General features: G+C 44.4%; 10 protein-coding genes across 15 annotated transcripts in view; 6 read left to right on the top strand and 4 right to left on the bottom strand.

Moving 5' to 3' along the window:
- Positions 1–777: 777 nt before the first annotated feature.
- Positions 778–30,916, top strand: LOC308310364 (chondroitin sulfate proteoglycan 4-like). 3 transcript variants are annotated; one of them, XM_080756698.1, is made up of 26 exons: positions 1,222–1,280; positions 5,888–6,078; positions 7,731–8,885; positions 9,801–10,259; positions 10,540–10,661; positions 10,880–10,988; positions 11,574–12,902; positions 13,925–14,017; positions 14,791–15,167; positions 16,282–16,432; positions 17,330–17,431; positions 17,915–18,088; positions 18,399–18,581; positions 19,466–19,642; positions 20,019–20,244; positions 20,684–20,815; positions 21,374–21,549; positions 22,196–22,403; positions 23,075–23,246; positions 23,416–23,767; positions 26,947–27,099; positions 27,384–27,791; positions 28,127–28,303; positions 28,921–29,314; positions 29,760–30,082; positions 30,444–30,916. In XM_080756698.1, the coding sequence occupies exons 2-26, from the start codon at positions 5,971–5,973 to the stop codon at positions 30,549–30,551; spliced, it is 7,368 nt and encodes a 2,455-aa protein (XP_080612824.1). In that variant the 5' UTR covers positions 1,222–1,280; positions 5,888–5,970; the 3' UTR covers positions 30,552–30,916. The 3 variants fall into 3 exon arrangements, with proteins under 3 accessions (XP_080612823.1, XP_080612824.1, XP_080612822.1); XM_080756697.1 differs by lacking the exon at positions 1,222–1,280 and adding an exon at positions 778–847 and having other exon boundaries at positions 29,760–30,916; XM_080756696.1 differs by having other exon boundaries at positions 29,760–30,916.
- Positions 24,704–25,660, bottom strand: LOC308310417 (inosine-uridine preferring nucleoside hydrolase-like; the record flags this gene model as incomplete). The annotated part of the gene is made up of 1 exon (XM_080756760.1): positions 24,704–25,660. The coding sequence occupies one exon, from the start codon at positions 25,658–25,660 to the stop codon at positions 24,704–24,706; it is 957 nt and encodes a 318-aa protein (XP_080612886.1).
- A 1,376-nt stretch (positions 30,917–32,292) lies between the features above and the next one.
- LOC308309741 (tau-tubulin kinase 2-like) lies at positions 32,293–35,301 on the top strand (the record flags this gene model as incomplete). The annotated part of the gene is made up of 2 exons (XM_080755658.1): positions 32,293–33,255; positions 33,994–35,301. 2 exons carry the CDS (start codon positions 32,293–32,295, stop codon positions 35,299–35,301), a joined length of 2,271 nt encoding a protein of 756 aa, XP_080611784.1.
- A 2,110-nt stretch (positions 35,302–37,411) lies between these two features.
- On the top strand, positions 37,412–40,441 carry LOC308309740 (5'-3' exoribonuclease 2-like; the record flags this gene model as incomplete). Its single annotated transcript, XM_080755657.1, has 1 exon — positions 37,412–40,441. The coding sequence occupies one exon, from the start codon at positions 37,412–37,414 to the stop codon at positions 40,439–40,441; it is 3,030 nt and encodes a 1,009-aa protein (XP_080611783.1).
- A 5,871-nt stretch (positions 40,442–46,312) lies between these two features.
- On the bottom strand, positions 46,313–58,747 carry LOC308310375 (sorting nexin-18-like). The gene is made up of 8 exons (XM_080756717.1): positions 57,816–58,747; positions 57,053–57,150; positions 56,107–56,192; positions 55,348–55,593; positions 54,004–54,297; positions 52,582–52,718; positions 51,652–51,897; positions 46,313–47,903 (listed from the first exon to the last, which is right to left on the bottom strand). The coding sequence occupies exons 1-8, from the start codon at positions 58,219–58,221 to the stop codon at positions 47,677–47,679; spliced, it is 1,740 nt and encodes a 579-aa protein (XP_080612843.1). The 5' UTR covers positions 58,222–58,747; the 3' UTR covers positions 46,313–47,676.
- A 553-nt stretch (positions 58,748–59,300) lies between these two features.
- Positions 59,301–67,167, top strand: kiaa1958 (KIAA1958 ortholog). Its single transcript, XM_080755382.1, has 6 exons — positions 59,301–59,447; positions 61,591–61,899; positions 62,022–62,541; positions 62,763–62,942; positions 63,749–63,940; positions 64,505–67,167. Exons 2-6 carry the CDS (start codon positions 61,612–61,614, stop codon positions 64,825–64,827), a joined length of 1,503 nt encoding a protein of 500 aa, XP_080611508.1. The 5' UTR covers positions 59,301–59,447; positions 61,591–61,611; the 3' UTR covers positions 64,828–67,167.
- Positions 67,168–67,653: 486 nt separating this feature from the next.
- On the bottom strand, positions 67,654–71,230 carry inip (ints3 and nabp interacting protein). Of its 3 annotated transcripts, none has more exons than XM_080755481.1 (4): positions 70,995–71,230; positions 70,209–70,308; positions 68,991–69,078; positions 67,654–68,319 (listed from the first exon to the last, which is right to left on the bottom strand). In XM_080755481.1, the coding sequence occupies exons 1-4, from the start codon at positions 71,017–71,019 to the stop codon at positions 68,212–68,214; spliced, it is 321 nt and encodes a 106-aa protein (XP_080611607.1). In that variant the 5' UTR covers positions 71,020–71,230; the 3' UTR covers positions 67,654–68,211. The 3 variants fall into 3 exon arrangements, with proteins under 3 accessions (XP_080611607.1, XP_080611609.1, XP_080611608.1); XM_080755483.1 differs by having other exon boundaries at positions 67,654–68,297; XM_080755482.1 differs by having other exon boundaries at positions 71,001–71,230.
- A 423-nt stretch (positions 71,231–71,653) lies between these two features.
- On the top strand, positions 71,654–92,575 carry snx30 (sorting nexin family member 30). 2 transcript variants are annotated; one of them, XR_013963450.1, is made up of 10 exons: positions 71,654–72,043; positions 77,484–77,789; positions 81,053–81,163; positions 81,332–81,490; positions 82,579–82,768; positions 83,262–83,461; positions 85,401–85,490; positions 86,335–86,487; positions 86,600–87,240; positions 90,165–92,575. XR_013963450.1 is itself a non-coding variant. In XM_080756107.1 (9 exons), exons 1-9 carry the CDS (start codon positions 71,861–71,863, stop codon positions 86,675–86,677), a joined length of 1,470 nt encoding a protein of 489 aa, XP_080612233.1. In that variant the 5' UTR covers positions 71,654–71,860; the 3' UTR covers positions 86,678–92,575. The 2 variants fall into 2 exon arrangements, 1 of the variants encoding a protein (XP_080612233.1); XM_080756107.1 differs by having other exon boundaries at positions 86,600–92,575.
- Positions 92,576–99,339: 6,764 nt separating this feature from the next.
- Positions 99,340–100,092, bottom strand: LOC308309739 (Golgi SNAP receptor complex member 1-like; the record flags this gene model as incomplete). Its single annotated transcript, XM_080755656.1, has 1 exon — positions 99,340–100,092. The coding sequence occupies one exon, from the start codon at positions 100,090–100,092 to the stop codon at positions 99,340–99,342; it is 753 nt and encodes a 250-aa protein (XP_080611782.1).
- Positions 100,093–102,977: 2,885 nt separating this feature from the next.
- palm2akap2 (PALM2 and AKAP2 fusion) overlaps positions 102,978–122,221 on the top strand; it is a 117,368-nt gene continuing 98,124 nt past the window's right edge. Inside the window, exons 1-2 of the mRNA XM_080756404.1 lie at positions 102,978–103,036; positions 115,930–115,981. Of these exons, the coding sequence (XP_080612530.1) occupies positions 102,999–103,036; positions 115,930–115,981 (90 nt within the window). The 5' untranslated portion in view covers positions 102,978–102,998. The remainder of the gene's footprint in view (positions 103,037–115,929; positions 115,982–122,221) is intronic.

The raw sequence follows: 122,221 nt of genomic DNA, 5'->3' as shown, positions 1-122,221 counted from the left end.
CTGCGACACTTTTATTTTTTTTTATCTGCTGTCTTGGGGTACAATGAGGGTTTGTTGTGCGATAACAGATGGAATTACATGTTTGTGCATTATGCTGCTGGGGTTGTGCAATAACAAGAAGTCATGTGTGTTTTGTTTTAGCTTGTATAGGTTGTTTGTGATATAATGCACTGATTGGTTGGCACTTTTAATTTCGTTGTACACGTTGCAATGACAAATAAAGATCTATCTATCTATCTACACACACACACACACACACACACACACACACACACACACACACACACACACACACACACACACACACACACACACACACACACACACAATTTATGTACGCCTATTCTAGCAATTTGTTTAAATATCACCTCTGCGATTCTATATTTCTCATGTACACATTTTACATTTTAACATTATTCCTGGGATAGAACCAGTTGAAATGGCCTATATGTAGGCCTAAGTCAATTTGGGGGTCTCTCGCTCTCTCTGGGTCTGCAGACGAGCCCTCCATCGATTCCAGTCATCATACATCTGGCCAGAAGTTCCAGAACGTGACATTAAAAACAAAAAGCTTGAAAATGCCATTGTTAGCCTGGCTCCAGCCCTGAATCGCTAGCCACGCCCATTAAAAAACATCAAGCTGAGTCTATGTCAGGCTAGTAGCCTGAATTTTTCATTTCTGTAGCCTGAGGATACAGATTTGTAGGCTATTTGTACTTCTTGCAGTCGTCCAGCAGATGGGGCAGTTTGTCTGATTAGGATGTCCAGGCCCGTCTACACCTGACCCCGCCCCATTCCCCGTGCTGCAGCCAAGGGGTGGAGCCTCTTGTCGCACGCACGCTCGCACGTACCCACGCACGCACACACACACACACACACACACACACACACACACACACACACACACTCTCACACACACACACACACACACACACACAGGTAAATTGTAGGCTGGCTGTAGTCAGGAGTAGAACTAGAATGCCACGTGTGTGTCTGTCTGTGTGTGTGTGTGTGTGTGTGTGTGTGTGTGTGTGTGTGTGTGTGTGTGTGTGTGTGTGTGTGTGAGAGCGGTGAAATGATTATTAGAACGAGTGCTGCACAGTGAGTGAAGACAACAAGAATGGAGCGTTCAGAAACATTCACATGTCGCTCTGCAGTGTAATGAATTGGACACCATTAGCTCTTACAGATGGGGAGTTCTCTGCTTGTTCACAGAAAAACACATTTTGTGACCAAATTGCTGTTGGTCTGTCTACTCTGCACAGGACAAGTATATGCAGGTAAGATACTCCTTCACTCCTGTCAGGACTGCAGGCCACACACACTTATAGGCCTATATATAATGTGCATGGTTCTCAATTAAACATTTTCATGCCATGATGGAAAGTAGCCTATTTGACAAGGTTTGTGTTGTTAAAAAAAGTATTTTAGAGTGGTTATGACTCTTATATATTGACTACTTGGGAACACCCTGACCCCTATTGGTCCAAAATTGGTCCCACTTTGAAAACAACGGGTACTGTAAGTACTACAAAGTACAAAGTACATGCATAGCTACTCTATAGTATCTATCAAATATAGTGTACATGCAATCTATGACATATTGCATACACTATTTTCATTATATTCTACTGTATGCTGCAGTTGAAAAGCATGTGTCTCTCTACTCTCTTTTGTCTTTTCACCACTATGGCCATGTTTGCATCAGTCAATCTCATGGTGATATAATGTTACAGAAAGTAAATGAAAAGGTCTAGCCTTTTTTTAATAGTAATTTTGCCACAGACAGTGGTGGAAAAAGTAATAGTACCAAATGCCAATACTGCAATGTACTGTACTGTACTTGAAATATATCAAAATTGACTTGAAGTACCAAAAGTATTTTCTTTAAAGGACATTATGCAGAATGTCCCATGCATTTCAAGTTCAAAATGTATTTTTTGAAAAAAGCTGATCTACAAGCTCACAATGCTTCGTGATGTGACACATTGTGAGCTTGCAGATCAGCTATCTTTGAATGGCAAAATATACAGTATATAGACCCAGGCCTGAAGTGGTTATGTATGTTTTGTAATAATAATCAAAATCTACAAAGTAACTGGAAACTAAAGCTTTCAAATAATTGTAGCGGAGTACAATATCTGCCTGGTTGGAGTAGAAGTAAAAGTACTGAAAACTGGAAATACTCCAGTAAAATAAAAATGAATAAAAAAGGATATACTTTACATTTTTAATTAAGTATAGCACTCGAGTAAATGTACTTAGTTACTTTGCACCACTGGTGGTCAATGTGGTCAGTGATCGCTGGCAGCTTAATAATATGTAATCCAGTCTAATGTTGTGTGCAGAGTGCAGACATATGGAGATACAGTTTATTGTTCTGGATTATACTTTGGTTGGTCAGTCATGAAGAAGATGCATGAACACTCCCAGTCTCTCACACCTAGCGCTTTGAATGGCAGTGAATTATGTTTAACATTTACAGACAGTAAACAGTAAAAGACAAAGGAGAATTGTGTATTTATTTATTTAAAAGGCAGATGAACATTGGGGAAAAGAAATACCCCCCCCCCCCCTCCCCCACCCCTCCATGTTGGTCTTACTTTGTCACAATGCAATTTCAGTAGGCTACAGCTGTGGCAACATTGCAGGCAGTGAAATTATTGTACTTAAAAGTCTTACAGCCACCTGAACAATGTGGACAAAAACCAACAATAAATAATAATAACTGGCAAAAAAAATTGCAATGCACTTTCTTTTCAAGAAAGTCAGGATATCAAATCGCCCGGCCCTGGTCATGTGATGTGACCGAGTATGTCAGTAGAGTAGTAGAGGCGTATCTGTGACAGTAGGCAGATTACCAATAATGTGATAGAGACAGATTAGAGATTAGACGAGATGCAGAGAGACAGACATCAGTGGGGCAGTTATAATGAAACAGTGACAACATGCAGCTTAATGACAAGGACTTGTTAGCGTTGCGTCGAGAGCCCTATGGCATGTCAGCTGCACTGTTGTGCCGACTGTCAAGTAATGTCTAATGACACTACATGGATGAATGCATACTTACATTTCTGTGTCTAGCTGCCTCAACACAGCCCGTCCCCTTACGGGACACATTTTAAAGAACACAGTATTTCCAGTGACAACATGCTGACACCGAAATAATAGAGAAATAAATTCCAGAGAGAGAGAGAGAGAGAGAGAGAGAGAGAGAGAGAGCCTTTCCATTTATGTGTCATTACGTTGATGCTCAAATCTGAATGCAACTCATAACTCTCATCCCAAAGCAACACGTCATGCAAAATCATGATGGACATGTAAAAAATAAAATTAAAATTGAACACTCTCTCTCTCTCTCTCTCTGCTGCTCTCCACGCCTCTGTGGTGCTGAATCGTATACAGCAATACTGTAGGTACTGAATGATGTAGAAGACAGCAAAACATAACGGATTTATGCGTGCGTGCGTGTGAGAGAGAGAGAAAATAGTTTATACACACATCCTGGACAATATTTGAAAGCATACTGTAGGAACCTTGCAGACAGCACCTTCAACTTAAGCACTTCTAAGTGTGCTAATGTACTTACTTGCTTACTTCTATTTACTATTGCTGCTATTCTTAAAGGGACACTTCACCCTTTTTGCAAAAAAATATGTTAATGACATTTAGAAGATTTAGAACACTTTCCTGCATGGGGTCTTTATGTGTGTAATAAATATGTGGTTTTAGATATTACAATTTTATGTCATGGACACTGGGCTCACTTCCTTCCTGGACTACAATTCCCATAATGCTCCTCCTTGTGGATGGAGACACACAGGGACTACAAATTTCACGCCCCTCAAATGAGACAGCGGCCCCAATTCAGGTCTGTTAGAACGGTGTACTGCAGCTGTCAATGCAATCCCTATGAGAGGCATCATAAAATACCCTAATTTCACTGGTCCATTACTGAGGATGTGTTCTAATAATGTGTCCCATATGTTTGATTTGTCCTTTTCAATGTCACATACTGTACCTGCCATCTCAATATACAACACACAATGTACTATAATATACTCCATCAGAGATGAAAAAGTGCTTGAGGTTTCCAATACCCAGTTATATTTGTTGTGTTTCGTTTTATAGGCTTTGTATTTGTGGAAAATTATCTAAACAGAATCTTGCAAGACTAATTATTAATACTCATTTATGTCAGGATATGCCACTCCTCCACTTTTGCTCGGTTATCTTCGCAACTATTCAGCCAAGTTAAATACAACAAGTTGACAACGGTAAAACACACTGTCGGAGCTCCGAGGTAGGTAGAACATATTAGTAAGCCCGTGACATGTTCAAAATATAGACATGAATGAACAAAGTCAGTCGGGATCGGGATGTATGAGAATTCCACTCTTCAAAGTCGGCGCTCGTAGCCTCGTAAAGGCAGTGACGTCCCTTAAAAGCGACAGGTTCTCTGTCTGCCGTCTCCGCTCTGCTCTGTTAACATTATGGGTAACTCATTCAAGTTGACAAAGACACTTCATACATTTTTATTCAAATCAATATAGTCTTAATTCAGTTAATTTCGTTACATTTTAAAAGTAGGCTAACTACAGTTGAATTTCAATGGACCGTTGTAACGGTGGAAGTGGGGCCGCTGTCTCATTTGGGTGCGTGAAATTTGTAGTGTCTCTATCTATAGGGAGAGGGCTGTCTTACTGAGACATCACATTCACATCCCTACTATTCTGGGCATGTAGGCAAACAGTCGGTGAAAAGAGGTGCACATTCGCCAAAAATAGCAGATCTACAAGCTCACAGCACGCCGCAGGATTGGCTATTTTCGGTGACGTGATTTGGTGAAGGAAAAAAGGAGGGGGTCAAGGATATAACGCTGGTGGACCCCAGGCAACGGAGTTTATTCTTTTAAGTGGTTAATTCAATGTCACGTTGTTTCCTGTTGGCTTAATGACCCACTGCTCCAGATAACCAAACCGAAGCCATTGAAATGTGGGGCAACAGCGTTGTCAGATTGGCACCAACGTGGTGCAGTTGCTAGACACGAATCACGATGCTGGCCTAAAGTGCATTAGCTTCCATTGATTGACTTCAGAGACATGGTGTAAAAAGTACTAGAACTATTGGCAAGCACTTAAAACACCCAGACAATCAATATAGTTGAACGGAATGGGTCCAAAGTGCTGGCTGAAGCCTTGAATTAGCCAAGTTCGTACTTTACTTAGTTACTTTTGTTGTATGCTTAAAAGTTTTATGGGATTCAACCGAAGAGAATAATGTTATCAAATGCATAGATCTGACCTGACTGGTTGTCATGTTTCTTCCAATTTAAGCTCAATATACTTACATGCCATCACACAATGGTGTCTCTTCCCAAAAAGGTCCACAAGGTCCACTGATTTATTTACTGTATGTACTGTATATACCATAGTTTGAGGATCCAATGGAGTTACTTAGTCAAAAACCTATTTTCTTTAATCATGTTGATATATCGTTGTTGTCTGGGTGGAAACCTTGTATGTCAAAAACCGATCCCTTTTTTAATATTATTTTAATAATGATTTAAAGTAGTGACAATTGCCGATGTAAAGTGCACAATGCCTCGCAATAGATTTGTTATTTTCACTACTTTTGTGTGACACTCTTGTATGATGAAGTATAGGGCTTTAATTGACAAAACTAAAACTAAAACAAAAACCATACAAATTTGAAACGTTTCTGTGCGACAGAGATGATAATATAGTAACGACACAGATGTGTTCCCGGATTGAAAGGTATAACAACGTATAGGGTAGGCTTTCCAGGTCTAAACGGGTTCACATTGTTAGCAGTCTGTGGAGCATGCACAGTAACACCAACCTCTTTGAATCTCTTGCTTCTCCAGCCTCGTTCTACGGCGATAGTTTCCTCCATCTGCGGAGGGCGGATACTTTCGTCCATCTGCGGAGGGCGGAGGCGTCCAGTCAGATGTCTCTCCACGTACGCTTTCGAACCTCCAGGCCGGCAGGGCTGCTGTTCTTGGCCGCAGGAGAGACGGACTTCTTGCTGCTTGAGTTGTCTTCTGGACGCCTGCAGGTGACTCTGAACCCATGCAAGAGCATCACTTAGATCAGGGGTAACCAACCCGGGGTTCGCGATCTACCAGTCGATCGCGGGAACGTTTCCAGTCGATCGCGAAGTGTTAGACCCATTGGAATAATGTCTATCTAAGTCTTAGATAGATACATATAACACAGGGACTATTGAGTGAGTCAATAGTCTATTGACAACATGACACTATACCACAATACCTCCAATATTACGTCACATACGGAACGTCGCGGTTGCTCAGTCGGTACGGTAGAGCACTCGCCTTTGGCCCAGAAGGTTCTGGGTTAGATCCCGGGCATTAGCAACTCTGTGTATGGGTAGTATGGCTCTGGTTGCGGCAAGACGTGTGTACTGGGAGCTGTTGGGAGGTATTGCGCTCCACCTCAGAAATCCATTTAATTACAGTGTGACCATCTTCTAATTGTGGTCTGTAATAAATGGGCCACCCTGGCACCAGGAACGGTCCCATACTGCAAAATATATATTATAGTTTATTATATGTGTTTTGAAATATAACAATAATGCTGAAAACAAACGTTTCCAAGTACATTATGCTGGACTCTTTTTGCCTGTCTTGACAGTGCGGTTGTAGCTCCTATAGGAATTTACTATCCTGTCTAGAGCCAGAGGCAAGATCAAACTCACATGGCTGGGTGTCAGATTGCTCACAGACACACAAAAAAACCATACACCATGAGCCCTGTGGCAATGACTTCATTACAGAACAAGTTCTTTCATGACCAAAGAAACAGAGAAGACCACAATAGTTTAATGTTAGCTTCAACTACTACTACTAAGGCGTTGTGTTTCTTATATGAGATGGTTTATAAGGAGTTGTGTTTGTGTTGTGTGGAATGATACTTTAATTTAGATCTGACAGCCCCTGACAGTCTAATTTTAGTGCTGAGATGTGCATTCTACAGATGTCATTCCTGTGCAATGCTACATAATAATACCAGCATATACTGCATGTGGTTGTTTTCTTTTGAATACGTGAAGGCTGGGCATTTTGTCAGCCAATATCAGAGGTGTCATAGAGGTGCAACACTGCTCAGATGCAGCAAACATCTGATAACTAAAACACTAGTTCATTGTTATCTGTCTGTAATAAAGTTGAAGTTGTTTGTCTGTCTTTTAATCATGCCAATTACCCAGGGAATATTGGACTGAACCTGTCCACAGTGGTGTGTTATGATGAAGGCCATGGGCTTGTTTTTTTATGTTTTCACTAAAATCACTGGGTGCAAATCGGCATTAGGCAACATTTAGGGAGGGAGAGTGAGAGGGAGGGAAGCCTATTTCACCAGTAACCCAGGAAAGACTTTAGCGAAACCTGAACACACTGATCGACGTCTCGCTTTGTGTTGCGTTTTCTACAAGCTTTCTATGCGTTATGAGCTTGTAGATCGGCTACCTTCGGAGTATGATGTGTTACTGGATGTAGGATTACCTTGAACCTTGAAGAGAAAGGAAGGAGAATATTTTTATTGTGAAATGTTTAGTAAAATCTGTTTTAATTGCTGTTAATTGTTCTGTCTATAATTCTTTGTTAGATAAAATATAACGATAAAGGAAAAAGACGTATGCTTCAATCCCTTAATTTATCTTCCGATTCTATTCCACTTCTCCCTTCTTAGGTGCGTTTGGACTTGGGATCAGGTGAGCGCTTGCTGCACTCAGAGCCTGGCCTTCGTCACAGTGACATGGCCTGGCACACTGTTGAACTGACGCACGGCAACTATAAGATCTCCATGACTGTTGATCGCAGTTCCAGCACCGGCATCCATATGCCGGGGCCCGACCAGGAGCTCAGAATCCAGGATGGGCTCTTTGTCGGTGGGTCGGCCGGTCTGATTCGCCCTTACCTCCTCCACACCACAGGACACAACGCCACAGGGTTCAGAGGCTGCATAGATGAGGTTATCTTCAACGAGCTCGACCTGCTGTCGAGCCTGAAACCGTACTCTGGGACCAAAACCTTCCACGAGGTTTCTCCTGGCTGCAGCCCTCAGTTTTCAGCAACGGAAGAAGACGCCGTCAGTTTTGACAGCGCCAGAGCGTTCATGCGGCGCGCGCCCTGGGACGTGCCAGAGGAGGAAGGGCTCTTTGAATGCGAGCTGCGCCCCTCAGTCAAAGCAGACAATGGTATGGTTCTGTACAGCTCTGCCCTTCGCGGAGGGTTTGTTGCTGTAGAGATCAAGTATGGCCAGGTGGTGGCCACGGTGGGCAGTGAAAAGGGCAACAAGAAACAACTGCGCTCCCGCTCGCTCCCGCCTGGGATTCACACCTGGTACCCGATCCAACTGCGCCTCCTGCCCGACAGCGTCCAGCTCACGGTGGGACAGGAGGTGGCCAACGCCAGCCTAGGTCCACAGCTCCAGGGACTCCGGCTCAGAGGGCCTCTCTATCTGGGAGGCCTGGACGACCGAGCCCAGGGAGAGGCGAGGCAAGCCGGGCTGCTGCTGACGGGAACGAGAGCTTTGCTAGCGGGAGGCGGGGGATCCTTTAAAGGATGCCTGAGAGAGATCCGAGTGAACGGCCTGAGAACGGGCCTCCCTCACGCCGCCGCGACCAAGGACGTGTCTGTGGGTTGTAAGCCCGCCGACCTTCCAGAAGCATTGCCCTCCTCCAGCCCCACGGACCAGCCCCAGGCTGACGTCACGACTGAACAGCAAACGGTCAGCGACGGTCCAGACAGTGCCGACGGGAAGAAGAATTCCGACTTCCTCGTGTTAAAACCACTGGAGGTAACAGAAGGAGGCAGAGCACTACTTGAACCTAAGCACATTAAGGTACGTGTTTGTCAGACAACTCAACTGAATAAATATATTTATTAAGCATACATTTATAGAGCATAAATATTTAAAAATGGAGTGTCGTCACTGTCGTGATCCCCCCCCCCCAAAAAAAAACATACAAACAAACAAACATGATCATCAGGTACTATTATTATACTAGGAGGAAGATTTTTTTCTAAAGTGTAGAGAAAGTGTTAAAAGTATGTTTTTATGTGGCCACACACCATTTCATTAAGTTAATGTCCTGTTTGGGTCTCTGGACTATAGAGAGTCGCAGTCCCGCCCCCTTTCATGACGACGCCAGGCCCAGGAAATGATTCCCAATGCATTTTTCCCATAGACATTTCAAAAGGTTTTTTTTTAAAGATGGTTACGCCGCGGACAAAGCCAACTCGAGTTGTGGCAACTCATGACAACACAATATTTTGGACCAAACAAATAATTTCAAAGAAGAAAAACAACAAAAACAAGTGTTGTAACCTGCCGTTTTTTTCTTCTTTCCAATTATTTGTTCAAATAATTGTGTTTGTTGTCATGATTTGTCACGACAAGAGTTGGCTCTGTACGAGGCTTAAAAGGTCTTTAAATAAATACTTTTTGAAATGCCTATGAGGAAAATGAACGGGGAATCATTTCCTGGGCCCTGGTCTGTACGAGGCTTAAAAGGTCTTTAAATAAATACTTTTTGAAATGCCTATGAGGAAAATGAACGGGGAATCATTTCCTGGGCCCTGGTAGGGGGGGCGGGACTGCGACGCTCTATAGCAGGACAAATTCTGTCTGGGTAAAATGAATGATGGCTAAGGAACACAAGACGGACAGCAACTAAAAATAACAAAATCGTAGCAACAATTGAAGAGAAAGAAACACAATTGAAATGCCTTGGCTTACATGTCTATAATTATCTAGGTGAACGTGGACCTACGACAGCTGGGTCTTCACCCATCCCAGCTGCTGTTCATCATCGAGGAGCCGCCGCTCAGCGGCCGCCTGACACTCGCCCCGGCCTCGGGACGCAGCGGGCCGAGGGCCGGGGAGGAGGAGGAGGAGGGGGGCAGCGATGAAGAGGAGAAGAAGAAGAAGGACAACGTGGAGGGAAGGGGGAGCGTTGCCATAGAGGAGAGGGGTTCTTTCAGCATGCTGGACCTGTGGCAGGGCAGGGTCACGTACGCTCACGGAGGCTCGGAGGACACGCGGGACTCCTTCCTGTTCTCGGTGTCCTCCAGCGGTAAGGAGCTTCCTGACACCGCCAAGGACAAAAACTTTCCCGTCCGGTTTGACATCAGCATCAGTCCTGTGAACGACCCCCCCGAGCTCAGTCTGCCAGAGGGGAACCTCTTCATTCTGCTGAAGAACTCCAAACGCCAGGTACACTGCTCTCTGTTTGTGTGTGTGTGTGTGTGTGTGTGTGTGTGTGTGTGTGAGTGTGTGTGTTTGTGTGTTCACACATACAGGCATGGCACCTTTCATTATTTGTCACTTACTACCATGTCTAGCATCTAACGTGTGTGTGTGTGTGTGTGTGTGTGTGTGTGTGTGTGTGTGTGTGTGTGTGTGTGTGTGTGTGTGTGTGTGTGTGTGTGTGTGTGTGTGTGTGTACGTGCGTGCGTGCTTGCGTGCGTGCGTGCGTGTGCGTGCATTCAAACAGCTGACCACCAACACAGTGAGAGTGTCAGATCCAGACAGTAAGGCTGAAGACTTGATGCTCAGCTCTCTGGGAAACATCAGCACTGAGGCTGGATATCTGGAGCATGAGGACCGCCTGGGCAGGTTGGTATCCTGGTGCTGGGCAGGTTGTTTGCGGTTGGCACATAAATAGTGGCACAAGCGGCATTTGATATAGATAGCAGATATAGTTGAGGAGTGATTTGACCAATCTGCGTGTCCTGACGGGTTATTAACCTGGTAGGTTGTGTAATGTGTCGATGTTTGACAGATCAGTTAATAAGTGAAATGTTATGTAAAATAATCCCTCTTCTGTTTTCCAGACCCATCAATGTGTTCTCTTTGTCTGACCTGGAGGAGGGAAAGATCACTTTCATCCACACTGGAGTTCCTACATCCAGGCTGGCTCTCAGAGTCAGCGATGGACAAAACGTAAGTTCAACATCATGGTCAAAGTAAAGGTGGACTGTGGACAGAGCATGTTATGCAGGACAAAACCTGTTGCTTGCCAACAAGCTAGTTCATTTACTATCTTTTTTTGGCAATTATTACACAATGTACACATACTTATATTATACTCATAATATTATTATATATAATGTGACAGAAGCATCTAGTATCTTCGTGAGTAAGAAGGTATTGAAGTACTTTATTAAGGTACTTTCAGATGGCCATCGATTAACGCAGACAGGTCAGCTCCAGGTCTGCTCAAGAGGGGCGCGACAACGCAAGCGTAAAAAAACTGAATCCAGGTCTAGTCAGTCGCGGACGTGTGCACGAAACGAGCCGTTACGTGATCACTCACGTAAATACTCTTGCGTTGTCGCCCCTCGACTTCGCAGTCCAAAAACGCAGGTCTAATCAGGTTAATCGCTACCCGTTTGTAAAGACCTTTAGTACGTTTGTAATTTTTTAACAGCCTGATTTCCTTCTTCATTCATTAATTTAATGATTCATCTTGAGTGTTTTGATGATTATTTTAGAATAATGATAAATATCTGACTCTCCATTCCTCAGGTGAGCAACACTGTAGTTCTGAGGATAATGGCAGAGGAACTACAACACAAACTGGCCAATAACACTGGACTGGAGGTGGACCAGGGCGGGGCCTCACTCATCACAACCAATCACCTTGCAGTGCAGATCAACGTTGCTGATCAGTTAGTGGAAATACGCTATGATGTCACACAGGCACCTCAGTATGGCGAGCTCCAGAGGTTGCATTCAAGCGGAGAGTGGAAACCCACTGCCTCCTTTTCCCCGAAACTTCTAGAGAAAGAACGGATCAGATACCTCAGCACCTACTATGGCCTCCAAACGCAGAACGTCACTGATCAATTCAAATGCAAAATCCAAATGGGTTCCTCCTGGGCCTCGGAGGAAGTCGTTTTTCCCATCACGGTACGGTGGATCTCCTTCGAGGTCACGCGTAACAAAATGGATGTGAACGGCGTCCGAACGAAGGTTTTGACGTCGGAGGACCTCAATGCCGTCTCTAAGGGAGTGAACCTCCCGGAGAGCGACCTCTTCTTCAGGCTCCTCACGGTGCCAAAGAAAGGCCAGCTCATGTTCAACCAAAACGCTCTCAAAAGAAACATGACCTTTTGTCAGGAGGACGTCACTGACGGCCTGCTCAAATATGAACTGGAGGACAGGCCGCAGGAGGACGCGAGGGACTCGTTCGTCTTCAAGGTGTTCTCCAAACACGCCAGCTCGGCAAAATACGACTTCAGGATTGTCATCGTGGTGGAATCGTCCGGCGTCACCGTGGTGAACCGGGGGCTGTCGGTCGTGGAGGGAGAGAGCAAAGTCATCGCCAAGGATGTGCTCTTCGTCCACACGGCACAAAACAAGGCAGTCCACTACACCGTCACAGCAAGTCCTCGCTACGGGCAGCTTAAGAGGATAAACCTCTCCAACTCCACGTCTCTCAATGACAACCTGACGACATTCAGCAACCAGGACATCGCCGAGGAGAGGCTGATGTACGTGCACGACGACAGCGAGACCAAATACGACTCCTTCACCTTTCGCGCCACCGTCTACAGGCCACTCAAGCACGGCGGACGGAAGGAGGACAAGAACGCAGCGGAGTACACCTTCAATATCTCCGTCGAGCTCGTCAACGACCAGAGACCCGTCCGAGTGGTCGATAAGGTTTTCCAGGTGGCCCGCGAGGGTCAGCGGCTGCTGACGCTGGACGATCTTCGATACCACGACGACGACTCTGACTTTGAGGACGGGTGGCTGGTGTACACGCGGAGGGGCATTCCCCTGGGGGAGCTGGTGCTGGCCAGCGACACCACTCAGAAACTCTACGAGTTCACTCAGCACGACCTGGAGCAGGTTGGTTAACCCATTTAGACCTGAGACTAGATTCTACAAAATGTCGTCTAAATCAGTTTTCTGAAAAACCTACGTTTCTATGTCAGCGGTTCTCAAACGATTTCATGTCAATGACCCCAGAAATGATATGAAATTGGCTGCCGACCCCCCCCCCCCCTCTGAAAATATGTTTGCTCTGAAAGAATATATATTCAAAGAATTCGCCACATTTTCACGATTTTTCAAAAGTAGCAGATCTACAAGCTCGTACAGATCGTACAAGCTTGGTTGAAAAAACAAACAAAGTTGAACTGATTTTCATGGTATATTAACCGATTTAGCTGAGGACCCCCTGGATTCCCCAGCATACATTACTCTATTTGGTGGCAGGGGCACCATGCACACACACATCTTTGAGGGGGCACATGTTGACCACTTCATGGCCACGTCAATAGCCTATAGATCTGATCGCGAAAGGTCCTGTATGGTCCTGCCGTGTATTCTTTGTGTCAATTGGAAGATTAACAGCATAGGAACCCTTTGCAAGAGTTTAGAAAGTAAACCCAAGAAAGAAAATGCACGTGTTAATAGTTAAAGATGGGTGCTGCACCAAATACCATGGTATAATTAATAGATAACGATCCAGGAATTTATTACAGCACCAGCAGTGACGTTTTCAATCAAACTAAGCTCTGAGGAAAACCCTCTCTCTCTCTCCCTCTCTCTGTCTCTCTCTCTCTCTCTCTCTCTCTCTCTCTCTCTCTCTCTCTCTCTCTCTCTGTGTGTGTGTGTGTGTGTGTAAACTCAACTGCTTAATATCACTTCAGCAGATCTATCTGCTCTCTAATACCCCAAACGCAAACGCACACACACACACACACACACTCACACTCACACACACAGAGCCGGGTACCTAACAACAAAAACACACTCACTCCTGTTGTCTCTCCATCATGCTGTGTTGTAATGGAATACATTGTCTTTCCTTCCCTTCCTCACCTGTCATTTCCTTTACTTGCCTGCACCCTTTCCTCTGCTCTCAGAAAAAGGTCCTGTTCATCCACAGAGGAGTCAGTTTTGGTCGTTTCGTGCTGTTTGTGACCGATGGGAAACATTACGTTTCAACACTTCTGGAGGTGAGAACAACATTTTATGTATCTGTTCATATCTAAATTGCAAATTCCACCATAATGGTGATAAAAGGCTAAATAAATGGTAAGTGGTGTATTTATATAGCACCTATTTACCAAAGCGCTTTAAAAAGTGTCTTACATTCACCCATTCACAGGCACATTCACCTCTTGAGCCACTGCCGCCCGCATCACTAGAAAGCTCATATATTGCTATAGGTGTTACAGTATGGGCCACTTCTGGAAATCTTTAAATTTTCCATCCATCCATCCATCTTCAACCGCTTATCCATAGTCGGGTCGCAGGGGCAACAGCTCTACCAGAGAGCTCCAGACTTCCCTCTCCAGGGCAACATTAGTGACTTCCTCCTGGGGGATCCCGAGACGTTCCAAGGCCAGTGAGTCGATGTGTTTCCTCCAACTGCGCCTTGGTCTGCCCCGGGGTCTCCTCCCAGTGGGACGTGCCTCGAGGACCTCCCTAGGGAGACGCCTAAGAGGCTTCCTAACCAGATGCCCGAACCACCTAAGCTGGCTCTTTTCCAGGCGAAGAAGCACCCTATATCTCTAAGGGAGATGCCAGCCACTGGTCAATGAAAACTCATTTCGGCCGCTTGTATTCGCGACCATATTCTTTCGGTCATGACCCACACTTCATGACCATAGGTGAGAGTAGGAAGGAAGATTGCTCGGTAGACAGAAAGCTTTGCCTTCTGGCTCAACTCTCTGTATTTCAAATTAGTTTTTTATGTGTCAAACCACTGTTTTACTATGTATCCCAGGTGAAGGCTCAGGACCCGTACCTGCAGGTGACCAACAACACTGGCCTTCTGGTGCAGAGGGGCGGGGTCACGACCCTGCTGTCGGACAACCTCAGCGTCGCCACCAACCTCGACATCCGAGAACCGGGGGAAGTGACCTACGAGGTGTTCCTGCCGCCCAAATGCGGCGTCCTCTTCTTCCTGGGCGGCGACATCGGCGGGGACGGCGGCGGGGACGCGGCGAGCGACGCCACTCTGGTGTTCACCCAGCGAGACCTGCTGGCGGGTCGCGTGGCGTACCGCCATGACGATAGCGGCCGGCTGGCGGACGCGTTCAACGTGTCGGCTAGGGCCAAGGAAAGGGAGAGGATCGCCGACGTGCTGACAGAGATGGGGAGGTAGGTCTATCTGTGTGTAGTCATTGCATGTCATTGCTGTCGGGCAGAAAGGTATACGCAGAGTGTATACACATACAGTAGTTCTTAAGCTTACGTATGATTCATGATGTTTTTGATGTATAACCTGTGTTGTTCTTGCTTACTGTAAGTCTCTTACGCTAAATGCCTAAATTGTACATTTTAAATTGCAGAAACCGCTTTGCTCCAAGTTTCAAATTGTCACTTTTGTTTTTCATAAATTAAAGCCCTACTTCATGTCGCACAGAGTTAGTTAGTGAAAATAGCAGATCTACAAGCACACAACGCCACGGGCGTTGTGTGCTTGTAGGTTGGCTGTTTTCACTATTTTTAAATGTTTTAAAAATAGTAGGCTAATTAGAAAGAAACGGTTTGGGACATATGAGTTTTCCACATGACAGCGACGATATAATCGCCTGATTGGGATTATTTGTGTCTACAAGCAACGCAGTCATCATGTTATCAATCATATGCAATTTGTGTTTAAAAAGCCTAAAAGGCTTTCTTTTGCAGGGACCCTTTTTGTAAAAAAATATATGTTAGTGACGTTTAGAAGATTTAGAACGCTTTCCTGGGGGTCTTTATGTGTGTAATATGTGGTTTTAGATATATCTTTGATTTTAGCAGTGTCCATGATGTCATAGACACTGGGCTCACTTCCTTCCTGGACTACAATTCCCATCATGCTTTGGTGTGTCTTACTGAGACCACATGTAGTCCAGAAAGGAAGTGAAGCCAGTGTTTGTGACATCATGGACACTGCTAAAATCTAAATGATCTAAACCCACATACAGTATTACACAGACCCCAGACCCACATATATCTGTTTGCTAAAAGGTGTCCCTTTAACCATTTTGGGCGGGAACCCCTTTTGATATTAGCATTATGTTATGCTTTAGCTATTGAAAAATAGCAGATCTACAAGCTCATAGCGCGCCACCGAGTGGCACGCTACAATCTTGTAGGTCTGCTATTTTTGAAAAATCAAAGAACGACTGACATAGAAACATAGCTTTTTCAGAAAACTGTCAGGATGTAGAAGACATTTTTAGAATGGGTCAAAACAATGTTGTGATGTCACGATGGTGCCGTGCAGCCCCAGACGGAGCAGAGAGGTGCAGCTGGACATTGGAGTGACCGTGAAGATCTATCTGGAGAGCCACCAGAGACCTCCCACGGTGCTCCGCAACGCCGCCCTGGTGGTGGAGGGCCGCCAGTCTGTCACCGTCACCAGGCAACACTTGGAGGTACACTGACAAGCTACTGTGTTACGGTCACATTTACACTTAATTTGCACTCATGTATGCATTATTTGTGTTATGACACAAATAACTATGAGTCCATGCCCCCCCCCCCCCCCCCCCCCTGATGAATGTTGTATGAATGAGGCATTCCAAAGTTTGATGTGGAATAATCGGGACGCAAGTTTGTATTGTTTTTTTTAATAATGTCGCCCCTGGTGTGTAAGACCTCTACAGTTACATTTTAACGTTTTGATACCCCAGTTTGCTATGCATTATTAGACCCCATAACTCAGAGTGTATAGTTCCAGAGCTGTAATGGTCCTTACTCCTTACTATCAATAATTTAGCTGGGGACACACTTGAACAACCTGAATAACCCCCCTGGGTATCCCCGGATCCCATTTTGAGAACCATTAGCTGACAGGAGCAATGGGCGATCACGTTTTGGCAGGCGCTTGATACTGATTAGTCAAATTTGAGAGCAGACCAAACTTGAACTCATACGTATGCAGTGGTGTTGTTCTCAACAGCCCCGAAAAATTGATCTTTTCTGACATTCCATATGTTGATCTGACCACATCAAACCCAGTACACTCAAGACACGCTCCGTATATGGCCTGTACAGAATTCATTCCATGCCAAAGCGCCAGCGCTCGCACAGCAGTCTGCCGTCAAATGAATTCATTTAAAAAAGATATGGCAGGGATTCTCATCTTTTAATTTGAAGGATGCCCAGTTTGACATGCATATAGGATAATGATCCCCATTTGGGACCCTAAAATAAAATTTAATGTTTTTTCTTTCTTTTTTTATTCTTCCAGGGGAACCCTGCTCTATCATTATAATTTATTACTCAATTTTTTTTTTAATTCTTTGTATTAAATAATTATTTTCCTCCAGGTGGTTCACGAGGACAGCCAAGCCTCAGAGATAGTTTATTCTGTCCAAACCTCTCCTTCTCTGGGTTTCATCTTGAAGGCTTACCCTGGAGAGAACTATAAGGTAAGTCTTTTACACCTGTCTCGTAATTGGTGGATGGATGGATGGATGGTCAGATAGATACTGTAGATACATGTACATGGGTGGACAGGTGGGTGTGTTTGGGCCAACCCCATCCCTTAAAAAATGTGAATCACCTAAACCGGCCTGAAAATCCTTCCTTCAGGAAGCCAAAGGGGGAGGTAAATCTCACTTCTCCCATAAAAAGGTGATGGCATTGACTGCCTACTCCCCCAGTTCCATTTAGTGTTTGATATTTGTTGATGATATTGTATATTGGTGTTATGTTTTATGCAGTACATGAATTGAATACATACAGTAGGAACACGTGGAAACAGGTCCCTAAAACATCTTTGTGTTATCCTTTTAAGCCTCGCGCATGACCCGTTCTGTTTGCATTTCTTTCTATTAACATATTCAATGAATGAATGAATGAATGAATCAATGAATGAATCAATGAATGAATCAATGAATCAATCCCTCCAGGACAACATCACCTCGTTCACCCAGGAGGACGTGAACCTGGGCACGGTGCTCTACCAGAACCAGGACCCAGGCCGCACCAATGACTCTGTCCTATTGGACGCCAGCAACGGAGTCACACAGGTTGGGCCAATCAGGTTGGAGATTGATGTGATTCCTCTGCTCCTCCCCTTACAGGTACAGTATATGTTTCTTAAAACATTGTTAAAATCTAGCTACGTAAAAACACCTGAGCCTATAACTAGCTTTACAATTACATAATACTATTCATTATTATATTAATTATACACCAAACATCCATATTTGACCTTTCTGTAATTTTCTTGTGAACTGTAAACATCGTTAATTTCACAATTTAACAGTGCATCATATGTCTATGGAGAATTAGGAATTATGGAAGTCAAGACCTTGTTACTGTCCAGCACACACAGTCCGCCAATCATGTCCGCTTATCGGTTGATAATCCCTTATCGCCTTGTGTTGACAGGTGGCTCTCTTGACCGTGGACGAGGGGTCATCCCTGCCACTGACCTCTGACACGGTCAAGGTCACCAGTCGTCACTTCTCGGGGATGAACTTTGTGTACCAGGTGGTGATGGCGCCCAGACATGGACAGTTGGAACACAGCAGGATACCTGGCATGGCCATCACTGCCTTCACTCACGCAGAGGTCACACACACACGCACGCGCGCACGCACACACACACACACACACACACACACACACACACACACACACACACACACACACACACACACACACACACACACACACACACACATAAGCACATGCACAAACGTATACACTTATCATTTATCTGATACCGTGTGTAGTTTAAAATGTACATAATTGTTTACAAAGACGCTGTGTTGTTTACCTGGTATCCTAGTTTCTTTGAGGCAATAATACACTGTTGTCTCTGCTCTCTACTGTATTTATGTGAATAGAGTTCATGCTCATGCAGATTATTTTGATCTCTCATGTGTAAGTCGCTCTGGATAAGCGAGCGACTGCTAAATGCCTACAGTATTATGGTCAACATTATGCGTCGACACTTCTTTGACTACCAAAAAAAAGTCTCATTGCTGAAAATAGTTTTTCCTGAGGGGGCTTTCAAATAGCGGTGCTGGCGTTACAAACATAGAGGGGAGAAATTGTAATTGTTAATTTTCTGTATGTAACTTTGTAATGCTATTGACGTTTATGGGCTATAGAAGCTGTGAAGTGATGTCAATCACTCAAGTCACCTTAATTCATAAGTGGCAAATGTTTAAAAGAAAATGCTTTTTAGTATTTAATTTATTTATCTTTAGGGCCATAACCATGTGGTCTACCTGCACAGCCTTTGTGATCTACTGGCATATCGCGATATACCTTTTGGGCACCACTGCTGTACACATAGCATAAGACCAACAGATACCAGTATGTACATGAATCTACAGTACAAGCTCCCAATGCATTGCACTGTGAGCGCGCAGGTGGGCTATTTTCGAGATTTGGTAGACTCATGAGAAACACCTGTCTCTTCTGTTCTCCTCTGGTCCGCGTTGAAGGTGGAACGTGAGTACATCTCCTACGTCCATGACGGCAGTGACACGGTGCGCGACAACTTCACTATTGTGGCCAACCAGACAGAGATCATGAAGCACAGTGTCCCGGTCACGGCTCAGATCAACATCATACCTGTCAACGACGAGGCTCCTGTTGTCACAGCCAACGGGCCGCTGAAGGTCAACAACTTATTTGAATTTCATTAATTTTTTGAGTAATTGAGATTTTCTTTTTATGAATCCGTTAACCTAATATAATAGGTCCTCACTAATGCTCATTATGGTAACATGTTATCATGAGCATTAGTGAGGACCAATTATACGAAGATAGGTTGAAAAATCATGAAAACAGCCGATCTACAAGATCTCTCCTCTCCTCTCCTCTCCTCTCCTCTCCTCTCCTCTCCTCTCCTCTCCTCTCCTCTCCTCTCCTCTCCTCTCCTCTCCTCTCCTCTCCTCTCCTCTCCTCTCCTCTCCTCTCCTCTCCTCTCCTCTCCTCTCCTCTCCTCTCCTCTCCTCTCCTCTCCTCTCCTCTCCTCTCCTCTCCTCTCCTCAGGTATGGGTTGGCTCAGTGACAGAGATAACTGTGGATGACCTGAGTGCGGAGGACCTGGACACCGGGCCAGAGGATTTGGAGTTCATCGTCACCCCACCCAGCAACGGTAACCTGGCCCTGAAGAGCGCCCCCTCCAGGCACATCCTCAACTTCACCCAGATACACATCCTGAATAACTTCACCCAGATACACATCCTGAATAGACAACTGGTGTTCAAGCACAGTGGTGAGAAAACTACACACACTGTGGGTGTTCTGGCTGCCGGGCTAAAAAGGCAGAGGTCACATATAGTCACATATAGTAAAAAGAATATTGTCAACTTTGTGCTAATAAATAAGTAGTTTTACTTATTGTCTTTGGTGTGTGGGAAAAATCTACAAGTAACATACAGTACAGTACAGTACAGTACAGTACAGTACAGTACAGTACAGTACAGTACAGTACAGTACAGTACAGTACAGTACAGTAGAATATGAGTACTACAGTGTCCTAAACACTTGCACGCATGTACAGGCCTACAATTTACAGAGTCAATGATTTAACATTCCATTTCACACAAACCATGCAGCAACAGCTGTTAGCTGTTAATAGAAAGTACAATATAATTAGAAGCTCTTATGTGACGTTGTCTGGTCGATGTGTTGACATTAACATTTGCATACAGGTGCTCTGTCCGGTGGATTTCACTTCCAGGTCAATGACGGGGTGAACTTTGCACCTCGTCAGATCTTCAGCACAGTGGCTCGCTCTCTGCTCCTCACCCTGCAGAGAAACAGGCCATTAGGAGTCTACCCTGGTACAGTACCGCACGCACGCAGAAATACTCTGTTACAAAGCACCAAACGTAGAAAGTACTCGTTATGCAGAATGTCCCATTTCACAAGTTTTTAAAATGTATAAAAATCTTTTGAAGATAGCATTGCAACACATTGTGAGCTTGTACAGTAGATGTGATGTATGAAATGTATACGATGAAATGTATACGGTTGAAGTGGTTAAGTAGTACAGTACTTGCGTAAATGTACTTAGTTACATTACACCATCGCACGAACGCACGCACACACACACTCACGCACGCACGAATGCACGCACGTACGCACGCACTCACGCATGATGCACACCACACACAGCACACAAACACTGAATCAAACACTAGATGGCAACGTTGAGACCAGATGGACATCGGTTCAAATTCATGTGGCATGTTCAAGCCATACAATACAAAAATAAAACAAAGAACAGTCATTTCAATCCAAAACTGTTTTTATTTTATTTATTTAAAATACAGACATCTTTGGCCAGTTTTTAGAACTGTTGAAACATGCATATTTTTGTTGCATGCTTTCCCCAACAGGCTCTGTGACACCCATCACTCCCAGAGAACTTCAGGTGGCGATCAATGACAACACAGACTCCAAAGGAAACTATTCTGTGGTGTTTGTGGTGACTTCTCCCCCTAAACTGGGCCGTCTGATTACTAAACTACCAGACAACTCCACCCACTCTGTGTCCACGTTCACACAGAACATGGCAAGTCCCTGTGCAAATATGAGTTGTTCATATACCGATACCAGTATCAGAAAAGCTGCCGAGTATTGGCGAGTATGTCTATGGCATTCTGAATTCATCACATGAGATTTAGTTTACAGTTTGAATTGATTTTGCACTACTGTTTTGTATTCTTACTATTTATATTGTTATTTTACTAACTTGCAGCTGCACTTTAACTATTATTATTAATGGATTTTGTTATGGACCCGCATAACTCTGAAAGTGTACAAATGGAACCAAATGTACGCGTAAGGGTCCATTTGTACACTCTCAGAGATTTGGAACCCTGTTGTTGAACACAAGGTGAATAATAAATGAAGTGAGAACAGAAACGACCAAATCATTGAAAATAATATTGATGGCCCGGACGGTTAGCTCAACCGTCTGGGCCAAGCCAGCCGGACGGCGTGCCGCGGCCTCGACTCCCGAGCCTGACGGCCTTTGCCGCGTGTCTCTCCCCATCTCTCCCCCTTTCCTGTCTGTCTACTGTTCCTTATCAATAACAAAAACAATTGTTAGTATGCCTAACCAAGCAGCGCCCACCCACAGCTACACATAACGAAACACCATGCAACCATCACATTTCTCTCTCTTGGTCTTTGGATCCATCTGTCTCCTTCGTCAGGTAAATGACGGAGCGCTCTGGTACGACCAGAACCAGCTGGAGTCGGTCGCCTGGTCGGCGAAAGACTCTTTCTCCTTCACCGTGTCCTGTCCGCCTGCCACTCTTCCTCCCCAAGCCTTCACCATCCTCATCTCGTACCAGGCCGGTTCACACCCCCAAAACCAAGACCAGCAACAGAGACAGAGGACCAAGCTGCAGACCAATACCGGTGAGACCTGCTGCTTCCATGACAGCATAATCGTTGCTGTAGGGCAAAAACCTTGAGTCTCCATATTTCAAAATCGTATGTTGTTTTGTTTTTGTTTTGTAAATTAATGCCATGGGGAATATGACCAAAGACGAATTACTCCCACTTTTTGAGGGCCTCCTTAATCCCAGCTTTGAAGGATTGTGTGAACACAGTCCTTACTTCACACGATTTTTTACTTTACTACCATGATGTGAGAATAAAGTTGATTCTCATCGTACAAGAGTGTCACACAAAAGTAGTGGAAAATATCCGATCTACAAGCTGTCACGCTGGACAAGACCTACGCTGTGAGTGTTTTGGGGCGGAAGTTGTGGGATTTTGGCAGAAGTACCGTAAATAGTACCAAAAATATAGTATCCGGGTGAAATACATTTGATGGATGTTCCGGCTCAACACTTCTGGCGATACCGTCTCTGCCTTAGGTTGTGACCTGGCTTATTTTCTCTTCGCAGATGAGTAAGGCTGTGACCGAGGCTAACAAGCTGTGAGCTTGTAGATTGGCTACTTTCACGTTTAGGCTTAGGAATGTGACCAAAACAAAAACAAGAATTCAAGTCTCCATGGGGTAATAGGAAAAAAGGGCATTTTGGGGGTGAACTATCCCTTGAAGCTGTCAGTATCATGTCCAGGTGCCGTGGTGCCAGAGGGAGGCAAGGTTGTGATCGACAGCTCCAAGCTGGACGCCTCCAACCTCCTGGGAAGGATTCCGCTACCTCAGCGACAGAGGCACCAGCTCCTGTACTATGTGACGTCCCTGCCACGGCACGGGGTCCTGACGACAGGGGCGTACAACCTCACCAGGTAGCATACTGTACTTGGAGTGGTTCTCACAACTTTTCATTCCACGACCATTGACCACATTTTTGTTTGACACGAAGTAATTAAGACGAGTTTTGGGGACTATTTTTTATAAAAATGAGCAAGTCATTTTGCGACAGTGGTATAACAACACTCACTTTCTCCCACACAGGGAGCAGCTCCAGTTTTCACAGCACACCCTGGAAAAGTTTGGCATCGTATACACCCACGACGACTCGGAGACGAGGAACGACAGCTTCACATTCTGGGCATGGGTGGCTCCGTTGGACCCCTCCTCCTCCTCCTCCCCCTCCTCCTCCTCCTCCCCCTCCTCATTCCCTACGTATTCCATTTCAACTTCGTCTCCGGACGCGGGAGAGCTGGATGACCTCCTGGCGTTGACAGACACCTTCAACATAACGGTGACCCCCGTCAATGACCAGCCGCCACTCAGCAGGACCAAATCTCCCCCGATGAGGGTGTTAGTGGGGGAGACTGTCACACTGGGCCCGGAGAACCTTCAGGTACACCAGCATGACACCAAGCACACACACATACATACATACATTTAACAGGGGTTCACACATTGTTCAATGCCATGGACAACTCAACTCAACGCAGCGTGAGCTTGTACATAGGCTATTTTTTCTATTATTGTTTTATTTTATTTCTTTATTTTATGGGTGCTTTCCCCTCTAATGGCTTTTTGAAATTATGCCATAGGCCAGCCAAGCCTTTGTTTAATGAAAATGATGATGTAATTCGTGCCAGTTCACACGAGTGTGATTGTTTTACAGTATTTATTGTGGAACACTTTGTTAAAGATGTGTCAGAGTACCCCCTGTCCCTTTAGTTCCCCTATAAAGAGATCCATAGTCTTAGTGTCAGAGTACCCCCTGTCCCTTTAGTTCCCCTATAAAGAGATCCATAGTCTTAGTGTCAGAGTACCCCCTGTCCCTTTAGTTCCCCTATAAAGAGAACCATAGTCTTAGTGTCAGAGTACCCCCTGTCCCTTTAGTTCCCCTATAAAGAGAACCATGTATGTCATTCCTCGTCCCTTTTATGCCCATACTGTATACGGAGATCCCTGATGTTACCCCCATTGTCCCCATGTATGTGCATCGGTCGGCTTCTGAACAACCGCATATCAAACGAATCGGCGCACTCCCTCGAGTCCTTACCGATGCGCACGGCAAATTTGAAGTCGGACGGTAATAAGCCCAACTGGCGGCCATGGCCCGCATTTAGAAAAGCACTGGCCTAATAAGTTTAGCAGAGCGTGCTTGTGACGGGAAGTTGGATTGATCTTTCATAGCGTCAGGAAAACAATCTGGGTGGGGATAGTGAATGAGCAACACTGACCCAACTTAACCCCCAACAACACTGACCCAACTTAACCCCCAACAACTGAAAATGTCATTTCAGACAGGGCTCAAGTAGGAATGACTTTATTTTACATCCTACTGTAGTGCGCCCATCAGCATGGCTCTGAACTTGTCCAGATCCACCTTCTTCATGATGGAGACCTTGTGCTTCTTCTTAAGCATGTCCAGATAGTCCAGCACCATCATCCCTCGGGTGTTGGTACCGTCCAGTTCCACCGTTACCGCAACCTGTTCACTGTCCGTCACAAAGGTGTCGTCTATAGCCGCAGCTATGGCATAGCAGTCACAGGGGGTGAAGCCCACTCCTGCACACATTTCCTTCTGGAAGCGCTCCAACTCCAAACACACCTTCATGGTGTGTTTGAAGATCTTCTTCATGAACTGAGCCTTTTCGGTGTCTTGAGCCAACCAGGTGTCACAGAAGGACCATGATAGGTTGTTATGGCAGGCGAACTCCCAGCTGGCGATGTAGGTAGGACAGCAGAACTGGTTCAATACGATGTAAGCAGCCTCGGGGTCCGCCGCAAAGTTAAACTCCCCACACACTGTAGTGTTGCCCCTGGACTCGGTGTTGCCTCCCATTAAATAGAGTGCCTTAAGTTTCTCTGGGAAGGATGGGTCCAGCTTCACGGCCAGGGCCAGGTTAGTGAGCGGTCCTGTGGCCACCAGAGTCACCTCGCCAGGGTCGTCATTGACCATCCTGATCATGGCCGCCACGGCGCCCTCACTCTGCAGCAGCTCCAGGCCCGGCGCCTCCGGGTCGGGGGCGTCTCCCAGCCCGTCCTTCCCGTGGAAGTCGGCGGCGCGGCGGACGCGGCCCAGCAGGGGTTCTGAGCTTCCACGGTAAACCGGGACGTCCATCCTCTTGCAGACTTTGAGAACGCGCAGCGTGTTCCTGCAGACGTTCTCCAGGGCCGTGTTGCCGTGGGTACACGTGATCCCCAGGACCTGCACGTTGGGCGCGGCCATGGCTATCATAAGGGCCTGGGCGTCGTCCACGCCAGTGTCCACGTCAATCAGCAGCTTCTTCATTCCTTCTGGGCATCCAAACTCAACAGACATCAAATAGTCTTACTTGTTGTACCTCTGTTGACAGCGCTGGCCTACTGTACGTCAACTATATACTAGGAGGCCAGTCTATGAAATCCTATGGATGACATCGGGGATCTCCATATATGACTTATTGTTTTTGTGGGGCGCTAGCATAGACTGGGCGCTAGCCCCTCCAATGCATGGCTTTTGAAGATTACATCATATGGCAGCCAAGTGTATGGACTTTAATGTTTGTTTAGAGCACTTATGACGTGAATCGTTTGCCAGCCAAGTCTATGGACTTTAATGTTTGTTTAGGGAACTAAATGACAACGTAAGATGACGTGTTGCTGATATAAATACGTGTGATTTGTTGTTGGAGAGCCGCTGATCCGACTGACTTCACACTGGGCCTATAGTTATTACAATAGAACAGAACAGAATGGTGTCGGATCTGGTTGTACTAGTGGAACAGAGTCAAAACAAAACAGAACAATACAGAGTCTATAGCTGAGGTTCTCAAATCTCAACCTTTTGTAACTCAAGCCCAACTGGGAGGGCTCATGTACTAAAATAATTGTAATACTGAGAGTATATAAGTAATGTGAAATGCTTAATATAATATTCAACTAAACTAACTAAATCTTATTTTAAATGCATTGCAAAATGGTAGGTCAACGTCATTAGGCTTCCATAATGCACGGAAGCAAAATGAACTACTGGTCTTCACTCTTCAGCACATTCAAAATATGTGCAAATTGGTGTGACAGGCCTGCAAATCACTGTTAATTACTTAATTGGCACATATCTGTGCTAGTTAAAAGCATCCGTTTATTAAGATATGACATAAGTGGCTGCAAAATCGAAATGTGTAAAACAAAAAGTATGTCTCAGATTAAATTGTTACAACTTGGGCAGTCCCTCTGCGGCCCACTGGGGGGAGCTCTGAGGCCTGGTTGAGATGTTTGTGCAGTACAGTCTCACATTCTGCAGGATAGTGTTCATATTTGCAAGCTCATCTGTGTTACCTGCAACGTATAACAAACCTAGCGAACATTTGATCTACAAGCTCACACCGCGTTATTTCAAATAGATGGGTGAAAAGGAGGGCAAGAACAAACTCTTTTTGAGATTGTGGTCGGGGGCCAAATACAAAACTGATATCGCAACATTCGTTCTTCTGAGAACTGTTAGGATTTAGAGGACATTTGTGGAATTGGCCTCATGTCTTCTTGGGCTTTGGGTTTAATTGGTCAATGGCCAAGTAACTTCTCCTACAATTGCAGGTTGACGACCACGATACCCCTCCGGAGGAACTGCATTATAGCGTGATCAGTAAGCCCAACAATGGATACCTGACTCTGGGAGCGAGACCAGAGCCTGTCACCTCCTTCACCCAGTATGACGTCAACCACGGCAGGCTGCACTTCATACAAAAGGTGTTTCTCAACCTGTGGTCCGGGGACTACTGGTGGGCCCATGAGGATATTGAAAATGGGCCGTCAAATGTTTGGCAAAACACGAATAATCTTAGATCATTTCTGTCTGTGGTTAGAGAGTGTGTGGAGGTAATAACATAAATTCATTAACACATTTGGCACCGTTGCCATAGATCTACGGCAATTGGTCTTTTATAGTGTTTATGATAAATAATAATAATTTAAATAATAGCCATCCATATCATTATGTATTTTCTTTGTGCTTTCCCGCCTCCCACCACTAGGGGGAGCCCTCCACGGGAGTGTTCTACTTCAACGTGACCGACGGTCACCACGGCCCGCTCTATAAGCTCTTCACGCTCATGGTGACGCAGGCGGCCGTGTCCATGGCCAACAACAGCGGCCTGTCGTTGGTCCAGGGCAGGAGCGTGGCGGTGGTCCTGACTCCCGCTCACCTGGCCGCCCGCACCAACGGTCAGCAGCCCGCCGACGTCGTCTACGCCGTCACGGCGGCCCCGCGGCACGGACGCATCATCATCAACGACCGCAAGGTCGCCACCTTCCGGCACGAGGACGTGCAGTTTGGCCACGTCGTCTACCACATGACTGACCGCGGCGCGTCCGAGGACAGCTTCACGGTGTCGGTGTCCGCCACCTCCCCCGGCGTGGTGTATAACACGCTGGTGGACCAGGTACAGTACAGTGGAACAGTGGTTCCCACACTTTTTCATCTCAAGGACCCCCAAATTGACACTAATTAGGCCATTTTGAGCTTGTAGATCTGCTATTTTCACGATCTTTTATAGGGCTTAGTCAGCATCAGAGTCAACTCTAGTGTCACATTACAGGTTTGAAGGTGTAAAGTAGTGGGTGACTTGTGCATTTCCGTGCAAGCTCCATCGTTTTTTTAAGTGGTTAATAAAAAATGTCCGTCTGTCCGTCCGTCCGTCCGTCCCCCCCCCGTCCCCCCCCCTCCCCTCCACTATGGGTTTTTCCCCCCCAAATGGAACCACCGTGCATGGAGCAGGTGGTGAATGTGACGGTGCAGCCACTGGTCTACCTGGGCGGGTCGGTGCGTGTTCCCAGCGGTGTGGCTGTGAAGCTGAGCAAGGCTATGATAGATGCCTCAGAGCTGGCTAGAGTCAGCCACGCAGACCCCGTGTTTGAGGTCCTTTCTCCTCCCAAACATGGGAAACTGGTCAAGGTGAGACAAAATAATAAGGTTGGTGTTTGGTATGTTTTAACTGCTACGGTTGCACTGGGGTTATAGTCTTGTGGGTTAAAAGGCTAGGTGGGCACTATAGGGACATCTGAGCACCTTAAGGTAAAATTGGCTATTTTGAAAACATGGACAAAATAGGCAATTTTACATTGAGGTGCTCAGGTCCTCAGATGTTCCTATTCAATGTATGGGCGTTAACAAACCCATGGTAAGCTTTGTGCTTTGAAAATCATAATAGTATGAAGGAATATCCTAAAGTCTTTGCATTGGTTCTGCAGTACTGTTATTTCCACGAGTGTTACCCCATTCATTGAATTTAGATGTACAGTAATATCGGAAGGCAGAGGTCATCTGGCTAAGCTAGACTACTGTCGAGGGCAACCGCACATTAGAATTGTCTAGTAAATTGTATCTTTCATTCATCAAATGAAGCCTACCTCAAAGTGCTTTACGATCAGAATTCACCCATTCACACGGGAATACTATTGACAATTTTAATTTGTCACTGTGATTTTTGGTGTGTGTGTGTGTGTGTGTGTGTGTGTGTGCGTGCGTGGGGTGTATATGGTTTACTGCATATTATGGCTGAATGCTCACAGGTGACTGTTGACATCAAGCAGGCGTCGGAGGTCTTGAGGACGTTTACGTTCAGGGACGTGCTTCAAGGCCGGGTCGCCATCGAGGAGACCATCGGCGACGACACCGCCAGCAACATCGTGAACCTCACCGCGACGGCGCTAGGACACGCCCCCCTCGAGCCGCGCCACGATTCGTTCGTCTTCTTGGTGAAGGCGGGACACGTGCAGCCGGCGAAGGCAGAGCTTCATTTCACCATCCTGCCCCATCACCAGATGAAGAACAGGACCACGGCGGGGGGAGGACGAGGTCGAGGACGAGGCTCGTCCACGGCCATGGGCTCGCAGAAAGCATCAAACAACAGAACGCTGAGCAAGTTGAAGTCTAACAACCGTGGGGTGAACAGCAGTGGAGGAGGTAGGCCTGTCACAATTATCACACAATTGCGTGATCGCAATGCCAAAAGAAAAACATAACTATTGAATAATGACTGTAATATCTTGAATTCATCGAGATTGGTTTGTTTTTGTTGCATTCCTAAGCCAATAATCTGATGACCGGGTCATCGGTCAGTAGGAGACGGTAGGAGTCTAGGAATGTGATAAAAACAAATAAAACCTCACTAAATTCAAGGCTTCATGGGGTGTGTAAACCATTAAGACCTGAGACCGATTCTACAAATGCCTTCTAAATTAGTACCGTAGTTCAAACAAAATGTACTTTAAGCTTGCAGTGCTGTGAGCTTGTATGTCTGCTACTGTATTTTTAATATCCAATGCAAAATAAAACAACACACAAATTAAATCATTAATCACAATTATTTGTCTTATTCATCGTTCACTAAATGCCACGGTGGTGACAGCCCTAGGAGGAGGAAGAGCGAGGGGTGGAGGAGGTGCAAACAAAGCAGTACAGAAAATGGAGCCGCTTCCTCCCGTCCTAGTGGAGGACCCTCCAGACGACCCTCCAGACCTTCCATCGGAGCCGCCCGTTTACTTTGAGGTCCCTCGTCCTGCCTCGGACCCTCTCCTCATCATCCTGCCCCTCCTGGCCTGCCTGCTTCTCATTGTCATCCTCGTGGCCCTGATCCTGGTGTTGCGCCATCGCAGGGAGAAACGGGCCCGGTTACGCCTGATCCAGGAGCTCGCGGCGGTGCCTTTGCCCTTCGAGGGCAGCCCTTATCGGGTAAGGCCTGAGTGCAGCCCTTATCTGGGCAGGCCTGAGTGCAGCCCTTATCTGGGCAGGCCTGAGAGAAGCCCTTATCTGGGCAGGCCTGAGGGCAGCCCTTATCTGGGAAGGCCTGAGCGCAGCGTGGCCATGCCCTCCGTGGTGGTCACCCCTCTCGGCCCCGGCAGCTGCCCGAACTCCCCCATGGTTCCCCTAGGCTTAGAGCACAGGGTGAGTTTGTCTCCCGCCATGCCCGCCGTATGGAGACCTGTGGAGGCTGATGCCGTCGCCAGTATATTATGTGGTACTGTTGGAACCGGTTGCAACGATGATGATGATGATGATGATGATTATGATGATGATAATAGATCTGTTTCAGGTGATGGCAATGCTTGTACAACAGTTAGTCCAGGATCCAGAGGTTGTGAGCGGCCTGCTTCACCAACTCTTAGTGACAACCAGTACTGGGTTTGAAGAACTGCAATGAACCCGCCAGGTTGGTCTTGGTTGTGAAAAGGTATACGGCATAAAGGTGCTGTTGAATGTCTATAATGGTCATCTTAAGCCACACCTCACTGCATGTACTTTAAAACAAATTCTTCTTGTCTACCCTTTTCTCACAAATATGGTTCCAACATCTACCTTTTAGTCAAAAACACAACTCACTCAGACCCTAGTCATGAGCACAATGTTGCACCTTTTGATGGTGTATGTATATTGAATTATATTTGGTGTATATTGACATTTTATATTAGACACTGTGTTGTCTCATTATATGACTTATAGCCTTGCTTCTTTCTCTTTTCTATACCCTTTTGTGACTGCAAAACCTGTACAAACTACCTACTCTTTTACACCTGTAAACTTGTGATATGTGACAATAAAGTGAAAGTTGAGTTGAAGTTCAGTGTACGTAGCTATATACCATCTGCAACTTGAACAATACATGGAATTGTGTTTAGAGCATTAGCATACATGTTAAACTTATGATGTCACACACAGGCATTCACATTTGCTGTTGGAGTGCATACATATTCTTCTACTTTGATATTATTTGCACCCTACAGCAAGCAGGCTTTATGCTTACAGTATATCTGCTCCTAATGCCAGTGGTGCAAAGTAACTAGGTACATTTACTTAATTATTTTTGCGCCAGGTCCGTATATATACGGACCCCAATGTATACTCCGTCTAATGGTTGAGTCCCACGACATCTTTTAACATTGGTCCGATTGCTATGGCAACGCCCCACCGCTCCAGCTATGGGATTGAAAATATAATCAAAGAACATGAGCCCCTTCCCTGCTTCCTTCACAGGTGTTACCGATGATACTAAATGAAGGCTCTGTTCCATTCTCGTCAAACACAGTCGGGGTGCTGCTATTGTGCATGTTGGCTCACTGGAAAGGGAAACACTGCTGCACCAGTGGGTTTCAGAGTGTCCTTGACTGCGTTCCAAACGGCCCCGTAAGGTAAGGGTGTGTAAGTCTGGGAGTGTACACCGTAAGGGTGTGTATGTCTGGGAGTGTACAAATGGAACCAAACGGTTCCACTGCACAGTAAATGGAATAGAGCCTTGATTAGTATCGAAAAATGTATTGTTTGTAATTCATGACAAAATGTTTCATTTTTGAGGATTTTCTTTAATGTTTCGAAACCCACAAATGGATCCCGACCCACCGTTTGTGAAACAGTGATCTAGTGAGTAATACAAGCTAGAACCGGCCCAGGAGATATGCGTACTTTACATGCAAACAGACACTGTTCAAATGGCTGACCTCTTCGGTTCTGCACTGTAATAATCATGACAACATGACAATGTCAAATTAGCTAGCTAGCAATTGCATTGACCTATTGAGTAGGTTGGCTTAGCTATGATCACAACAATTGCCCCCTTGAGGGATTTGGCAGGAGCCGCCAATTGCTGCAAGGGTGCCTGCACAAATCGGCATTGTTAGGCATGCATGGCAAAAGTGTGTGTGTGTGTGTGTGTGTGTGTGAAATTATAAGGGTCATTCTCCAACATGCTGGCATTGATGAGGAACTCCTCTTTACTATATAAGGTGGTGAAGAAGCCTCATATGTTGACTTTGTCTCTGTAAGTTGTTCTTGGACAGAGATAGAAAAGACGAAGAACAGAGAGAAATAGAGAGATCACTAGTTAGCTAGCTTAAGGCTAGTCAGCTATGGACATCTGTCTCTTGTAAGCACTTAGGGCTGCACACGGGATGAGTGGAGCTGGAGAGCAGACCGACATCCTATACGTGGGAGATGTGGTGGAGGAGAGATGGGAAGTGGTGAAGAAGATAGGTGGGGGTGGGTTCGGAGAGATATACGAGGTTTTAGACAAGCTGAGCCAAGCCACTGTAGCCTTAAAGGTAGAGTCTGCCCAGCAACTCAAAACCAAACAAGTCCTGAAGACGGAGGTAGCTGTACTAAAGAAACTCCAGGGTAAAGACCATGTGTGCAGTTTCGTGGACGATGGACGAAATGAACGATATAACTTTGTACTCATGGAACTGCAGGGGAGTAATCTAGCAGATTTACGAAAAACCATGAGTCATGGCACCTTTTCCATCTCCACCACACTGAGGCTTGGTAGACAGATTCTAGAGGCCATTGAAATCATCCATTCTGTGGGCTTTCTGCATCGGGACATCAAACCCTCTAACTTTGCCATGGGGCGACTACCCAGCACATGCAGATGCTGCTATATGCTTGATTTTGGTTTGGCCCGTCAGTTCACTGACTCCCGCCAGGATGTCCGTCCACGTACCCAGACTGGATTCAGTGGCACCGTGAGATACGCTTCTGTCAACGCACATAAGAATAAAGAAATGGGTCGTCATGATGACCTTTGGTCTCTCTTCTACATGTTGGTTGAGTTCATGGTTGGACAGCTGCCCTGGACGCAAGTTAAAGACAAAGAACAGGTAGGAAATCTCAAGGAGACGTATGACAATCGACTTATGCTTAAACACCTTCCCTCCGAGTTCAGTGTCTTCTTGGAACACATCTTAACTTTGGACTACTTCACTAAACCTAACTATCAGCTCCTGATATCAGTGTTTGAGAACGCTATGAAGAGCCACAACGTGTTGGAGAATGACTCGTATGACTGGGAGAAATGTGGCACAGATATTCTTCTGACTACGACTACTGACATAGCGACCACTGCTCAGCCACTCACCCCAGCATACAAGCTACAACAGGAGAACACGGAGGACTTCCTGCAAGAAGAGTGTCTCAGTAGTGCAGACAACCATCCTCCCATCCCTTCACCTGTGTTACAGAAATGTAGCATGGAAGATCTGCAGACCAGATCTGCCATAGCGACCACTGCTCAGCAGCTCACCCACCTCATGCCAGCCTACACGGCCAATGCCTCTGTGCTGTCAGGTGAGCTACAGCAGGAAAGCACAGAGGTTTTCCTGCAAGGAGAACACCTCAGCGACACCAACGTGTCGGAGAATATATTGTACGTCAGAGAAAAATGTGGCACAGATCTGCCCACTATGACTGCTTCAGAGACCATTTCTCAGCAGCTCACCCGCCTCACGCCAGGTGACAGTGCCTTGACACTGGCAGATGAGCTAGAGCAGGGAAACACAGAGGTCATCTTGCAGGAAGACCGCCTCTGCAACCCCAAAGTGTTGGAGAATGACCCATGCGATTGGAAGAATTGTGGTCCAGAAGATCTGCTGACTATGACTGCTTCAGAAACAACTTCTCAGCATCTCCTACCAGCCGACATAGGCATGGCCAATGCCGCTGTACTGCCAGATGATCTACAGCAGGAAAACGCAGAGGTCTTCCTGCAAAAAGAGCACATCTGTGATGCCAACATGTTGGAGAATGACCCATATGACTGGGAGAAATGTGTGACAGAAGATCTGCCCACTATGAGTGCTTCAGAGACCATTTCTCAGCAGGTCACACCAGCCGACATAGGCATGGCCAATGGCATGGTGCTGCCAGACAAGCTACTGCAGAACACAGAGGACATCCTGCAAGAGCAAGAGCCCCTTAGCAACACTGACAACTGTCCTCTGATTCCCACACCCTCGACCCCAGTGGCTAATGTATGGGAGGAGATGGACTGCAACCACAGACAGAACTGTCAAGTCCTACAAGAGGAACAACTCCGGTTGTTCTTCACCTCCCTAATGATCCTCCTTAAGCCCAAGATATCGACTGAGGTAGGTCTCCCCTCTCAAAATCCGGCGGAACCTAAGCTAGCGTTTCAGCGTGTCCTGGAGGCCTACCTTAAGCAGTGCCCTGTACTCTCCCAGGTGGTGGAGAAAGCAGGAGGACAAAGTATTCATGGGGGCTCAGGTGGCACAGCGGTGAAGTACCTGCCCAGCCATGCAGAGTCTAGGTCTTCGAATCCTCCGTGGTGCATGTGGCTTGGCCAATCATCTATGTCTGTCGAGCAGCCCAAACAAGTCCTAAAGACAGAGGTAACTGTACTAAACAAACTACAGGGTAAAGACCATGAGTGCTGTTTCATGAGCTGTGGCCAAAATGAACACTTCAACCATTTACTCACAGACCTCCAGAGGAGTAATCTATTAGATCTAAGGAAAACCTTTTCCATCTCCACCACACTGAGGCTTGGTAGACAGATTCTAGAGGACATGAAGGCTATGAAGAGCCACAACGGGGACTGGGAGAAATGTGGGGCAGACAATCTGTTGACTGCCCTAGTGACCATTTCTCAGCGGCTTACCCACCTCGCGCCAGCCTACATTGGCGTGGCCAACACCCTGGCGCTGCCAGACAGGCTTCAGCAGGAGAACACAGAGGACATCTTGCAAGAAGACCCCCTTAGTGACGCTGACAACTGTCCTCACATCCCCACACCCATGACAATGGAGGCCAATGTGTGGGAGGTGATGGACTGCAACCACAAACCGTACAGTCCAGTCATCATGAAGGCCATGTTCTTGCACAATGATGCACCACTGCTGCGCAGGATGAGACACAGTCAGAGATTGGCATTTGAGAAGATACTGTTGCCGGAACCTAAGCCCACAATTGAACGCTTCCTGCAGGCCTACCTTAAGCAGCACCCCGTCTTCTCCCAGGTGGGGAAGAAATCAGGGGGAGAAAGTATTCAAGGGCACATGGGTGTTAGAGGGGTAAAGTACCTGCCCACCCCTGTAGAGTCTGGGAGTTCAAATCCATCACGGTTCATCCGGCTTGGCCAAGAGTCTGTAGAAACACAGTTGGGGTGAAAAGGCTGAAAAGGCTACAGAGTTTTTCAGCATGGAATAGTTAGTGGGCTCTTAAAGCCATCTAAATGGTACAGAATGCTGCCTGCATGAGTACAAAACACTGATGTTGGCCTACAAGGCAACCAACGTACCTTCAATGCCTGATCTAGATTTTTCAGTATTTCAAAGTGTCCATTGACTTAATGATCTCATGGGCTCACTTCCTTCCTGGACTAAAATTCCCATAATGCTTTGGTTCACGGCTCCTCCTTGTGGAGAGGGGGAGGGCTGTCTTACTGAGACAACATGAAGTCCAGGAAGTAAGTGAGCCCAGTCAGTGTCCATGACATCATGGAGTCCATCTAAAAACACATATTACCCACATAAAAACCCAGGAAAGTGTTTCTTGTCTCCCAAACATCATTAAAATAGCATCTGGTTGCAAAAGGGGTGAAGTGTCCCTTTAACCAAAACACTAACGCTGCACAAGCCTTCCCTAAAACACCGTGGACAATGCTCCACACGTCCTAAACTCTTCTCACTTCTGACTCCCAAACTGTAGAATCAACTCCCCATAATTGCAGTCAGAACTGGAGACTCACTCCAAACTTCAGACTCCACCTCACACCCTAGCACTTTACTCTCTCTGAACCTCTTGACACATTTTTCTTTTGATTGATGCTACTGGCCAGGATAATGGCTACTATGCAGAGCAGACATAATTGCTTCTTATATGACGACATGTGGTTTGGATGCTATAGGTTCATTAATTACCTGGATGACATCCACCTGTATATAATATGCTGTTTCACAGTCCAGCCCTTACACCATGAAGTAATCAATTTGCATGGCGTTCCGACATTACGTCATATGGCAGCCAAGTCTATGGACATTAATGTTAGTTTAGGGCAGTTATGATGTAATTAGTTTCCCAGCCAAGTCTATGGACTTTAATGTTTGTTACTTTAGGGCATTCAATTACAACGTAAGACGTCATCTGGCTGATATAACTGCATCTTGGTTACTGTAACCACTGTGGAAACAGCTTCACAATAAACGATACAGAAAGAACTACGGAAGAAGAAAATAAACAGTACGACTGAACATGACTGTAGAATTAAAAAATATATATTTATTTTGAAAGTAGGAGATCTACAAACTGTAGATCAGTTATGTTCAAATAGACAACGCTTAATAGGTTAATGTAAGTTTTGTAATAAGAATCTATATCTACTTTTTCAAATAATTGTTGATTACTAGAGGATTTGTCTCTGAGATGGTATATAAAGGTTGCGTTCGGATATAACGCACTGAGCACACTGCAATACAAACAATCTGAACGCACCCAGAGTATTGGTCTAAGGTTCTGATATTTAGTCGACTAAGACTAGAGTAAGACTAAACAATTTCAGATGACTAAAATAGGACTAAAACTAAATGGTGTATTATTCAAAAGACTACTAAATATTTTCTGTTGAAATTAACACTGCATTACGACTAAAACACTAAAAGACTAATATTTTGATATTTACCGGTAGTTGATTAAGACTTCACTAAGACTAAACAATTTGACTAAAATAGTACTAAGACTAAATCAGAATTGTCAAAGAACCTGAGGAGTGAGGGCTTCTGAAACCTTGCCCCGTGGAGCATAATGAGCCCACTGTTGTGACGTTTATGCTCATTTACATTTGTTTAATGTATGAAGTGTGTAGAAGTGTACCGACCATCAAGACTACATTATCTGAATTCCCATATATGGGCATATCAACACTGACATCATCACTTGGATCTTCAGATCCAAGATTACAACCCAGACCCCTTCGTACCGTATACGACTCCTACGCCCCGAGGTATCTGGCTTTACAACCCAGATACCTTGCATAGCTCCACCAAGACCACCATTCCAATTACACCTGTTAAACATCCCGGTTTAAATTCTAATCCACCACTGAGGCGGGCCCTAAACCTAACCTTTTAAGTGTTGCTTAGGAACAGTTTGAGTTGTGAGTGATGTCAGACCAGAGCTCTGGTCTGGCTATATAAGGTGTGAAGATGACTTAATTAAGCAATTTAAAACATTTTGCACAATTTTTGGTTTCTATAGTTTTTTGATGTTCATTTATTGAAGATGGGAGTTCCAGCATTTTTCCGTTGGCTGAGTAAAAAGCATGTATCCATTATTGATCACTGTGTTGAGGAGATGTCCAAGGAGTACAATGGAGTGCGTATTCCTGTCGACACTAGCAAGCCAAATCCCAACCAAGTGGAGTTTGACAACCTGTACTTGGATATGAATGGAATCATCCACCCATGCACACATCCTGAAGACCAACCTGCACCCAAAAATCAAGACGAGATGATGGTTGCCATCTTTGAGCACATTGATCGCCTGTTCAATATTGTCCGCCCCCGGCGGCTCCTCTACATGGCCATTGACGGAGTGGCTCCCCGTGCCAAGATGAACCAGCAACGCTCCAGAAGATTCCGTGCTTCTAAAGAAGGGGCAGAGCTAGTGGAGCAGAAGCGGAGAGTACGAGCGGAGATCATCCAAAGAGGAGGATACCTCCCACCAGAGGAGATAAAGGAGAGTTTTGACAGCAATTGTATCACTCCAGGAACACAATTTATGGATGAGCTTGCTCGTTGTCTTCGCTACTACATCGCAGACAGACTGAGCAATGACCCAGGCTGGAAGAACATCGCAGTGATCTTGTCTGATGCCAGTGTCCCTGGAGAGGGAGAACACAAGATTATGGACTACATCAGAAGACAGAGAGCTCAGCCCCACCACGACCCCAACACGCATCACTGCCTGTGTGGAGCTGATGCTGATTTGATCATGCTGGGCCTGGCTACTCATGAACCAAACTTCACCATAATCAGAGAGGAGTTTAAACCCAACAAACCTCATTGCTGTGCACTGTGTGGACAGACAGGACATGAGATCAAAGACTGCCAGGGAATGGCCATAGAGAACCAGGGATCACATGGCATGTTTTCAGACGCCATGGGAGCTGAACAGAGGTTTATCTTCATCAAACTCTGTGTTTTGCGTGAGTATCTGGAGAAGGAGCTGACCATGGACACTTTGCCATTCGCCTTTGACTTTGAGAGAGGTGTTGATGACTGGGTGTTCTTGTGCTTCTTCGTTGGAAATGACTTCCTGCCTCATTTGCCGTCCTTAGAGATCCGGGAGGGGGCAATAGACAGACTGGTGGGCATTTATAAAGAGGTCGTACACAGAACGGGAGGCTACCTAACGCACAATGGCTTTGTCAACTTGGAGAGTGTTGAACTCATCATGCAGACAGTCGGCGTGGCTGAAGACAACATCTTCAGGAAACGCAAAGAGGAGGATGAAGTCTCGAAGAGAAGGATGAAAGGAAAGAGGAGCTATAAGGCAGAGCAGGGGCTTGCTCCTGAGAGCCTCGGGGGAAGAGACAGACAGATCATGCAGAACGATGGACAACAGTCCTATAGCCTGAGCATGCAGGTAACCGAGCAGCACAACAGGGACACGGCCGAAGAGGGCAGAAGAGCCAAGAGGAAAGCAGAAGAAAGTGACAGTGATCCCGAAGACAGCGTCAGGTTATGGGAGGAGGGCTGGAAGCAGAGGTATTATAAGACCAAGTTTGACGTGGACGCGGCTGACACTGAGTTCAAGCGTAAGGTGGTGCAGTCGTATGTGGAAGGTCTCTGCTGGGTGCTACAGTACTACTACCAGGGCTGTGCTTCCTGGAAGTGGTACTTCCCGTTCCACTATGCTCCATTCGCCTCCGACTTCAAAGATATCAAAGGATTGTTCTCCAAGTTTGAGGAGGAAACCCAACCATTCAAACCCCTGGAGCAGTTGATGGGAGTGTTTCCCGCAGACAGTGGTAAATTTCTGCCGTCAACATGGAGGAATCTCATGACCAGCCCAGACTCCTCCATCATTGACTTCTACCCTGATGACTTTGCCATCGATTTGAATGGCAAGAAATACGCCTGGCAGGGTGTGGCGCTGTTGCCCTTTGTGGACGAATGCAGGCTGAGGGCAGCTTTGGCTGACGTTTACCCAGATCTCACACCTGAAGAGATAAGGAGGAACAGTCTTGGCAGTGATATGCTGTTTGTAGGGAAGTCCCACCCACTCTGTGACTTCACCCAGGAATTCTACCGCACAGAATCTCCTCAGGGAGTGGATATTTCTCCTGAGCTGTGCCATGGAATCCAACTGACATTACACCGTGATGAGGACCCCATCCTACCAGACACGACTGTAGAGTCTCATATTCCCATGCTGCCCGACGTCACCCAGAACAGTGCCATTGGAGTGAAGATCAGTAACCCCCAGTTTGTAGATGATTATGTGTTCAAGGCCGCCATTCTCCATGGAACCACAATGCCCGATAAGGTACTGAAACCAGGTGACTGGGAGAGAGGGAACCACGGCTACCGGAGGCCCCAGCTGGGCTTTAATCCCAACAGGAATCATGGCCACCTCGACCGATCCGGTTTCAGACCTCAGGGTCACAGCTATAACAACAGACCGCCGCAAAGGGGAGGGCAGTATGGCAATGCCCCACGCTACAGCAACTACCACCAAGGAAGCTACCGACATTCTCAAAGTGGCAGTCATCAAGGCCCACTAAGTGTCCCACATTGCAGGCAGCAGAGCTTGTTGGGAGTGGGACCGCATCCAGTCTTCCACCAATACCCAAGGCAGCATTATGGAGGTCACGGGGCCTGGGACCCCCGTGCTGTGCAGTCCCAGACGGGAGCCTACGGAGAGGGCAACTACTACCAGCGGTATGACCAGCACCAACGATACGACCACCACCAACAGCGCAGAGACTCCAGGCAACATCACAGCCCCCCCCATCACCACAGTCCCCTCGACCAATCTAGTGTCAGGCCTGTCGACCACGGCCTTCACATAGCGCCGCACGAAGGAGGGCACTACAGCAATGCCCCGCCCCCAAGTAACTATCGGCAAGAACCCCACCGGTCTCCGCGCGATGGTGGCCACCGCCAGCGCTACGAGCACCACCCGCGCAGAGACCATCATCCATACCCGCCCCGCAGGAGCCATCACCGCGGGAATGATCGCCGTCATGACAAAACCCCACAGCAACAGGATTATAGTAGTTCCAATTATACACCCTCCACCATATAGAGCAGTGGTTCAAGGACCCCCCAGTTTTGATATACATTAGGCCGCAGACCCCCATTTGATACCAAGTTTATCTACGACACCCCTATGTACGCTGTAAAATACTTCTGGTGAAAATGTAGTAAGTACCATTACACTTTTTTTTTAGGGGCGCTAGTCCCTCCTATGCCCAGCTTTCCGGGTTTGTTTGGCTTGTGATTGGCTGATCACCCCATAGCGATGATTTGACTGGCTGAGCGAAGTACATATAGATAAAAGTGAGGGCAGAAAAGTGATTGGCCGGAATGACATTTGTGATGATTTGATTGGTTGATGACGTATGATGATAAGGATGACCCTCACTTCACATGGGTGTGATTTTTAGATTTCTTGAAATATCAAACATCTTGTTTCCACATAACCTGTCCAGTACTTCATTCCATGACATGTTCACAGACATCAGTCCTCTCCAGGTTTGGGCAAGAGGAGGTAGCACAGAGAGACAGACAGACAGACACACATTCCTGAAATGTATGGCTAAAAATCGCACTAGTGTGAATGGTTCCTTTTTATCACGATGATGATGTATTATAGACTCACATGACGTCACAGGAGGCAGAATACTAATAAATAGACACACATGGTCAAATGTTGGAGTCGTTAGCACCGTCCAATAATACGATGGGGGTACAATAGTGGCATGTTCCAATATGGGACTCTGATATTGTTAATGATGTCTCTCCAAATATAGAGACCAGAGACAAGAGGATGTCATGGGACATTCTGCATCTATACTAGTGCACTTTTCATGATTCAATGCCTTTCTCTAGCAGTCCCTGTAACAAAGAGGTCCTTTGTTTCAGCCCTGATGAGTTCCACCTGTGGAAATACAGTCAAATGTTTGAAGTGCAATATGTTACAGAGAAGCAATATAATGTTAGGTGTGATTGTTAACTGTGTTGACTTTCTTTTCCAGTATAATTGGCCTGCACCTTAGTCGGGATAGCAGAGGGGGTTTTGGATTTTCTAAGGAAATTGTTTTATGGTGTAGCCTATAGTGTGGAGAAGGAACCATTACTTACCTGTAGTTCAGCAAGATTTTTAATATAATTTTTTGAGGGATAAAGGTATATGAATTTACCGGTATGTATTTGTTGTATGTTCTTCAATCTCCTTGACATGGTGGAGTCCATGGTGCGTATAAAAGCTGCCAATGAACATTCAGACTCACTCTGTTGGTAGAGACATGGTGAGAGCTGGACACCAGTCACACTACCTTTTGAGTGGTGCAACCACTCCTATAGACAGCTATGTGTGTCCCTGGGTCTCTGGGTCTGTCCCTGGCTGGCTGTGTCCGAGCAAGAAAATAACTTTTGGTTGGTTTTCACGACCAAGTGTCACTGTTGCACAGCCTAACACACACACACACACAGACATATTAACTGTATGATGATTTGGGGTGTTACAGTACAGTACAGGGACCCCCAAATTTGTAAGGCTCCAGCAGTAATTTTCAACCGTTTTCACTTCAAGGACCCCCAGTTTGACATGCATTAAGCTACAGACGCCGATTTTTTTTCCAATTTATCTTGTATAATCTATGTTAATTTAACTCTGAGATTGTACAAATGGAACCAAATGGACCCTAACGGGTCCATTTGGTTTCATTTGTACACTTTGAGTTACAGACCCATAAGGGTCCATTTGGTTCCTAACTATCATTTAGCCGACCCCCCTCAAAAACATGGGCCAAAAATTCAACAAATATAGCTGAATCACACCCCCTGCTGGAGAATAGTAAGAAGTGCCATGAGGCCTGTCCATATGAAATAGCCATTTAGCCACTTTTTATATAGGATTCATCAAACGTTGATAGAATAAAGATATACTCTTTGTAGGCCTATACCTGGTTTGCTACACCTGATTTCCCTCAAGCAGACCAATAAAGGTTTCTCTCTCTATATCGATCTATTATACAAACATGAACATATTCACATACATGCATCAGGCTTGCAATCAACCTGCAGTAAATATCACCAGTTGTACTGATTTATAATATAGAAAAGAAATAGAAAAATTAGAAGAGAGGAACACGATGCAGGCTTAAATAATGAATGTCCTGGACACATGCACACACGCACACGCACGCACGCACACACACACACACACACACACACACACACACACACACACACACACACACACACACACACACACGTCACACACACACACAGTAATAGGACCTGCTATCTGAAGACTGGAGTCAGATAACAGGGAATGTCCATCTCTCACTAAACTAGACTGCCCATCTTCTGCACAGCACATTCCTGGCAGTTTAACACTAGACCTCTACCAGCGTATAAAAGTGTATACATCGTGTATTCATCTTGCCATCATTTTTTCCCACCCTAAAACATGATCATCAGGTATTATTATTATATAAGTAGGAAGATTTATACGCCTGGTTTGCCTGGTGGGTGGTGATGGGTGGTGATAAACGCCGCACCCACAGCTGTTGTTGTATGATAAAGGGGAGGGGTTAGGGGAGGGGATGATAGTATGATGTCACTATATCACTGTTTTTTTCATTGGCACGTTTGAGTGTCAAGGTTTCAGCATCCAGGAATAAACCCTAAATACAAAGGGAAGACATCATTGCACATAACCACACCAAGGGGTCTAATGAAGTAGCCTACTGTCACCTCATAAACACACACATACAAAGATCACGGCACCCCATCTTTAATTACGTAACTCTAGTAAACAAACAAGTATAGGCTTCTGTTCTGTTGACACTAGCAGGATTGTATTGTGTTGTAGATCAGTTACAGTAGATATGTCATATGATGATCATCAGATGATGAGATACTGTAGAAATCTGTAGTCCTACATGTTCTTCTTAATTGTTTACAAGCCCGGGAGTAAATTGGGGTCTCCTTTTGATCGAAATGTGAGGTCGAAGAAATGTTACTCAACGGATGTTCCACAGTATCTCTTCAGCACAATAATAGTTCACGTTTTTCAACATGTGGTAAACTTTTCATAGCTGATACAAACGTTTACCAAATGTTCCCAAGAGCAAAGCTCTCAAATCCAGAGTGAACCGAAAGCACAGGATATTGGAATACCCCCTAAGCAGTGGTGGAAAAAAGAATATTACTTACCGTAAGAAAAAGTATCAATACTGCAATGTAGAACTACTCCATTGCAAGTAAAAGTCTGGTATTTAAGTAAAAGTACCAACTATTGGTATCAAAATGTAGGCAACATGTATAAAAATCTTTTGAAAATAGCTGATCTACAATGTGACGCATTGTAAGCTTGTCGATCTTCTATTTTCAAATGGCCAAAATGTATAGGGCTGTGGTTAATGTATGTTTTGCAATAATAATCAAAAAGTAACTAATGTTTTCAAATAATTGTAGTGGAGTAAAAGTACAATATTTGCCTCTGAGATGTAGTGGTGTATAAGTAAAAGTATACTGGAAATTGGAAATAGTCAAGTAAAGTGCAAATAACTCAAAATTATACTTAAGTAAATGTATTTTGTTCCTTTCCACTACTGCCCCTAATATTAACCCATTTTGGGCGGGAACCCCTTTTGGTGTTTTAAACATTATGTTATAATTTAGCTATTGAAAAAAATAAAAAAAATAAAAGCAGATCTACAAGCTCATAGCGCGCCACCGAGTGGCGTGCTATGAACTTGTAGGTCTGCTATTATTTTTAAATCGTTAAAATGTGCCTCAAATCTTTCCGAAAATTGTCATGATTTAGAAAACATTGTTTTTTAATTTCGATTTTGGTTTGGTTTGAGTGCGTGACTGCGTGGAGAGCGATATGCTTTAATGTGGGGAGGGAAGAGAATGTTTCCCCCTCATTGTATATTTACATTGTGCCCTTGCTTGAGCACACAGCTGTCTGTGGCTATGCAGGGCAGCCTCGCTGTGAATCTACGTCAATATAATGTGCATGTGTGTTTTAACACGACACATGGGACAAGTCCACTGTTACTGTACATGTTATATGTTATACATGTTATATTTTAGCAAAGTTATCAATGTAAGGTTACTCAAACATCTTTGTAGAGATATATGACTGAAGTCTTTCAGAAGATTGCAATTTTGACCTTTAGTATTGTCCGCTTAAATAATACTATTTAATAAATAAAATAGCTTTCCGCTTGGCCTCTGCTTAAGCCTTGTAAAGTCAACCTAATGACTGGTTAGTTAAAACAGTATTGAAAGTACCAGTATGCAACATTTATCTGAGATATTTAGAGAGAGATAGTGACTTTGAGTGACTGTTGTGATATACATTCAGTTGATTTGCTTGTGGTTTGGATAACCTCTGATAGATTGTCCAGCTATTTTCAGATGTAAACATTTAATCCTGGAACACAGAATGAATTAAATCAGTGTAAAAGTGGACCCATGTTTACACTAACTGTGACGTAACACATTTTTACTGAAGCCCTTTACACCTGGAATTAACATCCACTAGTATACCTGGTCGCATACTGTCTCTCTCACCCTCTTTCTACCTCTCTCTCTCTCCCGTCTCTGTGCCTCCGGAAGAGGCTTGGGTCATTATTGGATTATTTGATTGCGGTGTGATCTCCTGTTGCACATGCAAAGCTCTCTGGACTACTGTCGGTGGAAGTAAGACTGCATAAGACTAATATAGGTCTGCATGTTTACTGTGGGGGTTGACTGACATCAAACAACAGGACAAGAGGAAGACCTTTGCCTAAAGTATTACTATATATATCCTGTCCTATACTGTCCTTTGTCAGTACACAGCAGTACACTGCATCAACTGAGATCAAAGGCTGGTCCTGATCAGTAAAAGAAAACTGTAGTAGTATGGAAGTCCAGGACTAGAGTTGAAAATTAAAAATACACTAACATGACCCCATGACCATGAGTCATTTGTGTGCAAACGCCTCACTTAAAGAGATACATCTTTCGGAGAATTTATTCTCTCCCTCACAATCCTTTCCACTAGTGTTTCTTCATTGCAAGATATTTTGAAAAGCGAAACGGTTGAAAATACCTAATTTTGGTCTGCTGATACTTCTTGAGAGGATTGTGCAACAAACAAATGTCCCCTTTTCAGGGATTTAAATCAGACACTCACAGAGCAGCGGGTACACAACTGTAGTCCTGGACGTCAAAAGTATACCGGCCTCACTGGGATACCTGGTGAATGTGTGGAGGGGATTGTGGGGTTAAACCTTTCAGGACGGGATCGAACCCCTTTTGGTGTTTTAAGCATATGTTATACTTTAGCTATTGAAAAATAGCAGATCTACATATATAGCACAAATATAGTGCAAATCTTTTAATATATTCTTTCAGAGCGAACGTTTTTAAGTCAAATCTTTGCTTCTGGGTGGATGACAGTAGCCACCATGACCACAAATCTCCCAAGAAACTAGCTAGCCTAGTATGCTGCGCTCTGGGAGAACAGAGCAGCTGAATTCTTTGTTTTGATTAGCCGTTCCATGATGCGGCTTTGAAGCACGGCTAGAAGGCTGTTTCAACCAATCAGATTGCTTCCGCGAAACGAACTGTTGAATACTTAAACTTACTTAACCACATTAACCATGCCACTACTTTGTGCACAATTTCTCAAAATGTGCCTTTCATTTCTGAAATAAGGCAAATAGCCAGTCGGTCTACAAGCTCACAATATGTCACAATGAGGCACATTGTAAGCTTGCAGATAGACCGTTTTTTTGCCATTTGTAATACAAGGGCTAAAGTGGTTACTATACCCCCTGACACCCCCCCCCCCCATGCACGCACACACACGCACGCACGCACACGCACGCACACACACACACACACACACACACACACACATTCAGGAGCCCTGAATGCTACCTTGTAGAAAAAAGAACCAGCAGGACAACAGCACCTGAGCTGAGAGCCAGTGACAAAACTCGGGAGATGTATTGACGATGTAAACTGATATCCGTCAACAGAAAACATAAGTCTATATAATATAAGAAACATTTCCTATTAGAAGTACCACAGTCTTTTTTTATGATGACAATCGAGCTCCAGAGGTGGAAATACTGTCCACGTTCTGTCCAGTGGTGCAATAACATTTAGTTTCACCACTACAATGTCCTCTGAAAACAATACTGAACAGGTGAAACATTCAAGTTCAAATTCATGTGTGTGTCTGTGTGCGTGTGTGTGCGTGTGTGTGTGTGTGTGTGTGTGTTTGTATATATACACACACACACAATATCTTTAAAACAGTCTTTAAGTTAAGTTCCTCTCACTATCGATTTATCCATGGTCTTCTTTGCATAGTGGCGCTGATTCATCACAGGACCCCAAACCAGGAAGTGAAAGGCAGCTTTGTCAGTCTAATACACGTCATGTGACTGGTACGCGTGTCCAAGGTTCAAACAAAGTTCATTCTGTCCTCTCCTCAGGTCAGGAGGTCCCTGGAACCCTCTCCTGCTGAACAGGACAGATGGAATCAGGTGGTATATTTATCCCCCCCCTATTTCTAGGTCCAATTTGAATCAACAGATCACTGAGGAGGATAAAAATGGAACAGAATTCAGTCCTAAACAACGTAGTGTACATAAAAAGCGTCCGTAAAATCCTGAGGGTTCATTTAACTTCTTGAGAGTTAGACTACTACTCAACCAGGTGTCCATATTTTGGGTATGTCATCATTATAGGCATTATGTTCTATGTCTTTAAAGAAATTGCGTAAATAGCAGATATACAAGTGCACACGTCACACTGTGCCTCGTTGTGAGCTGAGCTGAGCTGAGATTAGACCTGCTATTTTCATGCCACACCAAAACGCAACAAAGTATAAAATAGGGCCACGGGTTAAGTTATACCTAGTTATAGTTATCATTGTTATCACGTTTTTGTGCAGTAACCGTCTCTCCATCTCTTTAGTAAAACAGGAAAGAGAACTCAAAGGACTCAAGATAAACAAGTTCAATTAGAAGAGATCAGACAACACATTTAGCAGATCAAACTGGAACTCAAACAGTATGAAGTTGAAGCTGATCAATTTTCTTCATGTTGTTCTCTTTCCTGATCGGATAATATTGGTATGACACTGTATTTTCTGTTTATTAACGAGCTGGAGATACCCATGTTACTGAACAAATATAGGAATATAGAGCTTTAACTTTAAAAAAAAAACTTTTTTTGCCCCCAGCAAATATACAGCACATCACGTAAGTGTTTAAATGAACCCTCAGGATTATCCCCGCTCTATTGGTCATCATCGTATCTCTCCAGGGTGTCCTGCAGCTTGGCGGTGATCTTCTGGAAGAAGAGGATCTGCTGCTGCAGGTGATGCTGCATCTGAGAGCGGAAGTCCCGTACGCGCGTGCGGTGGAAGTGCTGGATCTCGGCCAGCGTGGCAACGGAAATGATGTTACAGCGCTCGTGGAGCTCCCCCTCCTGCTTCGGACACTCCTTCACCTTCGTCAGAGCACCTGGCCCGAAAAGAGGATGGAAGACATCATAAAACCCCTGAACTGACAGTGACATCACATTCATTATTACAGTTGTACAAAATCCCACTTCTGTCTCTAGGAGTGGGTGGATTTGGGATTCTGACCCTAATCACTCCACTTAGAGGTGGGTGGGGTCTGGCGTTAGCCTAATCTGGTACACCTGTCCTGAGGCAGGTCTATATAGGCTCAGGTAGAACTCCCCAGAGCAAACATTTGGTCTGAACTTTGAGGGTAGAGGAGGTAGAACCCCATGTCTGTGTTCACTTGATGCATTCATAATTAAATCATCATTTCCATCACCACCATTGTTCAACATCACATGTACCTAAAGCCTAGGAGTTTGAATTGTGTATAGCCACTTAGCCAGTGAACTTTCCACCAAACCCACAAACTTTACAACAGTTATATACTGACATGTTCTTTAATACATTTTGATTTGTGGATTAATACTTAATACATACTAAAAGCACACACTCACAAAGAGACACTTTTTTTGTTCCTCTGATGTTGTTCAGAGACTACTAGATGAATGGGCATTTCTCAGGTTTGCGACTTTGAGGAACTCTTTGAGGAAGAACAGCAGAATTGCTTCATAAGCTAAATGAATCATGTAGGAGTAACTTATGTTCAAACTTGAGCAAAGCTGAGTGGAAGAAATGACTCAGTCCTCTTACCTCACTAACACATTCTTTAACAAAGAGAAAAAAGTCTAGTCTCTCTCTCTCACACACACACACACACACACACACACACACACACACACACACACACACACGCACGCACGGTCGCACACACACACACACACACACACACACACACACACACACACACACACACACACACACACACACACACACACACACACACACACACACACGCACACACGCACACACACAGGCCCCGCACCAAACACACTCATAATTGCACAGTAAAAACCCTAATTTAACACTGAGTGTAAAAGACGGAGGTCAACGTTTACACTGAACATCGAACGTGTTCGATTTCACTGTGCGCATCCAAACCCCAATGACCTGAAATCAACTTGGACTTTGCGCCCCTTCAGGCCAGGCAGATTACAGAGCTGTAAGCCAACACACCCCACCCCCTCTTTTGCTATCACTAAGGAGGAAAGGAGAAGGGAAGGGAAGGCAGCGGAGGGGGAAGATGTGTGTGTGTGTGTGTGTGTGTGTGTGTGTGTGTGTGTGTGTGTGTGTGTGTGTGTGTGTGTGTGTGTGTGTGTGTGTGTGTGTGTGTGTGTGAAGGAGAGAGAGAGAGAGAAGGAAGAAGAGGAGGAGGGGAGAACCTAATCCTTGCATTCCAACAGTCCCAGGGCAACACAGGACCAGAGTGCCTGGAATCTCCGCTCTCATTCAAATCAGATGTAGCCTGGAGTGGACCTCACAGCGGCGTTGGTGTCTGCTTATTATCAGCGACATTGGGGCTGGTTTTTCTGTAAATATTGGTAGTTGTTTCTTGCTTAGTGTGTGTAGTGTGTGTAGTGAAAATATTACGTCTTGGACGTAACATTTTGACGATCTACAAGCTCATAACGCTTCCCATGCAGTGCGCTTTGAGCTTGTAGAACGGCTATTCTCAAATAGCCGATGATGATAATAGTTGTTTCTTTTGGGCTTGTTTTCATATACCTGGTTGCTTATTTCTCTCACATCTGGCAACACTGCCTCACAGTCGAGAACCACAGATAAGGTGACCATACTTTCAAAAAACCAAACCGGGATCCCTTAATCACTTACATATTATAAAATCACACCCGTGTGAATTGAGGGGCGCTTTTTCCATTGTACATCATCATGACGTAAAATAGATACTATGCCTATTTGCTCAGACACGATGATGTAAAATTGTCCATTCATTGTCAATGGGAATTTGTGTAGGACGGACATCTACACTAATAGCTGAATATAGGAGGGGCTAGCCCCTCATAGTGACTGCCCCTTTCAACAGAACTCAAAATGAGTGTGGTGAAAACTGGCACCATTTGTACTCAGTACTCAGGAGGACACCCAGTTGAAACCAGGACAATCCAGTCTGGAGCTCGAAGGAGCTGGAGTGGGACGGATAATGTAATAATGTTCATTATATTATATCTTCAAAAGAAAAAATATAGTGTTAGGAAACTGGTTTATGTTCCCCTGAACTATCAATTCTAGGATACGTCCATATGTTTTTGTAATAGGATGAGAAGTGCTGTATTAGAGAAACTCGCCGCTATAAATATGTGTGGAATGTGGACTCGCTGTGTTGGGAAGGAGGATTAATGTCTTTGACATGGAAAGGGCCCTGCAGGCCTCTCTCGCTCTCTCTCTCCCTCTCTGTCGGAATAAAGTAAAAAGTAGGGCGAGAGAGCTTGTTTGAAAACAACTGGCCTCGCTCGCCAACACACTGACAAACCACAACAACTGTCATGGGAACTGGGACGGAACGCGATAACTTTATTCGTGTAGCCCCAGACTGTATTTTGAGTGATTCTCAACCTGTAAGCTGGTGCCCACGATTTAAGTGCCCCCCCCCAATAAATTGGCAAAACACTAAGGTTTTAATGATAATACAACATTAATATATATATCTTTTTTATGATTGTTTTCTTTAAAACCTTGAAAGTTTTGTTTTCATTGTGATAGGACAGGAACTTCAACAATACTAACTTAGTTCCACTCCAGTTCCAATCGATTGATTGATCACAACATGGCCCACCCACGTACAGTAAGTGGTCAGACATGGGGGGACACAAACGCTTTTGAAAATTTCAAGTGGGCCGGGGCCCTGGTCCAGGAATTAAGGGATGAGAACCACTGAATTAAAGCAAAGTAAATGCAACACCGTCGTCAGTCACACACACACACACACACACACACACACACACACACACACACACACACACACACACACACACACACAGAGAGTATTAGGATTCCGGCTGTGTTTCCAGCCTGTGTTTGCAGGGCCTATAGAACAGGGCTGATGGGACTGTGAAACAGTGCCTCTATGTTTGGCAGACGTAAGGGATTTATCTGCCAGCAGGCAGCACCTCCCCACTCCCACTCTGCAGGGAGTTCAGCCTAGAGCACTCCCCTGTGTGTGTGTGTGTGTGTGTGTGTGTGTGTGTGTGTGTGTGTGTGTGTGTGTGTGTGTGTGTGTGTGTGTGTGTGTGTGTGTGTGTGTGTGCGTGCGCGTGTGTATGTGGACAATGGGATCCAGGCTCTCTCCACAAAGCACAGAGTTTGAATGCATCAGGGCTGGTTTCAGTCCTAGACCCAGACTGACGTTGCGTTTTAATAAATGAAAGCAGATGTTGTACTTTCTTTCTCACTGCAAATCCACATCACTGTCTATTGACTGCCTTTGTATGGAATGATTCATGGTCAATTGTCTGTGGAATTTCATTAATGACGTAAACAATGCAATCAAAAACACATGTATCCATTGTTTCACATGAGAAAGTCCTATCCCAAACATGTTAAGCTTGAGACCCCCAATAACTGATCTATAAGCTCACAATGCGTTGCAATGCGACACACTGTGAGCTTGTAGATAGATGTGCTTATATACACGCTTCTGAAAAATGTACGGTTTCGTTTTTGATGCATGAACTAATATAATATTTTACAGGAAAGGTAAAGACAATAAAAGAATAAAACATTATATTTTACTCATCCTCAACACTATGTTCTGAAAACGTTTCGGCTTAGAGAATGACTCCTCTTACCTTTCTGTACGTGTATGATATCGGGATAGTTGGCCAGGTGTCCCCGGTAGATATCCAGCAGGTCTGATATTGGAGCCAGGTCCTGACGAGGCTGCTCGGCGAAGTAATCGCCGATGGTCTCGTAAGCCTCTCCGGTGCCGGCGATGGCTCGGTTGAGGCCCGCCGAGTAGGGCTGCTGGTCCAGCTCGAAGGCCTGGCCCAGCAGTCTGAACGACTGGCCCACTTTCTGGTACTCCTTCTTGAAACCTGTCATTTCACATCATGGTCACATATTGACATTTTACTTGATTATGTATTTGTCATACAAAATATTTTGCTGTTAACGATGTAACCAATTTAAGACAAGGCCGTTTCTAAAAATGTCTTCTAGAGCCATGCTGGAAGGATAGGGCCCGCAAACCATCTTAAATGAATAAAGGAATTGCTTAATTATCAGATTTATTCCAAATCCATGTTGCCATATCATATCAGTGGTGCTCACACCTTTTCCTGTCAAGGGTCCCCAAAATGATAGGTATTGAGCTTATAGATCTGCTATTTTCGAATAGCCAAAGTATGAAATAATGGTTGAAGTGGTTCAAATATAGCTAAAATCTAAAATGAGATAGATGCTTTCCCAGTTGTAATGGGTTAATTCGATTGTGTTACTTTGGCATTTGGCATTGGAATATACATCAAAATGAACATTTCTGTTTGCCTTTCAGTCTTTGCAAACAAAATACTTGTCAGGGAGGACGAGTGAGGTGTAGACTGAGCCTCAGGCCCTCAGCACTTTCTCCTCCCTCCCCAACCCTCCCTGCTGACAGGGAGTCTGCCCCAGGCTGCCCCAGGCTGTAGGATTACGTGTCTTGACAAATATCACCCTCCCTGCCTGTCTTCCCTCCTCCCTAAAAACTAAACTAAACAGCATACAGTTCAACTTGAACTTGCCTGTGATCTGCTTGCGAGCAAACTCATTGATGGTGGTGTTCACCACCACAATGTTCTCGTCCATCCTCTTGGTGAAGGTCTTGAAGCCCTCGATCTTGCTCTCCACCTCTTGGAGGTCGAGTGGAAGCGCAGGTGGGCTGGTTGAAGGAAAAGGCAAGGTTGCTTTCATCAGCCCATTAAGGCCTAAGACCAGATTCTATGTATTAGTGGTGCACTGGTGCTTTTTCATGTCAAGGTACCCACAGAATTATCTGTATTTGGACGCGGACCCCCATCTGAAATGATGTTGTTCCAGGGAACTCCCAGAAGCAAATATTTGAGTTAAAAACGTTCACTGTGAAAGAATATATAGTCCCCAGGACTTGTTGCATTAAGGCTAAAATATATCGTTTTAGCCTTAATGTCTTAAAAGTCATTAACAAGGTCATTTGATAAGATTCATTAATAGGGATCATTGTTCTGTGAGTTGACGTCAGGTCGTTTATGTGGCTTCGACTCTTACCTCACACTGTGTGGCCCTGTTTAGCAAATACTGTAGGTCTGATTAACTGATTACATCATGTTTATTGTGGGGCATAAATGTGGGAGAGCAGATAATAACAAGGGCAAGAGTTGATCTACATTCTACAGTATAACACATGGTGCTGATTTGGAGAAAATAAATAGTGCAAATTACCACCAGTCACCATCCAACAACAGCCCTCGCTCTCTAGCGCCACAGCTAACAGTAATATAGCCAAGTTTGGGATTACAACCAGCAACTTCTTACAGTACGTGCAGCTACAGTGCGTGCTCAAGGGAACATTGCTAGTCACCAAAAGCCCTTAATTTCCCCTACTGCAGGGCTATTCAACTGGCGGCCCACGGGCCAAATCCGGTCCGCCAATCAAGTTGGATTGGTCTGCCGGAAGAGTAAGTAAGTAAGTAAATTACTTGCAAACAATTAGCAGCAGCAGTCGGGCCCCCGGACCCTTGGGTTTTTAACAATGCAGCCCCCTGAACAATTTAGTTGAATAGCCCTGCCCAACTGATTTCTGTTATTGTCATTATGTAAAAATAAAAACAGTTTCCATCTAGTAGGAACAATGAACCTTGACTGGACCTGTCAAAGCAACTTACAATATTGCACCTCAATGAGGTGCTTGATTCCAACCAACAACTTCCCAGTTAAAAACCCCTTGAATGCCCAGGGCTCTATACTAGGTTTGCTCCTTTTTTGAGGGGCAAACCTAGAGCATGGAATGTGTGTTTGTGTGTACCAAATTTGAGATGATTTGATTAGCTGAGCGCGGAATGTGATGTATGACGATAAGAGCGCCCCTCACGATTTTTACTTCACCAAATCCCATCTAGAAGCTCAGAGCGCATTGCGTCAGATCGGATATTGTTCGCCAAATGATCGTTGAATCAAGACACACCCACCTGATGGTGAGGAAGAAATTGGCCCCGACCAGATCATCTCTCTCTGCCTTCCTCTTGCCTTGCTTCCAGGCCTTCTCGTCCGCCCCGCATGTTAGGAAATGCTGGAAGACATCGCAGCGGGCCAAGACGGGATGGGTGGTCATGTGGTTCATCCACCAGATCAGGCCTTTCCTCCGCTTGGAGATGAAGTCCTCCTCGAAGCGTCCCGTGGCCTGTTTCTCCGGGAGATGAGGCACGGAGATGACGGGGAAACGCTCTACGAGCCGCGCGTACAGCCAGTCAAAATGTTTATACCTGTAGGAGACAGTTGGGAGGGATACAGCCCGTCAAATAGTGTATATCTGCAGCGGTAGGGTGGAGGGTAAGACACGGGACAGGACACAGGAATACCCCACAGCAGGGTCAAGAATGGATAGTGGACAGATAGATGGATGTGGTGGGTGGGTGGGTGGGTTGATGGACTGTATGTGCAACAGGATTTGGAGGGAGAGTTAGGTTTGATACTAAAGATGTATGAGTGCATGGAGCCAGGGAGATGAGGGTATGACAAGGTTATACAGAGGTAGTGGTGATAAAGGGAGGGAGGGAGGGAGGGAGGGAGGGAGGGAGGGAAGAGGAGTGAAATAAGAAGAATGAAGTGTGGACAAGGTTGAGATAGAGATTGTTCACAAGCTAGCAGAGGGTGAGGGTGGAGGGATAGAGGAGTGCAGAAGGTAGAAATAATATATATTTTTGTAATAATACATTTGATTTAGTAACACACTTTATATTTGACAACAAGTGCTAAAATAGGTGAGTAGAATGCGGGTGCTGATAGTGCATGACTGGATGTAATAGAGACGAACAACAACACAAGACGACAAAGTGATAGAATAGGGATCAGGTTTTAGGCAACAGGGCTGAACTGCTGCAGTGAAACATTTTTCTTGGCAACAATAGGTTGCCATGTTCCCCCAATAAGACTCCTAAAACCTGCCCACTATCTCCAGTTCACCATCACTGTCATTACTACCAGTTAGAGCTGATAAGATAAGGCTGTACTGTACTGAAAATATGTCTGGACATTCAAGTCAATTAATGTCAGCAGTTTTCCACAGCAGGGTCAAAGTGGGATTATGAGAAGGAAATGCCGCCCGGGTAAACAAAGCAACAAGTCAACATTTTCAAAGACTCAACAGGAAAGAGTGAAAAAATGTCCTGGGACTATTATTAGGGGCCACGGAGCTACTGCATTATGTTGAGAGTATTCAAACAAACCTACAGCTTTTCTGGAGAACAAGGTTAGTGTGCATGCGTGCGCGCATGTGTGTGCGTGCGCGCATGTGTGTGTGTGCGTGCGCGTACCTGCGGTTCACTTGCGTGTTGGTGTGACTGGGCGTCAGCCCGTAGGACATGTAACTCTTCATGCCTTTGAACTTGGTCTGCTTGGTGGGGTCGTCGATGGTGCACGTGAACGGATACGGGTCCTGCTGCCACTCGGGCGACCCGTGCTGCCCCATCACCACGCAGATCCTGTCGCCGTCCTTCACGAAGGCAGACGCCTCCCCCAGCAGGAAGGCCTCCCCGCCCGACTTCACGAAGGTGGAGAACCTGTCGTGTTGGCGCAAAGTAACCAATTATTATTATTCTTATTTATTATCATTACAAAACATACATTAACCACTTCAGCCCTATCCACACTTTTCCTGGGCTGTGTGTGCTCCAGTTCCTGTTGATTTCATTGGATATCATTGGTCATCTGACCAGTTTCATTGGCTTTCATTGGATCAAATCGACAGGAACTGGAGCACACACAGCCCAGGAAAAGTGTGGATACATTTCGGCCATTTGAAAATAGCCGATCTACAAGCTCACAATGCGTCGCATCGCGTCGCATTGTAGATCCGCTAAAACTAGATCCGCGAAAACTTGAAATGGGACATTCTGTATAGTGAGTACTTTATTCTTTTTTGTACTTTAAGTACATTTTGATGCCGATACTTTTGTACTTTTACTCAAGTGCATTTTGAATACGGGACTTCAACTTGTAACGGAGTACATCCACATTGTAGCATTGATACTTTTACTTAAGTTAAAGAATTGAGTACTGTTTCCACCACTGACCTGTTGAGGTTCCGGCCCACCGTGGCCGAGGAGCCCTTGGCCTGCGTCTGCGCGCTGCCGCGGCGGCCCGGCAGAGACGTCGTCACCTGGTCGGGGGTTGATCGTAGAATAGATAACGAAGGTTTAGTTGACGATTAAAGGGCCACTTCACTTCCCTTTTGCAACCAGATCTTATTTTAATGATGTTTATAGGACACAAGAAACACTTTCCTGGGGGGTTTATTTGTGTTTTTAGATATTTTAGTCATGGCGCCATGTTCATGAATGTGGTCTCACTTCCATCCTGGACTACAAGTCACCCCTCCAAGTAGCCTCCCTCCCCTCTCCACAAGGTGGGCCAATGCACTAAAGCATTATGGGCATTGTAGGAATTCAGCAATCCCGTCAAACCCTAGTCAAACACAGACTTTTTTTGGCCATAGGGTGACATTTTTAAATTGTGCTATTGTTATCTACTACAAATACTATTAACATTGAGTGACTGCTGTTTCTTCCAGCGGTGAAATGTCCCTTTAACTGCCATGGAAATAATTGCTTGCATATCAGCTTTTTTTTCCATTGGCATAAAAATACATTTCTGTTTGCCAAACAAATAGACAGATAAGAATGAAATTGACAATATTCAAAATATACAATGTACTATGGCTGAAATGTACATTGAACGACTTAAAGGACTACGATAAATGGTACCATTTTCTTCTACTCCACAGTCTCTGGAAGCTTCAGAAACCCGCCTACCACCAGTGACATTATCGTTAGGCAGGCTTAAAAATATAATAAACGTATTCATAAACCGTTTCTGTTAGCTTGGATTCCCCATTGATGATGTCCATGTCTGGTACCATTATTATCAGGTTATGTGAGCATGAGTGACCTATGAACGTATAAGTTCATAGTTATTTAGGAAAGGTTTTGAAGATGTACGAGTGATGGGCCTAAACTACACCTGGTAGGTGGAGAGGGCACCCCCGGCGCCCGAAGAAGGCTCGCCGCTGACGGTGGAGCAGCTGTCATCCCAGTCGTCATCCCAGTCCTCATCACTACCTTGTAGGTCGGGGGACGACATCGTTATGGACAAAATCAATCACAATATTTCTACAACATATTACAATATAATGTTGTATTGTGAGGGTGAAATCAATGTTCTTTAATTGTTTACACAAATATTCAAATCGAACATACATTAGTATTACAAAAATACTAAATACAAAAATAAGAGATAATATTAAGAGACTAAAACCAGAAAAACACTGTTACACTTACAAATGCCATATCACGATATTACGATATCCGTGGTATCACGATATTATAGCAGCAGCCCATACACTATAGGCTACTACAGTGGTTTTCAACCAGTAGTCCAGGGAACACCAGTGGTCCTACTCCTGGCCTAGTGCATGGTCCCCAGCTAAGATGGAGGTAACCAAATGGACCCTTATAGATCTTTAACTCTTGAGAGTGTAACATCCTTTTTACATACTCAATATTGTTAAACATCTGCATTACTTGATTTATTTACCTGTTGTCTCTCCTATGGTCCCAACATCAATACAGCATGGAATTGTGCAAAAGTGTTATCCAATGATATCTAGTTTTGGGTCTGCGAGACTCATCAAATGGTGGTCCGTGGCTCAAATACCGAATAAATAATATATGGGCCTTGATATGAAAAGGGTTGAATTGAAAACCACTGCGAGATAGCCTACTACCTTGACTAGTCTGGTAGCTGCTCCTCTGTGGGGGCTGCTGTAGCGCCGGTGAGGACGGTGTCTGCTGCTGCTGCTGCTGCTGGACTTTAGTGATGTTCACAGCGGTGGTGGTGGTCCTCTGGGGAGAGTTATTAAAGGAGGAGGGAGGAGGAGGCTCGTAAGCCTGCTGGGACTCGTGTCCGTTATTGTTGTTGGAGGAGGAGGAGGAGGAGACATGATCGTTCCTGATGATCTCCACATACGAGGCCGGAAACAGGCCAGTCTGTCCTCTGGTGTTCTCCCCTTCCAGCCAGCCCTCCAGCTCCTCCTCGCTGAACAAAGTGACGAGTTCGTTCTCGCATATGGAGATCTCTCCTGGGTTCTCAGAGCTGAAGTCGTACAGAACTCTCGCCGTCAACAACGCCATGCTGCAGACAGACAGTATATCGATACCTCTCTCTCTCTCTCTCCCCCAGTCTCCCCCCACACAAATTCCCCCAAATAACACGACTATAGTAACGAAGAACCAGCCGCTACAAGTTGTGATACTTTTTTTTGTTGCCGAGTTTGCATCAATTAAGTTTAAATTAAACAATGCCAGACGCTTATTCTGCCATCGGATAACTTTTTGTATGCGACACCAACCGATCGTTCTCTCTCTCTCCCTACCTCCTCCCTCCCTCTCTCTCTCTCTCTCTCTCTCTCTGTGGGTCAAATAACGTTTATAATTGCATGCAGAACTTAAGCCGAGTTGGGGGAAAAAGAAAAAAACATTAAAAACGTATCTATATAAAGACAAAAAAGCAGTTTATATCTCCAAAACAACCATCCACCGTTCTTCTGTGCAGTTTGACTTGTTCTCCTGAGGCTGTTGGGTCTGATCGGAGGAGAAGAAAGTCCTTTTTTTCCAGATGCATGGGCTTGTTGGAGCACGAATACACTGTCTGAGTAATGGAGGGTGGGGCTACACTACACGGTAAAAGTCCTGAGTGTAACATTTAACTCAAACATGGAAGACCCGTCCCTCAGTCAAGGGTTAGTATTACAAATATATGGATCAATTAATTAACAGTGAGGATTTTAACGTATAATAATACGCATGACAAATTGATGGTCATAAAATAGGTAGCCTATAACATGATATATGATAGCAGATGGTGTAAACGATTCGGTTCATAGTCCATTTTATTTTAGATGTGTATATTTGTCATGATTAGGCCTATACATCATATTATATCATCATATTTGGTATGTAACATAAAATCACGCTCCCCGGCCCTTCATTTATTTCTTCACCGACACGACAGTTATAACTAGTTTATTCTAAGTTTATTATAGGGAGCTCTTTGGGAGGTACTTGCGCCGGTACACCGCTAGATGTCAGTATTAACACGCGCACTGTTAACGACACAGAGTTTATTCCTACTCCTCCAGACCAACTGGTGGCGGTAATAAAACCGTTGTGCGCCCTGCGATAATAATATAAACACGCGAGTAATAATCATAATAAAACTGCTTCCATGACATGGTTTTTTGGGTCAAAACCATAGATGAAATATAAACATGGAATCACATTAAAACAACACTCGGTCCGACTCCGACATGACGCCTGACCGCACAGGAATTCCTCCGGTAACGTCGAGTTATAAAAAGGTAAATAGGCTATACTATACACTGAGTAACGTAAAGTAAGGTTCTTTATTGTGACGCTTTGTTGTGGTTCCCCCTCGCGTGCTTATTGTTTAGAACGATGACATCTGTCCACAGAAAGTATAATTAATCGCAACGCATCTGTTCTCAAGACATGCGTACATTACAGTGAGTGTTATGCGAACAGATTTCTGTTACAAAAATGTGAAAGATGAAATTCAGAAACTCAAGTGTAGTGTGTGTGTGTGTGTGTGTGTGTGTGTGTGTGTGTGTGTGTGTGTGTGTGTCCTTTTGTAGTTCAGAAAAATAATGTTCTACAGTCAGTGAGAGATGCAGCAGCTCAAAGTATTATAATTGTATTATACGATTTGCTCAAATGCACACACGGTTTAGAGTTTTGCATTGCTACTAACTATGAATTATTTTGCAGGCCTATATAAATTATTATTATGACATGCTATACTTGCCTATACATCTTATATTATTATTGTCAGCCTGACCTTCTGCCGGGCTGTGGTTTGTTTGGCTTGGTTGTGTGTTTGTGAATGGCATGACTTGAAATTTGAATCAATGGAACATGTGAGTCAGGTATATAGGTGACATAGGTGATGACCTATAGGTCATGACCTGCTATAGGTGATGACCTATAGGTCATCACCATGCTGGCTTGTGGTGGACATTTCTTGTCAAAATTCCATTGTTGCCACAGACATACACAATTAATGTACTGTATAATAACAATATCACCATGAACACATGAATAGCTATATAGCCCTGATTAACCGTAACAGGTCTGAGAGTGTTCTAATGTGTTCCATTTGTACACTCTCAGGGCTTTGGGGGTTCTTCTAGCAAATCAAACATTGAGATGAGAATCACTATAGTTGTGTGCCAGTCATAGTGTCATAGTAAACCAGTGTCATATAATACGAAGAAAGTCTGGAGACTGACATTGGTGACTGGGTCTTATGATCAAAATAAGAACATTATAATGGTGTGTGTTATAATCATGAGTCCCCCATGTCTGTGTACTTGAACTTGACATACACACAGTGTACTTGATATGTATTGGGTACTGCCTGAACTGTAGCATACTTTATAGATAGGCTACGACAGACATCTCAGCGACAGCAAGGTCAGCCTTGCTGCAGTAGGCACGTTGTTTTGCCTCATATCTTATTGTCACGTCATTATGATCCAGCACTATGTATGTTCCTGTTTGTGTAATAAACTTTGTGAACCTTTAGCGTGATACTGTCTCGTGGCGCGTTATTGTTCTCCTGGGCCCGCCGCCGCAGTCGCCATACAGAAGGAATAATTCAACTGGATTATCACACACCACCCAGCCTGCAAACACTACCTGTCTGTCAGAACCACACACCACCCAGCCTGCACACACTACCTGTCTGTCAGAACCACACACCACCCAGCCTGCACACTCTACCTGTCTGTCAGAACCACACACCACCCAGCCTGCAAACACTACCTGTCTGTCAGAACCACACACCACCCAGCCTGCACACACTACCTGTCTGTCAGAACCACACACCACCCAGCCTGCACACTCTACCTGTCTGTCAGAACCACACACCACCCAGCCTGCACACACTACCTGTCTGTCAGAACCAGATGAGGATCCGGTAATTAGAGTTTACAACACTGCAATTTAATATCTTCAGTGTCACACTGTCAGTGTTTCCTCAATCACCTGGATGCATTACTGGAAACTAATCTCATTCATCATCAGGCACTGCTTCAAAACCCCACAATTGGCTAAATACTGGTTTTCGTGTCTGTAGTATCAAAATCACTTTAACCAATTTAACCCAAACATACACTGTAAGCTTTTTGAAAATAGCACCATGTCGCATCACAACGTGTTGTGAGCTTCTAGATTGGCTATTTAAAAACATATTTTGAAGACTTTAATAAGATAATCCATATCAATTTGGTGGTCCTTCTTGACCCGAAAATATTTGAGTACCACTGCTCTAAATAGAACACCCGGTAATTTACACTTTCTCCCTATTGTCTGTCTCTGTCTCTCTCCGTCTGTGTGCGTCTCTCTCTCTCTCTCTCTCTCTCTCTCTCTCTCTCTCTCTCTCTCTCTCTCTCTCTCTCTCTCTCTCTCTCTCTCTCTCCCCAGGTGGTATTGATGTAACTGATAATGTCTGAGCTGGTGCAGACGACCTCTGACAGTTTGTGTAAGCTGGTCCGCTGGGCTCACAGTCACGGAACCATCTGCAACCTGATCCCTGGCCTACGGCAGCACCATGGCAATGCCCTGACGCCAGAGACCGCTCTCCATGGCAGCAGAGGCACCGTGGCCGTGTGGGGGTGCAGCGCAGGCCACGCCTACCACTGGCCCCTGGGTTACCACGACAACGGCCCCGGAGGGTCGGCCGGTAACAGGCAAGGCCAACAGAGGTTTGGGGCAGGTCGTTCGTCCTCTAAGGTGAAATTAGGATTCTGGTTCTTTTATTTAAAAAAATCTCACCCTAGCGTCTGTATTCTGGGGTGAACAATAGGAAGAAATGGCAGATCTACAAAAACTCTCTCCTCTCCTCTCCTCTCCAGGTTACAGTAAGAGGGTCCTGTGACCTGTCCTGCAGCGAACCAGCCTCAGAAGGAGAGGACTATAACAACCGACTGTTTGACATCGGCGGCTGCGATTCGTCAGCCACCGACGAGGACGTCGACTACGAGCCCCGCCCTTCCAGGAAGAGAGGAGGGGCCGTGGCGGCGGGTCTAGCAGGCTTAGGAGGAGGAACGGGGAAGAAGATCAAACAGGAAACGGTGTCTGCGGATGATTACTACCCCGCCGCTAACATGGGAACAAGTGTACTGTCGGACCCTGCCAACCCTGCACAGACTAATTCTCTGTCCTCGCACATACACACCCCGTCGCCCCACAACAAGCCCCTGGTGCACTACCAAACACTTGGCCCCCCCGGGGAGAAGGGAGAGGGACTTGCGTGTGAGGGATTATTAATGGACCCAGAGATGGAGCTGCTGGGTGGAAGAAGCTGCAGCGCAGGGCCCACTGAGCAGGCCCCAGGGCAGAGCTCTGCCACAGAGATCACAGACCAGATAGCAGGTATGGCCTGGTCACTCATCATTTCCGAGATGGGGAAGGCAGAGTTGAGGACAGCATTCACGTCGTCTTGTTGAGCTCAAGTTTAGATGGACGTCTTGTAACATGCCACACTACACTACAAGACAAGCCCTTCTCTCTTGTGATTGTGACTTGCCCATTGGTGTGAAAAAGCACTTCTCTACATAAGCCTTCGCTTGTACTTTGTGTGTTCATATAAACAGGTACCGGAGGCCAGTGTGAGCTGGAGCGTCTGAGGGTGCTTCTGCGAACCGAGCGAAGCCGCAATGTGCAGATGATAGAAACCATCTCCAGTCTGAAACAGGACAAGGAGTTACTGCAGAACGAACTCACCAAGAAAGCAGAGCTGATCTGTGACTTCCTACAGGATCAACTACGGCCAGGTAGAACACGCACTTCACTTTCGCATACAGTAGTTCAGGGGATCTCAAGGTTTTTGGCTGGAGACCCCCGAAAATGCTTTGGCCATGTCTCGTGACTTGTACATGTGTCCATGTCCATGACAACAAAAATATATGATGTGGAGTGGAGACAATAAAGACCATTTGCTCGGTAAAATATTTCGGAGCATATTTAGAATGTGTGCAGGCTTGAGTATGCTGAATCTAGTTTGAATTAATGAGGATTTAGTTGACACGATAAAATAAAATGCCGATAGTATTCCATGTGGGGCAGACGGCCTGTCACAGCCAGATTTGGGAGAGCAGCGCAGCTTTGTTGTTTGCGAGGAAAGCGGCGTGGTTGTTTTCGTCTCAGATTTAGTCCGACGGAGCGTCACAGTATAACTCTATGGGGACACAAAAGCGACACAAAAGTAGGACCCGGAAGTATCTCAGGAGGGGGCGCTCACGTCACAGCTAAAATACTGAATACTCTAGTCCACTGATCCGAAGCAGCTGTCTCTGTAGGTGTGCAAAAGGACTTTTTTCTTCAAACAATTATATATTTAAAACATTTCACCATGCACCTGTAAATGTGCCATGGACACTGGTTGAGAAACGGTAGAATAGTAAACCGGTAGTATAGAGCAGTGTTTTTGCATAATAAAATAATTGAGCCTTTTCATTCTCATAATAAAAAGTCTGTAAACACGGTTTTAGACAGCTTTTAATGACATCTACACTAATGACACTTCTTGTCTGAAAAGAAAAAAAGAAACTTATCCGATCACTTCTTCACTCCGTTCCAGAAAAGAGGCGGCCTCAGTCCTCCAATCAGATGGAACCAGGAAGTTCACACATGGCGTTTCCGGATGAGACGGCAGCATTTGATTCGCCGGTGTTGTTTGACTCGTTTGAGGAGGTGGAGCTTCACTCTCTGGAGCGACCCAGGACGCTGAAGACCAAGAGGAGTCGGGAGGGAGAGAACACGCGTGTCAGGAGTAAGAACGCACACACACACACACACACACACACACACACACACACATGGATAATTATTTTGTACTGTACAGACAACACAATCAAGTATCCACATTATGCAAATTAACATTTAACATATATTATGGGTTAATAATCAATTTGCCCACGTAGGCCTATTTAAGAGGTTATTCCAATCTGTAACCTAACCATGCACGTGCGCGTACTGTATGTACAGTATGTCTGTGCATGCTGTGTGTGTTCCAATGATAATGTGTTGTTTCAGGGGGTCCCTGTTGAAACAACATATTTTCAGCTGAGGGTCGGCGGCCAAATACATACCGTAATCATTCTGGAGTTCCTTGACAGGAAGTAGATTGAGAACCACTGACATAGAAACATACTGTAGGTTCTTCAGAAAACTGCCATGATTTGGAAGACAATTTTGTAGAATCTGATCTCAGGTCGACTCTTAACCCATTTTGGGCGGAAACCCCTTTTGGTGTTAGCATTATGTTATGCTTTAGCTATTGGAAAATAGCAGATCTACAAGCTCATAGCGCGGCACCCCCCTCCCTCTCTCCTAGTGAAGAACGTGGTGGGCGTGATCGCTCGCTACATGGCGGCGCTGCAGGAGTTCCGCCGCAGCGTCTCCATGAAGGTGGCGTTCGACCGCGTGGGCGTGGACAGGAACACCATATCCCGCACGGCGGCCATCGCCGAGCTCAGCCTGTCGGCCCCCGAGGTGTTCCACGCCCTGGCGCCGTGGGACGAGAAGGAGGAGACGTTGGCGCACTACGCGCACCGCTGCCGGCAGGCCATGGACGACAACATCAAAGCCAAGATCAAGGCCATGAAGGCCAAAGGAGACCTGCTTCCCATCGTGTCAAAGGACTCGAGTCCCATGTAAACGTTGTCTTTGTAGGCTCTCTCTCCTTGAGAGATGCCACGTCAATGCCGCTAAATGACGCCACGTCTTCGCGTGACCGTAATTGTGGAGCTTACGTGGTATCCATGTCCATATACTGTATGGTGTACTGTATACCACTCTAAATGTGTCGGCCTCTTCATCCCAATCCATATATGGGTATTTCAGACTGCTTCCTTGGATCAGGGGTTCTCAACCTGGGGGTCGCCAAATTATTTTGGGGGGTATTTTCTCTATAATTAAGGTTATTGTAGCCAAAAGCGTTGAGAACCCCTGCCTTAGATGAGTATCTCAGCCCGTCACATAAGTTACTGTATATGGGTCTTTGCATAGAGTCCCAGAGCTAACAGTTGGGTAGCTCTATCAGACGCGACAAACCCTCTTCTACATTGGTGCTGCTGTGCTGTACTGCAGTGATTCCCAAAGTGGGGTCTGGGGACCCCCAGGGGTTCTTGAGGGAGTTCCTGGGAGTCCCCAGATAAATAGATAAATGATAGTTTGGAAACAAATGGACCCTTATGGGTCTGTAACTCTGAGAGTGTACAGATGGAACCAAATGGACCGGTTAGGGTTGGGAATCACTGCTAGAGACGTAAAAATCTTCTCTTATGGGGGTCCCTAGCATATATTTTCCGGGGTCCGTGGGCTAATCAGTGTCAATTTGGGGGTGCTTGACATGAAAAGGTTTTGGGACCACTGCTGTACTGTACATGTGACATCATTGTAACGTTACATGTGAGGTCATTATGTTAGAATGTTACGTGCGACTTCATTGGGACGTGTGAAGTAAGATACGTGTGTGAACTGTGAACTAGGTTTGAGCCACAGACCTGGCTGGCCTGAGACTGGGGTATATCATCGAAGAACATAAACCACCCTTTATTATTCTTGTAGTACTGTTATCAGAGTCAGCTCTGACCATTAGGTGCCCATGGATTAAAGTTCTCAGTCGCTGAGATTTCAGTCATTTGGATTGCACGGCAGTCTTCGATGGAATCATGTTGTGCCCCCTGAAAATAGCCACAACGCGTCAAAGATGCGTTGTAAGCTTATAGATTTGCTCTTTTCGGTTATTAGTTATGAAAGAGTAATTGAAGTGTTCAAACTAGCAATAGAATAGAATCATAGATTCGATTTATGAGTATTTGAAGTGGTCAAACTAGCTACACAATGAATGTTCAGAAGCATCTTCCAAAACCCCTAATGATCTCGGATATTTCATAAAAGAAAAACCTCAATCTGCAATTTCTTCAACTGGAATGTGGAGCATGGGTTTAGAAAGATTCTACATAATTATCGTGCTAATTGTTGAGGAAACACTCAGTCATGACATTTTATTTTGCTTTAAACCATGAGGGCACCCATGGCCATGGCAGGATCTTAGATTCCACCACTGATACAGTACGTATGTTGTACTTCATACTCACACTGAAATGACTGCTTGGCAATAATATTGCATATTATGTCTTTAACACCTTAAAAACAAGTAGTCAAAAATACAAACCAAATTGAAAACATGATTTTAAAAGACCAGTACTATATAACAAGTAGGCGTAATGATGATGATGATAATACTATGAATGGATTCCCAGTGGGCTTCTTTTCTTTTTTGTTTGTATCATGATTTTTTACTCCCCAATCAGAGGAATCAGTCTCTTTCATGCGTGCAGACACACGCGTGCAATCCGTGCATGCACAGATACACACACACGCGCACACACAGTCTTTAGTGAAGTACTTGTTACCAGAGTACTTGAAGGCTAGCCTATAAAGATGTCAGTCATCTCCATAATTGGACAAAGATTGCAGACTGTCTCTCACTCACTCTCACACACACATTTGACAAATAAAGGTCATACATGTTTGCATACAGAAAACACAACTGTACTTGTGTACCATCTGTAACCTTAGTCCAGTGGATAGTATGGCCATTAACATGTAAATATATTAGATCCGATTAATAATTTAAGCAATGCATTCACGCCTTTTCATTTACATGTGGTATTTATGTGCATTCTTATTTACTGTAGGTCTGTAGCTACATTCAAATTCGTCTGAATTGTGATTGGATCTAATTTTCTGTGCACACTATGCAAATAGAGCTGTGTTGTTAAGATTTGTTAACTTGCTCGTACTTCCCTTTTGCCGTGGGATGAGAAATTATCTCAATAGGAGGCAACATCTTATCACCTGTCCATCACCAGTGTTGGTCACGGATTACTTTTGTAGGTGGCATTTCTACCTGTGATTATGTCTGTACCACATCATTTCCACCTTAGTGATGGCGATTCTGTCGACCCCCCCCCCCCCCCCGATCTGATTTCTGTGCGTATCAGACCACCTACACATGTGGTCTGGCAAATCCAATAAAATGTTGATCTTGTGCCGTTGTGTTTACACCTTACATTAACATATCTAAATGCAAATCATGTTTGGGCTCATGAAGAGCTATGGAGGACATGACAGATTGTGACATTGTCACCACCACCCACTTTAAGCTCTTTTGATGGGTAGGTCTGGGTCACAAATAATCGTATGATTTCCAGGTTCAATAATTGTTCCTGTTGAAACACTAAACACTATAATTTAAAGACAAAGATAATGCACAACTATAGATGCTAGCTCCATTTGGAACCTTTAGTACAGTGGGAGAATATATGGTTCTGGATTAATTACAATACACACAGTTTTAGTTTTACACAAAATACAACCAAAATTGTACTATATCCTGTTTTATATTGGAGATGGCCTACTGACAGGTACTCCGCAGAAGAGTCCATATGAGTGATACAGAAATTAAACAGTAACTCAACACAAACCAATTTATTATCATCCAGGCTGATTCAGAATTCAGATCATGCGACGATAAAATATCACAAAATAAGCGAAATAAAAATTGATATAAAACTTGGACTTGTACAAGAGCAGATCTCTATGGTTCTGTCAAACAAAGTTTGTCGTCAAATGTTTCGGAAACACTCTGCAAATCTGCTCCAAATCCGGCGTCAGAGTGCTCCGGTATGATATCAGTTCAGAACAACTGTCGGATTCTTCAAACGAATTCAGTTCATGCCATGTATAAACATAATTACCCGTTTTTTTGGACTTGAATGTATGTTGAATATTCAATCTTTGAATAGAAATGCCATCTCAGAGCATGATTGTGTGTGTGTGTGTGTGTGTGTGTGTGTGTGTGTGTCTAACAGCAGTGCCTGTGTCTAACCAAGATTTAAACTAGCAGAAATAAAATGTTAATACCAGGCTCCATCTCACAACTAAAACAAATTCATGATGGAAAGAAGAGCCTAGAAGGGTGTGTGTGTGTGTGTGTGTGTGTGTGTGTGTGCGTTTGTGTGTGTGCGTGTGTCAGGTCACGACGGGGTCAGGCTCCAGGCGTGGAAGAACAGGCAGGATGAGGTTTCCGAATGAAGAGTCTTGTGTGATGAAGAATCCTGATGAGTGAGCGTGTGCATGCTGCAACAAAACCACACACACACACACAATCATTAGATACATGTAGAAATTGTTCAGTTCAAGTGTTCAGTAGTGCTTCTTAAACATGTCAGTATATAATATTAGGCATCAATTTCCAGCTTTGAGCTTGTATATCTGCTATTTCCGTGGCTAAAGAGAGCTACGGCGAGGTGTTGATGAACATCTTGGATATTGTAAGGACTGAATCTGTCCTTGTGGCGGTAACTGTCCACAGAAAGTGTTTATTGAGTCTGCCATGCATTTCTATGATGAAGACTCACTCCTCTTCCCAGTGCTCAAGCATCGCACTTCAGCCCTCAAGCCCTCCAAATTAGGGATGGGACGTTAATCGCAATTATTCTTTGCCACAATAAAACATGTCATTTTAATTTGTTCTCATCCCCATCTCCAATAGTTACACTTTTGGTAGTAGTAACAATAATAATAATCTTTATTTATATAGCAACTTTCATGACATGCAGCTCAAAAATTCCTTACAGAGCAATAAAGGAAAACAAAACATTAAAAGAATAGTCAAAAGGGCAGTGAATGAGACTGTACTGTACATATAGGGGTGTGTACCTTTGTGTGTGTGTTAGCCTGGAAACCAGACCAATCTGTGCGTGTGTGTGTGTGTGTGTGTGTGTGTGTGTGTGTGTGTGTGTGTTGACCTGTAAGGCAGTCTTCTGTTGAGCAGCAATGTGCTGCTGTTCTGCATTATCCCTGAAGTCTTTCAGATTAGGTCTGGAGAGAGAGATACTGAGAGAGAGAGAGAGAGAGAGAGAGAGAGAGAGAGAGAGGTGTCAGATATACACATAATATACTAGTACATTATTCTAATTGATGACTGTATTTACTATATATTGAACATATTGATCCTTCATTAGAATATGATAGGAAACAACATTGTGTTCTACTGACCAAGGGATCAAATCACAGAATAAACAAAGCATTGTATGTGTTCAATTACAGGACCATCCTAGACTGTAAATTGTCATATTGAACTATTAACTTTAACTGGACCATCCCATATTGTAAAATTGTCAATGTATAAAATATAATAACCATTTTATACATTAACCACTTCAACTCTCTATAAATTGGACCCGAGTCAACTCTGTACTTGGACCGTTTTGTCCCGTCTACACCTCTAATCTCTTTGCTAATCCCCCCCCAGAATATGGACACGGGTTCACTAGGAAGGTCATGGGATGATAATCGATATTATTTGTTTATTGGGATCAAGGTCACAATAATAGTATACGTTTAAATGCATCGTGAAATTGTCCTCCGTCATACACTAAACTACTAAAGGATGAATTCGCTTTTGTTGAGCTGTAAATTCAGTACCACTCAGTACCAGTACCACCCCAGCTCGTTGTGAGCTTGTATTGTAGATCGCTTTTTTTGATAAAGATTCCCCAAATAGGGGTTAACGAAAGTGCAAAAAGTGACATTCTTTTGGCGTTTTTAAAAGCATATTTTGATTACTGCGATAATATCGTCACTAAATTAACCCATTTTGGACTGAGGTCGAAAAAAAGGCTTCTAAATCCTAATTCTTTTCTTTCTATGTCAGTGGTGCTCAACCTTTTTCATGTCAAGGACCCCCAGAATTATCTCTATTGGGCCACGGACCCCCATCTCAAAATATGTAGTTCCAGGGACCTCCCAGAAGCAAATAATTTAGTTTAAAATGATAAAATATATATTCAAAGATTTGTGCCACATTTTCACGATTTTTCAAAAATAGCAGACCTACAAGCTCGTAGCGTGCCACTCGGTGGCGCGCTATGAGCTTGTATATCTGCTATTTTTCAATAGCTAAATTATAACATAATGTTTAAAACAACAAAGGGGTTTCCCGCCCAAAATGGGTTAAGCCCCACCTGGCTCCAGGGTTGTTCAGAGACTGACTGGACTGCAGCAGCCGTCTCTTCTCCTTGTCCAGTTCCGCCAGGATGGCCACCCGGGCCTTGTTCTGAAAAGCTACAGTGAAGAAAGAAACCCATGAAGAGAGCTTGAGACATAAGAAACCCATGAAGAGAGCTCGAGACATTGAAAAGAGGCCCTGAAACATGACTGTGAGTTCAACAAACCATGTACAACCCAGATTCGGCACAAACAAGGGACTAAATTAATTTCATCGCCCCTATGCCACAAAAATGTGGAACGCCCTACCAACTGTCATTAAGACATGTGAATCCCTTGACTCCTTCTAAACCTATGATTAATTGAAAACGGTGCTATACTTTATGGTGTCGTCCACTCACAGATTTTGTATTGAGTTGTGCTTGAAATGTACTGTAATTCTGCAAACTGTTAATAAACTTAAATCTCAATCAATCATGTTTGAACCATGGCTAATATCAGACATGTTGACCTAGCTGAATATAAGCCTCTGTATGTTTTTTGAGACTGTGCCCTGTACGACACATTAAAGATTATTGTGTGTGTGTATATAATACAATAGAACAACAGTCAAGAAAAACAATCTGACGTTTATCTCTCATACCGAAAGATGCAGCCTACTACTGGTCTCTGGAACAGTCTAACAATATTTTAAAACTACTAAAATTAAATTGTGTGTGAACAATATTGAAACCATAAACAAATGACAATTAAGAAAAACATGGGGTCTGCTATAAACACACAAACATAATGTATATTCTTACCCTGACCTGAAGGATTAGCAGCCATGACGGACCAATCAGATTCTATCCATCAATCTAGATTCTAGAATCTAGATACGGAATGAACGTTGCCCAGATTATAAAGCAGACACCTGACTATACGTTATGGTGCACTGTTAATTCATAACAGCTTTACAACAAATTGAACAAACAAACAAACACACACGTATGATGAGTTCTCGTTGACTATATCCACATTGTTTTCTTTTTCTTCCAAATGTAAAGTGACGCACGACCAGAATATTTACCATATCCGGTCGTGGACTTCAAAATAAAACTCATCAATATAGTTCAATGACGTCAACAAAGTTGCTTAATGTAAATACAATGTTGTTATTGTTGTTATAATAATACGTCTGATAATAGTTTTCATAATCTGTATACCGATGTATTTGCAAATTTGTACATGCAAATAATGGTGTGTTCTAAGGGTGTGTCACGTGACACTTTTAACAGTTGTTTTTGTCCTACTTCCGGAGCTGCGCAGTCGCACTCGCACGCGTCGGTCAGCTGACAAACAGCAAGGACCAACCAACGGCCGTGAAGCGGCTTCTCGCGAGAGTCGCGCGCTCGCCCCAAAACAACAGATCTGTAAGCTGTAACAACCATAGGTAACAGCGCCTCGCACCGCGACCCGTTGGCACGGCTGTTGGTTTAGATCTGTTATTTTTTGGGGGGCGCGCGACACCGTCGTACTGTGGAGTGTTAAAACACACCACCCCGTCGAAACTAAACAGCCGAGAAGAAACACACACACACAGATACATTCATATTATTATTTCTATTTTTATTTTTTATTTATATTGTTTACTCTCCAAACATCCACCAGACCTTCCGACGGTTCCACGATGAGCGTCGACGCTGCTCCTCCGAGAGGACAGACGAAGAGCTCCGGACAGAAACCCATCACGGAGATCATCCACCCGCTGTCCGCCGAGGAGAGCCTCTCCCCGGGGCCAGATGCCACCGCCAGCCGCCGCATCATCACCCCCACTGGCAGCACCGCGGAGGACGACCAGGATCAGGACCAGGTACATTCATCATGACACATACATGTACATTATTATCTAAGTGTTTAACAGAATGTGTGTATATGTATTCACGCACAGGCTGCTGATGATCAGTGAATCGCATCCTTTTTTTCATCCTTCAAGCACTGCTTGATTGAAAGTCTACTCTATATTTTCAACTACTGTAATAGTATTTGTATTTGTATACAAGTACCATTTTTAAGTTCTGCCAATTGATGATTCTATACTGCTCCACTACATTGTGGACTTTGGAGGCACATTTACATTTTTACTAAACTTCAATTACCGGTATATGACACCGGCTTGATAATATCGTTTTATGTTGCCAAACTGCTGATTGGCACACACACACACACACACACACACACGCACGCACGCACGCACGCACGCACGCAATAAAGATGCAATGCAATTACTGTTGAGTGATCACACAGCACTGCAGGTTAGCACCAGTGTGTCAAGACTAGATCAAGATGAAGTGCCCCTCGGGGCACAGGTCTCCACCAGGGCAGGTCAGGTTGTGGCCTCCTGGTGGCGCTATAATAGGCCAATGTGAAAAGGGTGGCATTTCTTCTTACGCCTTGGATGGCAATTGGATGATTTGAGGCATTTTGTTCCAAAAATGTGATTTGCAAAAATCCACCTGTTGGTGGTGCTATAACAGGCCAATGTGGAAAGGGAGTAGTAGCCTAGTAGGAAAGTCAGTGAAAGATTTCACGTAAATTGCACGCTGCATTCCTGATTTGAGGTTTTTTGTTCAAAATGGTCCAATTCTGCAAACTTTGAAAGCCAATGTTGGCCAATTAGAATGGAATATGAAATATCGGACAGATCCGTCTTGAACACATGACTATAGAGATGGTGTGTAACGATTTGCGGGATTTTTGGACAGAATCTGGAGGAGTAATATAAAAGTCGGCCTCCTGATGGCGCTATAACAGGCCGTTGTGGAAAGTTTGGGGCAGAGGTTCATCGTTGGCATCCAGGGAGTGTGCGTGCAAAATTTGGCACCGACCGGGTTAACGTGCCGGAGATTAGCTGGTAACAGACGGACGGACGGGCACACACACAAAGACTCACACACACACACCGACGGAGTGCAAAACATACTCTCTCCCCATGCCTTCGGCCTGGTGGAGACGATAACACTGTCTGTCTGTCTGTCTGTGTGTGTGTGTGCGAGAGACACCTCGTGATAGAGAGAAAGGTGTCACTTTTCTTATTGACACTGATTGAGTTGAAGACAGAGTTGTAGCTCACACTATTTACGCTTGTAACATTCTGAGTTAGCTATGGATGGGACGATACTTGTTATGACATTCTATTGTTTACTGTGGTTGATTACTGTGTTGATTTACTGTAGGCTCGAGCAGGAGGCAAATCTTTCCGGTGATAAAATGGCCACCAACATAATAAAAAAAGTCAACCAAAGAACAAAATCTCCTATCCTGGGCCATGGCTCAATGGTCCAGACACCGTGGCTGGTAATCCAGTCTGGCAGTGTGCCGCGGGTTCGACTCCCGATCCCGACGGCCTTTACTGCATGTCTTCCCCCCCCATCTCTCTCCCCATTTCCTGTCAGCCTACTGTCTGTCCCTCCATAAAAATAAAATAAAGGCGAAAGCCACAAAAAAGAAAATCTCCTCACTGGTCAACAAAAACACCTTGAAAACCCTAACAGGAGTACAAGGTTTCTTCGACTATGCATGCACCGCTTGGCACCACAGCACCTCAAAGGCCTTAACCCATTCTGACCTGAGATCAGATTCATATGAGGTTTCCACTAGACACACACTGGTCTGATTAACCCATTCTGACCTGAGATCAGATTCTAAAAAATGTCAGTCGCTTTTCGATTAAAAAAAAATAGCAGACCTACAAGCTCGTAGCGCGCCACTCGGTGGCGCGCTATGAGCTTGTAGATCTGCTATTTTTCAATAGCTAAAGCATAACATGATGCTAACACCAAAATTGGTTCCCGTTCAGAATGGGTTAAAACAAGGCTCCAGACTTCCCAAAACAAACTGGTCAGACTACTACTTGGCCTCACTCCCCGAACCCCCTGCCCATTTTGACACAAGATTCGTTACACCACCAAGATACCCATGTACCCGTCGAAGTCCACACCCACACAACACAAGAGGGAGTTCAACAAACCATGTGCAACACAGATTCGGCACAAACAAGGGACTAAATACATTTTGCTCCTATGCCACCAAAATGTGGAACGCCCTACCAACTGTCATTAAAACATACGAATCCCTTGACTCCTTCAAAACGGCTCTCAAAGGGCACCTACGGACGGCTGCAATTCAAAACGTACCCCCTGTAAAATCTGAATTCCCCACTAACCCCTTTTCCCCTCACTGTATATGTTTTTTTTCCCTTTTAACCTCCTCTATGATGATTTCCTGTTTTTGGCTATATAGTACTGTTGGTGTATTATATTTGTACGTCTCTAATTATTATGATGAATTAAACATGGTGGACCCTATTGTAAACAAGTGTAATGCTTTATGGTGTTGTCCACAGTTAACAGTCTTGTATTGAGTTGTGCTTGAAATGTACTGTAATTCTCAAACTGTTAATACTGTTAAACGCCCCTCACTTCACACGGGTGTGATTGTTTTCGTCTACACCAAATCTCAAAAAATATAGCCCATCCAGGTCAGTAGGGCTGCAACAGTAACCACTTAATAACCTAATATTAGTAACCTAATATTTTTGGTCATGAAAAGAATTGCTAAAATAGTCAATCCTTTTGCTATGTTTTGCCTTTTCTCCACAACACCACTGGACAGCGATAAAATAGGGGTTAAGTGGCTAAACAGATAAATCAATTTAATTGATTATAAAAAAGATCTATTAATGTTTACTTTTCGTGTTGATTCGCCGACATAAGAAATTAAGTATAAATAATAAATATATCAAGAATCACACCTGTGTGAAGTACATCATCATGATGTGAAATAGACAATGCCTATTTGCTCAGACAATATGACGTAACATTCTCCATTCATTGTCAATGGGAATTTAATTTGTTTCATTTTTTTGTTTCATTTAATTTTACACTAGTTTGTGTAGGACAAAGTTTGTGTGCATACACTAAAAGCTGGATGTAGGAGGGGCAAAATAATGCTCTTCAGTCTAATTCATAGGTTAATTTCTAAGAAAATCATAGAAATGTGCAGCCCTAATGTTCTTTACATTCAGGTTGCACTGTGATGAAACGAAGGCAAAGGTTTATTGATGACATGGAGCCTTGGCCTTGAGTTGTTGTTATAATGTTATAAAAGTGTTCATCGGTGCACTAACTGCTCCAGCTTCAACTGTATCACAAGTTTCATAAAACCAGGTGTTTGGTTAGTCTCACATTCAGCCTGAATTTCCATTTAATTTCTCTTCATGATTCAGCTGATTTCAGAGAAAGAGGGACTCCTCCTCAGTAATTACTTCATCCCCTAACCAATCTCAAGCCAGTTTCGTTTCACTTCATTATTCCTGGGAGTCTTTTCAAAACGGCTTCAATAGCGACGTCATCAATTCTATCCTGTTTAATTCTGGCATCGCATTCAAATGCTGATTGGCCCACTTGGGATTCCAACCTAGAAAACACTGGACGACGGCAACACCAGACCCTGAGATCACTATATCCTAATATAAATGCACCATATATGGAGCTGGCCTGTTCTGACATCACAATGTTGTTCTGACCTCACAACGATGCGCAGCCTCACCCTTTATTAGCCGATTGATCACCCCCCCCACCAGCACTGTTCTAGTACGTACATATAAATAGTACATTGTTTTGGTCACTTTGGTGGCATTTCTGCTTTAAGACAATAGGTCTGTGTGGGCGGCAGTGGCTCAGGGGTAGAGTGGCCGGATGGGCACTGGAAGATTCCCAGTTCGATCACGGGAACCCCCAGAGGTAGTGCCAAGACACTGAACCCTTAATTTCTCCCGATGTGCAGGTTGGTGCCTTGCCTTCCTTGCATGGTTTCCTCTGGGGGGGGGGGGGGGGGGGGGTGTGTGTGTGTGAGAGTAATGCACTATCTATGTAATAGATGGGGTGTATATATATATATATATATATATATAAATAAATGCACCATAAAAGTGTAGCGATACAGGAAAGGCGGGAGAAAGTAGGGGAGTGGTCACATGCCAACGACTCACTGTCGGGCATTAGAGCGAATGTATGTGGTATGTGTCCTAACCACTTGGATATCTGGGTTTTTAAAGGACACATGCTTTTAAATGACAGAGCGGAGCAGTTTTGGTGAGCACTGGGAAGGTATCAAGGTTTACCAAAACATCAGTTTAAACATAGTCTGGTCCTTGCATTCTTTCTCTGTGGAATCACAATCCTTGTGGGGGGAGTATCCAGGAGAAGGGAATCTCCCACACTACAGAGCTTCTAAATGTAGCTCCTGGAACATTTTGTGCGCAACAAAATGTTTGTAAAGTAATAGCACAGTTAGTTGTATGCAGTGACTGTGCTATTTCATTTCCTGGGGGAAGTGTCTGTTTTTTCTCTTTTCTTTTTCAAATACAGGGCCTAGTATATAAAGCCCATAGGAATATGGTCAATTTTGTGTTAATGGCAGCAAGGCACCGCCAGATAATTCTTCCACAATCACTGAATGCTACATTTAACCACGCTGCGAAAGGACGCTGTCATCCGTTTGTCATTTCCGTTCACGAAAATATACAGGATCATCTAAAAGATATTTCGGAATATTGTGGAAAACGTCATATGCTTTTGATAGCTAGTATATACTGTAGCCAGAAAAAATAAAGATATCGTGCAAATAAAGTTTCCTACCATATTCAAAATTTACGAGATGATCCGTATTTAAAATATACATTTCATTTCTGCTAAGCAGCAAGCTATGCTCTGACTAATTTGATTTACATTAGGACAAATTTGAGTGATTTGCAAAGATGAAACGGAAGTGGATGGGCCTTCCACTTTACTTACTTCTCATTTTCAGTGCTTCCGTTGCACTGTTTAGGTGGAAGAAGCATTTGAATTGTGTAAGATTTCTCTTAAAAGATGTCAAGCTGCAATAATAGGCCTCAGAATTATGACACATGATTGTTTTCTAGATATAGAGATTGTGAATGGACACATATTGTACAATTAATAACTATGAAACTGAAGTCATAATAATACGTTAATTGTTCCTCTGCCCTACAAAATTATGATTTGAACCAGTGTAATGCCCCTTTGTTAGGAGTCGCGTGCGTGTGTGTGTGCACGCGCATGCGCGCACACCATTCCGAAAAACAAACGACAAGGCTCCAATTGACAAAAGGACAAACTCACGGTCACCATCAGTAACCTTTCTATTGCCCCTTTTGTTTCCATCGTTCCCACGGCAACCTCCGAGCGCTATGTCCCTGAATGTCCTCGTGTCCTCCCTCCCTCTCTCAGGAAGTAGGGCTGACCAATGGCACACCAGAGGACACGTCCAGGCCCGCCTCGGCCTCCTCGCTGCTCAACAGGCTGCAGCTGGACGACGGCCTGGAAGCAGAAGGATCCTGTGACCCCTACGCCGCCTCCACGGAGACGGAAGCAGAAGGATCCTGTGACCCCTACGCCGCCTCCACGGAGACGCGAGACCTGTTTGACCCCTACGCCGCCTCCACGGAGACGCGAGACCTGTTTGTCACCGTCGACGATCCCAAGAAACACGTGTCCACCATGGAGACCTACATCACCTACAGGGTCTCCACAAAGGTCTGCTTACTGGCCCATTTTGGGCGGGAACCCCCTTTTGGTGTTATGGCAGTATGTTATGCTTTAGCTATTCAAAAAATGTTTTAATCGAAACATAGCTTTTTCAGAAAACTGTCGGGATGTAGAGGACACTTTTAGAATCTGATCTCAGGTCTAAATGGGCTAGCTGGCGTCGTGGTGAGATTAACCACTTGACATAAACATAATAGTCGAACATTTGGCGATGGAAAACGAAGTATACAGTAGCAGTGGTTCTGCTAGACCCCCAAAACTCTGAAATGGACCTGTATGTGGGTCCATTTAGAACCCCCTCAAGGGAACCCTGAGAGTCCCTCGACCCCCCCCCCCCCCGTTTGAAGTATAGGGTGATTAAATGGCGATTATGCTTCATCGTACACCTGTGTCTACAGGCTCACAAGGCGTCGCATCACGATGCATTGTGAGATTGTAGATTGGCTATTTTTTCTACTTTTGTGAATTGTGAGACACTTGTATGATGAAGTATGGCATTAATTTACTAAACTATAAATAGTTGAGATGGGGAGATTCCGTTTTTCTGCAGCAAGGAGATGCAAATAAGTCTGGTGTGGTCCTATGTTTTTATTTAGCTCCTTCACCAAAACCACAAGGTCTATACCCCTTATTATCTACAATGCGTAAGGAAAGATACAAAATAAAACTTTATCTCTAAGAAGAAACTGAGGACCCCTTGCTATAGATAAACTTTGTGGCAGACTGCCTGCCACAAAAAAAAACCTAATTAGTATTGATTTCAGCTAAGGGGTTTAGCAGGATAGTTCTTAAATGCTGATTGTGAGTTCTTTCCTCTGGCGAGAATGGCAAAAAACGTTATATATAGCTGCAAGCAGCAATAAGAAAAATCACACCCCTGAGAACTGAGCGGTGCAGGTTGCTCAACAACACCGCTGGCTGGCTGCAGTTATAGTGCTCGGTGTGAATTGCCCTTTTAGGCTGCTCAACAGTGCCACTTTAGGTCACCCAGCGGTATTGCAGCGGTTGTACCCCAAACAGACCCGGTTGTTGTGCGTATTGCATATACCGAGTAGTCTTTTTCTTATTGCTGTATTCCTTGGCGCCTCTTATCTCTGCTTGCAGGCAGCTATATATATATATTTGTTTTTTACAAATTTCTTCACGTACAATGTGGCACATGTGTTTTGCATGAGTCAAGGCACATGTGTAAACAAGTTCAATGGCTTTTGGCCAAACGAGGCATGAGGTATGCCTGTTCAAAGTGTTTTCGTGGCTTGCAGCGATATCTATTTTACAAATTGTAAAAGTAAAGTAAATATCACAGGTCCTGATAAACACTGAGTGATAATTACATGAGTCTTTAACATAAAGTGTGTGTGGTGCGTGCGTGTGTGGTGTGTGGTGCGTGCGTGTGTGGTGTGTGGTGCATGTGTGTGTGTGTGTGTGTGTGTGTGTGTGTGTGTGTGTGTGTGTGTGTGCGTGCGTGCTATAGTTGCGAGAGCCAGATGTCCCCATCAATGTTCCCTCTAATTTGTCATCGGTCTGGGCAAACACTCCAACCTTCTGAGCACAACTTTAACTGCTGAGCAACATATGATGGTGTACATTACGCTGATACGCTCATGTCAAGTTATGGCTTATACAGCATACAGTATGTAACAGCTTATGCATTACTTTTAATAAACTGTTCCCTGCCTGCCAGTTAAATTTTAAAAAGCATATATATTATCCATTATTATTCAGTATTATACCTACTGTATGTGAACACATATATACACAATAAATGTTGACAAAATGTTGTGTACATAAATACAACAGGCCTAAATGAGTCAACAAAATTATTTGAAATTAAAATGGCTGAGAATCACTGGGTTGAACTCATAGACTGTAAAAAAATATGGACAAAGCGTTCACAGGGTCTGATATGGACGTAAAATTAAGCCAGTCAGTCCTTGTATTGTAAATCGCCATCTTTCTAGATCCGTTTTGGCCCAGCTGGCCATTGGCTGGCCCAGACAACGAGGCGGGACTTCCCCCCTTCTTCTTAGTTGGTTTTTATTTTGACTCGAATGGGGGATGGCTCCTGTTCATAGACTGTAACGGTAGCCACGCCCCTCAGAACATACGCGACTTTATGGTCATTTTTTTAATAAATGGGACCATAATTTTCCAAAAATAATATTATGACATGAAAATGAGACTTTAAACTAATGACTGGAAGCAGAAAGTATTCATGACCATGTTTATTAAGGTAATACAGTCTAGGTGAAGTTGGGCCCAAATACATGGACCTCTATGGGGATATGGGTTTTTTTGGGCCCAATGACAGCGCCACAACAGGCCATTATAGGAACTTTCAGGATGTCCCGATTTCCTTAGTGGCTTCACAAAATATCTGTCTGACTGCCCCCCTGGTTGAACTGTAGAGTCTACATTTCTTAACATAGCCTAGCTTGGCTTAGAAAACCCTATATTTTGTGCTAAAGTAATATATTGAATAACGTATAAATGTAGATTTTAAGGCTAGACTGGCATTGTAGAGAGGTTAGTGAGATATGAGCTCTCCATTGCGGGGCTGCAGGACTCTGGAGATCGTTAAGTCAACACAAAGTGAATGTGCAGTTTTTTTTGTTCGTACCTGGAGTAAGTGCGTTATCTCCGTTGTGCACAGGGGAACAATGTGTTTAATTATATCCTTTTTCAGTACATTTTCAGTACGTTTGTTTTTGGTAGGCTAGATAGATGTTTCCTCCTGTCCTCCACCTCATCCCTCCTCCTCCTCATGGACTGTTGGACAGCTTCGCTGTTTCACGTAACCAGCTGGACCAAGTCCGACCAACGTTAATGCACGTAGGGCCACCGCATTTTCAAACTGTCCACTTGTCGCTGTGGTAGAAAACATTATTTTGTTGTGAGTGATTCTTTTTTCTTTTTTTTTAAGATTGTTTTCGCGGCTTACGCCTTTTATTGGTTTTTTGAAGGGACAGACAGTAGGCTGACGGGAAACGGGAGAGAGATGGGGGGATCACATGCAGTAAAGGCCGTGTTCGGGCTCGGGAGTCGAACCTGCGGCACACTGCGACTGGATTACCAGTCGGGTGCCCAGACGGTTACGCCACCGCCTGGGCTTGTGAGTGATTCTTGCAGAAGTTGCAGTTGGAGTCTGACCGGATAACTAGATTAGCTACACTAGGCAGCACGTTGGCTAAAGTGCCCTCTGTTTACTGTGTGTGTGTGTGTGTGTGTGTGTGTGTTGTGTGGTCTTTCAGACAACGCGGATAGAGTTTGACCTGCCAGAATACTGCGTCAGGCGGCGATACCAGGACTTTGATTGGCTGAGGATGAAACTGGAGGACGGCCAACCAACCCATCTCATCCCAGTAGGTCACATGACCACAGGCCATGCTTACTATTTCTAATGATTGAGAAAAACAACTATCCATCCCCTTTGTTCTGCTTTTAATTCCTCTACTTCCTGTTTCTTGTCTTTTCTGTTGATGCATCTTTACTCTCTTATCCTGTCCTCTCCCTTAACTTTATCTCCGCAGCCACTGCCGGAGAAGTTTGTGATGAAGGGAGTGGTAGATCGTTTTTCAGAGGAGTTTGTGGAGACTAGGAAGAAGGCTTTGGACAAGTTTGTGAAGCGAGTAGCAGACCACCCTGTCCTGTCCTTCAACCCTCATCTCAACGCCTTCCTCTCTGCCAAGGTAACTGGCTACATCGAGCGAGGGTCCAGGCTCCAGTACAAGCCATGTTGGCAGTGATCCATTCCACCCAAACACTCTCTGACAGAACGCACAATGTGTGTTGACTGTTCAGCTCCTCGTTCGCATGAATTAGCATTCTGCTACATGTAGAACAATAGACATTTAGTTCATGCATGGCCTCGGCCTCACCTGTGCAGGCTGATGTTTAGGGAAAGACTGTTGCATGTTTATCTCACTGTCTAGAATACACTGTCACGTACTGTATAAATGACATTACTGATGACAGCCGAACAGTCCACTTAGGCTCCTAATGCAGCCTGACAGCGCATCGCAGGTTCGAGTCCCGTTCCTGACGAACTTTGCTGTATGTCACTCCCCGTCTCTCTCCCCTTGTTTCCTGTCTGTCGCCACTTTCTACTATCAATAAAGGCAAAAAGCCCCCAAAAAAGATCTAAAAATATGTAAATTAATAATTTCTATAACGTGACTGTGAGTTTATTAGGCTTTTCTCATCGTCCGTAAGTTCCGCAACATAGCAATGCACCAGAGCGAGGCCAGCTTCCATCTTGCGGCGTAGGCCCAAGATGAACTCACGAACATTTTATGATAATCACAACGTGGGTGCTGCTGGGTGTGAAAATCACAACGCTGGCAGTTGTAAACTAGGAATGATAATAGTGCTGTCTAGCGCTGGGTATAAGATACGGCCCATTGTGGTGTTCACCCCTGTCTGTCCCCCTGCCAGCTGGTATATAATAATGCACTTCTGTCATGGTACACACACACACACACACACACACACACACACACTCACACACTCTCTCACACACACACACACACACACACACACACACACACACTCTCTCTCTCTCTCTCTCTCTCTCTCTCTCTCTCTCTCTCACACACACTCTCACTATCGCTCTTTCTCACACTGCTAAAGCTAAATTTAGCAAAATGTCACAAAGACTCGCTCTATACACACTGATAATGTAAGTACTGACTTATAATATCATACTCGGATAGTGTCTTAGTGGGTACACATACACTGAATGTACTTCATGTAATAAATATGTATGTTTTGTGTGTAGGACCTAAACAAGAGGCAGGGCCTGGCATTGCTGACCAAGGTGGGTGAGTCGGTGAAGCAGGCAGCAGGTGGGTACAAGCTGCGTGCGCGGCCGGCAGAGTTCTGTGCCATGGCCGACTACCTGGACACGTTCAGCCAGAAGCTAGGAACCATCGACCGCATCGCTCAGAGGATCGTCAAAGAGCAGACGGGTACGCCTGGCAGGGGAAACGCTGGCCCACGCTCCAGGGGGCTGTTGTCACGCTCGGCTATCCGCTCGTGTTGATCGAGTTCGATCCTATCATTGTTTAAACGTGCGCTGCATCAACTTAGCCTACACACGTGATCTCTTTCACTGTGGGTCGGGACCCATTTATGGGTCACAACTCGAGTAAAAAACTAAAAACCCAATTTTTCCTTACTGTACATTAAAAATCACACCCGTGTGAAGTGAGGGGCGCTCTTATCATACATCATCATTTTGCTCAGACACATGACGTGAATTCTCCATTCATTGTCAATAAGAATTTAATGTTTGTGTAAGACGAAAATCTACACTAATAGCTGAATATAATATATAAAAAATAAATTTATATATTTGTACTAGTTTTGTGTCCCAGGCAAATGTCTAATCTGTATACTAAACTTTGTCCCTCCATATCTGTCACTCCTGTCTCTGTCCACCCCCTCCCCCCCCCTCTTCAGAGTACCTAGCAGAACTCCGTGAGTATGGGACGGTGTACAGCAGCTGGGCCGGGTCAGAGGACGAGCTCCGACACCCCCTGGAGGGTGTGGCCGGATGCGTGACGACGTGCTGTGGAGGGCTGGAGGACGTCAGCGACAATATGAGCCAGGACTTAATTCCCGTCCTCAGAGAATATGTCCTCTACATAGAGTCAATGAAGGTGAGAGTCAATGGCCTCTACATAGAGTCAATGAAGGTGAGAGTCAATGGCCTCTAGAGTCAATGAAGGTGAGAGTCAATGGCCTCTACATAGAGTCAATGAAGGTGAGAGTCAATGGCTTCTACATAGAGTCAATGAAGGTGAGAGTCAATGGCCTCTACATAGAGTCAATGAAGGTGAGAGTCAATGGCCTCTACATAGAGTCAATGAAGGTGAGAGTCAATGGCCTCTAGAGTCAATGAAGGTGAGAGTCAATGGCTTCTACATAGAGTCAATGAAGGTGAGAGTCAATGGCTTCTACATAGAGTCAATGAAGGTGAGAGTCAATGGCTTCTACATAGAGTCAATGAAGGTGAGAGTCAATGGCTTCTACATAGAGTCAATGAAGGTGAGAGTCAATGGCTTCTACATAGAGTCAATGAAGGTGAGAGTCAATGGCTTCTACATAGAGTCAATGAAGGTGAGAGTCAATGGCTTCTACATAGAGTCAATGGCCTCTACATAGAGTCAATGAAGGTGAGAGTCAATGGCCTCTACATAGAGTCAATGAAGGTGAGAGTCAATGGCCTCTAGAGTCAATGAAGGTGAGAGTCAATGGCCTCTACATAGAGTCAATGAAGGTGAGAGTCAATGGCCTGTGTAGAGTTGATGGGCCTCCACGAACATAGTCTGGGGTGCATACTTAGTTTAGACTAGTCATTGGTTAGACCAGTCATAGTAGTCCTACAACCTATTAACCCTCACCCTAACACTAACCTCCCACGGGGCAGCACACCTAAACCTAACCTTAACCCTCTCCCAACCCTTAACGCACCCCTCAACAACCTTAATCCGGTCGTCTTAACGCACCCCTCACCAACCTTAATCCGGTCGTTTTAACGCACCCCTCACCAACCTTAATCCGGTCGTTTTAACGCACCCCTCACCAACCTTAATCCGGTCGTCTTAATGCACCCCTCACCAACCTTAATCCGGTCGTCTTAACGCACCCCTAACCAACCTTAATCCGGTCGTCTTAACGCACCCCTCACCAACCTTAATCCGGTCGTTTTAACGCACCCCTCACCAACCTTAATCCGGTCGTCTTAACGCACCCCTCACCAACCTTAATCCGGTCGTTTTAACGCACCCCTCACCAACCTTAATCCGGTCGTCTTAACGCACCCCTCACCAACCTTAATCCGGTCGTCTTAACGCACCCCTCACCAACCTTAATCCGGTCGTCTTAACGCACCCCTAACCAACCTTAATCCGGTCGTTTTAACACACCCCTCACCAACCTTAATCCGGTCGTCTTAACGCACCCCTAACCAACCTTAATCCGGTCGTCTTAACGCACCCCGCACCAACCTTATGTCTAACCAATGACTAGTCTAAACTAAGTATGCACCCCACTGGGCGGCGGTGGGTCAGGGGTAGAGTGGCTGGATGGTAACCACAAGGTTGCCAGTTCGAACCCGGGCTCCCCCCGAGTTAGTGTTGAAGTGTCCTTGAGCACTGAAGACACTGAACCCCTAATTGCTCCTGATGTGCTGGTTGGTGCCTTGCATGGTTTCTGCTGCCATCAGTGTATGAATGTGTGTGTGAATGGGTGAATGTTGGGTGAATGTTATGCACAATCTATGTAAAAAGCGCCTTGGATAAAGGCACTATATAAATGCACCATTTACTATTTACCCAAATTTGTTCGTTCAGTACACCCCACAGAAAGCCATACAGGGAATGAAAGCATGGAATGGCTTATTCTTCATGCAAAAATAAATTACATTAGTGCCAAACCTCAAACTAAATGTGCCCAACATTTGTCAAAACATATAAAAGAAACAAAATTCTGTTTTGCAACTTCAGCTTGAGTTTCTCTCTCTCTCAGAACATTTCCTAGGCAAAATCTAGTCTAAATCGATGTGACATTGAATTCTGGCTTTTATTTTGACTGCAGAACGTTTTGAGGAAGCGAGACCAAAGTCAAGCGGAATACGAGGGCCGTCTGGAGACAGCTGTGCTCCGGAAGCAGGAGGACAACACGCCCGTAAGACTATTTAAACATCTCATATCACTGCTTTGTTCCCCCTTAAAAACAACCACAGCACTGCTGTCAGTCCACTGTCCAAGTTAATGCCCTACTTCGTCGTACAAGAGTGTCGCACACCAATAGCAAAAGAAATATCTGATTTTCTTTCTTTTTACATTTTTTAAGTGAAAGTGTTTAAAAGCCAACTTCACACATTCAACCTATCTTCATATAATTGGTCCTCACTAATGCTCATGATAATATGGTACCACTTTTGTCGATGGGGAATACGATAGCTATTAAACATGGCAGGCTTTCTATTCCTGGAAAGTTAGCATGCTATAAAGGAAGCTATTGTTATTGCATTAATCCAAATTTAAATAAAACATTTGGTAGGAGGATTTATGAACTGTCCACAGCCTTCCTCTTGAGACGCAGTAGAAAGAAATGGTACCATTATTATCATGAGCATTAGTGAAGAAAGGTTGAAAGGAAAGGTCCTTTTAATTCTGGCTTTTATACATATTTAACAATTGAAAAGTAATATGAGCTTGGGGACTAAATAAACTACATTGGATCCATTGAAACATTTTCCTGAAAAATAATTTGATTAATCAACAAATTAATCATCTTTATTTTATTTACAAAACATGTACCGTAGTCTATCAATTAATCAACAAGTACGTACTTAATAATCAACTAAATCAATTAGTCTGATTAACCACGTAATCCATACTTTAGATTTAATCAGAATGCCCTGAATTGACGTCAACACTACCAAGGTCTATCTAGGTTTTTATTTGTAGTTCTGCATTATGCCCCCTATAGGCCCCTGTAGTTGTAGTTTTTCCTGTCCCTCCAGGTGCCAGTGGAGGTGGAGAAATGCCAGGACCGAGTGGAGTGTTTCAATGCTGACCTGAAGGCCGACTGGGAGCGCTGGCAGAGCAACAAGAGACAAGACTTCAAACAGCTCCTCACAGACATGGCTGACAAGAACGTCAACTACTATGAAAGGGTACTGTTTGTACAGTCTTCTTGACTTTTTTTTTTTTTAGTTATTTGTTTTTCCATGCGCTTACTTAACCCCTCTCTCTCTCTCTCTCTCTCTCTCTCTCTCTCTCTCTCAGTGTCAGACATCATGGGAGTCTCTCATCAGTATGCTTCAAGAGAAGCAGACCAAGGACAAAACAAATGACACGAACTGAAACTAATTTCTCCTCATTTGCTGCCCCTGTCTCTTACACGCACATGCACGTGCGCACACACACACACGCACACGCACACACACACCATTCAGCTCAAGGGAGCATGCCAAGGAAAAAAGGGGCCGAAAGGGGCAGCAGATTGAAACAAGTGCTGGACAACAGGGTTGACTATCTCTGTGTGAGCCTCCCCGTGCATATGTAGCGGTCAACCTGCGATGCACTTGCAGGTTGCCATGGCTACGGAGAGGAGGTTGAAAAGAGAAGAAGACGCAGACGAGAGCTAATTAAAAGGGGGAGAAGACGTGCTATGTACAGATTTTGTTTTTTTGTCTTCGAATTTTTGTATTTTGTATTTCTCCGCTTGCAGTCGGTTGCCGCGCTACGTGTCGTTAACCGCGGTGTCTGAACGGACAACCCTTAACGTCGTCCTCTTTTACCAGGACAGTGCTGGATCTCGCCCTGGGAGTCCAGCCTAGACTCGTGTCATCTTTTTGGCATCCAGGGACCCACAAGAACCCTGAAGCCACAGCTGAACGTATAGTCCCAACACAGGATGCATGAAGGTCTGTTTCAGTGAGGATCTACAATGCAACCCCCACTTAAAGGACCACTTCACCACTTTTCAACCTATCTTCATATACTAGGTCCTCACTAATAATCATGATAAAATGGCACCATTTTTTGTTTCTACTCCTGGAGGGCTGTGGGCAGTTCAGAAACCCGTCCACCAGTGACATCATCGATGGGGAATCCAAACTAATAGAAACGGCAGGCTTTCTAGTCCTGAAAAGTTGCAATGCAAAAATGGAAGCCATCATTCTCACGATAATAAAAATCTGCCTAACGATGATGTCACTGGTGGACAGGTTTCTGAACTGCCCACAGCCCTATGAGACACAGGCTGAGTAGAAAAGAATTGTGCCATTTTATCATGATTATTAGTGAGGACCTATTACATGAAGATAGGTTGAAAAGTGGTCCTTCAAACTGTGGTTCTCAATAATAATAATATTTCAAGGACCCCCATAACTCTGAGAGTGTACAGATGAAACGGGTCCATCCAGTTGTACACTCAGAGTTACAGACCTGTAAGGGTCCATTTAACCCCTTTCAAGGACCACTTGAAGGTGCCTGCACCCCACTTTGAGAACCACTGCCCTAACGGCGTTCTATTACTAATCCTCCATCCACGAGGCTTTTCCCATACCTGTAGGTCTGAATTTTGTACTTGAAATCACTGGAATTGAACCCATTCTGACCTGTGATCAGATTCTAAAAATGTCTTCTACATCCTGACAGTTTTCTGAAAAAGCTATGTTTCTATGTCAGTCGTTCTTCGATTTTTCAAAAATAGCAGACCTACAAGCTCGTAGTGCGCCGTTCGTAATGCGCCACTCGGTGGCGCGCTATGAGCTTGTAGATCTGCTATTTTTCAATAGCTAAAGCATAGCATAATGCCAAAAGGGGTTCCCGCCCAAAATGGGTTAAGAGGTGATTCGCTTTTCTGTCAAGGAGCGCAAGTTGAATCCCCATGTTATAGGTTTGGCTTAAATACAACTTGAAGCTTTTGGGCCCAAAACAGGAACTGTAGTGAGGCATGAGGCAAAATGTACGGTTGGCTTTGTCTGGGTACCAACATTTTCCATTTAACCAGAGCAAGTGTGTTGAGAGTGACATCTCTTTCACTCAGAAAGTCGTGCGAGAAATGGGAGGCTATTGATTACTGACAGACCTCGATAAAAGACATACATACACCATGCGGCTTAAAATAATTCAGATTTAGGGAGAAAGTTCACGGCCTAGGTTTTGGATCTCTTTTGGACATTTGAATCGCTTAATGTTTTGGACCAGTTTTAGCAGTGCTTTAAATAGCTTTTATTTCAGCATTAAACCTGGTTCCATGCTTTGGCGATAAAGTGTCACACAATGTTCACATGACATGTTGATTGATACCAGAGCAGGCTTTTAGTGACAGTTTGCTCATGGTCTGTTATAGGCGAGTGGGTCCTGTTCTTTGGGCCTCAACTTGACTTGATTGGTCAAGCTCAACTGTTGATTGTTCGTGAAAGTTCAACACGCACACTGCTAGCTGCCTATGGATCCCAGTAATGTCCTGTCAGACACTAGGATTGACTTCATGATTGTCAACTTAAGTTTCACTAGATGTTCTCAGAGTAAAATGTCTAGTTCCAGAACTCTTTCATTACTTGCTTTACTGTTGCCATCAGGGCCTTGTAAGATCAGCTATTGGGAGATTAGGAAAGGAGCCTTAATAAGGGAAAAGGAAGGAGGTTAAGCTACACTTTTCGATGACGACGCTACAGAGTGTCTGAAGTGGGTGTCGCCGGTGTTTATCAGGGAACTGAGATGTAGAGAATTGTTTTCTTTTACTGTGTAATTTAATTTAAAAAAACAATTATGTTCATGTTTTGAGGGTGAGCAAAAGGTGCAGCACTAGTTAAAACCGAACAGCAAAACGGTGCCACCTTTTGGCAAAGAGCGGTATACCCTTAAAGTATTGGCTTTACAGATGACACAGACAGATGTGATGTGTGTCACATCACATAACGGTGATGTGAAGAATGTTGAGTTTTCAAAAAAGGGATTTCACCTCACTGTTGCAGAGTGTCGGCCATGGTTGGCTCGAAAGTCGTACAGTAAAATCCTTGACAGTGAGAAATAAAGTGTGTTGCTGCCACCCCTACTCTACTGCACACCGATTGGCTCAAACGAGACACCAAATGTGTGGAACCCCTGCTGTCCGTGGCCAAAAGTAGCAGGTCTGCAACCTCGTTGGCTTGTAGATCTACTGTGTTTTCTAGATCTGCTACTTTATACCTTTTGCTACGATGGATTCTTGAGCTTTAAAGGGTCATGGCGATATCGCTAGTTGTCATTGTCTGTCCACAATGTCGTCTACAAATGGCATACATAAAACTATTTTTGTGTAAATGTCACTTAAGTTTACATTTCGATAAAAGGGGGGTATTCAATTAATGCTTAATGTAATTGTTATTCTGTCGCTCTAAGCAGGTAATCTGAGTTTATGCACACTCCCGTCATGTTTGAGGATTTTTCTTAATATTAAAATCCAATAATTAAAGGCAATAGTTACAAAGGTACAGGCCTTTTCACAGTTCACACACAAAGGATGTGTGTGTTATTGTCTGAGAAAAATGCATTTCCTACATCTTTGGGAAAGTGACCCAAAACTACAGGGTGAACATTTTTACTCACTGGCTCTGGGTATTAGATGGTTTATGAAGATTAATACTGAAGAATGAATTAATTGCTGTTGATGGTGGTCCGTGACTCCATAGCACGTTCTGTGATCCATCGGTGTAAATGAAGTTAATAAGAGCCGCACATGAGCATGCACTAGTTTGGATGGACGGGTGAGAATGTATCTACTGGCAATATGCGTTATACTGTATATCCCCATACATACTGAGTATATGTAACTTTAAATGTATCTTTCTGTTCACAGAAATGTCTTGTGGGTGTAGGAGGGGGTTGTGTTGGTCTGGCGTTCCTTTAGGCATCTCTGAGTTAATGGTACAAAACATCTCAAGCATTGAAGGTAGGGAATAGAGTTTACAACTTATATCAGTATAAAATTAACTCATTAAACCCTTATTGGTCAATTGTTTTACTCTTTCAAACACTGAGCAATGGGTTAAATTAACTCTGTGAGAGGTTAGATATGTCTGTCCATCTGTCAGTCCATTGACAAGTTAACTAGGGACCCAAACAACATTACACTAAAAAGGGAGAGGACGAGCTATACTAATTTGTGATTTTTGTGACCATTTAGATTTTAGACCCAAAGATCCAGGACCACATGCACACAAGACATCTCAAGGGCAGATTGCCCTGAAAGTGCCATCTTGCTCCTCAGAGAATTAACCTTACTGCTTATTGTGATCCCTGTGGCTGTTCTTTTAGCGGCACCGTCAGGGCAAAATGTCAACTTTAGCATAGATATCTAATAGGCAGGTTGTGGCATGAACCCTACTGATTTTGGTCATATCCCCCAAGGCATTCCCTCTAGTCTAGCTAGCGCATCATTCATTGAATATAATTATGCCATTAATAATAATAATGTTGCCTTTTTACAATCATAACCCCACTAGTGAAAAGATGGCAAAACTAGCTTTGATCCGGTCGGGTTGGGTGTAAGGACCTGCATGACCTCTAGTGGCTGATAGTGGAGATTTTAGACTTGTTACACTTGTATAGTCTAAAGACAATAAGCTGTGTTCAGTACATGGGTTCAGTACAATAAGGAACCTGGAAGGCGGAGAAGAGTGTATCTTCAACCCAAATGTTTCTAAAGCCAAAATGTCTCATTCTCCATGTCTTCTGGATAGATTTACACTGCAAAAAGCTCAGAAGGTCCTGTTTTTGTGTCCCAGGCATGATATGACGCTTTGCTGTCTAAACAGGATGGATGAAGGGTCATTGACCACATGAACCCTCAGTGTCCCTGCTCTGCGAGGCGAAAGTTCAGAGAAATTAGATCTACAAGGTTGCGTGTTTTGAGCTTGTCATTTTCTTTTTTCTGTGAAAATATTTTGGTGTATACCAGAGCCATAGAGTAAGACAGAGATACGACATTGAGGGGGCAGAAAACAGCCTGGTCACGTTCATGTATCGTTTGTCACTGTAAAGCCATTAGAGTCCCAATGCATTCCGTAAACTACACGTTCAGGCATTTGTCACTTTTCGCCAATAGAAGTCCATGTAGAAGAACTGCCATTGGACTGACCCCATGAAGTTTACAGAGTTGTCATAACTCTGTCTTATCTACGGTTCTGGTGTGTATACTAGGGAGAAATGGAAGGGGGTCTATAGTTTAGACCCCTGGGAGACTCCGTTCAAAGAAGTATATTGTTGCTGTCGGGCAGAAACCTCATATCTACATTTTTCAAGTTTTCATTATTGCTTTTTTTCTGTAAATGAATGCCTAGCTACTTCACACAAGTGCAGCACAAAAGGAGTGAAAATAGCTGATCTACAAGCTCTGTAGATTGGCTTGTAGATCGTCTATTTTGACTAAAATAATAAAAAAAGAAACAGTATCGGACTTACAAGGTTTCCACCCTATGGTGGTGATATATTACTATAGATAATAGGACTTTAAATGGTTAGAATTCAAACGGCAATGGGAAGCTGCACATTTGGGGGTACAACATCTGATGTTTTTTATTTTATTTTATTTTTTTACTGGAAAAAACCCAAATTAATGTTTCTGCTTAGTCTGCGATGGCCTACGGCCAGGTTTTACAAATGAACTGGCACCAGCAAACAAGCGCTTAGTTGGACCAGTTTCGTCTTATCGTCAGAGTCCGGTTAAACCGGGCAAGAGCTGAGTGGCATCCCTGGATGCCTTCCATTATAAAACAGAAAGATCATTCATCATAAACGTGGGACTTCAACAACCTGAGACCGATTCTACAAATGCCTTCTAAATAAGTAGTTCTCAATAGTTTTCGTGCCAAGGACCCCCAGATTGATATTTGTCTGCCTCGCCCCATCTGAAAATGTTTTGTGCCAGCCGCACCCCCCCCCCCTCCCTCTTGTATAACTGCTTTTTGAGAACTGTTCTAAAACCACTGTTCTAAATCCTAAGATTTTTCTGAAATAATGATGTTGCTATAGCCCTATAGGCCTATATACAGATAAAATGACACGGATGCTTTCCCGGTTTTAATGGGTAAAATCTTCTCGTTACGTTTCCCTCTCCAGTGTGCATTGTTTACGCTTCGAATCCTGATGTATACATTTCGATGTTAAGACTAATAATAACATCACCATTATAAATAAGGCTGTATATTGATGTCGTTTTGATGCAATTATCTTTACCTCAAATGATTTTGGATATATAAATTGGACCAATAAAAAATACAAGTGCATTTCATCTCTTTTCTCTTCAGGTTTCTTTATTTTATTAAAAAAAAAAATCTCTGTTAGGGTGGGTGAAGGGGTGTCTGTGTACAGTAACGGTACTGATCTGCATTTACTCACTGAGATAGAACCCTACTGATTTATACTTATACGTCAAATATTACACCATCATCTTTATACAACATATATATACAACAAAGTATAAATCAGTACAGAAAAATAATAAACTAGTACGGCCTACTCTAACTCTATGCCATGGAAACCTTTTCGACATGAAGTGCCAATGTGCCATGTTTTAATTTTCTTGATAGTCAGTGACCAACGCTGTGCATTAAATTTAACCATGACACCACATCAAAATTAAACATGTCCAACCAAGTAACCGCACAAAAACTATGCCTAAAAAAACTATGTCTAAATTAAGCTAACGTTAACCATAATAAGGGTTATATTAGGTTAACCTAAAAACTACGCCCACCTGGGCGAAAGCTCTGCGAAAGAGGCAGGTCCCCAATGCCATGAGCCATCAAGCCTAGCCAGTAGCCTATAGGGAAGCAGACAGGCAGAGAGGAGAGGGGCGGGCTATTTAATTAAGTCCCCGAATTGTCGCCCCCCCCCCCCCCCCCCCTATACACACACCGTTTGTTTAGAACTTAGAAGTAAAAATATCAAATATTAACAACTCGTAATGTAACAGTACTTGACATGGACGTGTGACGTGTCAGTGTTTTACCAGGATGGTGTGTTCCCGGGTGAGGTTAAGCTATCCAGACCTCTATGATCCAGACCATGCAGTACCAAACTCGGACCATGCAGGTAGGTTTCTGCAGTTGTTTAGCTTAGCTAATTATAGCTAATCGTCACTAAAGTTTGATGAATTGAACAAGGTGGACCCTCTTGTAAACAGTGTAATGCTTTATTGGGTCGTCCACTCACAGTTAACAGTCTTTGTATTGAGCTGTGCTTGAAATGTACTGTAATTCTGCAAACTGTTAATACAAATTTAAATCAATCAATTCCTTGGTAATGATGAGTGGACGTCAGGATGGAGCATTGTTGTATTGTGTGATTGCGATTTGTAGACGGAGTTAATAATTGTGACATGTGTTATTGAGTTCTGTTTTAAGTTATGTTTGATTGTGTGATGCTGAGTCAGTCTGCGAACTACTTGGTTAGCTCTGGTCCATAGCCCTAATGTCCTTTGCTGCCGTTGCATTCATTCAATAATGAAGGCCCAAGCAGTGGATATTCACTGGGGCGAGCCGTCTCTCTCAGATTTTTACCTGTACTATATTTTTACCTGTACTTTGAGATTTTTCCTGTACTTTTAAACAGAGAGAGAAAGAGTGGGAGGGAGGAGGTAAAGTGTCTAGTTATAGTGAAAGTTGAGAGGGGGCCCAAGGGGGGTCATCAGCCTCTTTTGTTTGAGTGTGCTGGGTCGTTACAACAACAACAACAACAACAACAACAGATCCTGCACCTGTTGGTGGCGCTGTAACTATAATTATAGGTGAGAAATGCAGCTGTGCCTGCATGGAAACTACACAGATATCTATCCATTATTGTTCATGTTTATATATCACTGTTAACAACTTTAAAACGTATCATATGTTGCATCAACTGGAGCAAAGGCTCTGCTATGCTGCATCCAATAATAAATATCCGTGGATACTGAAATTAGTTGTTGTTGTACTATTCTGCTATGTCTGCCTAAAAGTACAGTAGGCTACTTGAAATTCCATTCTGGAAAGGTGTTCCATCACTTCCATTCCTCCATTACTGAAATTATAGGTACACTTGAGGAGCCATTACTTTACTGGAGTCTATTTGGATGGGTTGTGAGCTTTTAATTCTGCTATTTTCAAAATATGCGTATAGATGTTATACATGCCCCTCCCCCTGGGTCCACAGTTGATTAGCTTAATGTGCAACATATCGCAAATCACAATTTTTTGTGAGTTTGACACAAACCTGTGTACCAGGCTAGATTGAAAGTGACTGTACAATTGTGTTGTCTCATGTTTACACTTTAAAATATGTTTAATTATATTCATTGACACTGGGGAAGTTACATTATTTGTGGGTCACCTGGGGTGTGTATCGTTAATCCGACGTCCCAATAATCAGACACCATTGTGTATATTCTATCTATTTAAACTAATAATCGGAACTAATCATTTTAGGGCGGCGGTGGCTCAGGGGTAGAGTGGCAGGATGTTAACAGCGAGGTTGCCATTTCAAACCGGGGCTCCCCCAGAGTTAGTGTCGAAGTGTCCTTGAGCAAGACACTGAACCCCTAATTGCTTCTGATGTGCTGGTTGGGGCCTTGCATGGTTTCCGCTGCCATCGGTGTATGTGTGTACGTGTGTGTGAATGTATGTGAAGCGCCTTGGTTAAAGCCAAGGCACTATATAAATGCACCATTTGCTATTTAGTAGTGGGGATAAAAAGTGAGAGCTCTAGGACTCGGAGCAGCAGTTGTACCCGGACAGAGAGCTCTATGGGACTCAGTCGTACAGACAGCAGGTCATACATGTCCTACTTGTGTGCAAGGTGCAATTTGGCAGTGTGTGTGAGTGCATGTCTAGTTGATTATGTTGTTGCCATGACACCATGACATTAAGCCAGGGCTTTATAAATGCCACTGCATGACAACATGATTATTCTTTTCGAAAAATTATTTCGTTTCTGAGATTTGAACTTAAAACCTTTGCTTTAGAAATCCCGGAGCAACACTGGCATGGAAGATGTGCATATTTAAAACTCTTCCAATCCTTGTGTTAAATTGCTTAAAAATGTCCTTAGTACAATATATGCAACATGCCACAGTCAGTTCCAATTCAGCTGGTGTTGTCAATTGAGCTATTTAACTCAGCTGTGTGGTCTCACTGGTCTGTGTGCAAGGTCCTCGTTTGTACGTGTGTGTGTATAGGGCACGGGCTGCCCCATGACACATTTTGGGATATAATAGGCCTATATTACATTAGAACAAAAATACAGCGCATGGATGAAACTGGGACGTATCCTCAGTGATGTATCCCAAGGTCATCTGGGTTTCGGGTCTCGATCAGTCTCGATCAGACCCACTAGGCAAAGACCAGGGCCACACAATCCGTTGGAACCACTCCGGAACTACTATGCCGGGCCTGCTGGGAGGCACAATTCTGGCATGTGGAGGGACTAGGCTCTGTGGGTTATTAAAAACAATAGTACAATTGTCCCTCCACAAGATGGCAGTATACACCATACTTTAAAGCACTTGTTCATTTGGCAGTTTCAACAAGTTTATAACAGTTTAAGCTTAGCATCTTCTCCAGTTTCTGCAGGCTCCTCCTCTTCATATTCTTCCTCCTCGTCTTTATCCTCTAGTAACAGTATATAAGATATGGAGATTATTAGCTGTATTGTTTTTGTTCAACTTTATTTACCCAGAGGAAATATTCTGAACATGTGCTGCTCGGCACAACCAGCTTTATTGCAAACGCAGTGAGCACTTACTATGAGACCTAGCAGATAATGTCTGTGTGTCTGTGTGTCTGTCTGTCCCGCTTTTGTGCCCATATATGGAGCTGAGTGATTACGTCACCATGACTCAGCCATAACCATAGATCATGTCTGTGTGTCTGTCTGTGTGTCTGTCTGTCCCGCTTTTGTGCCCATATATGGAGCTGAGTGATTACGTCACCATGACTCAGCCATAACCATATAAGGAGTCCCCAAAGCAGCTATACGTCCAAAACCCAAATATGTACGAGCTGCGTTCGCTTCCCGCGTTTGCGCGTCTTACTGGTTATATCAATGTACAGATACAGACTGGTTAGGCAGTCAAGGGTTCCTTGGGAGGTCCAGGGGGTCCCTATGCAAATGAAGAAAATCGTCCAATCGTAAAATTTGTGGGCCCTTCACATGAAGATATTTGAGAACCACTGAAGGAAACTGGAAACTGTGGAAATTGTATCATGATGCATTTGCAGATGCATTTGAGTTTTTTGATCGTCTATTTTTGAAACATTCTGAAATTGTATTTTTTGGCTCTCTGGCACAATTTGTTTTCAGATGGGGGTCCACAGCCGAATACATCAATTTGGCGGTCCTTGACGTGAAAATGTTTGAGAAACGGTAAGCATGTTAAGGTTAAGTTTGAGAACTACTGTAAAGTGTCAGCTTCTAACAAACTACTCAGAATAACAGCCTTTACAAGAGCTCACCTCATCCCAATTAGGTTGTAAGCAGTTTGTGGCAGATAAAATGCAGAACATTTTCCTTGCCCATAGAAATAAATGGCTGTAGTTGATTTTTTTTAAGGACAACCTCGGGCAAGTTTAGTGCACTTAATTGAAGACTGAGCATGGACTTGTTCCAGACCCCCTTAGAAAGCAGAACTGCACTAATAAGTATTTAGAAGAAGGAATGGCTGTGGTGGGGAATGAACGTGTGTTCAGTAGCTCTGCTCGCTGTAAATACTTTGACCTTTCAACCAACCCTTGTGCTGGGGTGGTTGACGTCATGTACGATTCCAATGACACACATATACAATTACATGTCATGTACATGTTGAGTTTCTGGTTGTACTGCAACACAATGTAACGTGGACATATATACAGCATCATTTGAATAATCTTTGAAAGTTGATTGAACTGTATAATCCGGACCTTTTACTAGTACTACTAATTACTGCCACTTACTTATGCGAGTACTGAGGACGCATGTGTCATCTTATAGCTTTTAATCACTTTAAACATTATTTTAAACTTTATTTTAAAAATAGCAGATCTACAAGCTCGTGGCGTAGCACCGAGTGCCGCACAGCGAGCTTGTAGATCTGCCATTTCTGAAAAAACGTCAAAACGTGTGCAAATCTTTCAATATACATTCGTTCACAGCGAAGGTTTTTTTTTAACTCGTATCTATGCTTCTGGGGGGGGGTTCCTGGAACAACATATTTTGAGATGTTTTAGAAGACCTCTTGTAAAATCGACCTCGGGTCTTAATGGGTTAATCAATCACAGTACTGAAATTTAACCCATTTTGACGTGAGATCAGATTCTAAAAATGTCTTCTAAATCCTGACAGTTTTCTGAAAAAGCTATGTTTCTATGTCAGTCATTCTTCTATTTGTGGTGGACAAAGTATACTCAATCCCCTAAGTTTAAGTGAACTTTAATACCAGTGGCTCCCAACCGTTTCAAGCCGTGACCCTCCAAAGTCATCATAATTATTTCAACTGGGGACCCCCCAGTTCTCCCCCCAGGAGGAGGAGTAGGAGTAGATTTAGTTTGACTCGCTTCCACAGAAATTAGCAGCTCTATAGGCTCACATGTTACTCAAGTGTTACTAAGTGAAGTAAACATGTTATTTTGGTTAAAGTACTAGACGAACAAAAAAAAAATAGACAGTATTCAAAAGTACAAGCACGTTTTAATCTTAACATCACTGCATTGATTTATGTACAGCTTATTTTTGCAATGCATTAACAGAACCGTATAGGCTCATTTGCCAGCCTTTCTCAGCACCTTGTAATTCTTAGACCATAATGAATGACTTGCCACCGACTTGCTTGTAGAACCACTATACTACACAAAGCCCATAAAAGCTTCAGCATAGAAATGCAATCAATTGAATCAACAAAAGGGACAGCCATTTCTCTGTATTTACAGTATATAAGATTGAATGTAAAGTCAGTCTTTAGCCTCCTTTTTTTATTTGGATCCAAAACCATGCCGTCCCAATTTATTGTACTATCCAGGTCCTGGCTCAGTAAGGAAATTCAGAAAAAAACAAAAAAATCACCCGTGTGAAGTGAGGGGCACTCATCATACATCATCACATTCCGGCCAATTGAAATTTGTGTCTTCACTTTTCTGCCCTCACTTTTTATCCTCAATATGTACTTTGCTCAGCCAATGAAATCGTCGCTATGGGGTGATCAGCCAATCAAATCATCGCTATGATTCAGTTCACACAAAGCTGGGCACAGGAGGGGATAGCGCATAGCGCCCCTCAAAAACTCGAGCAAAGTACAGATGAGCAGAAATATACTACCGCAGGCTTGTCGCGTGCGTGCGTGCGTGCGTGCTTTCGTGCGTGCGTGCGTGCGTGCATTCATGCACAGCTAAATAGCTAATCCTGCAAAATACTATGATTAAAATACCTGGGCTCATGAATCAATTCGACAGAGCAAGACCCTATAAAGTAAGGAAAGTGCTCACGTGGAGAGCTCTATATGGCAAGGCCAGTGTATGGAAATCCAACCTTCTCTGCTTCTTCTCTGCGATGGTAGTGTTCTACTAACTGAATGCTGTACCCTGAAGCCTGGCCTGAAAATAGTCTTCGTAAAAAGCCACAGGATTATTTTAGAAATTAATTTTTGCCTATATAACTTGCAACAAAATTGGGTTTAAAATCTAATCCTACGTGGTCGCTCCGATCCCTTACTGGTGAGAGTAGAATAGCACTGAACCTCCAGTCCTCTTCGTCTCCCATTGCCCAAGTACAAATCAGGTTCATTTGGTTGGCTTAGTTTCCTGGAGCCATGTTAAAAAGAGCAGAGTAAGGGCAGACATTTTCAGTAGCACCGAAGAAACGACTTTAGGACGGTACCCGCCCCCCCGAACTTCCAATGACGTCACATTGTAGGCTCTACAGAGCCGAACCGACTTTTATTCGGCTCTAAAATAGGAGTATGAATCGGCCCTAACCCAGCTCCCTTTACGAAGCTGTTGGCCACTGAGCCTGTTGGTCAGCGGGCCTGTTGGTCAGCGCAGAGCGTACAGCAGCAGCAGAATGGTGCAGACACCCATGACTCCACCTAGGATGAGGGAGTCTCGCCTCTTCCGCAGGTTGATTCGTCGGATGAGGCTGTTGATGGCCGGGAAATCGTCGGAGAAAGTGTTGACCTTTCCCCGAATGGACTTGAGCACGCCCCTTTGTGAGGTTATGTTTTCCTTGGTTGCCATGGCGATAACTATTGCGTCATCCATCAGCCTGTCGGAGCTTCTCAGGTGTTCGTGCTCCGACAGGAACAGCTCCAGTCTTCTGTCGTTCGCCGCGGAGCCACTTTCGTACATCTCCATGTCCTTTCTGACAGATCCCAGTAGTTCCTCCCTTTCCCGGGTGGCCAATACGTTGCCTTTGGTTTTGTGGAATTCGCGAGTGTAGTCCTGCAAAATGTCTCTGTGTCTCTGGAGCGTGTGCACGAGAGCCGTGTTGAGAGACGCCGCGCCACAGTTGCTGGTGTACTCTGCCATCTTGTCGTTCACCGCAGCGAGTCCGACCAACAGTTGTTCAACCTCTGCTGACATGGTGTCAAAGATCCTGTCCTGCGTTGTTGAGTTGTTGAGCAAGGGGGTCGTCGTGTCTGACGATTTTCCTCGACGGCCATCATCACCGGAGCTGCCGTAGCCGGCGCAGAGTTTACTGAAGGAGACCAGCTTCTGGTCCAGCTGGCTCTCCAACCGCCTGGCCTGCCTCCGCAAATCCTCCCGGTAGTTGTTGCTGCTTTCTGACATCTGTCGTTTAAAACGGTGCGCTGGTGAGCAGCGCTCATTGGAGAAGATATTTCCTGCAGATAAGCTCTGCCATCTTCTGATGACGTCATAGTGATGACATCAGTGTGGAACTCCATATTTGAGCTAAATTAATTCACAAACGACCGCCTGGTCACTGAGGCCAGGTAGGTTATGGGCAGCATGGACTTTGTAGTTTTGTGTATGAGCTACTGTTCTTCCTTCCACTACAGTTACAGTATATACCAGTCCTGTTCCTGAGATGCACCGGACCAGCCTAAACCTGGCTCTAGGCACGGTGGAACCCTGTTGTGTTAAGAGTTATTGGTGTTAATGTGAAGTGGCTTGTTATAGTCACACATTTTGGGCGCAAGTTCTTGGCCAATCGGGATCAAATATGAGATATTGGACAGATCCGTCTTGATCACATGACTATAGAGATAATGCGTAGCGATTTGGGTGATGCATGTGCTCCGCAGAGCACCCCGACTGGGATGATGTCGGCCCTTTAAAATAGTGCTTCTGAAAGTGAGGGTCCTCAAGGGGTCCTTGAGAGGATTCCAGGGGGTCCCCATGCAAAATCACTTTAACCACTTCATCCCTATCTTCTGCTTTCAACTTGATCTACAAGCTCATAGCACGCCACCGAGTGGCGCGCTACGAGCTTGTAGATTTTTTGAGAAATAGTAAAAATGCAGCACAAATCTTCAGAGCGAAGGTTTTTATTTATTACGACGTCAGGCCTAAATGGCGACCCTGCAAGGAGCCCTGCAGATAGATATACCATAACTGCAGGGCTCGCTGGTCCCAGGAGGAGCTATTCCTGTAGCAAGAAGGTGATGGCCCCACATTGAATGCTCTGAGCGCCAGCCCAGTGGAAGGATTTCAGGATCTTCCTGTGAGACTATTTCCTCAGCTGTCTGCTGAGGCTTAGCTTTCTTTGCCACAACCTCTGTGTGCATTTTCCATGACAGGTCCCGTCGTGGAAAATTAAAGTTAAAAACATTCACTTTGAAAGAATATATATTAAAAGATTTGCGCCACATTTTAACGATTCTTCTAAAATAGCAGACCTACAAGCTCGTAGTGCGCCACTCTGTGGCGCGCTACGAGCTTGTAGATCTGCTATTTTTCAATAGCTAAATTATAACAATGTTTAAAATACCAAAAGGGGTTCCCGCCCAAAATGGGTAAATTACTTTTGATTAATTGTATTATTTTGGAGAATAAAAAATGTATTTGATTAATAGTGTGATTAACAACTGAAACCCTATTTTATACAACGGATGATCTACAATAACGACAGCTGATTTAAAAGCTCAGGAGGCGAGACATTGTGAGCTTGTAGATCAGCTATTTTCAATATTCTGGTATCAATTTAGTAAAATTAGCATTTTCTTATCCATCCATCAACTACTTATCCGGAATAGTATAGTTGATGGAACATTTTGAAACATTTTCAATATTTCCACTATTTTTCCAACACATTTTGAGGAAAAATATGGAATATGCCGTTGACCATAATACATTATTGTGTATTTTAGTTTTTGTCTCATCTGCCCCGTGCAATTCTTGTTTACATGCCTTAAAAAAAACCTCACAATTAAATCCGTCCCTGGGTGTACATTGTGTGCAAAAAGTATGCTGTGGCACTACTGCTGCAAAGTTCACTGCCAGCCAGGAGTCTGTAGAATGCACCCAGAATCAATATTCAATTATTTGTTGTTTATTTATTTCGCCTAATTTCATGTGTTGATTCATCAGTTGGACGCTTCATTGTTTCTTCAGACCTGCATAGCGGTTTCTTCACTTTAGTATCCTATAGGATTCTGGAGGACCCGCTAAACACATTTCCACTGGTGGAAAAAGTACTTTTTACTTGCAATACAGACATACTCAAAAGAACCAACATTAAAAGTACTCGCTACGCTGAATGTTCCATTTCAAGTTTTCAAAGGTATAAAAATCCTTTGAAAATAGCCGATCTACAAGCTCACAATGCACATTGTGAGCTTGTAGATCAGCCATTTTCAAACTAAACCTTCATGAACCGTCGTGTATGTATAGATCGTGTAGATCTGCTACTACTCTTCGCAAAACAAATGCACAGACCTAGAATCGAGCTCCGGGGGGACTCCAGTCAACTAAGTAAGTACAGTATGTAAGAAGAATGTTCTTAATAAAAAAAGGAACAATGTCCCTTTAATTATGGGGAGTATACTGCAATTTCTCCGAGTAATCTCTGTGAAATGTACCCTCTCTGTCTTCAGTGTTCAACTAAACACTCAAGGGTCTCAGAGTGAAGCGTTTTAGTACTCCATTCAAAGTGCTGACTGCAGCATTTAAGGTCAGAGTGGGAAAAACACTGATCTCTGGGAAGCTGTTAACGGCTCCTTTTTATTACCCCGTACAGCCTTCCTCACTCACACACACAGCAGCATCCTCCTCTTCACCACCGTCCGCAACCCTCTCTCTCTGTCTGGCTCTGTTCACGTTCATCACGCATCCTCTCTCTCTCTCTCTCTCTCTCTCTCTCTCTCTCTCTCTCTCTCTCTCTCTCTCTCTCCATTTTATTGGCATCTTCTATACACCTGTCTCTCACACACACACACACACACGCACACACACGCACACACACACACAGAGCAGGGAGATGCAGGCGTTCCCGTGGTGGTGTGCGGGAGGGAGCGGACAGAAGCAGCCGCTCTGACACGGCGTGGTGTGACGGACGCATCGCACGCCAGGAGGACGGGAGAGAAGGAGGAGGAGGAGGAGGAAGAGAGGAGGAAGAGGAGGAGGAGGAGAGGAGCACACATCCCTGAAAGGAGGAGGACAACGGAGAGAGAGAGAGAGAGAGAGGGGAGAGGAACAGACCAAAGACTACAGGAGGGGAGGAGAGACAGGCAGCCATGTCAAACCAACCTTTGGAGAGGAATGGTGTGGTGGTGTGAGTAGCACTAATTACTATCTCTCTCTTTCCCTCTCCCTCTCTCTTAACCATCTGCCTACCTCTACCTACCTACTGTATCTACCTACCTATACCCACCATCTACCTACCTATCTACAGTACCTACCTTTACCTACCTACCTATACCTACCTACCTATCTACCTACCTACCTATACCTACCATCTACCTGCCTGCCTTCATCTATCCATGTATGTTGTCCCTCTGGCTCGCCCCTTCTCTCACTCTCTCTCCCCTCCTCTCCATCCGCGGGAGGCTGTGTTGTCATGGGAACGGGAGCTCTGTCATGGTGAGGCTGTGGTGCTCAGTCATGACTAGGAGACACGGTATCTATCGGCTACACCCCTCTTCTCCACCTCTGGCTTTCATCCCCCTCTCTCTGAGATATCTCCCTCTTTTCTACAGTTCACCTCACTCTCTCCCTTCCTGTCTATATCCCTTATCCCGTAGCTCTTTCCCTCTCTCACGCCCTCTCTCTCTCTCTCTCTCTCTCTCTCTCTCTCTCTCTCTCTCTCTATCTCTCTCTCTCTCTCTCTCTCTCCATCGTTCTTGCATATGCACTTCCTCAAACCATGGGTTTCTTTATGTCTTCACAACATGCGTACTGTGCGCGGGCGTGTGCACGGCTGCACGCATGACTGTCTGACTGTCTCCATGTGTTACATAATATGTACTGTATGTATGGACTGTGTGTGTGTGCGCGTATGTGCGTGCGTGTGCTGGTTTCCATGCAGCAGATTAGAATGCAGACCTAGCTCTTAACACTGTAAAATCTTTAGTGTTAATTTAACACTAAGAGTTGGTTACAAATGGACCTGCGTGGGCCTATTTGGTGAACAAACCGTGACGAAAATATCAATCTGCATTATTTTATATATCTTTTGATAATATACATTTTCAACAACCAAAAAATATCAGATAATGTTCTGAATACAATCCCCCTGTTTTAAGTTTATAGTCAGTAAATCATACGTTATGTTGATTGGTCAGCATATTTTGTTTCTATCTATTAATATCACACGCATGAATATGTTTGTTTCCATCATAGACAGTGAGTGAACCTCCTGTACTACTGTACTACTGTATGTAGTAGTACGGCAGAGTCGCTTGCCAAAAAGCTCACAATGCATAATGTAGAATGGTGCAGTCGATACACTTGACCAGTCAGATGTGCAGAGTGCTGATCAGTGTACAGTAGTAGTTTGAGAGAGATTAGCTCCGGCCGACACACACACACACACACACACACACACACACACACACACACACACACACACACACACACACACACACACACACACACACACACACACACACACACACACACACATACATGCAGCTCTGCTTACACACACACACACACACACACACACACACACAGCGTGTTGAGTGATGTAGTGCTCACCTTGACTCCTTGTATTTGAAGCCCAATAAAGGCCAAGCCAGCTGGGATCATGGTATAGTTATGGATTCAGATCAAAGGTTGAATAGCCAAATCAAGTTCATAATAATCTTATTATTATGAGTTCTTGTGATTTATGTATTTTTACACTTAAGTCTACAAAAATATAATTATTTTGAAGGTGCTGTTTTGTGCACCATGCATCCTTCCTTTTGCATATAACTGAAAGCGATTGACCTGATGAAATGTGCACTTGATAAATCACACTGAATAATACATGCAATGAATGTACAGCAGGTCAAAATGAGAATACAATTTTAGTCTCCCTGACAAACTCTGCTATCCACCTGAGTGAGAATGATTTATAGTTCTAGTGTTTGGTGTGGACGGCCTTTTAACACAAAATCAAAGGACAGGGCAGCGCACCCCTAGCAGAAGCTATCCATTCTCTAAGCACACAGCATAAAGAGTTGGCACACAGACAGCCAACAGATATATGGCAAAAGGGGCAGAACGGGATCTTCTCCCAGGCTTATGAGCTAGCTGTGCCAGCTGGCTGATTGCCAACTAGGTCCAGGTGCTAGTGTCAATCCACCGACCACCTCCAAAATACACTGGGCACTGCCAGAGAGAAATACTAAATAGCAGTATTAAAGGACTACAGCGCTAATGACCTAGATTATCCCAGGAGGATAGATATTATATGAAATAATAATCTCTATTTGAAGCCTGTGATGATGATAGGGCTAAAGGTGGGTGGTGGTGAAGTGGGTGTGGCTGAGGGGCCCAATTTCGAAGATGTTGTCCCCTTTGTCCAATATTCCCCAACTACCCGTCATTTCTCTGTCTCTCTCTCTCTCTCTCTCTCTCTCTCTGTCTCTGTCTCTCTCTCTCTCTCTCTCTCTCACTCGGTCTCCCTCAGTCTCTGAGTTGTTCACTGATTCAGCAGAAACATGAGATATTGTTTGTGGTCTTGTGGAGTGAAAACATCACACTGGAATAGCCCATTCTCTGAAACATACACGCACTTGCGTGTGCGCGAGCATTACCGCCGGCACACACACACCAGGGAATGTGTGTGAGACGCACGCGAGCCTCGCCATGTACACACACACACACACACACACACACACACACACGCATACAAAAATTGAACCAATCCTTTTTTAAAGCCTGTGTATACGGGGCTCGTGTTATATCCACGTGCCTGGTGTAGCCGCTATTATTGATATCAGTTCTTGTATCTTTCCAAACGCACTGTACGCACGCAGTAAATTCCATGAATGCGCACACTTTGAAAAGCCTGGTGTAGTCCGGGCATCAAAGTGAGTTAAATTCTGTGTGTGTGTGTGTGTGTGTGTGTGTGTGTGTGTGTGTGTGTGTGTGTGTGTGTGTGTGTGTGTGTGTGTGTGTGTGTGTGTGTGTGTGTGTGTGTGTGTGTGTGTGTGTGTGTGTGTGTGTGTGTGTGTGTGTGTGTGTGTGTGTGTGTGTGTGTGTGTGTGTGTGTGTGTGTGTGTGTGTGTGTGTGTGTGTGTGTGTGTGTGTGTATGTAATGTGGCCTTCTGGAGTGAGTGTGGAAATAGTGGCCCTCTCCATCATCAACTCATCCTCACCCTGGCGTAAATCATTCATTCACAACTGTCTCTTTTTGAGTGGTGCATCCACTCCAAGGAACAGCAATGTCCGTGTTCACCTATGTGACGTTAATGTGTGTATGTGTTAATGAGCACCAGTATGACTATGAGTACCAGTAGGGGCGCTGTTGTGCCAGAAACAGAGAGAGAGAGATAGTGCTGCACTGTTGCCTGCTAATGAGAGAAAAACACATCACACCCGGGTGTGATTTATTCTTTTCATAATCGCAGAGCAATCATCCCTCCAGGGGTGATGGATTAGAGTCCCTTCAGGCTGGCCAATTACAGCACCCCTGCTTGCTCGTACAGTACAGGTCAATGTTAATTAAACATCAATACAGTATATACATTTATTGACGTGGCAACTAACCGGCAAATCATAAAAGACCTTTTTAACCCCTTTGACAGATTTTAGATGCAGATGATCAGAAGAGCTTTCACCAAAACTAAAGCCTGACCAATGCCCAATTTTGGAGAGTCATAGACCGATAGATTGACCAATGTACTTTTTTAAATTTTTTAATAGTTTTTTTTTGTGGCTTTCGCCTTTATTTGATATATTTTAAGTGGTGCAACCACTTCCTTAAGTAGCTTTGTGTGTGGCTGGCTCAGCTGGCTGGCTACCTGTGTCTTAGCACGGAAATTGCATTTGGTTGGTTTTCAAAACCAAGTGTAACTGTTGTGCAGCCTAACACAGACATACATATTAACTGTTTATATGATGATTTCAGGTGTATTAGTACAGTACAGTACAGTACAGTACAGTACAGGGACCCCCTGGGGACCCCAACATGGTAACTCTGTCATTTCTCAACCGTTTCGGACACGGCCGGCTCGCCGCCCCCCTGGGTGTGTTCCTGGGGGTCTGGATCTTCCGGGGACCCCCACACGGAGGTCCACCACTTACAGTACTTCACATGGGTGTGATTTTTTTTTATAGACAGAAGGGTGACAGGAGGGGGGGGGGGTTGCCGTCGGGATCGGGAGTCGAACCAGCGGCACACTGCCAGACTGGACTTACCAGCCAGGGTGCCTGGATCGCTGAGCCACGGCCCAGGCCAGATTGACCAAAGTTCTGACGGATATTTGGATTCGGGCTCTTATCACTCTAACCAAAGCTATAGTCTCTATAGACTGAAAGCCTCCCTTTACCTTTAGCATCCCGTGGCTGTCAATCAATGGCCTATAGATTCTGAGGTGTGTCCAACTGAGTGATCATGATGAATGGACCCTGGAGGACGTCGATGAGGGAGAGCTGTTCAGACACTCAGAGCACCAGAACAGAAACACCAGTCGGATTATAAGACGGCACATTGTCTTCCCAATTGTGGTGTAATTACCGCCCCCCTTTCAGAACGACGAGGGCACCAGGAAACAATTCCCCATTCATTTTCCCCATAGACGTTTCAGGCAAAAATCATGACAATAATCAATTTTTTGGGTGGCGGATCAGATAATTAGAAAGACGAAAAAACACTTTTTTGTTGTTTTTCCTTCTTTCAAATTATTTTAAACAACACTAGAAGGTAAGGAGCACTTTGGAATCAAGCCCATGGAAAACGCAACCCCCAACTACCGATATTTACAAGCGACTTTACAGAAATACAAGGCCAAATAAAAGTCGCTAAGCAGACTTTGGCAACACAGGTTCTCAGACGAAGGTCAGACTATGCAGGCCAGGCAAGGTCTGTCTCCATTCAGTTTACATTACAGTTCAGTTGCAGGTAACAACAGGTTGTCAACTTGTGTAGCTGTAATGTCAATGACATGAAGGACTGTTCCCCGTCATACTCATGCACAACCCGCCAAAACATTCTCATCACATGGCCCACACAGAAAGATGGAGAGAGGTAGACATACATGTATATCAGAGAGAGAGAGAGAGAGTAGTACTAGAGTAGAGCCAGGCATGCCGTACTGTCCTTTTATGGCTGTACGTCATACAATGTATGTGCATACGTCATTGTTATCAAAGGAATGCCTCCATGGTGGAGATTTGCACTCTTAACCCATTTTGACCTGGGAACGATTCTGCCACTCTAACCATCCAAGTCTGAATGCACCTTTAGTGCACCTTTTTACCTGAGCATGAGATTCAAAGTGGTTAATATAGTCACATTATATACTTGGTAAGAATCGTCACTTAAACATTCTTTATAACTGCTGCAATTAAGTCCCAACAACGTTTGTCTGCTTGCACTTGTCGAAGTTAGTGACAAATAAAAATGTGAGCTTGTAGATCGGCTATTTTGCAATTATTTATGTCTCAACTTCTACAATTTCAACTAAGGGGGAAGGGGGGGGGGGTATCCCAGTTAGTTCAAATTATGAATGATTATTTGGTGGGTCGCAGCCTGAAAAGATTGAGAACCATACTAGTGTCTTTTCTGTTATTGTGAGGAACACTTTCGCTGATCGACAAGCTCAAGACGCATCGCATCACAATGCGTTGTGAGCTTGTCGATCTGCTATTTCCTCACAATACGAATGCTGGCTTTTATGTGGTTAACAGAAGTCGAAAGGCCATATTTAATGCTTATGGAATGCTTAATCATTAAATAAAATGCTGTACAAAGGCAGAATAAAAGGCCAGAGCTTTAATAGATGTGCATCATGCAGAGAGTTGTAGAGAGATTCTAAGCTGAGGACATGATTATCAGGTTTATGAAGGCAAAACGCATATGCTTTTGATCACATCGCCTCCCCAAGGAAAACAAACTATTAATAGGTACTCTATCCAAAACGCATATGGTGTATTTGGGGAATTTCTGAGGACAAAATAAGGATGGGCAGGCACGATTTAATTTGTCAACAGCAGGAACTGACGAGTGGCAATTGGAATGTAGTCTTGTAAAGCATGTGTGCTGCAGATTATGTACTATTATTTAATATTATTACTACTATTTCTACTACTACTACTAGTACTACTTTGAAATTGAATGCTATATTAGCAGCAATTATTATTAAAGCAATGTAGTGTGTTAGGTAGTGCAGATGTAGAGATACAGTAGATGTATCTAAAGTAGATGGAATATTATTTTGGAATGTTAGTTTGCCTACAGGTGAAGTCCTAAACCACACAAAATGCTAAATGCATAATGAAAGATTAACCATGCATTAACAAGAAATGTAATTAGTGTGCAGTATATTGTGTTTACTGTACTGTATCTCACTGCAGTGTGAAACCGTGTGTGTGTGTGTGTGTGTGTGTGTGTTTGTGTTTGCCAGACAGACAGACAGACAGGCGACGTGGTGGATATATGAATGGATAGATAAATAGATAACATCACCTACTCTGCTGCCCCCCCCTCTTCCTCCCTGGAAGCTATATGAAATATAAATGAGGCAGAAATATGTCTGTTTAGGTTAATCGTGTGTGTGTGTGTGTGTGTGTGTGTGTGTGTGTGTGTGTGTGTGTGTGTGTGTGTGTGTGTGTGTGTGTGTGTGTGTGTGTGTGCATGCAGAGAGAGAGGGGTAAACTGGTATTTTCATTTCTTTCTTCCTTTCTTGTGTGCACTTCTTATTTGTGTATGTGCGCGCAGGAGACTATGCAGTGTTTGTGTGCACGTGTGTGGTTGTGTCTTTTAGAAAGACGTGTAACAGCCGCTTGTAGATGTGTGTGTGTGTGTGTGAGAGAGAGCGAGAGAGAGAGAGAGAGAGTGTGTGTCTTCCTGCCTCTGGTTCCACATCTGGAGGCCATTACCACTGGGCTGGGAAGAGATGGGGGAGGCGGGGCTGGGCTAGCTGTGTGGTGCATGAGGTCATTGCGTCGTCGTGGCGATGCAGAGGAACAATGATGCTGTTGTCTCCGACAACGACCAACCAACGCTACTGACGCCACAGATGGAGTTTGTTTCGGGGGGAGGGGGGCCTAGCCAGGGGTTGGGGGTGTGGGGGGAGGGGGGCCTAGCCAGTGGTTGGGGGTGTGGGGGTGGTAGGCAAGGAGGCAGAAACTACGGAGAGACATGCAGAGAGTCATATCTAGAGAGAGACAGACAGACAGGGATATCTAGAGAGAGACAGACAGGGATATCTAGAGAGAGACAGACAGACAGGAAGTGATATCTAGAGAGAGACAGACAGACAGGGATATCTAGAGAGAGACAGACAGACAGGGATATCTAGAGAGAGACAGACAGGGATATCTAGAGAGAGACAGACAGACAGGGATATCTAGAGAGAGACAGACAGACAGGGATATCTAGAGAGAGACAGACAGACAGGAAGTGATATCTAGAGAGCGACAGACAGACAGGGATATCTAGAGAGAGACAGACAGACAGGAAGTGATATCTAGAGAGCGACAGACAGATAGGAAGTGATATCTAGAGAGAGACAGACAGACAGACAGGGATATCTAGAGAGAGACAGACAGACAAGAAGTGATATCTAGAGAGCGACAGACAGGAAGTGATATCTAGAGAGAGACAGACAGACAGGAAGTGATATATAGAGAGAGACAGACAGACAGGAAGTGATATCTAGAGAGAGACAGACAGACAGGGAGTGATATTTAGAGACAGACAGACAGACAGACAGACATGGAGTGATATCTAGAGACAGACAGACATACAGGGAGTGATATCTAGAGACAGACAGACAGAATGTCCCAGTTCAAAATGTGTACAGAATCTTTTGAAAATAGCAGATATACAAGCTGCGACGCATTGTGATTATTGTGAGAGAGATAGAGAGGAGAGAGAGAGAGAGAGAGAGAGAGAGAGAGAGAGGGAGCAAAGGGACCTCTCTGGACTCGTTCTTATTCGCACACTCTGGAGTTGCAGACCTGTGAGGGTCCATTTGGACCCCCTCAAGGAACCCTGAGGGTACCTGGACGACACTTTGAGAACCGCCCATCTAGAGAGAAAGACAAAGAGTGATGTACTTAGAGAGAGTGATACAGACAGACAGACAGAGAGTGAGACAGACAGATAAGTGTGTAAGAGAGGTTAGATTGTGATGACAGACGGAGTATGATGTGGTTGGTGGTTGGTCGACTCTGTATATCCAGCTTAAACATACACGAAGAACCGTGGCTGAACCATGATAATAATAATCATGCAAGTTCGGTAGGTCTTACAAGACCTACCGAACTGTGCAGATCTTGTAAACACCCTCATTCCATGCGTCCACATCACATACATGACTGCAGATAGATAGCCACTCGACTTTCATTGCTAGCTTAATGCGCTGCTTTTGTGGAATGCTCGATTCCGATTGGGCCAATCACTGCTTTCTGTGGTCCGTTATTTCCTGATAATAACAGACATCTGTTCTCGGATTCGCTTGCACAGCGTCTGTTTACGCTGCCGTGGCAGCAGACACTTGTGTGAGCAAATTAAATCATTTCCCTTTTCATGTAATATTTCATTACCAATTTCATTTGTGTGCAAGTAGTCCTATAATATTACATGCCGTGTTCGGTGCAACAAGTGAACTTCGTGTTATTAACCACTTTATAAACCCTCTAGACTTAGTAAACCCAACCTGAGTTTCAACCAAGTGGTTTCAATGACGAGTACAAAAGCCCTGGGGGGGGGGGGGTCGGGGAGTGTGTGTGTGTGTGTGTGTGTGTGTGTGTGTGTGTGTGTCACCCCTACCGTGTAATAATCCCCATGTGGGCGCTGGCTGCTACAGCAGACAGTACTGTATACTACGCTTTATTTGTGATTTACTCCAGTCTTGGCAGCTGCCGTATAGCTTAACAAGACAGACATTTCAGCAGCAGCATACATTCCTCGTTCTCAGTGTAATTCAGTGGTTGTTATGTCAGCGTGTGTTTTTGTATTGCTGTGAAGTGTGTGCGTGCGTGTGTGTGTGTGTGTGTGTATGTGCGAGTGCGTGTGTATGTGCGAGTGCGTGTGTGTGTTTTCCCCAGAGACGTAGACGGGACTGCTGCTGTTTCTCCTTATAAGGACCTCTGCATCTGAGGAAGGGATGAAAGAAGGGAAGGACAGATGGAGAGGAGAGGGGCTAAACTCTGGGAAACGGGGAAGTGGGGCATTGGTTTGACCCATTTAAATTAACACTTCATACCTTCCTGGATACACTTGTGTCAATATGTGTGTGTGCATGTATTCATGGTTGACTCTGTGTGTGACATACGTACGTGTGTGTGTGTGTGTGCGTCTGTGCGCGTGCATGCGTGTGTGCGTGTGTGCGCTCATGCTTGCGTGTGTGTGCATGGAGGTGAATCATGTTTGCATGCGCAGTAGAAGAATGCATTCATGTTCCAAGGACATTAAACACTCATCTGCACGCACTGACTCACTGAGACACACGTCACCTCTGTGCTGCTGTACCTTCATCCAGCGGTGGACAAAGTCATCCATCCCACTGTATTTAGTCACGACACATTTAAAAACATGCTGTCCGACCCACTGTCTGGGTAACGGTGGTCTCCACTCTGCCCCAAACCAACCAGACCCACTGTCTGGGTAACGGTGGTCTCCACTCTGCCCCAAACCAACCAGACCCACTGTCTGGGTAACGGTGGTCTCCACTCTGCCCCAAACCAGACCCACTGTCTGGGTAACGGTGGTCTCCACTCTGCCCCAAACCAGACCCACTGTCTGGGTAACGGTGGTCTCCACTCTGCCCCAAACCAGACCCGCTGTCTGGGTAACGGTGGTCTCCACTCTGCCCCAAACCAACCAGCAGACCTCAGCAGTTTTAGAGACTGTTATCGTGACGACTAGGCTACATTTAAGTAGCATAAAGACTCAATTGGGAGGAAAATAAATCAAATAAAGAAAATAAATTTGCACGAGTCGGGAAGGGCGGCCTAGGGCGCTAGTTCCCTAAGGGCCGCCTGTGTGTGTGTGTGTGTGTGTGTGTGTGTGTGTGTGTGTCGTAATGGCTGCTAAAAACTCAGCTTCCCATCATGCACCTGTGCACAGTGTGAAGCTCAACAGCGCCACGTTGTCACCTGTTGGTACCCTAAACCAGGGGTTCTCAACGTTTTTGGCTGAGGCCCCACCTCCCTCCCGACCCCCAATACAAATTGACCGCTACAATCACCTTAATAATAGAGAAGATAATTTGCCGACCCCCAGGTTGAGAACCCCTGCCCTAAACAGACAGACATAGGGAGCCTAAACAGACAGAGAAAGGGACACGCATTGCTGTGCATTGGAGTGTCTGCACCACTCAAAAAGAAGAAAACGTTGGGTCATGGTGCAGTGGGTCACTGAGTCTGCTTTGAGTCTGAGTCTGCTTTGCTTGTGGTAGCATTATGCTTTTATTATTGCCAGTGCAGTGGACTATGTCATAGGTTGTCAAGAGTCTCTTTAGAGATGGTGAGCTCCTTTTTCATGAATTCTAAGCAGGTCCTCTGGACCCTCTTGAATCCTCTTCAAGATGATATCTCCCGTTGACCTGGTTTGGAAGTCAAAGTGTCTCCTTTACGAGTAGATACGTTAGCGACTTCGGCATGCAGCGTTGAGGCCTAAGGGTGTTTTCATGATTCTCCACAATTTTTTTTATCACATTTTTGTGAGGGGCATGGGAGCTCAATTGATTATTTAACCTTCATAGATACACAAATTCACCGAGAAACAGTCACGCAATGACCCAACTATAACGGAGAAACAAGGTTTCTGCCTGACGGCAACGGAATACAGTGGCCAAACACAGTTTGATGTGAATATGATTCCATATTCCACAACTCTGGCGAGTGGTGCGACATCGTCTTCAAAGAGCCTGGTAGTCTTTTATCTCTGAAAGTGTATACTGGACTTTTCAAGGGTCTGTGTCTACCATTTTGACATTCTCCAGTGTTAAATTAACATTCCAGATTTGCTGTGTGCATTCTTCCATGGGGGGGGGGGTGCTTTGCTTGCATTCAAACCTCTTAGAAAGGCACTGGGCTAAAAATGCACGGCAACCAAAAATAGAGTCCAGAGAGCCTGGACAACAGGACTGACTCTGTTCCACCAGACTGACAAGGAGGGAATGGCACGGGGACAAACCTTGTTGTCAAACTGAGCGGTGTGCTGGTCGCTGAAGGAACAGATAGTGAGTCGACTGATAGTGAGTCCCTGGAAATAAATACGTCTGAGTTTCCGAGGCTATAACTGCATAATGACGTGCCCTGTTCGCTTGCAGCTGGATACTATAGTTTTGCATGCTCTGCCCTCAATTTCCTGTCTCATTGATTGATTGAATGAATGAATACTTTATTAACAGGTTGCAGAAAAAAAGCACAGGAAAGTACAATTCAATATAAGGTCTGCTAAGAGGATTTAAACCCCAAGAAAGACGGACTCTGACTCCCTCTGTTTATCTGTTTCTCTAGCGAGGAGGGGGATCTTCTGCGGATTCCGTCATTCTTCCGGGTTCTTGGAAACGCCCCCAGCCAGTTTAGTTTAACTGAGGTTAGGTTTAGGTATAATTTACTGAGGTTAGGTTTAGGCATAGTTTTACTGAGGTTAAGGTTAAGGTTAGGGTTAGGTTTAGGTATAGTTTTACTGAGGTTAAGGTTAGGGTTAGGTTTAGGTATAGTTTTACTGAGGTTAAGGTTAGGTTTAAGTGTAGGCTGTCAATCACAGCGACTGGCCAGTCACAGCGCACCCTCTACGTCATTCTGTACTCAACCCGAGGAAGGAACCATGCTCGCTTTTCTCTATCTCTCCCTCCATTGAATACTATGAAAAACATGCTGATTCCTTCTTCAGCTGCTTATATAAAACATGAAGCGCATGCCACAGGTCTTTGTGTGGCTTATAGTAGACATAAATTAAGAGTAACTAAAATGGTAACAATACAATTTATAGGTTAAATAATCCTGCTGGGATTTTCTAATAGTGGAGGGAAGGAGTTGGCTCAGAACAGGAAATTGCTGCTGGCATGACTTGCCTTTGTTATTACATTTGCTGCAATTGTAACTGCTTCATCCTATTTCTTTTTTCCCTTTTAAACCACACACCTTATGCAGTATGCACATATGTGCTATTACATCTACTGCTATGTTTAACTGCCTCATTCCATTGCTATTTTTAACCATGCCACCATGTATACATTTTTGCACTGCTCATATTGACAGATGGACCTGTTTCCACCTTCCACATTCTTTTTTAAATTCTCATTAACATTCGGTCCGGTATACAGCTCGCTCGTACTATAACTGTTCAGTGTTGGGACATTGAAACAAGAACAGAACACTAATGTAAAGAAGAGAGAGAACGTCATCTGCAAACTGTTAATGCACTGCACAGATACTGTCTGAGTCCAAGCAGCTCCCACAGCCTTCAAACATGACAAATTGCTCTCTTGCTTCGCGTTCCCCTACTTTTGCTCTTTTTCACTCTTTCTTCTCTCTCTCCCTCTCTCTCTCAGCCTCTCTTTCTCTTCCTCCTCCTCCTGCTCAACCCCTCTCCAAAAGTCTCCATGCTTTCGTTCCCTTTCCCTCCCTCTCTCAAATCTCAGCTGCTCCTCCCATCAGCTGCCTAATCATACATGGCTTGTGCCTAAAAAAGAGAAGGAGGGAGTGGACAAATGGGTGGAGAATGAGAGAGAGAGAGAGAGAGAGGGGGAGAGAGAGAGAATGCAACTGGCAGGCTGGAGTGTGAGGCACATGGCCAGTGAGTGAGAGATCTTTCCTTTCTTCAGCACATGCTGCGGTGCTCTCCTGCGCTGCTGCCTCTGGTTGGGATTATTGCTGCTGTACTCTGGACTGGACCCCCTTCTCTTCCTCTCCCCTCTCTCTCTTCCTCTAATTTCTCTGTCTCTCTCTCTCCCTCTCTCTGAGAGCGTCCCGGCTCTCTGACTCAAAATCTCACCTCTCTCCTTTCACCCCCCTCTCCTCTCCTTCCTTTCCTCTCTCCCTCGCTCTCCGCAGGATGTCGTGTGAGGAGGCCCAGCTCCACAAGGAGAGGCTACAGGCCTTGGCGGTAAGTAGGTCTGTCTCTGTGTGTCCGTCTGTCCGTCTGTCCGTCCGTCCGTCTGTCTGTCAGTCGGTCTGTACTGTATGTAGCTCTGATCACTTTGTATGTCAGTGCCCTTGCCCTTCCATCTGTCTGTCTATCCTTCGCTATGTTCATACAGTGACTTCTGTTTACCTTTTTAAACTTTGTCACAGGACTGTCTGACACCAGGTTATCACGTATCTTTTCTGCCCCCAGAATATCTTTGTTTCTGTTCCTTTCACTCTCTCTGTGTCTCTGTGTCAACTCTCTCTCTCTCTCTCTCTCTCTCATTGCTATAAACTTGACCACACAGTAGCTCTTAGGCCCTGTGATGTTTGTGGTGTTCGCTGCTTTGAGGGGGTTGGTAGGCTGGCTGGCTGGCTGGCTGGCTGATTGTTTGCTGATTGGTTTGGCTGCCTGGTTGCTGCAGGCTCAGCTCAGTGGAAAGTTGATGGAAAAATCAAGTTGGTTGGTCTTTTCTTTCTATTTTTTCAGATGTCTGAGGGTGGTGGTGTTAGTATTTTCCAGGGTGGAATGATCTGCAGTATAGAGTGGCGGAGGTAGTGATTTGGGAGGTCATCGTTGCTGATAGGGATGTCATGTTGATGGTGACGGAGGGAGGGATGGGGGGGGGGGGGGGTGGACAATGTACAATGTACAACAGTTGTATGTTGGTTCACTGCCTGGAACTAAATTTGGCGCCAGCAGAGAATAACCACAGCATACCATACCCCACACACACACACACACACACACACACACACATTCATATACACACACACACACACACTCAAGTGTGGGAACAACGGCAGAAGTGTTTTGGCTGCGTTGAAGCATCTGGCAGCTATACATAGAATATATATATATATATATATACATGCACATATATGTACACAATGTCTGTAAGTTTAGCGCATGTAAATACCAGAATATGCACAGAGTCTATTTAAAGTAGGCTATATGTTAACGCCATAACTTACATGTACATACTGTGCGTTCATTACACGTAAATACAAGAATATCCATGATATATTATCACAGAACATGTACACACATGTACATACTGTTTGTACTGAACTATAGGGGGTCTGTGGGTAACGTGTTTGGCTCATAATGTAGGTTTACTGTACACTGTACAGTTTGTAAATCAGGCTTTTCTGTGGACGGTTTCATAATGAAAAGCATAATAATAACGGTGAACATTCTGTTCTGCCAGTAGTTGTCAAAGTGCCGCCTGGGGACCCCCAGGGGTCCTTGGTGGGCGGGGGGGTACTTCTGGGGACCCCCAGGGGTCCTTGGTGGGCGGGGGGGTACTTCTTGTTTATGCATGGATTCGTTGTGTGATTCACTGGGAAACCACGACCTAAAATAAACCATTCCTTCATTCAGATCTGTATAAGCTCATATAGATCGGCTATTTAAAAGCTATCTTGAAACGGAATGTGAAACCGTTTGAATATACTTTTTAAACATTTTAACAACACAAATCTTGTAAGGGGGCGGGGGGGGGGGGGGTCCCTGGCACAGAATATCTTCGGTTGTGGGTCTGAGGCCAAATTCATAATTACTTTTGTGGTCTATATGACATGGAAAAGTTTGACAACTATTGTTGTACACATTTTTATTTGTGTTGCTCAGCCAGGTTCAGGTTCAGGTTTATTTGTCATGTGTATTGATATTGATACAGAGTATAAATACAATGAAAATGATTTTGCTCAGAGCACTCTGTCTTACATACACAGGACATAAACAAACATCTATAGTGCCGTTATCTTGGTGAGAGAATAAACAAGCAATAGAAAAATACCAAGTGATCTTCTTGGCTTATTTCTCCCTGACTCTTTTGAATTGGATTGACTGACTTCTTTATTTATACAAATGCATATACCGGTACATAAAAACACATCTTTCAAAAGGATACAACACAATATCGCTTGAGAGCTTATTTTTTCCCATTGTGGGTGTAAGTAAGTGTGTGTGTGTAAATTAACTGGGTTCCATGCCAAACTGTTATGATAATAGCTAGTTAGCTGTGCTAATTACAAGATAGCCAACGATCAGCTGATCTGATGTGTATCCAGAAGTCTTGGCTCATCTCTTAAATTAGTGTTTGAGGGTGAAGCTGTTAAAATCAGTGATTGAGGGTGAAGCTGTTTAAGCAGGTTTTCTTTTTCTAACTTTTTCTTCCCCTTTACTGTATTTGTTCCCACTGTATTGAAACGAAACAATGCCATGACCGTCTTTTCATTATTTTTGAGTGGTGCAACCACTCCTACAACCAGCAATGTCCGTGTCTACCTATGTGTCTACCTACCTATGTGGCCATGAGCACGAGTATATGACTTATTAGTACCAGTAGGGGGAGCCAGAAACAGAGAGAGGGATAGTGCTGCTAATGAGAGAGAGAGAGAGGCGGGGGGGGACCACTCAGTTCACACCGGTGTGATTTTTTTAAATTTCACCCATTTACACGATTCTACAAATGCCTTCTATATCCTGACAGTTTTCTGAAAAACCCATGTTTCTATGTCAGTCTTTTTCAAACATTTTCATGTCAAGGACCCCAAAAATGATATGTATTTGGCTGCGGACCCCCATCCGAAAATAGTTAGTTAGTTAGTTTAATTTATTGTTCACGTGTGGAAATTTGTCTCTCAACAGCAGTAAAAAAACAAACAACAGAAACAACACTTATTAACACAATTATTTCTTCATGTCAAAAAAGTGCAGGACAACAGTGGCAAATACATTGAAAAACAACAAATCTAGCGAGACATGGTATCATTTAGTGCCTTAATGGCATTTGGGATGAAGGATTTTTTTTTAAATTTGTTGTTCCAGGGACCCCCCCCCCCCAGAAGCAAAGATTTGAGTTAAAAACGTTTACTCTGAAAGGATATACATTCAAGGATTCGCGCCACATTTTCACGATTTAAAAAAATATATAATAATAGCAGATCTACAAGCTCATACCGCGGCACCGAGTGGCGTGGCACTCGGTGCCGCGGTATGAGCTTGTAGATCTGCTATTTTTCAATATCTAAACTTATACAAGGTAATGCCTAAAACACCAAAAGGGGTTCCCGTCCTGAATGGGTCAAGGAATGTTATTAAGATTGTGTCATTTGAGGGTAACCCGACGACCCATCAGTGTACAGTGCATTTGTGTTTCCTATAAGACCAAAGGGGCGACTGATCCCTCTGAACCCTAGCCTTTACACACAGCAAGGCTCACATCATCACCCTCTAACCCATGTCACCCAGCCTGCTCCTTTTAGTAACTTAACCTTCACTAACATGAAGGCTGCTGCACCTATATATTTTCAGGTGTTTCGCACGCGTGTGTGTGTGTGTGTGTGTGTCACACTTTGATAGATTATCATATTGAACTCTATTCCACAACATAATGCATTGGGTTTCTGATTGCTCAGAACTACTTTATTTTATTGCCCCAGACTATCAGCATAGCATGTGTGTGTGTGTGTGTGTGTGTGTGTGTGTGTGTGTGTGTGTGTGTGTGTGTGTGTGTGTGTGTCGGGGTTCAGAGTCCAAAATACTGAAGTCATCTGTGCAAACATTTCACTATACTACAAAGAGGCCTCTGAATGAGCAAACTACAGCGCGCGCACACACACACACACACACACACACACACACACACACACACACACACACACACACACACACATATATAAATGTTTAAATTGTACAGCTGTTTTTTTGGTTTTGTTTGATTTAGAATGATTTGACCATGAATCTGCTCTTATGGGGTTCCCTGGCACAAAATCTTTTCAGATGGGGGTCCGCAACCAATTACATAGACATTTTGGAGATCCGAAACCTAACATTGACATGAAAATGTTTGAGAATCTGATCTAATGTACTGTAATGTTCTTTCCTGGCCATACAACTGTGATAGCACTAACAGTTAATTAATAATGAATTAATAGCGATCTTACTGGAGAGTGTTGACGGAAAGTAAAGCCAGGTGTTGAATAGAAGCAAAACCATTTGGGTCTCGCTTTCAACACCAACCCAGTGTCTGTCTTATATCTCAGCTGTGTGTGTGTGTGTGTGTGTGTGTGTGTGTGTGTGTGTGTGTGTGTGTGTGTGTGTGTGTGTGTGTGTGTGTGTGTGTGTGTGTGTGTGTGTGTGTGTGTGTGTGTGTGTGTGTGTGTGTGTGTGTGTGTGTGTGTGTGTGCGTGTGCTTGCGTGCGAGCTGTGTCTCTGAGTATGCTGCGAGTCGAGGTCGCTCACTCAATGTATACGACTATGCATGCACACACACACACACACACACACAGTTAACTTACATGAGACAATAACAGACTAATAGCTTTGAATGGCTTCCAGGTACTTGCAGAAGCTCTCATTGCAATAACATTACTGACAGCTCTGTTCACTGCAGCCTCAGACTGCCAGGACCAGAGAGACTCCACCAAGTACAGGGCACGTGAGGCTTGCACTGTGGCCCCTGTTCACTGAGTACAGGGCATGTGAGGCTTGCACTGTGGCCCCTGTTCACTGAGTACAGGGCATGTGAGGCTTGCACTGTGGCCCCTGTTCACTGAGTACAGGGCATGTGAGGCTTGCACTGTGGCCCCTTTTCACTGAGTACAGGGCATGTGAGGCTTGCACTGTGGCCCCTGTTCACTGAGTACAGGGCATGTGAGGCTTGCACTGTGGCCCCTGTTCACTGAGTACAGGGCATGTGAGGCTTGCACTGTGGCCCCTGTTCACTGAGTACAGGGCATGTGAGGCTTGCACTGTGGCCCCTGTTCACTGAGTACAGGGCATGTGAGGCTTGCACTGTGGCCCCTTTTCCAACAAAATAACTTTGACTCTAGAACTGGTTCCGTTCCAGATTCTTGGAACCTTGGTGCTTTCAAGGAACCGGCGGCCATTTTTTGTTTCCAGACTTCCAGTTCCGAACCGACTTTTAGGGTTCTGAGCCAATGGAGAGATTAGAGCGCGCACACACACACACACACACACACACACACACACACACACACACACACACACACACACACACAGTAGGCTACGCTGTCTGGGGTCTGCAGCTGACAACCTAATGATGTGATTAATAATTGATGATTATTATTATTTCAGTGTCAGCTCTTATAAGTTATTAACCATCTGTCTGGGGTGATGTCATTGCTTCCAGCAGGTCATGTTTACTACCATTGCAACCGAGATCAGCTTGATATTTTAGGCAATTTAGTCGATTAGCTCATCTTTTTCCAGAACATATGTACTGTTCTGAAATCTTTTCATGTCAGGGACCGCGGGCCCCCATATTATATTATATAAATATTTTGTACCAGGGAGTGGATACCCGTACAAGATTTGTGTGAAGAAATGTTTCACAAATATTCCAAGCAAAGTTACAATCCAAGCCAGAACACAATCGATACATTGATTGTTAAAAGTGGCTGGATTAAACAATTTAAAGCCCTCAAGGTGTTAAAGACGTAGGGAAATGAAAAATTAAATGTTCACACTTTTAGAGCATATCCGTGGTCATATGGGCATACCCAACAATCTATGCCAAAACAATGGAAGAATTTGTGTATTTTTATATCAAAAGTCCATAAAATCCAATTTTAATGACGTCCTTTGAACGAAAACGTGGTGCGTAATGACGTGTCGCCTCCTGCATTAATATAAATGAATCTTTATTTCATTCCCCTGGTTTATTCGCATTGCTGCACACAGCTGGTTTTGATTACAGAACTACTCTGTTCATAATCTCATTCAAGATGACGTCCAGACAGTGTATTACTCGTTTTAAACGTAATCATCACGCTAAAATATGTATCTGAAAACATTATAGGTTATCTCTGGGACATGTAAACAAACTTCCTACACCCTGATGGGATGCGACGTTCTGATTGGTTCAAAAACACACAGCTTTCCGTTTCAGAGTGAAACTTCAAAATAAAATGCTCCAAAAAGCCATTGCACCCCGTCTTTAAATGAAATGATGCAAGGGTCTACTCTGCAATCCACCAATCGGTGTAGAACAATGGAACCAAAAGGATCTGCAAGGGTCTATTTGGTTTTACTAAAAGAACATTGAGGATTCCACTATGCCAAAGAACCTGAAACATTTGAGGACAATTAGCCATTGCCCACCATATGTTTTATTCACTGACAATTCTTTCATCTTTCGCACTAGAACACAATGAATTATTGTAGTTGCAAGAAAGTACAGTGACATTT

The sequence above is a fragment of the Protomyctophum bolini genome, assembly GCF_963924005.1.
Source record: "Protomyctophum bolini genome assembly, chromosome: 22".
Taxonomy (NCBI): Eukaryota; Metazoa; Chordata; class Actinopteri; order Myctophiformes; family Myctophidae; genus Protomyctophum; species Protomyctophum bolini.
The sequence above is the reverse complement of the archived record's forward strand: the minus strand, read 5'-3'. Positions and strand labels throughout refer to the sequence as shown.

Bases quoted from the DNA above. Each gene is read 5' to 3' on its own strand.
- LOC308310364 (XM_080756697.1), top strand. From the start codon at position 5,971: ATGTCTCTCCACGTACGCTTTCGAACCTCCAGGCCGGCAGGGCTGCTG. The intron at 12,903-13,924 runs GTTGGTTAACCC...CTCTGCTCTCAG, and splicing joins CTCAGCACGACCTGGAGCAG to AAAAAGGTCCTGTTCATCCA. The intron at 18,582-19,465 runs GTCACACACACA...TCCGCGTTGAAG, and splicing joins CTGCCTTCACTCACGCAGAG to GTGGAACGTGAGTACATCTC.
- LOC308310375 (XM_080756717.1), bottom strand. From the start codon at position 58,221: ATGGCGTTGTTGACGGCGAGAGTTCTGTACGACTTCAGCTCTGAGAAC. The intron at 56,193-57,052 runs GTGTAGTTTAGG...ACCCCCGACCAG, and splicing joins GTGCCCTCTCCACCTACCAG to GTGACGACGTCTCTGCCGGG. The intron at 47,904-51,651 runs GTAAGAGGAGTC...TTTTCGGGCCAG, and splicing joins TATCATACACGTACAGAAAG to GTGCTCTGACGAAGGTGAAG.
- kiaa1958 (XM_080755382.1), top strand. From the start codon at position 61,612: ATGTCTGAGCTGGTGCAGACGACCTCTGACAGTTTGTGTAAGCTGGTC. The intron at 61,900-62,021 runs GTGAAATTAGGA...TCTCCTCTCCAG, and splicing joins CAGGTCGTTCGTCCTCTAAG to GTTACAGTAAGAGGGTCCTG. The intron at 62,943-63,748 runs GTAGAACACGCA...ACTCCGTTCCAG, and splicing joins ACAGGATCAACTACGGCCAG to AAAAGAGGCGGCCTCAGTCC.
- inip (XM_080755481.1), bottom strand. From the start codon at position 71,019: ATGGCTGCTAATCCTTCAGGTCAGG. The intron at 69,079-70,208 runs GTGGGGCTTAAC...TCTCTCTCTCAG, and splicing joins CTGAACAACCCTGGAGCCAG to TATCTCTCTCTCCAGACCTA. The intron at 68,320-68,990 runs GTCAACACACAC...GTTTTGTTGCAG, and splicing joins AACAGAAGACTGCCTTACAG to CATGCACACGCTCACTCATC.
- snx30 (XM_080756107.1), top strand. From the start codon at position 71,861: ATGAGCGTCGACGCTGCTCCTCCGAGAGGACAGACGAAGAGCTCCGGA. The intron at 81,491-82,578 runs GTAACTGGCTAC...TTTTGTGTGTAG, and splicing joins ACGCCTTCCTCTCTGCCAAG to GACCTAAACAAGAGGCAGGG. The intron at 85,491-86,334 runs GTAAGACTATTT...CTGTCCCTCCAG, and splicing joins AGCAGGAGGACAACACGCCC to GTGCCAGTGGAGGTGGAGAA.